Source organism: Triturus cristatus, chromosome 4_1 (genome assembly GCF_964204655.1).
Source record: "Triturus cristatus chromosome 4_1, aTriCri1.1, whole genome shotgun sequence".
NCBI classification, from domain to species: domain Eukaryota; kingdom Metazoa; phylum Chordata; class Amphibia; order Caudata; family Salamandridae; genus Triturus; species Triturus cristatus.
In genome coordinates this window covers 1,149,551,339-1,149,695,517 of record NC_140585.1, presented here as the reverse complement: position 1 = coordinate 1,149,695,517, position 144,179 = coordinate 1,149,551,339, and the positions used below count along the sequence as shown (strand labels likewise).

At 47.7% G+C, this 144,179-nt stretch overlaps 1 protein-coding gene across 1 annotated transcript; it reads right to left on the bottom strand.

Annotated features, from left to right (window-relative positions):
- Positions 1-30,641: 30,641 nt before the first annotated feature.
- Positions 30,642-108,665, bottom strand: LOC146856228 (uncharacterized). Its single transcript, XM_085654290.1, has 6 exons — positions 108,454-108,665; positions 53,771-54,312; positions 49,958-50,060; positions 42,116-42,291; positions 36,609-40,964; positions 30,642-32,583 (listed from the first exon to the last, which is right to left on the bottom strand). The coding sequence occupies exons 2-6, from the start codon at positions 54,237-54,239 to the stop codon at positions 32,165-32,167; spliced, it is 5,523 nt and encodes a 1,840-aa protein (XP_085510416.1). The 5' UTR covers positions 54,240-54,312; positions 108,454-108,665; the 3' UTR covers positions 30,642-32,164.
- Between the last annotated feature and the right edge of the window lie 35,514 nt (positions 108,666-144,179).

Below are 144,179 nucleotides of genomic sequence, written 5' to 3'. Positions count from 1 at the left end.
TTTCCACTTATTTGTGGAAAAGAAGCTTTCTCTGATTATATTCTTTTGGCGCATTTGCTGCCAGAGAAAAGTTTTGTTAAAGCTAGTCCAAGGTTTGTCAGACTTTTATCCAAGATGTATGAATTTAATTTCAATGTTAGGCATATTTCCGATGGGGAAAATTCCAGAGCAGGTTTTTTAATCGAGATCTCCTTTGGCATGCACTACTAGTGATCATGATGAGGAGGATGTGGAATGTGTGGTGGGATTGATTGATGGATTAATGATTTCAGGAAAAGTTGTCACTCTTCAAGATTGGCAGGACTGTTGTAAGAGTGATGACAGTCAAACTTCACTAGGACAGTTTATAGTGAAAGGTTGGCCAAAGAAAACACATTGAATAAGGAAATTGTGCCGTTCTCCAAGGCCAAGGATGAATTGTTTCCGGTCCAGGGAAGGCATGGCTTGGCAGTTCGGGCTGGACTGTTCCCATGAGGCACAGGGTCAGACTGATTTGCATATGGCCATGTCTGAACTGGGGTGGCAGAGTGGGCTAAAGAACGGTGATGGATCAAACCCAGATCTGTTGACTGGCTATGAGTGTTTGATTGGTTCTGATGCTCCGTCCATTACCACCCCCTTTTGTACCGCTTTGTTCGCCATAAGTTGGCAGGGTATGATCAGACGTGAGTCCCTTGCTCACTTTGCCACTGGATTCAAGCAAGCCTGGCTGAAGACGGCTGAAATGCCAGAAACCGGTCCTAGGAAGCTTGTTTCCGGTCCAGGGAAGGCATGGCTTGGCAGTTCGGGCTGGACTGTTCCCATGAGGCACAGGGTCAGACTGATTTGCATATGGCCATGTCTGAACTGGGGTGGCAGAGTGGGCTAAAGAACGGTGATGGATCAAACCCGGATCTGTTGACTGGGTGTGAGTGTTTGATTGGTTCTGATGCTCCGTCCATTACCACCCCCTTTTGTACCACATTGTTCGCCATAAGTTGGCAGAGTATGCTCAGACGTGAGTCCCTTGCTCACTTTGCCACTGGATTCAAGCAAGCCTGGCTGAAGACGGCTGAAATGCCAGAAACCGGTCCTAGAAAGCTTGTTTCCGGTCCAGGGAAGGCATGGCTTGGCAGTTCGGGCTGGACTGTTCCCATGAGGCACAGGGTCAGACTGATTTGCATATGGCCATGTCTGAACTGGGGTGGCAGAGTGGGCTAAAGAACAGTGATGGATCAAACCCAGATCTGTTGACTGGGTGGGAGTGTTTGATTGGTTCTGATGCTCCGTCCATTACCACCCCCTTTTGTACCGCTTTGTTCGCCATAAGTTGGCAGGGTATGCTCAGACGTGAGTCCCTTGCCCACTTTGCTACTGGATTCAAGCAAGCCTGGCTGAAGACGGCTGAAATGCCAGAAACCGGTCCTAGGAAGCTTGTTTCCAGTCCAGGGAAGGCATGGCTTGGCAGTTCGGGCTGGACTGTTCCCATGAGGCACAGGGTCAGACTGATTTGCATATGGCCATGTCTGAACTGGGGTGGCAGAGTGGGCTAAACAACGGTGATGGATCAAACCCAGATCTGTTGACTGGGTGTGAGGGTTTGATTGGTTCTGATGCTCCGTCCATTACCACCCCCTTTTGTACCGCTATGGGCTAAGTAATGTTCATCTATGTCTTTAAATATTAGAATATTTTGAGTACGCGACTTTTGTGTGGCGTTCTAGGCTCGAGGGAGATTCAGTTAGAGCCTAGGACCGCCACTGGGAGACGTTGTGCCTCTTTCTTTTTTGGGATAAATAAGTTCATGCCCTGCTTCCTCGTGCGCCTCCTCCTTCGCCATCACATAAAGCTATTGTAAAATGTGCTGCCCACCAGTTCTTGCAAGTGTCTCGATGGAATGCTGCTGCAAATTCAGCTGCCAAAAAACATACTGATTTGTATCACCTAATTCCAGTGTTACTCTGCATCTATCTATCTATTATTCATCCACTTTACATTATCTTGCTGAATGAGCACAAGAGAGTGAGAAAATGGGTTGTAAAGGGCATATGTGCTTGCTGCATGAGGATACTCTTTGTAGGTCCATGCATGGTAAAATATTGGTCCTCAGAATTTTGTTACCAAATCTTGCTTGTCCATATCATGGGGTTACACGTTAGATGGAATGATACTTACTGGCAACGTTCAATTTTACTATGCCCGCATTTACCTTCTATGGTCCAACAATAGTCATTCTTGTGCTACCATTCATGTAACCAATGTTGGTAAAGCTGTAAAGACTGCCAGAGCAGCTCACTCACCGCACTGGGCCCCCTTCATACATATCCCTGTTGTTCCTATCTGTATGTGTGGGCAGTGGCCTGCATGTTCTGAGGATGTTGAGGAACTGTACCAGGGCCAATGGCATTAAATGCTTCATTTAAGAGCTTACCACTACTTGAGAGCATCAAGAAGCATAAAGCCGGATGCCGCACTCAGCCCGTGGCTGGGCATCCTCACAGTATGGACCATGCTGGCATTTCCTTGGTCACTCCAAGGGGTGCGCCATGATCCGTGTGGTGAGTCAGATGGGAGAAGCAGTGACAGGAGCGCAGAATTCTGTGCTGGGCAAAGGATGTCAAACTTTCTCTTCACCTTTTAGGCTAATGTGATCATATGTAGAAAACTAAAAGTGTGGAAGCCGTATGAACTGCCTTTTCCAAGATGGTGTTCAGATAGCCCCTTTCGCATTCTGGTTAATTGGTTAAAAGACCATTCAGGCTGCCTACAGGGTATGATGGGCTCGCAGGGGACAAAGGTGGTGGCATTGTTATTCTGCTCTCAGGGACACAGACTTGCAGGATCGTACCCTGAGTAAAGTGGCATCTCTAACACCCTGTTGTTTGAAGATAGGTGAATTGTCCGCTTCCTAGACCCAGCAGAAAAACATGTGTTGCAAGGGACGCACAAAGGAGTTTTCCTTCTTTGTTTGTCCAGACTGTGGAGAAAAGTGCATTGTTGGATCTTTTAAAACTGAACTCTGCCATATCAGATACTGTTTGGGGAGGTTGTTAAACTGTGTGCGCTATTACCGCTGTTAGCACTGCTCAAGCCTGCTTGTTGGACCTTGGCAGAATGCATGAGAATGGAGGTTGCCCTCTGTTGTTGATTTAAGTAAGAACCAGCAGTTGTGGGTGCTTTATTCCTCTTCCCCACACTTCTCGCATTCCCCATTTTCATCTTCTCCCCTTTTCTATGCTCTCCACTTCATTCTTCATCCACTTCAAATCCTCACTTACGTTCCTGATTTTAGCACAATATATTCTTTGTGCCATAAGCGGCTGATTAATATATGAAAATGTTGTAAGGTGAAAGTGTAGTGTAGGATTGTGTGGGTTTACGCAATCATTAAATTGGGTCTTCTTTGACGTAAACCTCCTGTCTGAGTTGATATGTGGAGACTCAGTATGTCTTTTTTGCCTGATGTACAACTTAAATTAAAATGATTTAAAACTAGACATTTTCCCCTTTTTGTGGCCTTCAAGTCCAGACACACTAGGCCTTCGGGATACGACAAGGCTGGTGGATTAATTGCATTATTTTGAAGGGTAAGGGAGATCCTGCCTCCATGTGCCCATAAACCATGCACAGTATTTTATCTTAACAGGGAGTCCTTAAAATGCTCACTTTTCTTCTTTTCCACGTCATCAGAATTTCAGTGTAATCAGACCCTTTCATTCCTCCATAATCCATACTGTCCAACAGAGGGATGGAGCCACACCTTATATGTGGAGAAAAACTGCAAGGTTCCTTAACATATCAGATAGGTGCAAATGTAACCATTTGCTTGAGAATACCCGCGCTCTATCCACATTGTCTCAGGAGCTTCAAAACAGTAGGCTGCATCACCACATGTTACTGGAAAGCTACTTAGATTAGCTATCACGCAGGAGTAAACGCATCTTGCCCTGAGGGCACTTTCCAAGCATAAAGGGGGTACCCAGGCCTCAGATCTCAAACAATTTGGAAAAAGGGCTGCACTGAGGGACCAGCAAAGAAAGTCTGCACTGACAACTGCACCTGCTGGCTAGCAAAGGCAGGGGCTGTGCCTGCTGTGTCCTGCTCAAGGTGAAACTGTCTCCAGAGCCCAGTCAAGTCAAATGACCTCCAAGGCCAGCTGACTGGTCGTACAACAAGGACACAATGAAGAAGCTTGCTAGGGCAAGTTGGTAGCCCAAAGTCTTTAAGGCGCTACCACTGATGCTGTGCAGCACAGAGGATGGCGAAAACCTGATGCACAGAGTTGCACTCGAGTTTGCTGAGCCTGGGAGTGCTGTCGGAGAGTTGCTGGGGCCCTCAGGAGGTGAATTATCGACCCAGGAAGGATTGGCCTGTGGCAGCGACAATGGCTGACTGGTAGTCCAGTGGTGGCTGGACTTCAGCTAGACTGAAGAGGACTTTGTGGGACATCGACCCTGCCACCCCTCACCATCTTCATGGCCCAAGTAATCCCTACAGGGAGAACCCCGTCGACAGCATTGCATCCACAGCATTTTCATCCCTTCCATCGGCGCCACAGCATAGGAATCCACTGAAACATAGATTAAGAGCCTAGAACAGCTGGAGGAGTGCTTCTTCTGGGAAAATAACTGATCTCAAGGACCTTGCTGGTCCCCCTGACTAGGTCCCTGCCGGAACTGGTCGCCCCAAGTTCTTATGTTAAATTCATTGACTTAGCTAAGGCTTGTTCGCAGTTGACTAAAATTGCTTTGATTTATTATTGCTTCTAAAATATTTATATCCAGAACCCTCGGTGAATCTTTTCGTTCTAGCATCTGAAATCTTATAAAAATAAATGCTGTTTTTATGTATTGGTGTTGGATTTCTTGAGTGCCGTATCAATTTCTTCAATTGTTTAGGTGCTTTTTAAATGCTTTACCTTGTTTCTCTGTGTTAACCTTGTTGCTCAGTGCCACAGCTTCCCAGGGTTGAGCTGAGGGTTTTACAAACCAAACCTATTGGACCTAAAGGGGTTGGTAAGAGTATTACACGGTGAGGTCACACAACCACACCATATTATACACACCACTTCCTTACAATCGTGCAAATCCATTAAAATGACAGCTGGCCTGCCAAGTTTAGGTTAGTTGTCTAGATTTCTCTGGCAGAAGGGAGCCAGGAAATTGCTATTTCCAGGCTTTATTAAATATTTCATTAAAGATAAGCACAATTTGAGTGGCTGGGCCAATTTAAGAGACTCTATGACAAATGTCTTTTAATAGAGCATTTCCAACTTATCACTGATCATATAGTGCGCTTTTGACGAAGAGGCTTAGAAACTGGGGCATGATGACATTGATTTACAACATTATTGCCGTTTCAACCATACAAACATTGAGTGCTAGTACTTTTCTTGTGTTATCGAACTTTATGCTTGTGCATCACGCAGTCTTTGTTGCGCTGATCTTTCGCTGGAAGAATTGGTTCCGTACCCTCACGGGACCTTCATCATGGACTCACCTGCATGTTAACCTGGCCCAGTTTTCTTCCCTTCATTACTGGAGTCTCTTGTGTTTGAGCTTCTCGTAGGCTAAACAGTTTGTGTGTGAAAGGCCTTAAGACAATTTCCCGAACATTCCAATTTCCAAATAATCCTTTCCTTAAATATAAGAAAAATCTTCCAGTTCCATAAAAGTTGTTTTCATAGTAGTAATAAAACATTCAGCTGCCCCGTCAGTTGTCACAATTTTGAAACCACCCTCATTGAGCTGCACAAGACCTTACGGAAAGATAAGGTCATGAGGACTCTTACAGCAGAAAGAAATCAATTACCTGTAAGAATAGGTTTGCAGCTTAGAACTCTTGTAGATGCACATTTTGTTATTTATTCTGCCATCTGGTGTGTGTTTTTAAAAGTCTGTACTCTTAGCATCTCCAGTTGTGCTTGGCCAGTGGCTCCATGTGAGGGCTGCAGTCCAAGCTTGCAGCCGCCTCTACACTGCCCGCGACTGCGTGCAACAGCGGTTGGCTGCCCACAGAGCGTTTGCAGCAGTGTCTGGCTGGAGGTCAGGTCCTCGCCAATGCCTGCTGCGCTAGGCTGAAGAGGTTTGGGTGCAGGTAATCCGGTATATAATATAAGATAAAATAAACTTCAAAGAATCACTAAGGGGGAGATTGTGAGCATTCCATTTGGCATGAATGTTATGGATTGCATGGCTGTTATGTGAGCTATTGCCTGTGTAACTAACAAGATCTTGCAAATTTCAGTCGTTCTTTGGTTTTCATTTGTAACCATAACTGCACTTTAACTGTAGATTTATAGGCGAATTTCAGTTTAAATATGCACTAAAGCTAACCACAACCTCACTTTAACCATGGTGTTTTTACCAGTAAATATATATATATTACACAGTGCTGGTTGCCATAGTGTAGTTAGGATTCAGACGCTGCTTCCATTGAAAAGACTTTTTGATTTGCCCAGAACGTCTGACCTACATGTATAGTTTACAAGAAACTTGGCAATCTACTTCCCCAGTCAGCTAAGTCACAACAAGCAAAGTTTTGCAAAGATCTGTCCAAGTAAACAAAAAGTTAAGAGTGGTGAAAAAACATATTCCAATTTCAGCTCCAACAGAAAAGTCAGATGAAATATATAGAAAAAAGCTTGAACATTTACGGCAAACTGAAGGTAAAACTTTACTCACAAAATATGTTTTTTTGGTTTGGTGTAAATCTGTTCAGTAGTTTGAGATGTTAGCATTTATAAAAGTAGCCAAGCGTGATTTAAAGGGTGAACACTTTTATATATCTTGCTTGTGTTAGTCCATTGAGGTATGAGGACTAAGTCTGCAGATGTTCGCAGACTAAAAATGTAAAATGCTGTCGTCTGCCATGGGACGAGAGCCTTTTCACCTTTCATGCATCCCAGAACCATGCACTAAAAGTCTAGCCTTCAGGTCCGAAAAGATCTGCCCTTTAAGAGGAAAAAGTTCTCGGCTGGCAACCATTTAAGGAGATAGGGTAAAGACCCTTGATTCAAAGTGAAATAAAATGAAAAGGGGGTTAAAAAGTCAACACTTGATAAACCTCTAAAAACAGTAAGGGGTCTTTGCCAGGTTTAAGAAGTCCAGGTCGGTCGGAAGAGCATTTGGGATAGTCACATCACGAATATGGAACACTCTCCCCCCCGAATATTAGACAGATCAAGCTGCTACTTCCATTCAGAAAGAGTCTAAAGACGTGGCTCTTCCAGAGGGATGAGTAATTCTGAGCTTCTGGAAATTGTGTACAGGATATCTGTTTTGCCTAGTGTTATCAGAGCAAGGTGCAGCGCCAGGATACTCGCAGGGCGACAGCCGCGCTATATAAGTACATATACAATACAAATAATAAAAAATTCCATGGGGAACAGCAGTCCATGGTCTCCGAGCGCAGTCCACAGACTACACAACTTTGAAATCGTGATGACAGCAAGCGACCCTAAAACCTAGGCCACAGATGATCACCACCATCTTAGGTGTGTCGGCTAGTCCACAGAGAAAGAATAAAGTTTGTGAACTACCTACACATCAGGAAGCTGTGCAATTTTGTAAAACTGTAAATATATCTGTAATACTCCCTTAAGTTTGTCATTGAATCAATTTAGAAAATCAGAAGCTCCAACCTTGTAAACTGAACTTATTAAAAGTGCACTAAATTCTCAGTCCTCTTACTAGACCGAGGATGTAGCACGCTAGCAACAGAGACTGGATTTTCTCGGATGTTCGCAGAAATCCGCAACCTATTTAAACAATTGACTGGCCAATGAGTTTAACTGGCTGACACACCCCAAAACCAGCCTTTTCCAGGAAACACAGAGAAGATCCCTCATTTCCTTTTCAGCGAAAGGCCAAATAACCTCTTTGGAGACACTTTGAACCTTGTTTGGGGGAAAACTCAAAATGGCAGAACAGCAACAGGTGACAGGCACATCATCTGCAGGAGGAGAGTGAGTAGACAATGAGGAAGATGGAGTAGTATACATTAAATCGAGGGTCTCCTTCATCTGAGAATTATGATCCAGAGGGCAAAAAGAGGCTGAGGGCCTGGATAGTTACGTGCAAGATCTGCGCCAGGGACACAGAGGACTGTACTCTTTTGGCACATCTACCACACATGGACAAATCAAATGTAATCAGGAGGTGTCAGTGGAAGAGAAACCAGGTATAGGTGCAGCAAAGTGACGTTGTACCAAGCTTGCCTCAGGAGTTGGTGAACTGGCAGGAGGAGGAGGAAATGAACTCACACCTGACAGTCTTAGTACTTTATTAAACGACGTGCAAGAGCAGCATAAAAAAAAACATAGGGCTCTCTGATAACCATTTTAGAGACGTGATAGCAACAAGGATGTCTACCTTCCAAGACATGAACCCCTCCACTCGTGCCCTCTGCAGTTCCTAAGTAAGGCTCACGAGTTGAGTACCCTCCATCTGTGATCCTTGTTCTGCAAGGCACTCTTGCACAGGCCACATGTGTAGTCTTGCATGGGGGACAGGACACATGGAGGCTTGCAAGGGGGACTATGGCAATACAGGAGGCCAAGAATGCCCATAACTGTTCTGACTGGTAGGTGGCGTTGAGACTGAAAAAGAGGCTGTAACATTTGGAAAGCTTGGGCCCACGCTTTTCTGGGGTAAGCTTTCCCAGTGACTTGCTTGAGAATTGCTCCCAGGAAGGGCTGGACCTGGAGGAGTTGAAGGTAAGTAAGTGACTATATTGACAGTGAAGCCTGGAATGTGTAGGACGTCTGTGGTGGTTAGAGGCTGGGAGAGACACTGTAGCCCGTTTGTGCTCTTGATACCGCCAGCTGTCCAAATACAGGAATACTTGGACATCTCTCCTTCTGAGATGAGCAGCTACTACTGCAAGGCATTTCGTAAATACCCAGGTGGCCGTAGTGACCTTGAAGGGCAGCACCTTGAACTGATAATACGGTCACTAACCATGAACTGCAGGTAGCGGCAGCGAACAGGGTGGATGGCTATGTGGAAGCATGTGTGCTTCAGATCAAGGGCTTCATGAAGTTGCCTTGTTGCAGCAGTGGGATGACATCTTGTAGAGTGACCACATATAAGTGTCCTGACAGGATGTGCTCATTGAATGGTTTGAGGTCGCATTTAGACATGAGGGTCCCATCTTATTTCGGTATGAGGAAGTGTAGGGAGTACACTCCTGTGCAGCGCTGGTGTAGCAGCACAGGTTCTAATGCTCCTTTGAGAATGAGCAGCTGTACCTCCTCTTGAAGGAGGCATTGATTTTCTGCAGAGAGGGTGCGTCTGTAAGGTGGGATGTTTGTGTGGATGCAGGGAGCTCTAGGCAGTACCCTTTCTGTATCACAGAGGACCCACTGGTCGAATGGTATTCCTTACTCCCTGCTGAAGAAACTTCTGTAATCTTCCCCCAACAGGTGTAGAGTGATCGGAGCAAGTCACTGCTTTGGGGGGCAGCTCCTTTGACTGCACCCCCTTTGCCCTTTCCCTGGTGTTATGACCTCTGTAACCCCACACCCCCAGAGTAATTGTGTTGACTGATGCTACTACCAGTGGTAAGTGGCAAGCACGACAGTGGGAGGTGGTTTTAGACTACCCCTTCCCCAAATATACTGAGGCCTAAAAAAGGAGTCTTGGGGTGAGGGTGTCTGGAGACATGTCTGAGGCCTCGTAGCCTTGGCTGTGTCATTGCCATTGTTAATCTTCTCTAGCGCATGATCCACCTGCGGCCTGAAGAGAGGTTCACCACTGGACAGCAGTTTTAACAGATGCTGTTGAACTTTTGGCTTCAAGCCAGACACACGAAGGCAAGCATGGCACCTAATGAGGACATTAGAATAGATCCCACTAGCCACTGTATCAAGAGTGCAGTAGATGGTAGTGTTTGATATTATTTTGCCCTCCAAGACCAGCTTGTAGGCACATGGTGTTGGTCTGCTTAAAGCTTGCCCTCAATGGAGGTCTCTGCCCTGAATGCCTCGACGTCAAAGAGCGCGTTTAACTTCTCAGAGCGGAGATGGATTTCAGTCCCGGTTGAGGTTTCGAACCCAATTGGTTTTCTGTGCCAGCTTTACGGAGCTGTCATTGTTGAGGATGGCCCAGGTTTGTAGGATGTCTTTGGCACCGGTGGAGGAAGCTGTATCACCTCTGAGGCCTTTCGTTGGTGCCAACCAAAGACCACAGGTAGTGGTGGACTGGGGACCTGTTGCTGGGTTTCTGGGTTCGATGCCTGACACCCAGTGGGCAGTGTCAGCCTGTGCACAGTGAATGTGTGCGACCAGCGGGTGGGAGGTTGTAGTCATGGTCGTTGGATTCAAGACCTGCTGCTCCTCTGGATCCCTTTGCTCCTCTGTGTCCGATTCTGACTAGGAGCTGGCTTTGGGTCTGAACCATAGAGGTTGGGGGCCATGGATGTGCCGGCCTCCAGCTCCTCCTCAACGTCCCATCCCCTGAAGATGTCAGGGGGTGTCATCTTTTTGGCAATGCATTTTTCTGCATGCAAGTCTCTGATCACGCTGATGCCGGAGAGTCTTCTTGGAGCAGGTGAGGGAGGTGGGACAGGCAGCCTTGTCATGGCCGGGTGAGAGACGAAGGTTGCAGACCTGGTAGTTGTCAGTCCAAGGACATTTGAGTGACACTGGGGGGCAGTACTGAACGGGCATCCTTTCCATCACAGTCTGATCATCGTTGATGAGAAGAATCGAAGACGAAGCGCAAAGACTCACAAGGGGCAGGGCGTAGAGGAGAGGTGCTGACAGAAACCCGGTCGTCAAAGCCCAACAGATGCTGAACCAGGAGAGCCCGAAAGTAGAAAGTATTTTCCAAAGACGTCAGATGACAAACACGAGATGTCGACCCAGAGCTTTGATCTGGAACGCATCCAAACCAGAGGGATTGAGAAAAAGATCTAATAATGGAGCTGATGCCCATATGCATTAACAGTCGCTGGAGTCAAGACTCTAAAGACTTCTTCTAAGAAAAACAAGTTGCACACATCTGAACCCCAACACTAGATGGCATGAGTATGCACAGCATGTGCATCTACAATTACACATGCCAACCAACATTTTTTTCAGTGGATATGGGGATGACTAGCATATTGATAGATTGTAAAAGATTAATGGTTGATTGATCAATAGTAGATGATGTGTCAACTTGATTCCTCCGCTGGCACTGGTGAAACATACTTACTCTGACCAGCCAATTTTCCAGATCAGAATACACAACTGTCCTACAATCATAACTGTTTTGCTACCCCTGAAAACACCTCCGTGAAAACCCTTGGAGCAGGCAATGCCAAAAGATATAATATTTGATAATATGATCTCTCCATGACAACCCTGAGAAAGGTTGAATGTGCCAAGTGCATTAAGATGTGAAAGTAGGAATCCTTGAGGTCCATCATTGCCAAGTAATAGTCTACCTCTAGTGGCGTCACCATCTGGAGGGTCGTCTTTTTGAATATTTTTTTAAAAAAAAATTTTAGTTGTCAAATAACACACATAAAGCAGAGCTCTGTGCCCCAGAAACGTCTGCAGTAGAAACATACATCATACTGACTTTGACAATTTTCATGAGCAAACAGGATAAAAATGAAGAGCAATACAAATGAAATAATAACAAGATAACTATAACCCCACTAACCCATCCCCCCAAGCGCACTAACTCCCACTCCAGACCAGCAAAGCAAAAGCATCGTCCATACAAACATTATCTGTCATCACCCAAGAGGCAACGTTCTGCATCAATCAAGTAAAAAGTTAAGCCGGGTCAAGGTGTCTGGCTCTAAAATTTGGAAGCGCTGGGTGGACTATCGTGGCTTAGAGTTAAAATGTTTGTGTGGACACCCCCTGGGCACAAAGATAGGAGTCTCCAAGCCCATACAGAAGTCCAGGCTATCATCCATGCAGATACTGAGGGCGCTATCGATGCTTTCCAAGCCCTGGCAATATCTCCTTTAGCTAGGGTAAATCCCAGTATCATAAGATGGCGTTTATATATATTGCCCCCAATTCCGTCCATAACATGCAGGAGCACCAGTTTAGGCGAGCAGGGAAGGTCCCAGACTAACACTTCAGAGAGGCAGGCCATAACCCCACTCCAGAATCGCGCTAGAGCAGTGCCAAACTGTATGTAACAGAGTACCCTCCTCATGCTCACATCTGAGACACACAGGGGAAGCCACCAGGCCTGCCCTCCACAGCCTAACTCTGGTAAAGTATACCCGATGAAGGTACTTGAACTGGACAAGGCATAGGCTCATGGCAATGGCCGCCCCCCGCGGGGAGACCAGAGCCTCTGTCCAGTACTCCTCCATCAGACCCACATCACCCTCCAAGGCCCCCCTAAGATGCTGCAGTGTGGGGGAGCTATGGATAACTAGGGACTGGTAGATTTTGGAGATCTGGTGATCTTGGAGATCTCCCATGAACACCTTCGCCTCCACCGGGCTGAACTCAGCCAAAGTCTATAAGCCCTCTAAGATAGGGGAAATGGCGTCGGAACTGCAGGTATTTAAAAAAATTGGGTTTTTGGCATATGGAAGTATTTTTTGTAGTTCTTGAAAGGATTTCAGGACAGGCCCCCGCATGACATCACCCAGGGTAGAGATACCGATATTGTCCCAATCACGAAATTCAGGCAGAGCAGCCAGCTGTGGTAGGCGCCCACTGCGCCAAAGAGGGGTCTCCCAGGTCAACCTATTCCACCAACCCATCCTCCGTAGCACCTGCCACCAGACTTGAAAGATAATCCTCGTGGCAGATGGCAGGGTGCTGGGCAACTGTGCAGAATAGAGTATTGTGTGTAAGCTATGGTCCCCCATGCACCTCCGTTCAACAGCATAAGCTGGGTCGGCCCTATCCCCATACCACCATTCGTTGAGGACTAGCAGTGTGAGGCCATGTAGTACGATAGAATATCAGAGGTCGCCAGCCCCCCCAATATGTGGACTGAAAACAGGTCCGTAGTGTCAACCTCGCCACTCCACCATCCCAGAGAAACTGTCCCAGGGCCACATTGACCCGACACAACCATCTAGGAGGGAATCAAATATGGATGATTTTGTAATTGATAAAGCAAACGCGGGAGCGAAACAATCTTAAAGATGGACGACCGGCCATATATAGACAGGGGCATATGGGACCAAGTTTTAATATCCTCCAGCACGCGATCCCATACAGGAGCCAAATTTCTATCCCATGATGTGGTCGGTGAGTCCGATAAGAACACTCCCAAATATTTCATCCCCCCCAAATTCTACCTGAACAGAAGACGCCCAAGAACTGAGGCCCCCCCCCCCCCCCCCACTGCCAAGAACCCAAAGGGTAGACTTTCGAGGGTTCATGTACAGGCCGAAGGTCTCCCCAATAATCTGCATGATGCGAAGCAGCCTCTGTCCCGTCCTAAGTCGGTGAGGAAAAACTGCACATCATCGGCGTATAGAGCAATACGATCCGACAGTCCATGTGCCCATTCGAGACTGGTCACCTGAGCGTCAATCCGCACCCAGGCAGCAAGGGGCTCCATCGCTAAAGCGAACAAGTAGGGAGACAGTGGACAACCCGGTCTGGTGCCTCGTCCTATAGAAAACATGGAGGAGACAGAGCCTGCTATAGAGCCTCTGTATATAGCAAGGTCAGGTAGGACAGGAAGCGAGGCCCAATGTTCAACCTGCGGAGGAGTGCGAATAAGTATACCCAGCTAAGAGAATCAAATGCCCTGTCCATATCTGCCAGCAAAACCGCTGCTCGTACCCCCACCCCTGGACGGTTGCAACGGCAACATGTTCCCGGCAAATATTATGACAGGTCCCCTGTTGGGGCATAAACCCGGCCTGATCGGGATGGACTAAAGAGGTAATATGTGGCCAACGCCTTGGCCAGAATCTTAGCCTCAACGTTCAGGAGAGAGATAGGGCAGTACAATGCGTGTTGATCAGGAGGTCTACCAGGCATGTGGAACACCACCACTTCCGCATGTCTCCAATCTCTAGGCAGACGACCCCGCTCTCTGGCCTCTTCTACCACCCTACGATAGTAGGGTCTTGCTGCAAGAAATATTGTTTAAAGAATTCGCATGGAAAGCCATTCGGTCCCAGGGCCCTTCCGGGGTGCATGTCCCCAAGTGCGGCACCCAATCCGTCCTCTGGGAGTGGGCAATCTAGCTCCACACTCACTTCGTCCGAGAGGGCCTTAGGTGGGAGGTCGTCTAAGAAGTGGTCTATCACATCCGCAGGTATACATTCTTTGGGGCAATAGAGTTCTGCATAATACGCGGCAAAGCTTTCGCCAACAGCAGAGGAGTTGGAAATGGGTGTCCCGTCCAGGTCCACAACACCAGGGAGGTCCTGGGGGTAGAGTGTTCCCTGGCACAGTCTATGCAGCAGCTTGCTAGATTTATCTCCCCACTGGTAAATCCTGCAACGGGTCACCAGCCACGCCTCATTTAACAGGAGATGCAAATAACCCTGTTGTGCCAACAGTAGTTTGCAACAGATCTGCTGTCTTTTTGAATATTTGCGTCTTTATAAATCGGTTAACTAGGTGCCAATTTAGTACAGCCCTCACTGTCAAGTCTTGTTTCTGAATTAGAAAATACACAGACCATAGTACTGCATTTTCCTTCTGATGCAGGACTTTTTATATGCATTTCAGAACGAGTTCCTTTACTTTGTGTAGTAACACTCAAATGTCATCAATTTTGTAGTGCTGACACTTTGGATTTATTGAGGATGAAACTTTCAGAAATTTAATACAATATCCATATGTTTTATATTAAACACCCACCTATGTGTTGTTATGGACAGCCATTTTAGTAGGTGGTTATTAATTGTGCCTCTGACCTGTGTTCTGTGGGTGGAGTACTAAAGAGCTTGATTTTGAGTTTGGCAGGTACAGTTCTCCACCACAGATGCGGTGGAGTACCCGGTCCCCAAACAGATGGTCCACCCACTATATTTTGATTCAGACAGACTGTCATGTTTCCAACAGCAGTGGCCTCATTGACCCTGCCATCTGAAACCATACACCGAACCCCCAACACAGCTGGACATTTGTGTAGGTGCATCAGACATCTACTCAATTTAGAGTGGACATCTCAAGTTCGAGCGAGCCAGGCAAACTCTACCCACCCCAAACTGGAGAAGAAAAAAAAAAAAAAAAAGACCCCCACCCTGCGAGTGTGCTCCTAGGGTGTCAGGGTTATTTATTTTTTGTTTCTCCCATGAAAGCATGTTGGCCACTCACCAATTTTTCTGTAACTTCAGAGGCGCTGCCACGACGGTGGCTCCTCTGAAGACACAAAATCACTGCAGGCCAGCAGCGATCTCTTAATACAGCGGCTGGTATACCAGCCAGGGTTATAGAGGAAAGACCTTTGCCACCCTCACGGAAAGCAGGCCACCCACCAAAGTATAAAGCAAGCAGTCTTCTATTGCTTGGGCTGGAACCTCTTGAGATGTATTATCATTCTGTGCCTCTCCCTCAAATATCATATTTGGAGGACATGTATTGGTCGATGCCCGTTGTGGTTAAAAAGTACCGCTTCTGGTTTGAGCATTGTATGGGTGCAGGTCTTGTTAATGAAAACTCTTCTCCAAAAGCAACCTCTAACTTCCAGTGCTCCCATACCCCTACTATGTCATTTGTGATCTTCATTTGCTCAACGGATTGATCCACTGCTGCACCAAACCATGCTTCCATGTGAAAGGAGTACTTTAATTTTATATCCGGAAATATTAACCCACGTGTGTCTGCGCAGGACAGTCCGTTTTGTTAGCTGTCTGATAGAAATATCTGCACCATCTTGGGCCGATTGGAGGTATGAATTTGCAATGCCTTTCCTTACTCTACTGCAGATTGCCCCATTTTGAAATGAATCTGACCAACGGTTGATCTGATCTTCTAGTCCTTCCTATTGTGGATGGGCATTTTTGTTTAATCAGACATTGTTAGTGGCCATACACCAGTGTTGCCACTGACTGCATCCCCCAATATTTGTACCTATTGCCTCTAGACGCTTACTCCTTTATCTGTGGGTTTGCATAATTAGTGTTTGCGCCTTTGTCCTTGATGTTCTCGTTCTACGGGAGGAGGATTCACATATGCTCTAACACAGTGATACTCAAAGTACGGCCCAGGGGCCACTTGCAGCTGCCCCCTGGTATAAAGCAGCGCTAGGCTGGAGTTTACTTTACTGAGCACTGACATTCAGAATGATGTTAAATAAACTGGCAAGCATTTACTTACGTGTTACCCCAAGTTAAAGAAAGGAGAGTAACTAAGGTGTCTGGAACCGCTCAACTTTAGAAATGCCTTCCTATTTAAAGACATCTTAAAACAAACGTATAAAAATAAGACAATCTCTCTTCAGTATTTAAAAAAAGTGTATTTCAATAACATGTAGAAGCGTTTCACCTTAGTAAATAAGATCAAATTGCTGCACTGAGAGGTGTTTGTTTCTTAATGATACTTTTCAAACATGTATTTAGAAACATTTTTGCTTCCACCTACTCAGACAACAAGCTCAATAGTGAAAATAGAGGCAAGTCGGTTGTCAAAGTGCATCTGGGGTCTATTAAACATGGAGAACATTATAAAGTAACAATTCAAACTCAAGAGCAGGCTTTGTACTGCACATGTCCTGAACTCATGTATTTTGAGGTTCTCTTATATGTGATAATATAGAAAAATGAATCAAAGTGAAAAGGATAATGTTACTTACCTAGTATGCATCTGTTCTTGGCATGTAGATTGGTAGACTCACATGCTTTGCATACTCCTGGCATCTAGTGTTGGGTCCAGATGTTTGGAAAGACTTCTTCGAAGAAAAACAACTCAAAGTCACAAGGTAAGGTGACTCCTCCTTTCAGTGATCGGGCATGTGGGCATCAACTCCATTGTTAGATTGTTTTACCCCAGAGGGTGAGAATAGAGCTAGTAAGTGTAGAATAGAGATGTCCATGCATATGTATGTAAACTGAGAAGTGCAAGAACTACAGGAGACCGGGGAGGCAGGTGGGCGCATGTGAAGCTACAGCTCTACATGACAAGGACAGATGCTTACAGGGTAAGTAACATTATCTGTTTGAGGCATGTGGGCTGTAGATCACATGCTTTGCCTAGACTATAAAGCAGTATGCTGCCAGAGCGGCGGCTAACCTGTAGTTGTGTGCAATAGTGTTTTAAGTACTGCCTGGCCTACATTAGCTTGTTGACTCGCAAAACATCTACACAATAATGTTTGGTGAATGTGTGCGGTGTAGACCATGTTCCTGCCTTACAGATGTCAGCTAGGAGAACATATTCCCCAAGAAGGCCATAGTAGGCCCTATTTTGTGAGTGGAATGCGCTCTGGGGGTATTATCAAAGTTGTTTTTACTTTCACAGAACATGCCTGGACACATTTTAAAATCCATTGTGCAATGCCCGATTTAGATACAGGATTGCCTTTGTGTGGTGGAGGAAAGGCAACAAAGTTGCTTTGTTTTGCAAACTTTTTTGTTCTTTCAACGTAATATAGTAGAGCTCTTCTAACATCAAGGTTGTGTAGAGCTCATTCTGCTACAGAATCAGGTTGAGGAAAGAACACAGGTAATTCAACCAATTGATTGATATGAAAGGCAGAAACTACTTAAGGGAACAATTTAGGATTGGTGCGAAGAACCGCTCTGTCTCTGAAACTGAAAGAAGGGATCTTGTATAGTTAATGCCTGGAGTTCACCAACTCTCCTTAGTTAAGTTATTGCGATGAGGAATGCAACTTTCCATGATCGGAATTGTAATTGGCACCTATGCATTGGTTCAAACGGTGGACCCATTAGCATTGTAAGGACTATGTTTAGGTTCCACACTGGTGCAGGTGGGACTCTTGGTGGCATCACTCTTTTGAATCCTTCCATAAATGCTTTAATCACTGGCACTCTGAATAGAGATGTGTTGTCTGTTTTGTAAGTATACAGCTACTGCTGCCAGATATAAGCAAATGGGTGTAGGCTAGTCCAGATTGCTGTAAATGTAACCGGTGATGTTCTATACAGAAGCATCAAGAGGATTGATATGGTTACAATAGATAACAAATCACTTCCATTTTGCTGCAAAACATGCCCTGCTAGTAGGCGTTGTTGCCTCTCAAGATATTCATACAGTCTGGTGGTAGGTGTAAATAACCAAACTATGGCTTCAGGAGCCTAATTGCCAGGTTGAGTTGTTTGGGATTTAGATGCCTTGATTTCTCCATGGCTCTGAATAGGGAGACTGGAGGCGAGATGCAGCTTATTGTGTGGAACTACTGACAGCTCCAGCAGGGAGGCCCAGGCAAACTCACACCAATTCTCATAGCTCCCACATGGGCCCATCAACCCAGGTGGCAAACCAGGGTTGACGGATCCATGTGGGAGCTATGAGAATTGGTGTGAGGGATGTTTGACTGAGCTTCCGAACTACCAGTGGTATGAGTGGGAGAGGTGGAAAAGCGTAGGCAAATATCGCTGACCAGTTCATCCATAGGGCATTGCCTTTAGAGAGCAGGTGTAGGAACATGGAGGCGAAGCTTGGGCATTTTGCGTTTTCTGCTGTGGCGAACAGGTCTAGCTGAAGAAATCCCCATTCCTGAAATTAGGGAAGGAGAACCGGAGGATGAAGTTCCCACTCATGGATTTGCTGCCTCGGTCTGCTGAGAAGGTCAGCAATCTGATTGTTTACTCCTGGATGGTGTTCTGCCAGGAGAAAAATCTTGTGGTGTATAGCCCATTTCCAAATGGTTTGTGGAGAGAGTAGCCCACCCCCCCCCCTGTTTTTGTATACAATACATGGCTGTCATGATGTCTGTACGGACTAGGACATCTATGCCTACGAGGTGAGTTTGAAAGGCTTTGAGCTCTAGAAACACTGCTAGTAACTTCAGGTGATTTATATGGAGACTTTTGTGCTTTAAACTCCACAAGCCTTGGGTTGTGTGATCCTGTAAGTGAGCACCCCAACCAGTGAGCGATGAGTCTGCTGTTAGCACGGTCTGTCGAACAGGGTCAATGAAGGCCCACTCCTTAGATACATTTTGTGGGTTCCACCACTGCAGAGAGCGATGGGTGCGGCGGTCTACCAACACTAGATCGGTTAATCGACCCTGCAACTGGTTCCACTGACTTGCTAGGCATTCTTGAAGGGGACACATGTGAAGTCTTGCATGAGGTACGATTATGATACAAGACGCCATCATTACCAGAAGTTGCCTGAAGGCTCTGGCTGGTAATACATGGTTGGGCTGAAACGGAGTGAGAAGAGACTGAATACTGTGAATTCTGGCTGCATTGGGAGAGGCTAGAGCTTTTTGAGTGTCAACGATGGCTCCCAGATAAGGCTGTGTGTTTGAAGGCTGCACATGGGACTTCACAGCATTCCCCATAAACCCTAGTTGATGTAGTAGGTGAATTGTGGATTGAGTGTGTCAGAGACACTTGTTGTAAGTGCCGGCTTTGATGAGCCAGTCGTCCAGGTAGGGGAAAACGTGATGGGCTGTCTTCTCAGATGAGCTTGCTACTACTGCGAGGCATTTGGTAAATACTCTGGGAGCAGTGGTGACTCCAAACATCAGTACTTTGAATTGGTAATGTTGACCCGCTATCACAAATCTGAGATATTTTCGATGAGTGGGATGAACTGGAATGTGGAAATATGCATCCTTTAAGTCTAGAGTAGACAAAGCCGCCCTGTTGTAAAAGTGGGAGCACTTGTTGAAGTGTTACCATGTGGAAATGTTCTGACAGTATGTAGTGGTTCAGTTCTCTGAGTTCCAGATTAGGTCTTAATGAGCCATCCTTTTCGGGAATTAGAAGATACAGAGAGTAAACGCATTACCCTTGATATCGTAATGGTACTGGCTCTATGGCTCCTTTTAGCAAGAGTGACTGGGCTTCCCATTTGAGCAGGTGCAAATGTTCTGGTGACAGTTTGTGAGGACAAGGTGGAATGTTTGGAGGATTGGCGGTAAACTCCAGGCAATAAATCCATGTTGGATAATTCCTAGCACCCATTTGTCTGTTATTGATTGCCAAATGGTGAGGAATTGTAGAAGACGTACCCCGACAGGTGTTAAATGATCAGGGGAAAGGTAGGTAAGTCACTGCTTGTTAGGGTAAGGGGAGTTACAGGGCGTGGAACCCTTTCCTCTACCGTTGCCCTGGTTTCCTCTGTATCCTCCTCCAAAGAAGCCTCTTGTGGAGGAAGATTGATTGTTGCCTTTATACGAGGAAACATTGGTGTCTGAGGATGTGGCCTTGGACCCCCCCCCCACCCCACGGTAAAAGGCGGCCCGGTTTGAAGGAGACTGTAGGGCTCCCATGGATTTAGCTACCTCAGTGTCTTTTTTCATTTTTTTCTAATGATTGATCCACTGCAGGCCCTAAGAGATGCTCTTTTTCAAACTAAGTGTTTAAAATGAATTGCTGGACTTCAGGTTGGAAACCGGAAATCCTCAACCAGGCGTGTTAATCTCTTGAGCTGCTGTATCAGCAGCATCTAAAGCACATCTAATAGAGAAATTGGTGATTAGCTTTCCTTCCTGTATTAAATCCGGTGCTTTAGCTTTGTGCTGATCTGGGAGATATTGGAACAATTTCTCCTCTTCATCCCAATGCGCTCTATTATACCTGGCTAAAACGGGCAGAGTGTTAGCAGTGCGCAAATGATTCGCGGCCTGCGCTGCTATTCATATGCTAGAGGCATCTAATAATTTTGACTACTTGTCTGGAGGGGGAGCATCCCCAGAGGTTTCTTAATCAGCTCGTTTACGGGCATTAGAGACAACAAGGGAGTCTAGGGGCAACTGAACTCTAATGAAGACTAGATCAGATGAAGCAGGCTTATACTTTTTATCTATTCTGGGAGTCAGAATACGAGCCTGAACAGGAGCCTTGAAGAGGTCATCGGCATGTCTCATGCCTTTGAGCATAGGGAGAGTCTGACTAGACCCGTGAATACTACTCAAAGTTTCAAACAAGAACTCTTCTAGAGATTCTTTGTGTAGCTGTACACCGTGATGTTGTGCAGCTCTAGCAAGCAGTTCTAAATATCCTATGTTGTCGTCAGGAGGGGAAGGCTTTGCAGGGTAAAGATCTGGGTCATTATCTGTAGGTGGCTCAATGGTGTAGTCTTTCCATGGATCTACAAGTAATTGAATATCATCAGGCTGTGAGGGTGGAGAGTCCTGCGGTGTGATAGGTAATTATTCTAATGTTGGAGAGGGTGGTGGAGGTGTACGGGAACGTGGTGGAAGGAGGAGGGTGAGTACCGACTTTCTTTGTTTTTTTGTTTAAAGGAATCTTGTATTTTATGTCCACTGACTCAGGTTTGCGTTTGTGAGGCAGTTTGGTAAGAAGAGGTCTTGTATCAGGATTAATGTAAAGTAGTTTTTGTTTAGGATCCGGTTTCGGAGTTTGGAAGTCGAAAATTGGATCCTGAGTTTTGGAAGGAACATCTTCGGTTTTGGCACCGGACTACTTCAGTACCGGGATTGCCTTTTGGTGTGGAAGATTTCTGCTCCAAAGGCTTTCAGTTTTGGCGTGGAGGGTTTGGGCTAAGAAGCGGTCTTCGGCTTCACGCTCGAAGGTTTCGGCTCCAACCCGGACTTTGGCCAACTCGATCCCAAGCCGGAGGCCTTGACTATGTGTTTCAGGGCCGAGCTGGGAGGCGGGGCGTCAGAAACATCTCAGCACCGACCTTGGCGCAGAGTTGGATTTCAGGGCCAGGAGTATTCAGTACTCACACGACCTTGACCCTGTGGTATGTCCTCATCAATCTCAGAGTCTGACTCAGGCACGAATAAGGGCTGCTCCTCCTGTTCCTCTTTAACCCCAGTGTCCATTGAATTCTTCTTGCTCTGACCCTTTACCGAAGAGATCTGGCATGTATTCGATGTTGTGGCTTTACATTTCAGGACGTCGAGCCAGACTATTGCAGAGAGTTTTCTTGGATCTAAACGATCTGCACGTGTCGCAGTCTTGTTCATTGTGCTCCGGAGAAAAGCACAAGTTGCACACTTGTGCGAGTCGGTGCACCGATACTTTGCGTGGCACTGAGCACAGAATTTAAATGGAGTACGTTTCATTGACTGTGAGGTGGACCGATACGGTTAGGCCAGACAGCCTTCCACGAGTTTTCTGATCGAAATTGAAATTTTGTTTGATCGACATGATATGCAGAGAAGTGGGATACGAGCATGAAACAATACCGACGTGGGTAGAGTGGACTGCGCACCGAGGGGCACCCAAAGAATGGTTTCGAACCAGAGTGCAGCAATACACATCCGAACCTGATGGCAGAAAAAAAACAATCTAACAATGGAGTTGATGACCATGCGCACTATCACCAAAAGGAGGCGTCACCCTACCTTGTGACTGGAAAGAGAAGAAAAACAACTTGCAAACATCCGGACCCAACACTAGATGGCAGGAGTATGCAAAGCATATGATCTACAGCTCACAGGCCTCGAATATATAATTTCCAAGGATCACACAATTTGGTCAAGTGGGGAAGCTGGGATTGAGCCCATGTTTTCTGTTTTAACATTGTGCAATTCAGACACTAGATGTACAAGCTTAAGTTCCCCTACACGCACCTTACATTCCTCACCCCGACCTACTACACCTTGCTGAAATGTTTGCGAGTACCAATGCTCTAACGTGCTGTGGACCCTGAAGTGACAGTTCATATTTTTTCTCTACTCTGGGTGGGACCACTCTTCAAAAATCTGGTTAAATGGAGGAGGAGCCTAGCGCGCATCCAAGATGGTCGCGTGAGCACAGGGCTCCCCGGACCCTCTCTGCTCCTCGGAATTTATCCTGAGAATATCCTGACGTGGCTTATGGAATCTGGGAGATAAAGACCAGCTGAGCGTATATCTCTTTTCAAAACTCAAATCGGACCTGGGAATCCTGAGTTGTCGTCGTCGGAACTTTTGGGACCTACCCGACGGAGGTGACCGGGGTGAAGGTGACCCGAGGGACCGGGCTGCAATTGAACAACAGCGGCTTCAGCGCGGTGCCAGCTGCCGATCCACCACTTTCGGTTTCGGTTTTGCACTTCAGGAGACCGGCAGGGAGGTGCGCTCGGGGTGGAGAGGTGCTTCCTGGGCCTCTGCATGAGGTTTTCTTTCATCTGCCACTAGAGCGCCTATCGCCTCGGACCCCCTATACCGACATTTTGTGGTCTTCTTGCTGGTGCCTTACACCTCTTGATTGGAGGTCCCCTCGGGTGACCGTGTTCACATGGGGGGCAAAGGGGGTCCCGAGGGCCGCAAGACCAAGGCTTCCCTCCGCGGGGGGGCAGTCCAGAGCAATAACATGGACCGCTACACCCAGGGCAGGGGGCCCTCTGGCGCTGCTGGCCTCCCCTCGGATACTGCGGAAGGAGGCGCGACCGCCACTACGGAACTATCCTTGCAGGACATTATGGGCGCCATTGATGGCATCAGGGAAACCATCGCGACGCAATATGAGGCCCTGGCCCGTAAGATTGACACTGTCGCGATCGATGTCACCCTGATCCGGGCCGACCTCTCCAAAACTAACGAGAAGGTCCAGGCTCTCGACGCACGGACCTCCACCCTCGGTGCGGAGGTGTCGGATCTGCGGGCCGCGCTTGGAGACATCAGGGTGGTTAACGACCATATGGCCCGGCGGCTTGAGGACTTCGAGGGACGGGCCCGACGCAACAACATCCGCGTCATAGGTGTACCGGAGTCCTCTGACGGCCGCCCGGTTGACCTCGTGGTCGAGGAACTTATCCTGAAACAGTTGTCCTCGGCTGGCCTAAGTAAGTTCTTTGCCGTGGAGCGGGCCCATCGAGTTCCGGGCGGTCGGCCACGGCCGGGGGCCCCCCCCGAGGCCTATCGTGGCCAAACTGTTCTACTACAGGGACCGCGACGCTATTCTGCAGGCCTCACGGACCCACGGCCCGGTTCGTCATGAGAACTCGACCATCAATTTTTACCCGGACTTCACGCAACTGGTCCAGAAACAACGGTTGGGATTCCAAGGGGTGAAGCGTCGTCTCCGTGAGCTGGGCCTAAAGTATTCGATGCTCTACCCTGCAAAACTCCGAGTGGAACATGGGGATCGGACAGCCTTTTTTGACTCTCCTGTGGCTGCAAGTGACTGGCTGGACTCTCTGCCGGACGGAGGTGGCCGTCCCGGACCCTCTGCGGGCACCGCAGGTGATGGGTCCCCTTTAGAATGACTTTTGGTCCTTGATTTTGCCTTTTTGCACTGTACAGTCGGGTCTTATTTCATTTGCATATTGTGTTTTACCAGGACCAGTGAGGGGGGCGGGCGGGGACGGGTCCCTTACCTCCTCTGGGTTCTTTTCGTAGAATGGGGTTAGTGGGGCGACAGGCACACTGCAAGTTGGGGGGGGTTTTTTGGCCCGCAGGGGTGCAGGGTGGGGGGAGTTGGTCCTGGGGTGGGGTTGGGGGGGAGGAGGGTTTGTTTTGCTGTGTGTTTTTTGTTTACAGGGCGAGGTACTGATTTTTGTCCACATTTGGGAACTGTGCTGCAGGCTGGGGGACCCTTGATCTATTGGGGGGGATGGGGGGGGGGGGACGGGTTGAGGCTTATGTCATGGAACGTCAATGGGTTGGGGGACCGTATCAAGCGGGGTGTAGTACTGCAATATTTGCGTCGTTTGACTCCTGATGTGGTGTTTCTCCAGGAGACGCATCTGGTTGGCAATGTTTGTCATGCAATGAACAGGGGGGGATACCGCCTCGTGGCCCATTCTGGTTTCACAACTGGTTCCAGGGGGGGGTGGGCATTCTGCTGCGAACCTCACTTCCGGTGGAGATCACTAAGATAGTCTCGGATGACAGAGGGCGCTATGTGTGTTTGATTGGGAGGTGGGAGGGGCAGCCCCTTGCCCTGGTTTCAGTTTACGTCCCCCCGGGCCTCCAGAACTCCACCTTCACTGACTTGGGTCGAATGCTGCTTGACCTTCCGGACAGCCTCCTGCTCATGGGCGGGGACTTTAATTCTGTGGTTTCGGGTGAACTGGATCGTCACCCACCAAGGACCCTCCCCGCTGCCCAGGCATGGCTGGGTGGGATGCTGGAGACCTTCGGCCTGGTGGATAGTTGGAGATTAATGCATCCGACCCAATGTCAATTCACCTTTCACTCGGGGGCGCATGGGAGTCTCTCTAGGTTAGACTACTTCCTTATGCCCGCGGCGCAGACTGGTCGGATTCGAGAGGTCAGGCACCTGGCGCGGGGTATCTCCGACCATTCTCCGCTGTGGCTTGTTTTTGACACCGGGCCGCGGTCTGCGGGGCGGATCGCTCCCATTAACCCATGGTACCTGCGAGACCCTACGACTCGTGACAGCCTGGTTAAGGCTATGGACCAATACTTCCTGGATAACGAGGGGTCGGTGTCTTCTGCAATGTCCCTGTGGGAAGCCTTTAAAACCGTGATCCGCGGACACGCCCTTTCCCAGATAGTGGTGGCTAAGAGGGTCAAGAGTGAGGCAGTGGTGAGGCTGGAGACTGACATCTTGGGGCTGGAGTCGGCCTTGGAGGCGGATGTTACTCCGGACGGGCTCCATGCCCTCAGCCTGAAACAGTTTGAATATAGGTCCCTGGTCACTGACGCGGCCAAAACTATGTATAGGGAGCAGCAGGGTCGACTGTACGATGCCGGGGACAAGGCGGGAAAGTTGATCGCGTGGCTGGACAGGAAGGAGAGAGTGAATCGTGTGGTCCCGGAGTTGCGTGCTGCGGATGGTGTGTGTGTGACGGAGCCTGACGAGATTGTGGAATGTTTTGCCGACCACCTCCGGGCTGTGTACTCCCCAGTGACTGACAGGGATGAGGACGACTCTCGCCTTCTACTGAGGGATATCGCCTTGCCCTGCCTGTCCGTTGAGGACCGTGAGCGGCTGGACGCCCCCTTGTCGGTGGATGAAATAGCGACCGCGATCCGCTCCCTTCGCTCGGGCAAGGCTATGGGTCCCAACGGTCTGCCCATTGAGCTATATAAATTGCGCCCTGACAAGCTTGCGCCCTTCCTCAGTCGCATGTTCCGTGAGTCTCTGGCGGCGGGTTCCCTCCCGGCCGATCAGCGTTTGGCCACGATAGTCGTTATCCCCAAGGAGGACAAGCCGCGAGATCGCTGTACTTCTTACCGGCCTATTTCACTGCTAAATGCGGAGCCTAAGATCCTGGCGAAAGTCCTTGCCAATCGTCTGTTGAGCGTCGTGTGCGATCTGATTCATCCGGACCAATGCGGATTCATCCCGCATCGTAACACCGCTCTTAACTTGCGGCGTCTTCATGGCGCCCTTGCCAGGGCGGAGCTCCTCTCCGAACCGGCCGTGCTGGTTTCTTTGGATGCCACGATGGCTTTTGACACCATCGAGTGGCCATTCCTCTGGGCTGTCTTGGCTAAATTTGGCTTTGGGGAAGGATTTATTGGCTGGGTGAAGCTTCTGTACACGGGACCCATGGCTCAGGTGGTGGTGAACGGGCGGGTCTCTCGGCCCTTTGCCCTCAGCAGGGGCACGAGGCAGGGATGCCCGTTGTCCCCTTTGCTCTTCGCTCTCGCCCTGGAGCCACTCGCGGCTTGGCTCCGCTGGGAGCCCTCGCTTCGAGGGATCCGGTGGGCCCCGGGCTTTGAAGATCGGGTTTCGCTGTATGCGGACGATATTCTCCTATATCTCACCTCACCGCGGCAGTCGCTCAACGTCCTCTTTGACGTTCTGACTTCCTTTGGGAATAATTCGGGTCTCACGATCAATTGGTCTAAATCCTGCGTCTATCCGATCTCCGGTGGTCCTCCACTCCTACCGCCTCGGCTTCCGATCCAGGTATCACTGAGCGGCTTTAAGTACCTGGGGATATACGTTTCGCTGGACCCGGTGGCTCGCTATGAGCTGAATCTCCTGCGTCCGCTTCGGCGATTGCGAGAGGATACGGCCCGGTGGTGCAGGCTGCCCCTGTCCCCGCTGGGTCGGGCCGCGCTGTTCAAAATGATGTCCCTTCCCAGGTTCCTCTATGCACTCCAGAATTCCTTCGACGTCATCCCAGTGGCCTACTTTCGGGAGGTAGAGAGCCTGCAGAGGAGACTGGTGTGGGACGGGCGGGCGCGTATTGCTCTTGCTAAGCTTACTCTCCCCTGGTATGACGGGGGCATCGCGCTTCCCGACATTCGCAGGTATTATTGGGCCGCGCAGCTTTCGGCCATCAACCATGCCACGTATGCGCCTGGCCTGAACCCGGCGTATGAGATGGACAAGTTCCTGCTTCCCGGCGGGGACTATAACAGGGCGCTGTACTCCCGCTCGGCTGGCCGGACCCTTACGGGTCCTACTAAGATTGCTGTGCGGACCTGGAGGGCCGCCACTGCGGCCACGGGCTGGGGCGAGCGACTGACATGTGCTACTCCTTTGTTTGCCTCCGATCACCTGGGGAGCCTCTGGACTACGAAGGGGTTTGACCAGTGGGACACGATTGGTATCAGCAAAGTGGGAGACCTGTGGCATAAGGGCGCGGTTAAGACTTTCGCGGCTCTTCAGGCCGAATATGAGCTTACGGACAGGGAGTTCTTCCGCTATGCCCAGGTTCGACACGCCCTGCTCTCGGTCTTTGGAGAGGGGACCACGATCCCGGTTTCCTCGCCCCTCGAGGACCGCATACTTGACGGACATGTCCCGGACAGCACTATTTCTTTAATTTATAAGAAACTGATTAATCATCGGGCTGACCTCTTGGTGCGCCTTCGGGAGGCTTGGACGGGGGATGGGGTGGAATTGGACGACGAGGACTGGCAGTCTGCACTGTCGTCCCCCAAAGAGGTCGCCATTCCAGCCCGTCTCCGGTTGGTACAGCTTAAGATTCTTCACCGGGTGTATGTGACGGGTCCTCGCTTGGTCTCGATGGGATATTCCGACGATGGGCTCTGTAAGCGGGGTTGTGGGCTCAGTGCCACCTTTCTCCATATCCTGTGGGAGTGCCGCGAGGTGGCGGACTACTGGCGCCGGGTACATACGGTTATGGGACAGGTCACTGGGGTTGTGCTGCTGCCGGAGGTGCGTCGCTGTGTCCTGAATGTGTGGGAGCCCAATGATTATAGCGCGGCTCAGACTCGGTGGGCGGCCCTGGGGAACATGATTGCCAAGAGAGATATAGCGCAGCTTTGGGGTGCCCAGCGGCCGCCCACCGTGTCAGTATGGAAGGAGAATATGGACTGGTGTATGTTCAGGGAGAAGACTGTGTATGTTGCCCGTGGTAAGCCGGGGGCCTGGGGCAGAATCTGGGGGCAATGGAATGCATATCGCGGGGGTATCTGTACGCCCCCCCTGGTGGATACCGATATCGCCATGTCCCCCTGACCCTTGACGGTTCCGGGCACCTTTTGGAATGACTACATATGGACGTTCAGTTCCCTTGGCCCCCCCCCCCCGTCCCCAGCCTCCCGGTACTCCTTCCTTTCGTGTGCTGCTTAATGGTCTGACCTGGAGTTCCCCGGAGGAAGCCTGACCTGCGCCGTTTGTCTTTATGCCTCGCCTTTCGTTTTTCTTTTAGTTTTCTGTGTTTTTTGGATCTAAGTCTCCTGTGCCTCTAGAACTATCCGGACTCACTACGGGGCCGACCCCCGGGAACCGACTGCAGCTTTGATAAATGTATATTTCATTCTGTACTTAGCGGCCGGCCCTGGTGGTTGTAGGCCCGTGATTGTAATCGAATTATTGTTCAATAAAAACTTTTAAAAACAAAAAAAAAAAAAAAAAAAAGACTCCGAAAGGACATTCTGGAAGAAGATCCAGAAGTTTGAGACCACTTGGGGAATTTTTGGTAAAAAGCTCCGTAAGGTGACTGACCCGTCGTCAAGAGCCAAGCCGGAGATGTCAAACCGCGACTCTGCCTGAGATTCAGTTTTGCCCCACTGAAGCTCCGGAGCTTTTCGTGGTTGACGAGACCTCCAAAAGGTCATCGATGCATCACGTTGAAGCAAGTCACCATCGACTCGCAACCTGGCCTGCTGAGGAGCCTCACTTGACGTTAAGAGAAAAAGCTCCAAAAAAGTGACTAAGTCAGAAGGTAAAAACTTGACATGGCCCTACCACTCATTGTATCCACCAGCACTCCATTGCAGTCAGCCTGAAACTTTGATTTTGTCCCGGTCAAGCATGATTAGATGTCCCAAGTTGGCGCTTTTGGCTTTTAGGCACTCGAAAGCATTCATTCTTTAAAAATTCATATCTCCATTTGTCTACATTGAAGTTTTATTGTTTTGGTGTCATTTTAATCATAAAAATATTTCTTATGGTTATGAAAAAAAAAAAAAAAAAAAAAAAATCTGGTTAAATGACTACATCTCTTTTGCTGCAAAAGGGTCAGACTTTTTGTGTTTTTTTTTTTAATCTAGCTATACAGTAATTGCACCCGACAGTGTAGGCCTAGGGTACACTTCAACTTCATCTTCAGATGAATATCTGCGTTTTTCAGTATTTCCTCTTCTCGAAAACTGTCATCTCTTCTTCATCACTCTTGTATGTCATGAAAGTTATCTGGTTTATATTCTCCCTCCTTTCTTACTGCACTTTCGGAGATAGAGGTTTTCTTTCAACTTTTTTGTTACAGTAGTTCTTTTTCATAATGCTTATCCCTCGGGTGATATTTGAAACTAAGGTCTCTTCAAATAATTGTGTATTTTTAGTAAGATCAGCAATCTATACTTTGTTTCGGTTTCCAGACCTCAACAACTTTTAGTGGCTTTTAGGCCTGACTGTCTTCAAAGTATCAGGTCTTTCATTTGAGGTAGACAACCTCTTTCCACTTGCAAACTCCATCTGCAGAGGTTAGGGTGATGCCTTTCTGCTCTCCCCTTCCAGCAGCTTTTGACTTGGACCCAGAAGAATGGGATTCCTCGACCTACTCCTTGGTTGGCATGGTTTTCGCTCATCATTTGATTTTAAAATCTACAATTTCCTTTTTCCCCCTTCAATTACTCGTTAAAAAAAAATCCAACCAAACCCATCAGAAAATAGAAAAAGGAAAAAAAAAAAAAAAAAAAAAAGAAAAAAAAGAAAAAAAAGTCTCTAAAATGGAGGTCACATACTGGAGCAGTGTGGGCTTACGGTCGGCATCATAATGAGTCCTACTTACTCCCTGAGTGGACCCCCAAAAAGCTTTGGAAACCGATCTGCATCTGGACCCAACCAACCGCTGGTAGAATAATGCACAACACGTGAATCTGGAACGATCTGTCATAAGATGGTGCCATATGGATGGATACTGTGAGTTTTTAAGTTGACAACTAAGATGTGGCCTGTTAGACATAGCCCTTATCTAAGATTTAAAAAAATAATCCTGAACCTAGGGTCCAACCAGTAGATGGCAAGATAATGCAAAGCCAGCTGCAAAACCTTTACTATTTAAAAGAAGTCTGTATCCGATGCAGACAGCATAACGAGGATGCCTGTGAACTCATAAACCTTGGTTAACCTGACCAGCATCGAGAGATACACTGGTTGCTGAAATTGCTCATAAAGATTTTCCATTCATTTTTTTGAAAACTCAATTCTTTTTATCCTAATTTGTGGAAGAATTTAAAGAATACATGATGTAATCAAACCCCTTCCCAAACATATTAAAGTCCAAGTCATAGCAGCACCTTTGAAAGCGATCTTTATTAAAAATGCAACTATAATTTAAAATTCATAACAAAACACTCAAGCTTCTAGGTTAGATTTCATAACACAGCTCAGTCAAACAAGGTCCAATCTTCATCCAGTGGCGTCAGCGCAGGAACTTTCCTCCACAGCTCACAAAAGATATTTAGTACAGTGGCTAACTTCCTCCGCTGTCTATTTAATTGGAAAAGTCTATTCTGAACAATCAAAACATCCTTTTAACAGTTCTTGAGGAGTGAGATGGATTTTACAGTACCCCTCTTAGGCACAGCCTTAAATGTTTGAGCCACTGGAGGACTTGTAGAATTGCCGGGCAACCAGGAATGATTTTATTTCCTGCCTTCTTTATACAAAGAGAAGCACAGAAGGAACTGGTCTTTCCACATCCCTTCCCAGCAGTTAAGGCAGTCCAATGCTGTATATGTGGGAGATAAACAAACTCCGCTTCATAGGTCACTGTGGGGAAACCACTGAAGCTTTGTGTAAGGAGGTTAAACTATTCATCCACTTCACCAATTCACAGGCAAACGTCATGGGGTAAAGTGCCTTCAGTAAACTTTATCCTTCCATAGGAAAGGAGCAGGCCACAAATGTGACCCAGTACAAGAAGTAGGGGAGACAGCTTCAGAATTATCAATATAGATATAAAGTTAGGGTTGGTGGAGTCTCATAACTGCTCTTTTGGACTTGAATGAGAATTCTCTGAAAGAGGAAGCCTCAATTCTAAAGGGTTTTTTGCCGTAAAGATATGGGTTACATTAATAGAATATGGCTTTAAACTACCTGCGTTTCTCTCTTCACTCCAACTCCCTGGGAGGTACCATAGATCTTAGAGACTGAGAAAATCTTATCCTTTACTACAACCACTAAAATTAGAACACTTTGTTTTTGGTAGGTCCCACTCTTTTGCAACCAGCTTCCAAACACAGGGTCCTCAGTTATGGGTGTAGTTCATTACAACGTGACACCCAGAAATCTAACCAACTAGACCAGTGGTGTACAGCAGACGGTCCCTACCCTCACACCAAAGGGGTAACCTGGTAGACATTGCTTGGATGCACCTTTGTGCACCCACAATGGGTCCAACAATTCCTCATAATTGACAGGGCCAAGCAGGGCACCATCTGCCACTCCCCCACCACCAAACCACAGAGGGCACCAATTAGAGTTTAAGTAGTCTGGTCTCATTGCGTAACCCATATTGCAAAGTAGAGATCACACAACCATAAGAAATCCAGCTCACCTTTGAGTGACAATTTTTTTTGCTCTAGACAGTTAATGGGATCAACTTCTTTGATGATCAGTACCTTGACAGCCTTATGATTGACAGAGCAGAGCAATCACAGTCCCATCAAGCTACGATCGCATACCATCATGCACAGCTGCCAAGAGGAGGAGGAAAAGGTTGAAATGCAAGAGAAATGCTCAGTAAAGCGAAGTGCAGGATGGGTAAGTGAATGGGGAGAGGAAAAGGGGGGCAGTCTTGGTAAAGGAGGAAGGGTTAATGGAAAGTTTCTACTTCAACCACTGTCCAGTCGCCCTGAGGCGAGGCAATGTCCTCTGGGGAAAAGCTTGTGACAGACGTGATGCTGGCTCGAGACTCGTCCAGTGGTGACAGCAGCTCCGTCCACTTGCCGAGCTCAACTTCGCTCATTACACCCTTACTGGGAATTTCGCCACAACCACCCGCGGTGAAAAGCAGCGTCCGACTGATCAACTGCTGCACAACATTTGCCTGAAGACTTCCAAGGTTCATCTCTGTCAATGTTGAGTCCTCCTGCTTTTGGGCATGAATGATCGGCTCCGCTTGTAGCAACCCCGTCTCAGCAGGCGGATCCACTTCGTAGATTGTAGAAAGGATTTCTGGTGGGCCAAGCCCCTGTGCCCGGATGAAGGGCTCCGGAGGGGTTCTGCCGACACCTGGAACAGGGCACAGCACTATTGGTTGGGACAGCCATCCTCACAAGACAAGGATGAACATGTACACAAGAACAGAGGGGTGAAAGTGGGTGGGTAAAAGGAATGAGGGACTGCAAGCCATCACAAGCACAGACAAGAACAGAAAGACAAGGGGGGTTAGGAGCAAGAAGGGAGTGGGAAGTCAACCCGGGCTGCCAACCGGCCCACGTTGACCCATTCCAGAAGAAGATTATGCCAAGAAATTATGCATTACTCTTCCCATTAAACTGTCACAAACGTTAACGTTTTCCACCCAATAAATGAGTCAACAACAGTTTTTAACTCTAGAGTAAACATAGGCTCAATCAACCCATAAACAAGCTAGAGTTTCACAACCGGAATGGCAACACTGCCTGGTTGGCAACCCCTAGAGTGAGCAGCAGAGGAACCCACCCAATTTACAAAACCCAGCATGAAGGTAGTTCTAAAACCCTAGAGGAGTCCCATGCCGAATCATTAGTTTATAAACGTTTGTTGAAGGGTTGATGGAGGGTCCTACAAATGAAGGATTGAGTCCTGAAGCTGTAAGTATCCTGGCTATTCATCAACTATTTTGCTGTTATGTGAGCCCTAGAGTCAAGTGTTCATATGAGGCTGGTGTCCTTTTAACCTTACTAAGGAAGCCCACACCCCTGCAGCAAGGAAACACTCACCAACCCTGTGTATGTACAGGCAATAACACAGGCCTAGTATTGCGCAAAGGAAAACTAACTATACATTCTGCAACCTAAATGGCCTCCTGGAAGCAAGCTAACTCATTTGGGGTTGGACCCATTCCCAGTTATGCCTACCATAAAACGTAATAGAGCATGTGTTACGACCCATGACAATGGGTTACAGCGACAGGTGGAAAAGGGATCTTGCGGTCTTCCATACTTTTTAGAGGAGAAGTGTCCAACACTGATGGCCAGGTATAAGCCAGCCTTTCCGGATCCACACAGGATCAATTTACCTCCAATGATTCTTATTGGAAGTCCGCTACAGAGTTTGCAGTTACCCTGAAAAATGTGACCACAATCCTGGACTAACTTTGGACATTCCAAAGAGGCAGCTCCCTTTAAAACGTGCATCCATCATCTACTTGCCGTGGTTTTGGAATGAAAACTTTGATAAATGACTGAGGATGTTGGGGGGGGGGGGGATATTATCTATAACAGGATTTATTTCTACTCAGCTTTTCGTAGAAGGGTTATATATCAGAATTTGAATCAAGTGAGTGATTGTTTAATGGGAGAATACATTTAAATTCAGTCTCCACAAGTTGTCTCCTTAATGGGTGCCTGTAGCGCGAGACCAAGAGTGTCATGAAGCACTGGCCAGCCTCCCATGTTGAACAGAACTGGAGACCATGGGGATCTTGAAAGACTGCTCCGCCCAACCCCCCCCCCCCCCCCCCCCCCACCAATATCAAGGCAGAGAATGGAAGCCTCTTCAGGACAATCTTAACCTGCCCAGGGTGCAAAAACTCTGCTTTCGACTCCAAAGATGTATCTTTGATGAAGGTTGCTTTGTAAAGCACCATCAATAGGGCACCATCCTAAAAAGTGGCTCTGCCATGGTCACGAAGCAGACCCCAAACTGGAGGGGGGTGGTGGGGAGAAAAGGTGGCTGCTGAATAAGTGGAGCTGAACTTGCTCTACTAAATCAGGAAGCCTTCCAGCAGACTTGAAACTTTAATGAAGTACAAAAGAGCAGAATTACGACTCTCTACATTTTTTACACAGATTTTTTTTTCCTAGCACTACATGGGAGAAAGTCGTCCCCCCCCCCCCGCCCGAGTCAGATGTATGTATGTAATGAAGCAATACAGGATGGATTTTCTTGAATAATCCAGGTAGACCTCATGTCGGCTTACAAGGCCAAATCTTTGATGCATGTAATAATTCTTTATAAATATTCCTGTAAGAAGGGCCTACTTTTGATAAGCGCTGAGTGGCACTGGCGATTACTTGGTCTCATTTAGTGACATAAATATAGAGTTGTGACACTGGGACAGGTTGTTGTAGAAAGACTGCAATAAAAGACAATTTGTAGTTTTATGAGACTACAGACCTACTAAAATAGAATCAACAGCAGTTTGAATGGATAAAAAAAAAATGTCTGATGCAAAAAAAAAAAAAAAAAAACAAAAACTGTTGTATCTGCTGGGTAAGACGATTTATAGAGCCAATGTTTTATGTCTCCATGCCAAGATCTCTTGAATTTTCATTTCTTGATCAGAGCAAATTTTACACAAACAGAATTTTAAACATTTTTAATAAAATGAGGACCAACGTGTGCCTTTACGTGTGTAGCATAAAAACAAAAATGCGCTGCAGTAATGCGTGATAAAGCTGCTTTGTTACAAGGAAATCATATGGCCATGTTGAAGAATTTTCTCAGGCGAGATAAACCACAACAAGCCAAATCCACGAAGGTTGGTATGCATTATCTACCTGGGCTTGGAGGATAAAAGACAATGGCTACCTCAGGCAGTTGAGCGGGCACTCGAGATAAGAGGACAGTATGGGTAGGCACCATATCTAGTGACTTTCATTAAGACTTGGAGATTGCTTTATTTATTCTCCTCTCGCGATGCAGTCAGCTTTTTTGTGGCCTGGGGCACCATTCGGTTCCAGTAGAAGCAAAAAACTACATTTTCTGAGTGTCAAGTATCTGAGATCAGACCACAGTCCAACTTTTTGTCTTGGAGGGTGTCACAAGCAAACCGGGATTGAACATTTACTGATGGCTCGTTAATGGGGGCGGCTGACTAACTAAAGGCTGAACGTTTGCACTGTTGTAAGGTAGGACATGCAGTTCTATCGAGTGAAAGTATGATGGAATGGGATTCTAAGGTCTAAGGTCATTGGAAAAGAGTGGCAGATGATCGGCAAGGTGGAACACCTTCGACTCATCCTTACGACCATCAGAAGCTGGACAATGTTGGGCAAACAACTTTTAAATATGGGTGGAATTGACAGCGAGATGTTTTGTGAGTGGAAGTCAACTGCTTAGGAAGAAAACTGGGGTAAGATGTGGGCAGAACAACCGGAACCTTTGAAATCCCAGTCTCAACTCTCCATGAAGCTTTCCCTGTAACCATGCCCGGGCATGTATCCCTTTTACAAAAGAATAAAGGTTGAGGGAACAAAACAAGAATAAATAAATAAAAAGGAGGTGGTGGGTGGCTTAGTGCTTTCTCTACCCCAATCCCCAGAACAAAATCCATGTCGGAGGTCAAACAAAAACAAGGATTCATTTTTATTGAAGACTAAAATTTCCCAAAGGACATGGTATAATACAACCAGGTATCTTCTCGCTGGATGTGGTTAGTGTTAATGGGCGGACATGATCAACGATGCAAACTTTAAAAAACAACCCCCTAAAAAACACTTTGCGCTCAAACTAAGGGGCGCTGGCTGGTGTCTGCAGATAGGGAATGGAGAGGGTAAATGTGTGTGGGAGGTTGGGGGTGTTTGGCTCAGAGAATACCACTTCACATACATTCAAAGGCTGCACCACACCTGCGGCTTGAAAGGCCCATCAGAAATGCAGATTCTGCGGGATAGCGCCTGGAATGACTAACGAAGATAGCAATCCACGGGAATCCATGAGCCACTCTTGCTTTAAGGAAACAAAAGCAGCACTGGATGCCCTGAAGGCAGAGAATTTGGGTATGAAGATTACTGGTGGCAACAGCCAGTGCTAGGTTGCCCTCTTCTTATTCCATGGTGTTATGACCCAATATTCCCATAAGATGCCTACCTTTTTGTCTAGTCCATGCTAACTTGGTTAATGTTAAGTCTACTCACTGACAGCACAGCAAGGTGGATCGCTGCATTTCTCCTTCCTAGTGGAAATGCAATACTTAATTTAGAAGACCTTTAAAATGGGTTTCAAAGCCGCGAAGGATGCTGCTTCCCCTGAGCCCCCACGTTAACGTTCTTTCGGATTTGGCACTCACAACCAATCCACAATTTTGTAGGGACACCCCTATACGTTACCTGATGCCATGTTATCTGTCCCTACACCCGTGGTGGCACTGTACGACTGTCCTGCTATGTGCATGTCAGCAGTCGGCATCAACAAGTCACACTCCAGATCCTTTTGTCCATACGTTGCTAGTGGCATGGGTTGTGCCAACCACAGGGGCTCCTCACTGGACTGCCCAGTGTATTCCTGCACGTTTTCCACATGCTCTCCGTGTGATGGAATTTGCTCCAGCTGCTGATCCCAACCAATGGATTCACTCCCCAAGAACTCTTGTTTCCACCCAGCAGGTTCAGGTGGCAAGGCGTGATGGTGAGGAGTATCCTCATCCTCAGATGGAGTCCGATGATATTCTTCCTTAGTAAGGGCGTAGGTGTCTAAGGAAAATCCTATATCTCTCTGAGGCCCAGCTGGGAACTGGTCACGACTTCCATCCAGCACATGCTCCTCACTATCTAGCGAGGAGACACCTGGGCTTTTGCCACAGCTGTCTGTCGAGTGCAGGTGGAAGGCACCGTCGAAAACGTCGTATGAACCTGCAGAATTGGTGGATGCAGGTGTCTCGGTGCCAGCATCACCAGAGCCTAGTTCTTCTGACTCTTCCACAGAATGAAACAGTGAGGGCTTGCAGGGCGGAGAAGCCAAGGAGACAAGAGGTTTGCTCTTCTCCAATTCTACGCTAGGATGGACTAGTTTTTCGAAGGCGGGGCACTTAATGGACCCACTGAGAGAGAGGTCTCCATCAATTTCTGCCTCGGAGTGCTCCTCTGATGAGACTGTGGGTTCAGTACGAGGGTCTCCCAAGACCTCATCTGCTGGCAGGGTTTCTGCTTCATCGTCCCCCTTCTCCATGTGGATTCCCAAGTCTTGGTCTGCAGGTAGATCATCCAGGGGACTGAAAGGCTGTTGTGTCTGGGCAAAGGCTAGGTCACCAGTGCCACCCAGCTTGTCCTCAGATTTGGACTCCACGCCGGAGCTGCTGTCATAGTCCCGAAGTTCTTCGGGGGTGCTCGTTTCGCTGCTGCTTTTTCCTGCCAGTTCTGGCCCACTCAATGTACTAGATTTAGATGGAACCTTTTCTGGCGACTGTTCTGGCAATGCTTCCCGCAATTGTGGTGATGAAGGCGATTGCACATTTCCTTCATATGGGGAGGGTGGGTTCCCATTTGACTCAAAAGAGACCTCTGCAGCCTCGAGAGGAAGATCATGGGGCTTGTGAATCAGGTCCTCACCTTCATGGTTTAGGACTGGAATTGGGCATTCAGGGACATCCTGATTTTGTAAATGACCCTCCTCTATTTCGACATTCTTCGCATGAGGAAGAACAGCATCTGGAGGTATGCTGGACATGGGGAGCTCTTCCATCTTCACCACAACAGCCTCTTCTACAGGGAAAGCAGACTCTGGGGAGCCGATACTGATGTACTCTGCATCCGCGTAAGACTGTGGAACTTCATAATTCGAAGAAACCTCAACAGACAAATCTGGGCAAACAGGACTGAGTAAAGTAGTGTTGTGATCCAAAGAAGAGCTGGTGAATGTTTCTGGGGCCTCAAAATCCACATGCTGTTCTACCGTTCTTTGGCCGAGCAAGTCTGGGTGATGGTATTCAAAAGGCTGGGCTCCAGGAAACCCATCGGAGAGTCCGCCAAAGATGGGAAGAGGTCCTCCCTCTAGTGCTTCCATACTTTTGTTACATTCGTTATCTAAATGTTCCTCATAGCTATCAGACACCAATATATCACAGCTCTCCTGAGTCTGATTTGTAGATCCGAGACGGCAGGCATTTATGGATTCATCCACAAAATCATCATGGGATGGAGCTAGAGAGGTCGTCACGGTTCCCACAAATACAACCTCTGCAGTGTTTTTGTCTAAAGGCTCCATTTCTGGAAAACTACTTTCAGAAAAACCTCTCTCTTCAGAAGAGCTGTGCAAGTAATCTATCTTTTGTGAGCTTTCAGTTTCTCTCCCATCTGAAAACTCTTCTTTGGTTATGGCATCATGAAGGGGCATAGATGTTTCCTCCAAGGAGCAATACTCATCCATTGTTCCCTTTGAAGTCTTTGCTTCCATTTCGTTGACGATCACATGATCATCAAAGTCGGCAAGTACTGTAGAAGACTCTATGGAAGGTTCTTCGTACATAACATCTTGACTAGGGTTTGCCTGGTTTATATGTACTTTGTCTCCGGGAATCAACTCTGGAGCTTGATATGCAACTTGGTGTTCAACTCCGCCATTCTCAGTTATTGTCTCTTCTGAACCATCTGACATCTCATTTAATAGTGGAGACCCTTGAGAATTGTCTAGCCCAGCGAGACAGTCTGGTTCTTCAAAATGCAACTCACACTCTGTTGGTTGTTCAAGACGGACATCTGTTTCATCTACTTCAATCACCTCTGTCTCGGATTGTAGCAAGGGTCCATCTTCCTCTGGAGCAGCCACTAGGGAGATCTTGCCCGGCGAAACTCTGTCCTCGCTCTGCGGGTCTTCTGCTTCAAGAGGTGGAGCTAGTGTGCTTTTGAGGTCATCGCATGGGTCTCTGCAGATAAGGTGTTCATTTGACATGTTTTCAGCCCAATCCAAGGGTAAACCGTGTCCCTCACTGGGTTTCTCCACTTCTTCTAATGTTGGCACCACAGTCGATACACATGATGAAGTGTCCTCTACAGCAACATAATCATCTAAGAAGGAGGCACTCAGGCCAGCCTCTGTACTTTCCCTTAACTGATCATAGATGTCAACTGCAGCCTCTTCTGCTTCTTTTGGCAACACAGGCACAAAACATGGTGGCGCATCCTCAACTTCAACAGAGGGAGATAATGCAGATGAAATCCCTACAGGACTTTCCGCATGGTCAAGGATCAAGTCCTCTTCTGCATTGGCCAACATCGTATCAGCACATGGTGGGCCCTCCCCTACTACAACAGAGGACACAGAGGCTGGTGCGTTAAAGTCTGCCTCTGCAGTCCTCTCTAAAGTTTCCAAAGAGTGACCATGGTCATTGGGAAGGACGTGTTCATGGTAAGGGATCTTCGGTTCAGCGTGTGATGGACTTTCATCTACTGCAGTGGGAGGCAAGGCTGGTGCATTCAGGTCTGACTCTGCAGCGTTTTCAAAGGAATCATACCCAGAAATGTCACATTCTGCTTTTAGTAACTGTGCCGCAACACAGGGGGAAGTCTCCTCTACCTCAACGGAGGATGCGAACGGGGAGGCATTTAGGTCTGCCTCTGTAGTACGTTCAAGGAAGGGAGAATGGCCATCACAAGGAATCTCTTCTGTTTCAGGCAACTTCGCTTCAGCCCCTAGCGCACTCTCATCCATCACAGCAGAGGGCGCAGGGACGGGGTCGGGACTACTTTCAACAGAGTAAGAATTCTCAGCAATAGCAATCTGCATTTCTGGTTCGGGAAGCTTGGATTCATCACATGCAGCAGTTTCATTTGCTTCCAAAGAGAGATCTGGGAGGCGTGATTGAGTTGGTAACATTTGGGGAGGCCGCTCTTCAAGCAGCGAAGGACCCTTCTCTGCTGACAACAGTTCTTGATGATCTTCTGGCAAGCTCTGTTGTGCTTGTGAGTCGATCAGGCGTTGTTCTTCTGCCTCAATAACCAGATCGTTGACATAATTTACTGGTTTTGTGTGCTCAGTCGGGGTAGTTATCTGAGCATGTGTTACTTCCTCTGTTGGGCCATGCACTAAAGTGCTATCCTCCTCTGCGGAATAGGCTGGCGTTTTGTTGGGTGGAGAATGGTTTTCTAACTCAGATGAGAGAGTGGCACCAGACTCTGGGATTTGGCAGGTGTCTGTTTTTGCTTGGGCACCACCAAGTGGCGATGCCTCTACTGATGGAGTAGTTGGGCTCTTCTCCAGTGGGCTCTCTAAACCAGCCGGGCTGGCCACGGACACTTTCTCCACCACTTTGTCCTCTGCCAGCAGCTTGGTCGCATCCTCAGCAGCCGGTGAATCAAGGCTCGGGGCCTTTCTCCTGGGCACTGCAACAGGCTCCAGTGAGTAGACCGGCTCCTTCTTTGGTGTGGCTTTCCCAGGGGTAGGCTTGGTAGACCTCTTGGGCGTGGTGGACGATGCCTTCGGTGTAGCCACCGGCTTGGTGGGGGATGCTGCGCTCCCCGGCTTGGCTGCAGGAGTCTTGGGTGCTGGTGATCCTGTGTTCACAGGCTGCCTTGTCCGATCTGTTGCTTTCGGAGTGGTGCTCTTCACCGGCCCCTTTGTCTTCACATCAGTCTTGGTCTCTGCTGCAGGCTTTGACGCTTTAGTAGGCACAGCCTTTACAGGGGTGGCAGACTTCTTGGCCACTGAGGTAGCGGGGGAGCTCTTGTTGGGTGTGGACACTTTACCAACATCTAAAAGGCAAATGAAACAACAGTTAGGAACATGATCTTTTGCACTGATAAAGAAATACTTACTGCAATAAATAAGTCTCCATTTTTGTTTCTATGAAACATGGACAGCTCTGTATGTGGGGGTAGCATCCACGCTAAATTTGTAAAAACGAAAAAATATAGGTGCATGGGCTGGAAGCTTCTCTTAGACGCCTGCTTCCCAAAGCTGGGGTTATGAACTAGCAAGGCTGCCACCTCCATGGCAATCTCCCACCACTGTAAAGTTCCTGTCTCTTTCGCTCATTTATTTTAGTACTAATGTCCTATTTTCTCTTTCTTCTACTCATTATTCCCTTTTCTGTTTTTTCCTTCTTGCTCTGGGGAGGGGAAGGGGGGTTAAAAATCCGATGATAGGACCATGACAATTTCTAAAATGTTAATGCCGGTGCTGAACACCTGCAACCACTGGTACAAATTAAGCACTTGATACCCACTGTAAGAAGAGAGCACTCAGTATCCAGCCTAACATTCGAGAGAGATTAACTGCTCAAGGTGACCTGCTGAACTATGGGCTTGAGTCTGGGTCCAGTTTATAGTGTGGGGACCCCATTCCCTGTCTCCAAATTGCCCAGATATATTACTCAGTTGCGCCTTCACATACTGAGAAAGTGAAGTTTAACACAAATGCAGAATAATGCATGGCAACTTTTGGAATCTTAAGAATTCACTACCGGGGGCCCACGGGTCGGGTAAATGTCTGGACTGAAAGGTATTCTAATTCTCTTTTGGATAGATCAATAATGCTAGGTAAAGTGGTCACTTCTGTTCCCTCCGGAGCCAGCTGGACGGCTTCGGGAAAAAAAGCAGGCTTGCAAAACAAGCACAAGGAAGCGTAGGGCTAACTGAACGCGGCAAGACTTCCGCCAGCTCTCACGGTTAAGCAGCAATCGCCATTAAGAGCCGTTTTATCTATAATAACACTAGTTGTTCATAAACCTATAAAAACCTGTCCCAGCGGGTAGAAACCATTAGCACAAAAGGTGAAGTATAATTTTACCCAGGGCAGTGGGGTATTTCCCGCCCATATTGCTCCGCTGTCCGTCAACACCACCCCCTTCCCCCCACACACACTCGCCTGTAACCTTTTCCCTCCATACCAATGACCCTCCTACCTTTCTTGGTTGCATCGAGCTTGGGTCTCTCTGGCGTCGCTGCCGTGGTCTGGGCACCAGATGGCGCTGCAGGCTTTGGTTTAGCAGAAGGTGGCCTGTCCTTAACGGGTCCTTTGCCTGCGCTCGGAGGGGTTGCTGTGCGGGTGGAAGCAGCTGCTGCCGTAGACGATGTCGGCCTGGAAGCAAGGGCGAGAGAGACAGATGAAGCAAGCTGTGCGCTTTAGGCCTCGCCAAAGACACCACCACCAACGTACTTTTCTGGAGAATGTGGGGAAGCAGCAAAAATAAGAGACACGGGCAGGTGGGGGCATCACTCAAGGTACAGCCTAGGAAGGATGAAAGCCCGAGTCGGTCCTACCGGATGCCAACTTGTGTCATGCGCAGATATAAGCAGCAAGCGCCAACGCCATGAGTCTTAATGCTAACTACCCCAACGTCACCCTGGGGTGCAGCAGTTGTTTTTATTCCCCTTCCATCGTTACACCCTGAACACAGATCTGGCAGGTGTATTTAGCCGCTGTTAATGGCAAGATTTTACACTTCAAAACTGATTTTGAATATGCTTCTGAGTGAAGGTGGCCGTGCGAGGTACCAGCCGAGTTATGACGTCACTATGCAAAGCGCAAAAACAACAGTTGATGGACAGAATGCATTCACCCCAGTACAGAGATCTGGGCCTAAATCCATCGTTTTTTTGCTCACCATGCCATTCCAGTTTGAACCCAGCCATATGCAAATCAGTCTTGACCCTGTGCCTCATGGGTACAGTCCAGCCCAAACTGCCAAGCCAGGTCCTCCCTGGACTGGAAACAAGCATCCTAGGACCGGTTTCGGGGTTTCACCCCTCTTCAGCCAGGATAGCGCGATTCCAGTGGCATGGAGAGCACGGGACTCACGTCTGAGCATACCCGTCCCACTCGGGGTGACGAATGCAAAAAGAACTGATGGACAGAATGCAGAGCAATGTCATGTATTCACCCCAGTACAGAGATCTGGGCCTAAATCCATCGTTTTTTTTGCTCACCATGCCATTCCAGTTTGAACCCAGCCATATGCAAATCAGTCTTGACCCTGCGCCCAATGGGAACAGTCCAGCCCGAGCTGCCAGGCCAGGTCCTCCCTGGACTGGAAACAAGCATCCTAGGACCGGTTTTGGGGTTTCCCTCAGGGCCAACTGAACAGGGAACAATCTTTTGGTGTGTTCCAGTGCAAAATTAGCACCCCTAGAAGAAACAAATGTATTTTACAGATAAATACCTTGTGTAAAAGTTCCATTTAATTCCTCTCCTCTCTGTGCCCCACAGTAGGTCGAAGCCTAGCTGACAGTGATAGTCTGGTTTGCTAAAAACATCCTGGGGACATTCTGAAAGCTTCCCTGGGAATGCTTTCCACCCACTGCTTGCCATTAGCTTTGTGGTTTGTAATTCACATTTGATTGCTTTCTACTTTATTGCGTAGTTTATTTTATGCTGTCCAGAGAGTGCCTTTCGCAAAGAGCATTCACTATTTTACTGTATCCTTTTGAGTGCTCCCATTCTGTAAGCAGACCTTTAAATCCTGTTCTTATCTTGCCACATTTGCTGAACATTTAAAGACGAAGGTCAAAGGGCACGCTCTGTCTTCCTAGAGACCATAGTGTTTTCTTTTCCTTGTCTGACTTCAAAGTGAGAGGATTTATGTGGCAGTCTTGAAGTGAAAGGCTTTTTTATCTAGCACACAAACTGTGCAGACATTTCAGAATAGATCAGAATTAGGAAAGCACGACTAAAGCAAATGTTTTGTTACTCTGAAGTGTGGTGGAAACAAATATTTTAATACAATCAAAACACTAGATGACCCTTCCACACACTATCGTTTGTGCGCTGTATACTTTTGCAGCAAAACTATGTCTGTGCAAATGGAATGGTAATTTCAATAAAAAATGTCTTGTCTTATGGCAGTGCGTGACCACACCATGCATACTCCACTTTACGCAACTTCACTCTACACCACTCCATGCCACTGGACTCCACATTACTCTGCACCACTCCTCCCAACACCACTTCACTCTACTCTGAATCAATCCACTCTGCGCCAAACCACTGCACTCTACTCAAAACCAATGCACTCAACACTAGTCTACTCTGCACCAATGTACTCTATGACACTATACTTTACTGCACTCTGCAGCACTCCCCTCTATGCCACTTCAATCTACTGTGAAACAATCCACTCTGCTCCACCGCACTCTACGCCAGTGAACTCTACACCACTCTACTCAAAATAATGCACTCAACGCCACTGCACTCTACACCATTGCACTCTACACCACTCTATTCTACTCTGCACCACTGTACTCTATGCCAATATAAACTATGCCACTGCACTCTACTCCACTGTGCTTTATGACACTCTACTCTGCAACACTGTACACCATTGCACTCTACACCACTGCGACACTCCACTCTATGCTACTTCATGCCAGGAACCTTTAGCCAGGGTAAGCACCAGCCACACTGGTGTACATTATGGGCTAAAACACATTGGCAAAGCCAGTAGCTTTTGCATAGGCAAGACCTATGGACTCCCATCAGTCTATGACACATTGTAGTCCTGTGTTTGTGGAACAGCTCGGTTTTTGGTTTTCAAAATCTGGGTCACTAAGAATAGAGCAATGCTGTGACATATTGTATGGACTGGGGAAGCGTTAAATGCAGCTTCAAGAACAGTATCCTTTCCCTCTGCATATAGTGGTTATCCAACCCTATACATGCAGAGCAGAGTATGGCTTAGCCAAGAAGTAGGACTAGAAAACATCCATTACATTGTGCTTGCATGGGTCTAAATTTAGTAAAAGCGCGGTACAGATCTAGGAGCTACGCGAGGGTTGTTGATGTATGCAAGGGCAGTGTGTTTGAGGGATTAGCTGCAAATTGACTAATGCCCCTTCACCCCATTTCGTTGTTTTCCCTTCAACTCTGATCCATATTGGATTTGAAGAGTAAATTCATGTTATATGCCTCCCTTCATATTTACTTTAGTATGAGGTTTAGAGTTTAAAATGTTACTTTGTTATTCAAAATCTTACTAAAAACTATAATAATTAAAAACACCTACCTCTAGACCATCATTGGAAGAGGACAATTATCACGGTTAACCACTTCAGCCGTGGGCAGTAATGCCGCTCTGGAAGGCAGGATGACAATGGTATTGGTGCCCTGCTGGCTCTTACAGGCAGTATGTGAAGAGGGCAGTATACAGAGAGGAGGGGGGGGGGGGGGAGGGCCTAGTATCAAGTAAGTCTTTACAGGTCACTTACACCTATGAATAAACTATCACCCTAACAAAAAACAACGGTTGTGGTTGTTATAAAGACTGGGGACCTTCTAGAGTAATTGGCTACAATAATTCCTCCGGCTCCTTTCCTTTACCTACGCCAGGTGGGTTGAATACAGTGCTCAATTTGTGGCAGTGTATTCCGGTGCGGAGGACCGGCACTTATTTCTTAACACAGCACTTTGATAGTCTACCACATAGTGGTGCTGTCTGATTTACAAATGCACCCTTCAACAGAAGTACAACAAAGACAAGATCTTGCGGCTATTTTTAGAGCTTTGGGTGACCTGGAATAGTCCAATCTATAACATTTGTGTCAGTGTGATGGTTAGTGGGTAGCACTAGTACGGGCAGTGGGTGGTGCAATCAGCAGTGGCTTCAAACAATATAACTAGGGCCCTGGAACAGACTTTTAAAAAAAAAAATTTAACATATTAAGCGCTGGTTGAAAGTTTTAGAGTTTATAAATGTTCCAGCAGTGTGGGCCTTCACCAAGGTCATTCAGTCACAACTGACACAATCCTCCTGGTTTCTGTAAAATAACACATTTTGCTCTTGCACATTTTCGCAAAAACACAGAACCGTAAGCATTGGGTAGTATCGCAGGATAACTAAGGCTACGTCCAGTTACTAAAAAAGTAGAGCTCTCCAGAATGTTATAACACTAATTTAATAGATTTAGCACAGAGATTCTGCTTTATAAATCTTCACTCAAGGCCTCTCTGTAAGGGGCTGGTTGTAGGGCACAGAGAAGCAGCAGGAGTTGCACTGTGTGTGCGCCCGGAGTGAAGAGCATCAGTCCTTGCTCTCACACTTTCTGCTTGGATCTGAAACAAGGGCTGCTCGGAAGGCACTGGTACATTTAAGAAGTCTTCCTCACAAAGCATAAGCTAGAAACGTAACTTATGTGTCAGAACGTATGCCAAAAGAGAGTGACAAGAGCTCTTTTATGCTGTAAGCCACACTTGTAAAAGAACAGAATGTAAACGGGCACCTGCAGAACGCTCATTCACCACAGACTGGAAAACCCTTTCATACAAACCTGATTTTTATTAACAAAGTTTGGCTAAAACAGTAGGTATGATAGTGGAGAAGTGTGGCTCACTGGTTAGAGTAGGCAGACCTGGAAGCAGAGGTCAGCCTGGGACCAGGGTTCAATTCCCGGCTCGGCTGGGTCTTGAGTCCATAAATTGTCCATGGACTCGATAATTCTTGCTCCAGTGCAAACTTGATTCATGGGTTCACACTCTGCGACTCTGGGCAATAGCTTGCTTAATCTCCACAATGGCCCCTCGCGGCGGGATGCCTGGCTTTCACCTTGTGGATGCCCTGCTGGGTTATCTCACAGGGGAATACCAGGACGGGTTCCCTAAGCAAGCGCTTAGAGACCGGTTGGTTATTTGCGCTATATAAATATCTGCACATTTACATTTACATTGGCTGCCAGCCTTTTGGCTTTTTCCAATGCTATTTTTGACATGGTTTTTCTAAAACATTATTCTTGTGGGAGGTGCTGGGCACATATATATCTCACCAAATTTGACAAAGCTAGATCATTACTCCAAAAGGGTCCTTTTCATGATTTAGTATAATTCTCTTCAGTCATTTTAAAGACATTAAGGTTAAATTTTTATAAATATCTGTTGCTGCTGTACTCCCACGAGAAAGAACCAGCAACATTAATTCTGATTGGTCAGGCCTGTAGGAGTTCCGTGGGAACGTCTGATGTGGTTGGCATCCACATCATGCGGCGACTCACTGGAGCAGCACATAGGCACTACAAGAACCATGAGGCCACGGAGTGGCAACGCCCTGGAGGGCGGGGACTGTGATCTATAATTAGATGCCTGAGAAACTGCCGTTCTTTCACGAGCAATCAGCAAGCCTTTGAAACCCATGGGGACGTGCTCTTTAGCACGAAACGCGTCTGGTTTTGGACTTTGATTTTGGTGGGAGGATTCAAATCCTGTAATGTCATCGCAACCTCCATTAAACAAGTGTGGCAATACCTTTTCCTGTGTGGGCCTACACACATACACACATATATACACACACACCTATCGTTTCGATGCACTGACGGTAAGCTCACGATCAGAGGCGGTGCTTGGCTTCAACAAGGTCCACCATCCTCGTTATTGAATTTACAATCCAGTCTGTGAGAGAAGGGCCAACACACTCCCAGATATGAAAACTGCTTTCGATTATCGGGTTCCCAATGCAGCTTTGAAAGCTTTATGCATTTCAGCTGCGCTGTAGACTTGCTCTCAATGTGGGAGTGTGCTGGCCCTTATTCTATGGATTGATTAGGAGGAATGGAGTGTGTGTGTATATAGATCACAAACTTTACTACATATTAGAAATAAGTCTTCCCAGCATGTGAAAGTTAACACATGGATTGCAGTCTCATCTCTACAAACCCTCCACTAATTGCACTCAAGTGTTGACTGTGAAAGCAGCTACATCTGATGACATGCAAACCCAAAGACTATTATAAGACAGACAGTATAAGACACAGAGGGGAGAAGCAGACAAGCTAAGAAAGGGTCAGTAAAACTATATATATAGGCACATTCCACCCATCCATACCCCCTTCAATGTATCCACTAGGGCAATGGCAACATGAAATCAAATTACACCTATGACGACATGCCGCCGGACACCAAAAATCAGGAAATTGCTACTGTGAGTCACTTTATATGAAGTTATGCTCAAATATAGAGACACCCCCCCCCCCCCCCCCCACCCCATCTAAAGGCCACTTGCAACCACAAGCCAGGGTACTAATAGCATTGCAAAGTTTGAGAACAAGCGATGGCAGTTGAAGTGTCGCACACAAGGACTTGTATGACAGCAGGGTTTTTTTTTTATTTTAAACCACAAACTCGCGGGGTCCATGGGAATGAGAGGAAAAAGGAGGCGGTCACTTGATTGTGGCCTCCCAATTTAAACTGTATCAAAACAAAAGCAAAAAAAGTGAGACAAATGAGAGCAAACCTGCCCAAGAGGAGAGCATTTCCCTTTAATATAGGGTCCGCAATACTACGGCTCCAAAAACGTGTATAAACCCAAGGCATCAGACAATTAAAAAAAATTGATAGGTGTGGCCTCACTATCACCCCCCCCCCCCCCCCCCCGGGTGTCATGCTTCATCATAGGCCATACTTTATTCACCAAAGAAGCCTCCAGGGGCTAATGGGCTCATCACGATTAGGTGTACTCGTGAGAAGGTGGTAGACGTGTCCGGCTAGGATCATGGGAACTGAAGTTCCGTCGGCCCTCTCCCATACCGTCCGACTCCCGCAATCCCGGCCCTGCACAAGTGGGTGGAGTTCTGTCCCACGTTGCAGAAGCAATCAGTTTAAGCACAAAACAAACCAGCTTATAGCATGATGGTTCAACATTCAGACGGTATATCACATTTATTTACCTGCAACAGAGGGGAAATACCTTGGACTAAGAAAAACGTTTGGTACCCGCAAGGCGTGAACGCATGTTCTCTGTTGAGGATAGCTTTTTCTTATTAGATGCTTGAACCCGTTGTGAGACTACAAGGATTACCCCCAAGGACTACTCTATGGGGCCCTATTTTAGTAGTTAGGGTAAGGAAATGAATAGCTGTATGGATGCAGACATGCATGGTTTGCACCTTTTACACAGGTTTGCAGTGGATTGCTGTATGCACCAAACAATACGAACATACATTACAAATAGTAGTATGTCACAGACATGGAATAACTTCATGTGGTTTTGGTTTGTGATTGGTCTAGGTCTCCAGTTTGTGGTTTCACTTCGATTTTCTGTCAATTAACCTCTAAATTAGCAGAACCCCCCCCCCCCACCCCAAAATAAGGCAATTCCAACATATGCTGGTTCACAGGACCATACAAATAGGTATTGTGTGCCTAGTGATGTGCGATTGCTAATGCATATTCAGAATCCGGATTTACGAAGATTGGGATCTGGTGTCCTGAAAAAAGCCTGGGTCCCGCTTAAGTGCCGGTCTATAGGTTTGAAACATGTCGGCCCCTACAGACGCAGGTATACCAACTAATCCTGTGCATACCTCTAGTTTTTAATCATCCCTTACATCTACCCATATTAAAGGGCAGTCCTGGGGTGTAGATACAGGGATTTTTATATGTCTACACCCGGTTTCGACTACCACTCACCTTCTCACAAGTACTCATCATCATGAGCAGCCCATTCACCATTGGAGGGTTCTACGGTGAAGGAGGTGTGGCCGATGATGAAGCGTGACACCCAGGGGAGGTGTATGAGGCCACACCTATCAATTTTTCTAATTGTCTGGTACCTTGGGTGTCCCATACATTTTTGGAGATGTCGTTTTTCTGACCATATATTAAAAAGGGACATTCTCACCTGATGGGCAGGTTTGTTCTCATTTGTCACGATTGTGCTTTTGTTTTGTTATGTATTTCTTATTTTAAAGCATGCAAACTCAGGTACTAGATACAAGCAATAGGATCAGAACATGCCTGTATCTTAAAAACCCACACACTTCCATACCTGGTAGCAGGAGTGTTTCTTGTCGGAGCCGGCCTAGCAGTCCCAGGGCGCTCCGGCTTTACTGGAGCAGTTTTCACAGTTGCCGGAGCAGTTGGCTTTGGACCTTGAAACAAAAGAGAATTAAATGTCAATCACTGAACCTTTAGGGAGGGTTGCGAGCATTGTTTATAATCACAAAAGCTATATAGGATAAGGGAGTAGAATTTGTTGGCCTGGAGTAGAAGCATCACTAATGATAGATACTGGAATACACCCAAAATGACAGAGGAATTGCGCAAATCAAGGCTGTTCCAGTACTCCAAGACACTAATAAAAACAAATTAGAATATATAAAACAAATGCAGTGGTAGCCAGCATGGATCGAGGGGAGAGGGATGATGTAAAAAACTAAAAAAACAACAAAAAAAGATAACGTTCCATATCCCTGCATCTCTCCTCCGTGGTAAACTAATCTAGTGCCACACACGCTACATAATCACAGCATCTAGTGATTGGGCTCAGAATCTTATCTCCTTCATCGAATGAATGTAAAATTGTAGGGTGTTGACCACAGATGCGGAGAGTTTGACACCCTTGGCCAGAATCTAAGGGACACGCACACAAAATGCATGAATGGTACGCACCTCGTACCATGGAGAATACCGGATACAGATTAAGCAACTCTGACGTGACACCGTCAACTGCAAGATTTGCTTTCAGGCCGACCCTGGCCATGTGACTTCCCGAATGCTTCCAGTGTTACTGCCTGGGACACCTACCCTGTTCATCATTTGCAATACCTTGTGTTAACTTTCACTTCTTTGAATAGGTCAGACCTGGCTTCTTGTACATCCTACACGGCACCCACTAGACTCCTGGGGAGCGCAACCCTCTGTAGGGACCAAATTTCATTGGGAGGACACTCGCCCATTGAGCCCTGATGTAGTTCTCCTTGTGAGAACGAAACGTGTTCGCGGACTATAAAGCTCCAATTTCGTGAGAATTAACGGATTGAAAATAAAGACTTACTTTGAAAACATAATATTGACCTTCTGGACTTCATTACTTGGCGCACACCCAACCCCTGCTTCGCACAGAATAAGCATGTATATTTGGGAGTTTTATGGGGTGCCGAACAGTGTTCCGATCCACTTTGGGTTTTAAAATTGTTGCAAAATCTAGGCTACAGCAGGAGTCCAGCCAGGAGCGAGGCATAAAATCTATGCTGTATTCCTGATTTGAGTGGCCTAGCATAGTGGAGGCACTAGTAAAACCCCTTCCAAACAGCTCCATGTTTCAGGGGGTCGGTACTGTCCTCAGGTTTGGTTTCAAAGAGTTCCTAAGAGTTAAACCTAAACTCAATCTTTAAGTCAATTCAAAGGCTTTAAGCTGAGATGCAGGGGGAGAACTGCACATATAATGTACTGTCCTTCCTTGAGGGTCATGGCTATGTAATAATGCATAGAACTGCGCAGAACCAGGCTGGTATACCCTTGAGGGGACATGGGTATGCAAGAAAGCCTAGAAGCACTGTGTCCAGGAGGGCCGTTTAAATACTGAGGGACGAACATACGGAATAATGCATAGAGAACAGCAATGAGTAGGTATGTGCTTCCCTTCAGGGACACAGATACAGATTAACCCATAGAAGACCTGTGCATTGTGTGGCTCTTACCCTACAGGGGCACGCATATGGAATAGTCCATGCTTAACTTGAGCCGGTGGTTGCCCATGAGGCCCACATGCACTCTTGTAGGGACCAGGAATACTGATACTCAACGCATCATACCTAAAAACGTCTTGATCGGACAGAATACATTACCAGTTATGTACTTTCATATAATACACAGTATTCCGCAATCGTGATCTAAAAACTGGTCTCTAATTTCTTTATAATAAGTGACTTGTGAGGCACCCAGCGGCACATTACAAAGAAATGAAGTTAGAACTCGACTGTAATAATTTATTACAGTTGCAATCGGACATCACAATGCCTGCTGCCAGAGCCAGCAGCTGAGGGGAAAGGCAGGTCAGGTCATAGAGAATAATGAAAGCAGCTGTTTAAGGAACAAGATGCCGCTTTTCTTTCTTCTGCTCTGTTTTTCTAGCTGTATAGTGCCAAGCAGAAAGAAGATATTTATGGCAGCAGGTTTGTTTTGTTTACACCTTAGTTAATTGTAGAAGAGTCAGAATTTTTCTGCATGTTTCTACATGTTAAGAGCTATTGCAGCTTTTTTTTTTGTAATCAATTCGAATAGCTCTTTTGCACGAATTTCTAACAGTTTTTCTGATGTGTTTAATTTTGCACTTGACTCGAGATTCTGTTTTTTTATCCTTTGTGTTTGCAAACATGCGCTCTCTTTCATATGAAAGCACTAGGCACCACGAATTTAAGTAACCTCTGGGAAAGGTGATGGTGTGACCATGCATTATAAGGTGAATTACGATATCCTTATAACGTTCAGCAGGGGATACTTTATCTCGTATAGTACAGGTTTATTTTTGGTGCAGTTACCATGAAAATATGTTTTTCTTTTTTAATTAAACAATATAGTGCTTATTAAAAACCGAAGTAAATGCTGGGTTGCTCTTTGACTCCAGGTAGTAAAACATTACCTATATAAATATGTCCAGGAGGCGGAGTTTTGGTGATCACATGCTTGCGGTGTTCTACAATGGTCTACAAAAGTTAGGGTGAACAAAAAACGAGAACATTGCTACTGCATTCTGCAAGGTGCAGCTAACAATGAGCCACGATCGCAATAACAAAAGTTCCTCAAGCTTTGGTTCCCTCTCAGGACACAAAGGGCAGGGATGTTTCTCCAATTCAGGAAGGACCTCAAGACCTGGCTCTTAAGGTGACCGCAGCACCCTATGGAGCAGCCACCCCCTCCCCCAGTGCCTTGATACCCTCATGGGTGAGTAGCTGCGCTATACAAGTCCCTGATTGATAGATACTTTGTTTATCTAAATGCAGTGGCAGGTTTAAAGACCAATTGGCTGCTGAGAATGAAATCTAATTGGATGCCATCCATATCTCCGCCATTATCTGAAATCATTTGCATGCCTGTCAATTAAATATTGGTTTTGAAAAACTACTTTTTGTGGATTAATGTAGCCGGTCATATGAAATGCATTGTGCCCTGTGTATTTAAGTTTTAATTGGGATTCCCATACAAGGGGTGGATTATGGTGATGGCAAATCACTTTTCTGCCTCCCAATTCGAGGTTAGGTGTAGGAGTATATTCAGTCTTAAGAAGGGACTAATATAGACCCAGAAGAATAGACAGGACTTCTTGGGCTGTTTGGGGGCAAGATGAGCACCCCAAACACTGGAGGGGGAACAAATTCATTTACTCCAAAGAGGTCAGATTTAAAGACCTGAACACACTTGTAGGATTTCTCAAAATCTATGCAAATTAAAACTTAATTAGGTTTCTTTTTAAAACCAAAAGGTGAAAAAAATACCCATGGAGGTTTGCGAACAGAGGAAACGCACACAAATACAATAAGGACTGCCGGGCAACAAACAGTAGCAGAAGAAGGGGACACTTGGAGACTTAAAGTGGGCAAAACGCGTTTCTAAAGGTCAGACTCTGTTTCTAGATATATCTGGCTGGCTGGGAGGGGGCAAAGCCTTCAGCTTTGCCCATTCCCAACGAGCAGGCGTCAGAGGAAGTTAGCACACGGCAGGGCTGTAATATTGGCAATATTAGCTCCTTATACAACAAGACCAACATTCTTTTCTTTGAAATAAGTCTCATTCAAAGGAAGAAAAGGTTAAACATGCGTCGTACGACAAGGTAGGAGGGAGGAAGATGCCAGAAATGTACCTGTGGGCTGCTTTGTAGTGGTTGTCGTCGGCTTCCCAGTCGACGTCCGAGCTGGTTTAGACTGAGTCTGGTCTCCATTCTTCACGCCCACCGTCTTCTCCGCTTTCTTTCCATTGGCCAAGAGGCCTTCACCATTGGTCTTTGCGACAGGCACCTTTTTCACTGCTGTGCCTGATGGTGCAGGGTTTCCCACCCGAGGCTTGGGCGCTGCATTTGGTAACTTCTTGTCAGGCCCCTCTGCCTTCTTCAGAACTCCATTGCCCAGTGGTTTGGCAGTGGCAGGCCTAGAGTTGGGCAGTGGCTTCTTCTCTGCACCCTTCACCTGGTTCTGCAAGGAGTTCTTGGTGGGCAGCACTTTTGCTGTCGATGCCTTGACTTTGGTGGGTTTTCCCGTTCCGTTCTCTGTGGCAGGGGCTTTGGTTTGACTTTCTCCGTCAGTGGGATGGTGGGAAGGCTCAGCAGTCTCCATATTGTTTCAGTCACTGGCTTCTTGTTGGATTTCAGAGAAAGGCGACCAGTTGCAGACCCGAGTCGGTGGTTATCTGCAGCAGAGAGGAGAAAAAGAACCAAGATTATCAAAAGCTTCTACAGTCCTCAGTGATGAGGTCAAGGCGTGCAAGTGGAGGTAGAGGGACAGATTAGGGGAAATGATGACTTGGCGGGAGGTTAAAATATTCAAGAGGGAAGGGGCAGACAGACTAATGGGGGAAGAACATGAGGGCCAGAAAGGGTTATGCCAACTGGAAGGCTAGGATGAACAGCTGGACCAGAAGGGAAGCAGATGGTCCGGGGAGGTGGCCCAAGGCAGTCTTAAGGACCAGGAAAGGGTGGACAGAAAAGAAACCGGCCCAGTGGGGAAGGAGAGGAATAAGCAGACGTGTGGGGTAGAAGAGGGGTGAGACAAAGGATGGGGTGTGCCATTGGCAAGAGAATGGTGCAATTACAAGAAGGGTGGATTGGAGGAAGAAAAGGGAGTTTCAGGGGTAGAGCGCTGAATACATATGGGGATGGAGGAGAGGTCACCCTTACTCCAAATGAGGAGATTTCAGACGTGGACTAAACTAAGAGGACGCCGGAGCATTCCATACCCCAGCCACCCATGGGGCGATGGCCATACCTTGGAGTGAAAAGGACAGGCAGAAGGGTTTGCGAGGAGAGCATGAATCATACATTATGTTATATTACAGGGGTTTTATATAGCGCATCGTTCACTAATTTCATGGCGTGTACACTGGAGCCTGAGGAATGCAACTGTGGGTGTTTTCAGGGGAAAAGCTCCGCGAAACACTCTACCCAATGCCCCCTGCTGTTAGTGAATGCGTGGGTGAGGCATTTTTCATGATTTGGGTTGTCACCTCGCTGTTGCACCACGTGTGGCGTTGGTCACAGGCCAGAGGAGTAGGGTGCGCGCATACGAGATATATGCCATCAACTGTCTATGTGGGATGGTTATTAGTGGTGGCTCGGGAGGGTTCCACTTCTGCCCCCTCCCCACCCGCCCAGCCTTACACCCCAATCATTTATGCGGTTTTTGATGTAAGTAGTTGAGGGTTTCGAAGTGCTGTGTAGGCAGGGAGAGGCCAAGGCACAAACTGGATATTGGGTCTCAGTTTCAGTTGGGGGGGGAGGGGGGGCAGGCAGTAGGCTTTTTTCCACTGTGCTCTTACTTCTCACACACAGGCGTCCTCATTCACCTTGACTAGGGATGAAGAGGATTACATGTAGTTGTGGGGTTCTAGGCAGGCGTGGGCGAAATTGAAATAGTGCTGGGTGATGTGTAATATCGCATTACACTAGTTATATGAAATTTCCTGAAATTATGCCACTGTGTAATTCCGTGCCCTTCGCAATAAACATTCCCTGTGAACGTGCAGTTGCTGGTGGAAATTTACTGCAAAACACACAGGATGAACATAACACAAGCGGCTGTTATTCGCATGCTTTTGTTTAAAAAGTGTCATTACGCCAAAAGTGACGCAATGGTGCACTTTACACTAAAATGTAGTGCAAAATGCAGTTTGTGTAATTTTGCCATAAATCCACGTTTCACAGTTGTGGGCTCTACGCTTGGCCCCAAGTCACTCACAAAGATTCACACAGGGTCTCGGTTGAGCCACTGTCTCATTGTGTTATCTTGTGCTTGCACACCCGGCTGCTGGAAGCTCCTGCAGTACAACCGTTAAGCACAGCGCGGAGGTATCCATCTTGGCTGGCCCTGCAAGCCCCTGCTGATCTTTCGTTTAGACACTTCAAGGATGTAGGACACAGGACCCAGCCCTGGGCTAGAGGGCCAGGGCCAGCGCCCGAGCTGGGAGGTAACACCATCTAGGAGCATTATGGATCGATTTTAATCAAGAACATGTCAGGCAGCCGCTCGACCCGCCCTGTGTTTTATGTCCACAAGACCCTGAGAGAGGCTGCCTGGACCAATCCCTGGGTCTGTCCAAATGGGCCTGGAGGAGGGGAAGACACTCGCCATAAATCACGGGCCGGCAGATTTTCAGGGATAAAACACTTGCCACTGCAAACGTGTCACCTGTGCTTTTCCAATCCATAAAGGCTGAAGAACACGCGGCCCATCCCATGGCAGAGCCTTGCAAACATTATTTAGTGTAAATAAATTGCTTTATACGGATACCCTTTAAATATTACGCCCGGCTTACAGGTTACATTAACAAACGCTGTACACAATCTATATATCTCAATGATTCATCCTACCCCCGGCTTACCTGGTCCCCTGGGCCAAGGATGCCCCCATCCTACCCCCGGCTTACCTGGTCCCCTGGGCCAAGGAAGCCCCCATCCTACCCCCGGCTTACCTGGTCCCCTGGGCCAAGGATGCCCCCATCCTACCCTCGGCTTTCCTGGTCCCCTGGGCCAAGGATGCCCCCATCCTACCCTCGGCTTTCCTGGTCCCCTGGGCCAAGGAAGCCCCCATCCTACCCCCGGCTTACCTGGTCCCCTGGGCCCAGGATGCCCCCATCCTACCCCCGGCTTACCTGGTCCCCTGGGCCAAGGATGCCCCCATCCTACCCCCGGCTTACCTGGTCCCCTGGGCCAAGGATGCCCCCATCCTACCCCCGGCTTACCTGGTCCCCTGGGCCCAGGATGCCCCCATCCTACCCCCGGCTTACCTGGTCCCCTGGGCCCAGGATGCCCCCATCCTACCCCCGGCTTACCTGGTCCCCTGGGCCAAGGATGCCCCCATCCTACCCCCGGCTTACCTGGTCCCCTGGGCCAAGGATGCCCCCATCCTACCCTCGGCTTTCCTGGTCCCCTGGGCCAAGGAAGCCCCCATCCTACCCCCGGCTTACCTGGTCCCCTGGGCCCAGGATGCCCCCATCCTACCCCGGCTTACCTGGTCCCCTGGGCCCAGGATACCCCCATCCTACCCCCGGCTTACCTGGTCCCCTGGGCCCAGGATGCCCCCATCCTACCCCCGGCTTACCTGGTCCCCTGGGCCCAGGATGCCCCCATCCTACCCCCGGCTTACCTGGTCCCCTGGGCCCAGGATGCCCCCATCCTACCCCCGGCTTACCCGGTCCCCTGGGCCCAGGAAGCCCCCATCCTACCCCCGGCTTACCTGGTCCCCTGGGCCAAGGATGCCCCCATCCTACCCCCGGCTTACCTGGTCCCCTGGGCCAAGGATGCCCCCATCCTACCCCCGGCTTACCTGGTCCCCTGGGCCAAGGATGCCCCCATCCTACCCCCGGCTTACCTGGTCCCAGGAAGCCTCCTATGCTCATTAGGACGGAGGCATCAGTCCCTGGTTAACAAAGAAATGCCTCTTCAGCAAACTCAGATGGATTTTAGATTAGAGATGAGATTTATTTTCTCGCAAGCTTCCCTTTCCTTCTTCCACGAAATGTGCCTATTTTCTGGTTTATTTTCACCCATGCAAAGTTTTTCTAAATTTATCGCGGTAATTTTCCCTCCTAGCGAGCGCAGTCAAGCTGGAAACTGCATGCAGAATTGCTCTGCCAATTTACCTTTCGCTCAACAAGGGAGGAAACACAAGGAGCCTCGTTACAATTGCCTCCCAAAATCCCAGGTGGCCACCTCATGCCTGACAAGTATACCTCTGAGTGGGGGGGGTTTAAAGATTACACATATACGAGAGTTCCAGCGTGGGTCGCGACAACACAATATGCCAGATTTTGTGCATGTTCGGCCTCTTTTTCAGCAGTTTTTTTCTTTCACACTGCGCAAATTGTTTTCCTGGTGCACAGTAAAAGAGATGAATTTATAAAAATGCTGCAATTACTGCAAAAATCTGAATATTTTGGTGAAAGCTGGCAATATTGACGCATGCGTGAGCGAGTACGTACAAACCAGGCCAAATGCAATGAGGCTCTACTTATGGGGGGCCCGTTTTATATCCGAGACCCAAATCCACGCAAGATTTTCTGCATAACACCAACTATGTAAATAGGGTCCATCCAGATTAATAAAGCGCAAATTTATTTTCTGGGGCTATCCCAATAGTCTTGCAAGGATCCGGCCCTCTACGTGGGACATTTCTGCTCTAACTGTATTCTGTGACATATATGTTTTTGAGCACCCATTTGTTAATGTTAAAAAAGGGTATGTTTAACATAATTTGTCTCAAAAGTCATGATTTTCATGAAAACGCATCAAAGCAGAATTATTTGCAAGTTGCAATATTTTCCATAAACCTTCATGAAGGTTGCAGAAGAAAAAAAAAAAAAAAAAATCTTGGCAGCATCAAACGCACCCAATTTAGATGCCCATTTGGCACAGTAAGTCACCTTCTTGGTGCAAACTTGTAGACGGTACAACCCTGCAAGCCCAAAGTGTGAAAGCTCAAAAGATGGCGAGAGACAGTAGGTTTGTTAAACCTACACGAGTCCGTATCTGGTGCCTAGTCCAGTATATAGGTCTCTGTATGCCAGGAACCAGCTGCCTGTATGCAAATACCCTGTATTTCTCCACACGGCTCCCTTTGTGCCAGCACCAGGCCCCTCTATGGCACTACACGCAGTGTACGAACAGCGAGCCCTATATGCCAGAGCCATGCATTCCAACATTAGCCCAGTCACCAGTTTCTCATCATTCCCATACTCCCACCAACCAGGAAAAGGCTGGGTCCTAGAACACAGATCCAATGCCCACTGGGTTCACCAGACGGTAACCAATCACACTGGAGTTACTAGTGTACCATAATAGTTCAGAGCTTTGTTACAAAGCCTCACTAAACTGAATAGTTTAGTTATACCGGCAGTCAGTGTACAGCAACCGTTCTGTGGTTCTGAGCAAAGTGCTACCTTCAAAGATGGCTGCACACCCAAACATGCTGGAACAAGGACTGCCACAGAAGATGACCAATGAGAGGGATGAAAATGCTGTAAACACCCATCACCACATCCCAAAAGGTGCAGTGGCGTGTGGGAATCAGAGGAAACCTACCTCTGACTGAAGAGTCGGGTTATGACGCAATCCAGGGCTCTCTGGACAGGGCGCGCCAGGGCAAAGATTTACATGATTACATGAGGCGGGCACTCCCGCCCTCTGAAGACAAACATCATTTTGGAAGCATTACAGTCGCAGCACACACAGGAAACATTACAAGCCCTAAAACACGTAAGAGGTATTAGTGGTCCTGTACACGGGGACCAGTAGGGAGGTTACAGGCCTCGTACATGTCGAGATGTAATGATCTTACAGTTCATGTGCACAGAGGACGTGAACGAGAGTGTATACAGAGAGCAGTGGGGGCATCACAGGCCCTGCATGTGCTGAGCCACAGAGGGCACCGCAGGGTCTGTACACGGTGAGAGGTAGGGAACATTAAAGGTCATGTGTGCGTAGACCTTTGGGGAGACTACAAGTCTACACACGTAGAATTGTATGAGGGTGACAAGACAACGGCGGTCATGCACACACAGCAATCTGTGACGTAGGTCATGTACACGATGAGGACAGGGCAGGCCTTGACAGCAGAGCAGGAGGGGGCATTGCAGGAGCAGGCCTCATACACGAAGAAGTCATTAGTTAGAGGTTTCGCACATACACAATGTTGCCATGTTTTTTGGTTGCTGCAACGCCTGGTTTCATTTCGCATTCAATAGGTCAATATTTTCTAGTACGGGTGTGCAGAGTTGGACGTTTTTGTGGACACAGTCCAAACCCTTGGTAGAGAAAAGAAATTCTTCCACATCCTGGGTTCCTTAGCCAAGCACCATAGTTGGGCCACCCTTACGTGCCCCATTTCCCTAGTACACGCGTTTGTATACCTGTGACCACAGCCATGCTCTGGGGTACCTCAGATCTTAAGCCCAAGTGTCCCAAGTCATTCCCTTGTGAGTGGCGCAGTCGGAGGCTTTAGACTACCCTTGCTCGGGGGATCTTTCCTCTTCTGGGCCTACTGCGGGTCCTCTGCCGGCTTTACTCCTAGGATGGGGGCGCTCAGACCCATCTAAAGAGCTGCGCCCATCTAAGGGAGAATTATACAGCTACATCCAAAAGTACTAACACTCTTGAGGAGAGGGTTGTCAGTGGGTTAGGGTTACCCAGCTTCCAGAATGAAATTATCCTGCTAGGGCCAAGACACATTCTCTAACCAGTCTTGCGCACGTATCAGTAAAACAAAACCACTTGGGCACTGCAGCACTGGTACAGACAATCTCTGCCACAATCATTGTAACTGGCACCCCTATAAACTCTTAACCTCCAATGGATGCCATTCTACATTGAGCTACCAGGAAGAGTGACGGAACTAGGAAATGTAACCACTTTTCTCCTGGACTAAAGGGTGCAACCACTGAAAAGCCTGGATAATTTATCTTTGAAGCCCAAAAAAAATAATCTGATCCGACGAAGCAACTACATACTAGTTCTCTGGAATGCAAGGTCTACTCTCTCCTGATTGACCAGAGACGTCTGGAGGATTTTCTACAATTTTGTTAAAAACAATATAAAGCGGTCCTGTTTAGATTTTACCTGTTTTAGTTCAAGTCTCCAATCAATGGCTGTCTTGCTGTTAACTTCTTGTGCCTTTCTACACTCTACACTACATGGTCTTTCCATACCTCCTTGCTGGACCACCTGCTTAACCCTTCATTATCTTTGTCCCTACCCCTCCCATTCCTATTTCTGCCTTTTGCTGCAACTCTTTCTTCACCTAGCTATTTGTAAACATTTGTTTGCTTTAGTCCCATTTCAAGCACCTACCATTTTAAGCCCCTAACATGCTCTCTTCCAAATTGCTTCCTATCCTCTTATGTTTGATTACTATTGGCATTGTCATGTTTGAGGGCTTGTGTAAAATTAAAACAAACACAAGGACATGATGGACGGAGCTCTGAAACTTTTCAGACACCCACCCCCAGTCACAGATCTGTGTTGAATCCATCATCGTTATTTACCTCACAGCCACCTCAGTTCAGACCCAGCCATATGCAAATCAGTCTTAGCCCTGTGCCTCATGGGAACAGTCCAACCCGAAGTACCAAGTCAAGTCTACCCTGGACCGGTACAAGCATCCTGGGACCGTTTTCGTGGAATCACTCCTCAACAGCCGGGCTAGCTTGAATCCAGTGGCAAAGTGAGCAAGGGACCCACACCTGAGCATTCCCTGCCAACTTAGGGCAAGCATAAGGAGATGATGGACGGATGAGAGATTAGAAAACTGAAGAAATGGGAAAGAAAAAAAAAAAACGGACAATTACAGTTTGTGGATATGAAAAATAAAAACAAGTGCTTAATTTGAGACCTAGGCTGCTGTTGGGGGGGGGGGTGGGGCAGTACTTATTTTTGGGTACCAGCACTCAATTTTTCTGCATCAGATACAGAGGGCAAGAAGGGAAACACAAATTGGAAAAATGGCGGAAGAGAAATACAGAAAAAACGTCACAAAGGGAGAAAGCAGGAACCTACATAAGTGAGATAAAGGGATTGGGAGTGTCTCGTAGTAAATTAAAGAGGCATGAAGTGGATTCAAGACTACCAGCTTTGGTATTCTGCGCACCAACGTTTAGTTTCTCCGGCTGCAGGCTTGTGTGTAGAACCTCGGGCACTGGCACTCCTTTTTCAAATCAAGCACTGGTGTTTGCTCATATGGCCTTGTTGGATGTGCTCAGACAGATAGGCTTAGGCTCATTCAGTGTTGTCCATTTTCCAGTTTTCCTTGAGCATGAAGGAATGTCTTCAGTGGGCTAGTAAACTACAGTGGGTAGATCCAGCTCAAGGGTAGATCTCCACTTTGCCAGTTCCTGTTTTGGACTGAGAGGAGCAAAGGACAGCGTTACCTGCGTGTGCTGAAGGAGTTTGACTTGTCTTGAAAACCAGCTCTTTCCTATTTATTCACACGATCTCTGGTATCTAGGATCAGCAAATTCCATGCTGAATTAATTTTTGGTGTGGAATGTTTTTGTAAGTTCCTAGGGCCATTCTGAGATTATGGCAACTAAGCACAATCTGCATTGTGGCCCATGTGCTGGCGTAGAGCGGCACATCGACCAGCAAAACATGGAGCACCAGCAAGAGCATGAGAGTTTGTCTGACCATCTTCACACCACACTTTCCTCCTCCAGTTTAAAGAGTCCCAAGCTGAAGGCAATAGCTTTTGTCTTGTTTGAGGTCTCAGTTCAACTTTGTGCTCTGGATTGTTGAAAGGAACTGGAACACATCATGGGCTAGATGGACAAGACAAGAGTTGGAATTAAATGTTATCTGTGAGTAAAGGAGGACTCAGACCAACACTCTAGGAAGGGGGGGGGGGGGGGGGAAGAATCAGGACCCAGAAGACATAAGGGGTTCGAAAAAATGCTTTCCGATTCAATTTCGTGATATACCATTTCACTTTTGTCCCTTGCCTCGGCTAGCGAGCCGGTGATGGTCGTATTCATACTTGTGATCTTGCTTCTTTAATGTGGATGGACTCATTTTACTCCCTACGATTCCTGATCCTGCCACTGATCGTTTGAAGAGGATACCCTTGAATTCCAAACCACATGGTCAGCTACAAATGTACAGCCACACCCTACCTAGACTTTGCAAGATGAAAATGTGGTACCAGGCACGTGCTTCAACAAGCAATCTCCAGAAACTCTTAATCACCACAGCTAGGTAGGTGGGCAGGGGTAGCGGCGCCAACTCAACGCAAGCTCCCCGCTGTGAAGCAATCTGCCCACGCACAAACTACCTGCAACCTCACCGTCTCCGGGAAGCCATGGAAACCAAGGACAGTCGCATCCAAGATCCAAACACGAAGCCGGAACAAGCCAGCCGAACAGACATGCCTGGAGACGTCGTCAAGGGCATACAGTGCTTTCTCTCATACGTACACACTGAACATCCATACCCAGTCTTCCTGTGGCATGCTGCACGCTTTCTCCAGACTCACAACATTTCCTCTTCATCAGCCCTTCTGTTCTACCTCTTTCTCCTTCCACCCCTGGATTTTTCCCCTCCCCCCGGATTTGTTCTACTCCCTGCTGTAGAGACTGTTCCTTCCCACCCTGCTCTCCGCTATCCCATTTGGCTCACCCTATGGGCCACTCTCCCCGGGAACCCACCCGCTCCTACACCTGCCAGCTCATGGGACTCCAGGGAGTGACTGAAAGGGGGTCTGTGGTGATTAGGAAGTGACGCAGCCTTCATTTCAATTCTTCATTAACACGAGAATAGGTCTAACAAAGGGACCTGGCAGCGCCAGAAAATCGCCATGGAGGAATCCGACTGAAACAAAACAGGAAGTGGCAAACCTGGCATGGCCCCTGGGCGCGGGAGGAAAAGGATACAGAGGAACGCAGCGGGACTGTGGGAGGCTTAGAAAAGAGAACAGCTTCAGAAAAACAGAGCTGCAAGGAATTGGAACACAAACAGTTTGAATCAAATATTCCACCAGAATATAACAAAAACAGCTATTCGGTGCTTTAAAAGGGAAAACACAAGTGCTTGCTGGTGCTCATCATCTCCGATTAACTGTGTGTTACGGGGAAGCGATTGTAATTTGCCATTACTGTACAGTCCGGTCTCACCCTTCAAATTAAAGAGGTCCAGGCACTCAATGTCCGACACCTCCAGCCCATACAAAGCAATGCAGCTATCCTTTCTGGTTTGTTAGAACAAAACAAAAAACAAAAAAAAAGTACAGACCACACACACACACACACATATACTCTACTCCCAGAACGTACAAGTGAGGAGGCCAGAGCTGTGACTGTACCCAAGAACCAAGGTCTCGGAGTCGGCCCACAGAAAGGAGGCGCGCATATATGGCCGCTTCTCTACATCTCACAAGGACACTCCGATATGGGACTTGAATAACCAGTCCCTTCCCCGGTGGATCTCTCCACGGTTTCCACTCTCCAGCCGCGCCAGCCCAGGACCAAAACTACAAACAATCAGGTTGGAAGATGAAGAGCAGTAACCAGCCAAAGAGACTATGCTCAAAGTAGTAACAAAGGGCCCTGCAGGGCTGCAGAGATGCCAGCTTACCAAAAACCACAAACTGAGCATCTCTCTCATGCCACCTCACTCTCCACGACGCAAAGAGCTGTATAGCTAAACGGGATAACCACACCTCGGTGGTCATCAGGCATGGTACAGAAACACTTGGATCATGAAACAAACACAATACACTTCCAACCACACACCGTACAGGTCGTAGCTTGCTGCCCAGATGGGAAGCGCTTGAGTGCCCCACACAGATGTAGTAAGCGCTATATAAATGCTGAATACAATACAATGTATAGAAACCTATCTCCCCTCTCGCCCTTAAACGATGTCCTTTAGAGAGAAGCCCTGTGCATGAATACAGGCTGATTTTCCCACCAGCCCTTAATCTACAAGGGTTACGAGAGAAGCAATGTATAGAGAGCCTCTTATATATGGCTTCTCTCCAGACGCCTGTAATTCATGTGCTGGGGGAATGGGAGGGTGGGGAGAGATATCAGCCTCCTAGAAATAGATTCCCTCCAGATGTTTGCAGTTTGAGGGGCCCGCCACCACTGTTAATGCTCAGACCTCTAAACACAGACCACGTGAAAAACTCAACAGCCCACATCTGATGCCTGATGCAAACCTGAAGGGTCCTGGAGCCATACAATACCCTACATAGCCCTCAGCGCAAGAAATGTAGAACCCTAAATGGCTTCCAAGCCACGTGCAGCATGCAAATGGTATTGGTTACTAAAGAAGTCTCAAACTACAGCGGAGTATGAATTTAGGACTGTGGCTGTATGCAAAGAGCCCTGAAGCCATGTGCAACCCTTTAGTGCCCTCAAAATGTGTACAGCCCTGAAAAAGTCCCTAAACGCCCAGGAACAGATCTGGCAGTTCAGAGACTTTACCACAACAGTACACGCTTTAGAGCAGGAGTGAGTCCAAGCAGCCTCAACCAATGAGAGCCATCCTTGACCCACCACCCAGATAAAGTTCCAACCAATGACCACTCTTCCCATGGATCCTACAGAAACGGGTGGACAGTCGTCACAACTAAGTTACAGATTGGCAATAGTGTTTGCCTTTTACCTGCCTGCAGATGTGACAATAAAAGTAATGATGTTTTTTCTCTTTTCCCAGATGTTTTAGATGGTTCTTCAGAGAGGCTTCCATTTTTTTGCCCGTATTCTAGAAACGCGTGGTCTGTCAGCTGCATAAGCTATCTTGATGCAAAGAACTGCTTGGCCCCCATCCAGCAGAGAGTTCGGCCCAGACATGACAGTGAATGCACTCTGTTGTGCAGCAGAGACAATGTACTACAGACATGACTGGAAAACATCTTGCATTTATAGTCATTGGCTTTTCCATAGCCTTCAATAGAGGGGGCCTTTGTATTCTGCTGGACACAGTGATGTCAGTTGTCCATGTTGGCCATCTTCAAGCAGGGATTTGAAAGAGGTCCCAATAACGTCATGGTGGCAGTTCCTGTGCATCAGGACCAGATTAACTTGTGGGGTCCTCCGTGGGCCTCTACTTTCACCCATCATCGAAAGAGTTGAAATGGTGCCCCCGTCTTTACATCTGAAAACTTTCCAAGCCAGCATGCAATCTTATCCAGATAATTCAGTGCTCTGAAAGAGGAATCCCTGTGGTGGGGACGGATATCCCCTCTCCCTTCAAGCAATGCCAGGAAGGCGTCTGGGTTTGAAAGCTGCGCGGCCATGCCCACCTCAAAAGAAGGGACCACTGAAACCATCCCTTTGGACCAGAAGGGGGAGGAAATACCTTGAGTTATCCATTTTACACCTCGGACAGCGGTTGTTTGACGTTTCGGTGCACAATTCATGTTTGATGGCATTGTAGATCACCTACTCAGCCCATAATTTGATCTAAAGCATATAGAACAGGGGTCTCCAAACTTTTCTGTAATAAGATCTACTTTTGTTCAATGAAAAGCATCCCGAGCTACAAACAGTAATGATGTAATGGTGGCCACACCTTCTAAGATTGTCAGCAGTGATATCAGTCCATTATGTAGGGTTGCAATCAGTAAAGTAAAAAAACATTATCAATTTGGAATGCCTCTATTTGGGTAATGCATAAAAACCATAGCTCCAACCCCCGGGCACCAATATAATATGAGTACTAAATCTCTCCAACTCAAATAACCGCTTTAAATACATTTTGAAAATGCAACCATATTTCTACAAACATCAGCTTAAGAATTATGAAAATACACACATTTTCATCTCAAATATGTACTTTTGATATACATAGAATAATTCACCCAAGCAAAGCTTCTAGAACAGGGGTCTCCAACCTTTACTGTAATAAGAGCTCCTTCTGTTAAATAAAAGTCGTCCTGAGCTACTAACAAATAGTTGTTGTTATAATAGTGACCACATCAGACAAGAAAATATTAGTGGACACATTTTGCAAGATTACCAGTAGCAAGGACCGTAGTGCATCAGACGCACTTTAAAAATGCTGTATTATGGGTAACGGCCATAGCTACAATGCCCAAATTATCAACGTAATCGTTTTAGCAATAGGTCTTCCCAATGCAACATAATTTATCATTGAAATATCAACGAGGGATATTTTTAGGAAATTAGAGTATTTTCTACGAATATCAGATTAGGAGTTCTGAAAATGCACACATTCAAATGGTGTATACATATATTAAACCAAGTAACACCTTTTCAATTAATAGGCTGGTATGCACAGCGGGGAGCTACTTACTGGTAGCGGGAGAGCTCACAAACTAGTGGTTGGAGAAGCCTGGCCTAGACTAAAGTAACAAAGTAACGGAGGCATCACAAGGGTAACTTCTCTACTCGTACGCCCTGGCTCATTCCTCTTCCCAGATTGGGTGGATTCTGCAACGGTTCTAGGTATTGCGCCAGAGTCCTGCCTATCAAGGCCCGGGATACTGCAGTGCAAAACATCACAGTGCGTTGCAGCACGGTGCACTGTATTGCAGTATAGTTAGTTTATTGGAGGATAGTCCTGCCTATTGCAGGGCAAAGCAGTACATTGTAGCAAATTACTACTGACTGCAGCACAATATGTTCCAGAGCAGCCTATGCAGTGCTTCTCAATGTAAGCAGAGTAATGCAGCATAATGGAGCACTGTCGTACATACGGCAGCATAGTGCACTATTTTACAATACGGCCTTCTGTATTGTAGAAGTCTCCATTGCACTGCCGCCCGAGTACTCAAACGCAGCGGAACACTGAAGTACAGGTTTGTCGCAGCACAATACGAGATACAGCACATTGTAGTGCAGCAGCGCATTTTAGTCCTGCATATTGCAGAGCCGCATAATGCACTGTATGAAGCACAGTATCAAACAAAAGAGCAGCAGATTCATGTGAAACAGCATGTTATACTGTACTGGAGAGCTGCATGATGTTTTGCAGTAACTGCATCACAGCATATGGATGCCTGCATCTTAGATTAGTGCAGGCATGCATACTGCACAACAGCATAGCATAACGTATTGCATCACAACAAGTGGCAATTAACAATAACATACACATTTCAGCATAGTACTGTTTTGCAATACAGCAGATTGTACCGCAAGACAGTCATGCATTGTAGTGCAGTGTGCAGCAGTACAACCCGGTGTCTCATAGCACAGTGCGGTGTATGGTGTTGCGATTCTGCTTAGTACAGTGCATTAGGTTACGGTGCAGTCTTCCTTGCTGCAGCAGTCTAGCGCATTGAAGCATTGGACCCTACAACAGTTGGTGTATTGCAGACCTCTATGTATAAACACTGTATTGTATTACAACATACTGCATTATAACGCAGCACGTTGTGAAGTATCATGTAAAATTGCGGTACACTTTATTGCAACACGGTGTGATGTACTGTAGCGTAATCCTAGACACCACACAGCACAGCTATTTCTTGTGGAACACAATACAGTACCACAGTCCCGTGTGACAGTGTACCTACCGGTACGGCAGTGAAGCGCACTGTACTGCAGTGCAGTGCGACTTCCGGTCACAGTGCACTGTGCTGTGGCTGCTTTTTCAGTCCTCCATGCCTCGGTGAGGCCGCAGCTCCACAGGAATGTTTTGACTGGGATTTTTTTCTGCAAATACCGTCGGCGTGGGCGACGAGAAGGGTCCAGAGATAGGTTATTATTATTGGGTTATTCTGAGCAAGGAGCGCATTTAGTTCCAGAACACGGGCCGGGATTTTCCTCACGGAGGGGTCTGATGGATGCAAGAGGGCAGGGGTGGTGAATCGCCTACGACATGTTGGGGGAGGGGTATTTCCAGTGCATTTCTTTTAAATCAAACAATAAAACCAGTTTACAGCCCGCAGGGCCCGGTCACCTGTGCCGCGGCTGAGGGTGCCCAAGGAGAAGATGACTGAAAAGGGGATTTCTGAAATCAGTCTTCTTGTGGCGCAGTTAGAAAGACAACACTTCACGCGTAGAACCGGGGAATTGATAGGAGAGGGGTGGACGGGGAATTCCAGGGCGCTTCTCCCTTGCAGCAGTCCCAAAATAAATGCTCCCAAGAACAGAGGCGGAGCATGGCGGACTCTTGTGCATTTCAGCTCAGTCATACCGATATTGTGCAGGGCGGCACTGAATATTATACTCCCACCTCCAGGTCCCCACATACTCAGCCTATACACCATGCACCCTAGTAGCAGGACTGGGAATTGCACCTGCGCTTCTGCACCCCTGGCAAAGTATGGGGGTATAAACCCTACATGGCATGCTCGCTTTACCTATGGTGGGCGCAGCCTCACCAATACCCTGGTACACCCCCCCCCCCCCCCACTCCCCATTAGCGTGGATCAGCTCCTTCTTTAGCATCCTCCACCGAATGGTTTGGCAGGGACCCTGGCCCAATTTTCTGTCGATTTAATTTGTTTCTCACCCCCTCCCCTTCCTTCCTTCAGCTTGGGTTGCTCATACCTCAGAGCTCTGAATTTAGTGCCATCGGTTGCACACATCCTCCCAGTCGGTCTGTTGAGCATTCACCGGGTGCATGCCAGTTCTTTGGTGGTATATTGCGTGCACGAATGCAGCTGCCTCTCCTGGCTCCATTCTCCCCCTTCAAGGTCTCCTCATGAGGTCCGGGTCAGCAACCATATTACAGGTACCAGTGAGTATGACGATTTGGACCCTACCAAACCGTGACTCTCAAGGCCATTTCACCTCTGTTGGAGAACCACGGAATCTGTGCACTGGCAGAGGTCTCGCCTGTCCATCAAAGCCAATGCTGGCTATCAATCAAGCCAAAGTTCCTTAAACAAGCCCATCGCCTTAAAGTCCTTGGCCAACAAACAACAAGCCCATGAAATTTCCATCTGCTCTCAGAGTAACCCTTAAATGTGTTGTTATGATAGGGCCTTCTTTAAAGGGCAAGGCTTTGCCTGCCCACATGACTCAAGCAGTGAAGTATCTTGCGCCCCACAGCATCGAGCAGTACCAGCCGAGAGGTCTCAAGGCGAATCATCAATGCGAGACAGACTACACCTCAGGAGCAAGCTGAACACTTCACTTCCTCACTCCCAAACTATGTTCAAGGAGAATTTATTTATACTTGGGAAATAATCAGTTGTACCACAGCTGTTGGCGTTTGAGAACCTCCACAGCCTCATCACGAGCAGCGAGTGGTCTCATCAGTCATGACTGAGGCGTTTCAACCTGACACTGAAAGCCCCGAACAAAGTCATTGATTTGTTCTTTTTCTTTTATGCCAAAAATCTCTTTATTACACTACCACTCTATAATTGGCATGGTCAAGGCCACACCACTGGGTGCCAGCCAAGTGGTATTGGCCAGGTCCCAAGCTGGTTTCCAATAGGTAAATGTTTTCTTATCAAGGCCTCGGATTGCCTCAAGACTACGACAGACTCCTGTTCCTCAGGTTCACTGACCCAGTACAAAAGAAGGAACTTCTTGTGAATGATGAAGTCCATCGTCAAGGCATCAGCAGGTACGATGTCCCGGTGACTTCCCTCTGCTCCATGATCTTCCCTGGATCCATCTCAGGAGGTTCTTGTCCCGGTGACTTCCCTCTGCTCCATGATCTACCCTGGATCCATCTCCTGAGGTTCTTGTCCCGGTGACTTTCCTCTGCTCCATGATCTTCTCTGGATCCATCTCCTGAGGTTCTTGTCCCGGTGACTTTCCTCTGCTCCATGATCTTCTCTGGATCCATCTCCGAAGGGTTCTTGTTCCGATGACTTCCCTCTGCTCCATGATCTTCCCTGGATCCATCTCAGGAGGTTCTTGTCCCGGTGACTTCCCTCGGCTCCATGATCTTCCCTGGATCCATCTCAGGAGGTTCTTGTTCCGGTGACTTCCCTCGGCTCCATGATCTTCCCTGGATCCATCTCTGGAGGTTCTTGTTCCGGTGACTTCCCTCGGCTCCATGATCTTCCCTGGATCCATCTCTGGAGGTTCTTGTTCCGGTGACTTCCCTCGGCTCCATGATCTTCCCTGGATCCATCTCAGGAGGTTCTTGTTCCGGTGACTTCCCTCGGCTCCATGATCTTCCCTGGATCCATCTCTGGAGGTTCTTGTTCCGGTGACTTCCCTCGGCTCCATGATCTTCCCTGGATCCATCTCTGGAGGTTCTTGTTCCGGTGACTTCCCTCGGCTCCATGATCTTCCCTGGATCCATCTCCGAAGGTTCTTGTTCCGGTGACTTCCCTCGGCTCCATGATCTTCCCTGGATCCATCTCCGAAGGTTCTTGTTCCGGTGACTTCCCTCGGCTCCATGATCTTCCCTGGATCCATCTCTGGAGGTTCTTGTTCCGGTGACTTCCCTCGGCTCCATGATCTTCCCTGGATCCATCTCTGGAGGTTCTTGTTCCGGTGACTTCCCTCGGCTCCATGATCTTCCCTGGATCCATCTCAGGAGGTTCTTGTTCCGGTGACTTCCCTCGGCTCCATGATCTTCCCTGGATCCATCTCCGAAGGTTCTTGTTCCGGTGACCTCCCTCGGCTCCATGATCTTCCCTGGATCCATCTCTGGAGGTTCTTGGTTCCGGTGACTTCCCTCGGCTCCATGATCTTCCCTGGATCCATCTCTGGAGGTTCTTGTTCCGGTGACTTCCCTCGGCTCCATGATCTTCCCTGGATCCATCTCTGGAGGTTCTTGTTCCGGTGACTTCCCTCGGCTCCATGATCTTCCCTGGATCCATCTCTGGAGGTCCTTGTTCCGGTGACTTCCCTCGGCTCCATGATCTTCCCTGGATCCATCTCTGGAGGTTCTTGTTCCGGTGACTTCCCTCTGCTCCATGATCTTCCCTGGATCCATCTCTGGAGGTTCTTGTTCCGGTGACTTCCCTCTGCTCCATGATCTTCCCTGGATCCATCTCTGGAGGTTCTTGTTCCGGTGACTTCCCTTGGCTCCATGATCTTCCCTGGATCCATCTCTGGAGGTTCTTGTTCCGGTGACTTCCCTCGGCTCCATGATCTTCCCTGGATCCATCTCAGGAGGTTCTTGTTCCGATGACTTCCCTCGGCTCCATGATCTTCCATGGCTAGCTTAGGAGGTTACATGCTGCATCCATCAAGCAGGGAGACGGCTTTCCTCCAATATCACTCGAGGACCCAATTCAAACAGATGCCTGGGTCTCTCAGTGGTACTTGCAGCTGGGCTGGCAAGCCTCCCCAGTTGACTAACTACAGTGTACCTCTACCAAAGCGACACCCAAGAACAACTGCAGGAGCTCACAGTATCTTTTTCTAGCAACAGAGCAGGCCACGCCGTTGCAAAGGTGGGACATCACTCGCTTCCTTATAATGGGTAAAGGCAGAGGGCTTTGCCCCGTCCTGGATCTTTATGCTCGCTAGAGGTTTCTCCTGACGCAGAAGCAAGGAGGACTTCGACTAAACGCAAAAAGCAAAGATCCTCTTTCTGCTGTTGCATTCTGCAGCCCACACCAGCCTTTTCTCTTTTTCCACCAAGCAGACGGAGCAGCAGGTGATAACGCTGGCATCAAATAAATGCAAAATAATGCCACAGCCTGGCAACAGATAGACTAAGTATGCAAATACAGAGTCCAGTGTGGATACAGATGGCAGCATGCAAAAACACACCTCAACCCGGAGATTTATGGCATGCGAGCAAAAATACAGCTCAACCCGGAGACCAATAGCACGCAGGTAAAGAGAGAGAACATGGTTACAGGTCAGGGTTCCAAACCTATACCCCAAAGTACAGGCAGATCTCATCTATTTGAAACCAAAGTTCAGTCTAAAGATATAATGCACATGCACAAAAGCGCACAGCAGTTTGAATAGATGTCACATGTATGAAAACAGTTGTGTATTAAAAAATAGTAGTGTATTAACAAATATAATCTATTTGGCGGCAGATCAAGTTTATATTAAAAAAACCAAAAAGACAATTATATAGGAGACTGATGACATCTTTCGAAACAGAATAGTTTGGTGGCAAGATATTCAGGCGAAAACAGTCTTACCAGGAGACAGCTCGCACGCAAGCAAAAACAGAACCCCTACCACGCGATAGATGGCATGTACTGAGACGGTGGCATGTACCGAGACGGTGCATGTTTGCACAAAGATAGTCCGTCCAACCATGAGACAAAGGACTAGTTTGCAAAAAAGCTATCAACCTGGAAACCGATCATACTAATTTGTGTCTGGTGCTGCTACCCGTATCAGTTCAGGTTCTTCACGATCAAGATGCCGGCAGAGCGGACTCCAGAATATGGGCCACTGTGGACAAGCCTGAACACGAGGTATGGTAGGTCAGCACATATGGCTTTGTGCACGGTGACGTTTGTGGGCTATGCACTGGAGACTGTACTTGGCATCTCTTTGTACAGAAGACCTGGAGTGAAATGGGCAGAGATTTGCGCCACGAGAACTCGGTCATATCAAAAGAAGGCCCAAACCTGGTCTAGCACAGCTGTTGGCTTAGACAGCTGCTGACTCACTGGTGTAGTAACAACTGGAGGCTAGAGTCTGGCATAGAGTTCTCGCAGCCTAGGTCCAGTTACCCTACTATTGCAGAGGACCCAAGATCACCTCTTCGCAACCCAATGATGGCCTGTCCATTGAAGCCTTAATCCCTCTCCTCCCACAAGCCCGAACTCTACAGGGAAGAGATCGACTTGCGGTCCCCAGCTTCCACTCCAACTCTCTCTAGACTACTTATCAACAGGAAAGTGGAATGGCTGCCTGGGCCCGTAGGTAAATTTAGTTTACTGGAGGCTCAAGGGAAAGAATCTCAGATCTGCTGCAGGACAAGGAAACAAAGGGTAGAGAGGTGCACTGGTACAGGAAACACAGGGGACAGAGCCTCATCAGTGAGCAACATGGGGTAATCGGACAATAACGGTACAGGCCAAGAGACCGGGACGAAGAACCCCGACTGACAGGGCTCCATTAGAACCTGCACCATGAATAACCCTCGCCAGATGATACACTGCACTGGAAAGACTCAACATGCATCCACACAGGAAGCCGGACCCACAGCCCCCGAATGAGAATCCTGCGTATCTAATCCAGGTTAGGCAGCACCTTAAGACTAGAACCCACTGAGCTACCCAAGCCGAAATAATCCACCACACACAACCACATTGGTCATTTTATTTTGGGGTCTTCTAGAGCGCATGGCTACCCAAACACTGGCTTCCCAGCGCTAACAAGAGACCTGAGGGATAACAAACTAAATCAAGAGAACAGATACGTTTTCAGTTGCTTCTTAAAGCCGAGCAGATTGTTATTAAATCTTAGGCATAGCGGAAGTGAGTTTCAGAGCCCGAGAGCCAGATAGGCAAAGGAACGCCCTTCGCTTCTGGCTTTTTATTCTCGGTATTGCCAGAAGAAAATGGTTGTTTGGTTAGGTTGGAAAGACCCACCAAATCCAACGTAAATGTAGTGCATTTCTATAGCGCTCTGCACACCCCCGAAAGGGTCTCTCAAGCGCTGTCACATACCGCTGTGGAACCCTTCCTGGCCTTTCCCTGTGAAGTGCCCACTCCTGGGCACCCCCAAGGTGAAGCCAGGCATCCTAGCGCTTTTGGGGCCGTTGTGGAGATTAAGCAAGCTATTGCCCAGAGTTGCACCCATGATTACAATAGGCACCGAGGCGAGAATTATCGGTCCGGGGAAATTGAGCCCAAGACCCGCCGAGGCGGGAATTGAACCCTGGTCCGGGCCAGACCTCTGCATCAGGGTTTGCCGCTCTAACCGTTGAGCCACACTTCTCCACAACATAACACGCCTGTGAGAATTATCCACCACCCAATATAACAATGTGGCCTTAGGCAAACCCGTGTCAAAACGGTCAAGAGTTCCTGACATTGGTGAATACTGGATTATACAAATACCTAGTAACATAACATACGTATACAAGAACAAACAATATGGAGCTGTATTTTAGACCCACTTGGAGTGCGCGCATGTATTGAAACCTATACCCCAAAATGTAGGTACAGCACATCCATGCAAAACCTGCCCATCTGTGGCGAGGGCAGGGGATATGAATAAGCCTCCGTGCTTGCTTGTGTCGGAGATTTGCTCTCTGCATGGCTCAGAAATCTTTGCTCGGAGTCTACGCAACTAGGCCTCTTCGGGGCCTCAATCTTGGGCAAGGTGTCAAGTACGCGGTATCAACGTCCACTGAAAATGAATTCTCCTTCTGGCCCTGGTCCAGTCCATTCCCTGGGAAAGGCGCGAGCCTACAACGGAAGATATGCGCTGCTCGAAGGATGCCGGATATTCGACTCAGACTACGCCCTAGACCCGAGCACGCAGTTTCAGACTCCACAGTCAAACATTCTGCAAAAAACACAGCTCGTGCACTGCTAATAACAATGAACTATAAAGAGAAGAAAAAAAAACACATAACGAAGCCATGGAGGGACAAACAAGAGAGACACAGGCAAGCAGACAAAGGTAGACGAACAAACAAAAGCAAAGTCCAATAGGACGCAGAGCGCAGCCGGGCCGGGCAGATGCATTAATTGTGATGTTAAATCCCATGCTTATTGTGAAACCGAAAATGCAAGTCCCAGAGTGCAACGCGCTGTTGATATAAAAGCCTCCGATGGCTTCTGGCGCTACTTGGCAGCAGTTCAGATTTGCACGGCAGGCGACAACGGGGCTGAGCCCTCTATGTTGACACACTCGTGAGGACACACTAAACAACCCTGTGCTCATGAGGCGTGGCGCGGAGCAGCCGGGAGACGCCCTCACAGGGGCGGAGCATTGAATAGAATACAGACAGGTAGCAGGGCCGAGCCACACGATTCAGAGGCAAAACCACGTGGGCGGGCGAAACCTGCAACATACATTTATTTTCCATAGAAAGGAGCAAGACAGTGTACTGAATCCAGACTACCTGTGCGATGGAAATAAGTGAGGGGGTTTCGCATGCCACACATTTGAGCACAAGACATGCACCCCCCCCCCCCCCCCCCCCCGAGGCAAACTACACAATCTGCAAACTAGGAATAGATGGGTCGAGTTAGCTAGGCTTCGGGTGCAGTTCTCTGCCTTCATGGAGGGCACTATACTTCGAGCAGGAAATGTGTGCCGATAGACGCTTCTATGCGCTGGGGTCCAGGCCTGGTTACCCAGACACAAATCTGTACAAGCGGCTTTATACGCTATCAAACATCGTTCAGGATACCAAAAATGGAGACATATTGGAGAAGGTTTCAGCCAAACCATTCTGAAACGCACAATTTTTTAAGTTTATGAACCCTCTTGAAAACCTAACTCCTCCCTTGGGTAGCATTTTTTTTTTTTTTTAAACCTTAACCTTGCAACTTCAGCCCCTAATAAAGTTGACGTTTTCCTTGGATCTATCTCACTCATATCTCCTAATTATTGCTGTTGTAAAAGGAGTTCCCTATCAGTTACTTCAGCCGCGGCACATCGGAATCCTAGAGTAATTCACACAAAAAATGTTAATCAGATCCAATTTATGGCCACCCAAAATGGTGGTTAGTAGATCCCTGAAAAGTCTAGATAACAAAATGAAACCAAATTCTTCAGTACCTGGTGGGAACGCATACACTCCACTGCCTGCGGTTGAAGTCTAGGAGCTCCTTTCATCTCACCCTGCTCCTGGTCTATGACATAAGCAACATGGCGGCCACTAGACCGCTACACGTCTACCAAGGTCCCCGTATCAGCAAAATCTTCATGTAAACTTGCAAACTCACTTCAAGCAATGACAGTCTCGGCGTAGTTCTTGCACCTACAATGCTTTACTAGTCGGTGTCCATGCTTTAACGTTCCGCCTTGCGTCTCACTGCAAGCGGTAACCCCTCCACCAGAAAGGATTAGGGAGGGAGACAGACCAAGTGCAAACACCATCAATGACCAAAATTCCGAATTCCACTCATTTCCTTTAGGCAACATTTCAAATTTTGCTGAACCACTGCAGATTTAATTGGTTTTTTATTGAATCACTGATACAGTTAAGCTGCATCAATGGACAGGAAAGCCACCAGCTATTACCACCAGCATTTTACGTGGTAATTGCGTCCACCAATGACAGCATTTCAGAGGTAAACACAGAGCAGATAGCTCTCCGACTGTATCTCCTTGGTGTAAATGACCACTATAGTGTCGGTCAGTGAGTTGCACAGTGTTGTGTAATCAAGAAAAGCGTGAACAATGCATCCCCAATCTCCCCACACAAAAAAGCTATAATTCCCCCTCAAATACATTGAGGTCACGTCAACAAATTTGGTTACAAAAAGCAGCATACTTGTACAATATTTAAATAATCCATTGTAAAAAGCTACCTCGGAGCTCACTGCAAGTTGGCTCCCATAACTAATTGAAATTCCCCGTTCATCATTGTTCACAATCACAACTGATGCTCGGAATCATGTTGGTGTACGCCCATTGCAACGTTGAGTTACTCTGAAGGTCCTCGAGTTGCAGGTTCTAATTCCACTATGAATCGGAGAGCTTCCCGCTCAACCGTCCCATGGCGAAGGCTCCCAAATAAATCATTTCAGCAAGTCCCTGGTCATGTTGTGCTTTGCAGCGGTAAACGTGTTGTGTAGGAATTATGTTCCCCTTTTCCACATGCAAACGAGGGCGTGGCTCAAGAGTGCAGATGTTCAACACTCTGTTGGAACAGTTATTACATTGTTCACAAGCAACTGGACTAGGACGGCAACTTCTAAAATTCTTGACAGCTTTTTGAAGGAATACAGTGGGGTTGTTACACATCAGGGGTGTCAGGATACACAAACATGAAAACATTTTTTACATGCTCTGGTAATGCGGGGTCACCCCACTCCTTTCAGGCTTGGGTTCAATCACAGAAAAAGTGGGTTCCGGGGATACCATGACTGATAACACTGCAACGAACAACTCCACTGAAAAATCCATGTTATATTCATAAAATTGTGGATCGGTCACTGCGTCTATGAGTAGTCAAGGAGGATATTGCAGAAGAGAGCCCCACTTTAGTAAACACTCCCTCTACAGCAATCGGGGCATTCCACGAGACCCCACATTAAGACTTCAAAGAGACTCGGGGGTTCCTATAAATAGCCAAAAGAGAAACAAACCACGGTTGATGTGCGAGTGTGTTGTAGACTTTCAGTAGGACATCATGGTGGCCACACGTAAAGTCTGCGGCATGTAGATATCCGACCGGCAATTGCTTCTGCAAGGATATAGTTTCCGATGGTCAGTGCCTTAGCGGTCCACACAGGGGGGACAACAAAAAGGTAGAGAGCTCGGCTGCAGATAATATAAAAGGCTGGGTGATCATACTTTAGGAGAGTAAGGAATCTACACTGAGGTCGTAGAAGCAGCGAGGGCTCCAAGAATGTAGGAGACCGAGTGTGCCAAATAAGAGGGAGCGATTAGGAGCGGCTGGAGAGAAAGAGTGAGTCACAGGAGTATTGGGAAACAACAGATGGATGTGGAAAGGCGTGGCGTACAGTAGCCTCAGCCAATGGGGCTCACCGAAGAATAGAGGTGTTCTGATGGAGCTTCAGAAAGGATCAGGGGAACCTTAGCCACTAGTACTAAAGACGACGAGACCGTTGAGAGGTGCTGAACTGAAGGCATCTACTAACCAGGACCAGAAAAGGCAAAGACGGGAGGAGAAAGTGAGATCTTAGCCAAGGGACTTAAGTAGAAAGCAAATGAGAAAGTGCTGTAATCAAGAGGACTAGGGGGAAAGGGGAGAAAGTAGTGCTGCACTGAATCCTCTTCCAATGGGGCTCGAGAAGCATCAAGAGAAGTGCTGTACTGTGGTGTTCCACCCCCGTCCGGGGCGAGGGGAGTGCTGTACGGACACCACAGCTAGTGGGTTATAGGTCATACAATCAACTCCAAAAATACTGTGCTACATAAATAAAGCAAAAATATCAACAACCAAGTATATTTTAAGTATAGATTTACCATTATTCACTCCACATATCAGTCTACTTAAAAGTGTATATTTAAGTAAATAGTCACAGTACATATATGTGGAGTCAAGTAGAGTAAACCTATACTTAACTAGGTGTACACTGACCGTGTCAACATTTTGGGGACAGATATTCTTGAGGCGATACTGGTGCAGCACAATATTTAGCGCTCGATATTCCGGTACCATACATACCGTCAGCGACACAGGAGAAGACGAGGCGAGGTGCAAGAGCTGCACGAAGCAGGTAGAAATGCAGAAAACGAGAAGGAAGCTGGCACTCAGTGCAAAGTCCCTCGGTGTCTCACTTTTATCATTTTAAATAGTGTACTCCTACGCGGGGAATATCTCAGGTAGTTAAGTGGACTTTGGATCGCTAGTAATCGACCTGCCGTGCTCCCCGTGACTTGCATCGGATTCATCCGCCGCAACAGGGAGCAGAACTGAAGTGGGAGCATAGGGGGGAAAAAAACACCCAACAGGGCAGAGAATCAGATACCGCTTATTACACAGCCAGTAAGTACACCAGAATGAGGTAAAGGGATTCCTTGACCTTTCGAAATGGAAGAGGCCAGCACATTCTGTTCTAATCAGCCAATAGTTGAAGGGTTTGAGTCCGTTCTGTAGAAGCTGGCCGTGAAGCAGAATAAGGTGAGGTATGAAACACCACTGATATTAGACGGATGAACACCCGGGCGTTTAATGCTATATGCAAAGATGTCAGAGGCGAGGGTTGAAAACTCTTGGGTTTATAAAATCAGAGAAATACCTGCCCTACAGGTTTTTATTCTCCTTCTGTTTTGCAATTTGGTAAAGGAAGTAGACCAAGTTAGCGGCACCATAAATGCGGAGAGGAAGGCAAGGCTGGAGAGGTTAAACAAAAGATGCTGTGGCGGGTTCAAGAAAACCTTTCTGCGATCAAACAGCCCCAATTCCAGCTTCCCTCGCCTCTAGAAAGAAGGGAATATTGCACTTCGTTTTTAAACCAAGCGGGTGGTTGCAGGTGGGGATCACCCGCAACTCATGTTTGGGGACCTGGACTTATTTCTCATTATCAGACTTCGACCCAGAAAAAGAATGAAGTTAAGTGGAGGACATTTACGGGAAAACCGACAAAGAGAAAGCAGGGATGAAAAAGAACCTACAAGAGTGACATAAAGGGGTAGGGACTGTAGGGTGGTGGTTGAAAGAGGCATGCAGTGGAAGGGTGGACCGCCTTGGTATACGGCAACCACAACATTCCCAAGCACCGGTGGTGGCCTGAGAGCATCTTTGGGCCCCGGGGTGAGTTAAATATGTCCGTCTGCCAGAGTCACAAACCCTGTGCATGCATAGCACATGCAGCAGACCCAGTCTGCATGGTGCTCCTTCATGCAGGACCCAGAGCACCAGGTTAACTCTTGCAGGCGACTAGCCACAAACGGTGCACAAGGTTAACCCTCACAGGCGGCGGGCCACAAACGGTGCACCAGGTTAACCCTGAAAGGTGGCAAGCCACAAACGGTGCACCAGGTCAACCCTCAGAGGCGGCGAGCAACAAACGGTGCGCTAGGTCCACCCTGAAAGGCGGCGTGCCACAAACGTTGCACCAGGTCCACCCTGAAAGGCGGTGAGCCACAAACCGTGCACAAGGTTAACCTTCACAGGCGGCGAGCCACAAACGGTGCACAAGGTTAACCCTCAAAGGCGGCAAGCCACAAACGGTGCACCAGGTTAACCCCGACAGGCGGCAAGCCACAAACGGTGCACCAGATTAACCCCGACAGTCGGCGGACCATAAACGGTGCAGCAGGTTAACCCCGACAGTCGGCGGGCCACAAACGGTGCACCAGGATAACCCCGACAGTCGGCGAGCAACAAACGGTGCACAAGGTTAACCTCGACAGGTGGTGTGCCACAAATATTGCACCATGTTAACCGTCACAGGCGGAGAGCCACACAGTGCACCAAGCAATCTCCTTTATATCCATTTTTAAAATGTAAAACTCTTGCTAAGTCCCACTTGTTCGAAGGAGAGATACAGCAGTTTCCGGCAGCCAGAGTACTGGTACACCACCATTGTGTAATAAACAAACAAGCCATTTCTCAAATGCTTTTCAAGATCTAGACCCCCTGGTGTACAGTTTGGACGAGGAGTGCAACGGGTCATCCCCACGCACACCCAGTCATGACTCCGGGTGTTAGTACATGGTAAACAGTCTCCAAGATCAGCAACAGCCGGATTTCAGGCCATATCGGTGAAGAGCTAGTGGGCGGCCATATCTTGCTGTGCACAGAGATTAGAATTTGCATGTTCAGCCAATATCAACTTCATCAGAACACATGCAAGATAAGAGCCAGGCAATGAAGTGCGCACGTACAGCGGTCTGGAGAACCAGACCACACGTCAGGCCCTCTGGATAGACAAACCCAGGCTGCAGTACATGCCTCAGAGACCAGAGTTGCAAGGGCAGCTTATCGCTTGTGGAGACCAGAGTACCACTGCTCGCGTGGCCACACTCATGGGTAGAGTGTGGAGACCAGAGTACCACTGCTCGCGTGGCCACACTCATGGGTAGAGTGTGGAGACCAGAGTACCACTGCTCGCGTGGCCACACTCATGGGTAGAGTGCAACTCACGCTTCACAGTCTGTGGGGCGCAACAGCTATGCCATGCACACTCTTGGAGACATACGGTCGCATTTGAGCCAGGCTCTTCTATGTACATGTATTTAGAAGCTATAGCTGCAAGTCACGCCATTCACTTGCAGAGACACAGGTAATAAATACCTCATGACTTACAGGGACCTACCTACACTCAAGCCAAGTGCATGCAGCACTGTGCGTGCTTATCTCATCCAGTAAGGGAGGAAAACGCCACACTGCATTCACACAAAACCACAAACCTGCTTTCCCAATGCCCAACAAGGATTTCCACACTTCAAGTGATGACACAAACTACTGAAATGGTTAGCCAATGCTATGTCGACCGGCAGTCTATTAACTTTACGGATCTACTGCCGTATTCATAGCTTCATAATGGATTATGCCTCTCACCACCCTATGAAGTCTCTCTGTTGGTGGTGCATTTCTCCACAGGGTGCCACCGCTTGCACCATCTTGCCTCCTTCTGATGAGCTCCAGGGTGGTGCCCAGGACCAGCTGCACACTCACTTCACCTCAGGGGTTTTGGCTCAGGTCGCCTCGATTTTTTGAAGTCTCCTTGACTCATTCCTACTTTCTCAAGAACATCAACTGGGGGCATCCCTGGCCCCTATTTGAGGGGTGGCATGCCTCGTGTGATCTAGCAATGGCATGCCCGTGCTTGCTGGAGTCAGTGGGCGACCGCATTCCCATCTCGTCCCCTATGCCAGCTTCCTGCACAGTTGGTAACTTGTACATATGTAATCGTCGGGCCCCCTGTCCCAGGAGCAGATGTATGAGCAGAGTGGGTTCCTGTCTCGAGAGCTCAGACGCAAACAACTCTCGCCAGATGTGAAATGTGTACTAAAAGGATAATCCGCAGCCCACGCAGCTCCTTTTATGGAGCTGCAGGTCAGAAAGTGTGCGCGCTCTGCGTCCTCACTTCCCCGAGTTTTTGGCACAGACACAGAGTAAACCCTAGCTGTTCCTCCAGAGCTGCTTTAGTGACCGAATATCTTCAGTGACACAAACAGAACATCTTTTATACATATCAAACGAAGAACCAGTGCGCTGCGCAAGTCTACAGTATATGCTCAAAAAGAAAAACCCAGACATTCTGTATTGATTACAATAATATCTCACGTTTAACACAGACCATAAAAAATAGGGAAAAAAAAAGTTCCCATCTGTGTTGAAAGTCTTAAAAAGACAACATTTGCACAATTAGCAGAACGCGCCAATACTCAAATTCCAGAAAGACTTCGTAAGCAGATGTTCTAACGTACCAATGAGATCATCAGCCCAGTGCCATTTCACTGGCAAATCTGGATTTGTTACACTGGTCTATGACAGACATTTAAAAAACAGGCGCATACATGCCTAAACACATTGAGCCAAAATGTGCGAGGAAGTGAGCTCCCCGACACTCAGACTGGTTAGCTGATGCTGGGGCCAAGTCCCCAAACTCTTATCTTAGATCAAAGTAAAGTTTGCTTCAAATTAGTCAACTCTACTCAACAGCGGGTCCACATTTTCCATTTTGTAGTTCCACGGGCAACAAACTTGCATCGATGGGATTCAGACAAATGTAAGTGGATCACCCTTGATGATATTCAAACGACCTTGATCCTTCTCCTTCTTCTGAAGTTCAACACCAGAGACAAAGCTATACAGCCCAGAAACTGAAAGAATGCTCAGTGGTCCAGGAAACTGGAATGGACTAGATATTCGACCTTCTCATTTGCAGCCCTCAAGTACATAGTGGAACCTTTGCATCACCTATCCATAATAGGTCATCGGAATTCCAAAGGAATGCTGCTCGCCATCTCGCAGTACCCTGTGGTCCAGATGTTAGGGTCCAATCACATGCATTTCAGCAGAGGCTCAGAGAGCATTCAGTATATGATTAAACAGAGGCGGTGCAACCTGAATATAACCAAACGGTACTTGAGAGAGCAGACACCATAACACCGCTCCACAAACACAGACCCATCACCATATCACTTTTATTTTTATTAACCAGTAAGACATTTAAAGTGACCATGTTCTAAGCAAAATTGAAAGCTGCACTTGATGTCAACAAAGTGGTTAAGAGTGTGCAGCGTCAACTGTTCTCATTATGTGGCACCCCCCCACACCTTCCAGCTATTGAAGGGAGTTAAAGGGATCCTACCTTACTCGGACTACTACAATGCTGTCTGCACAAGAAGTTTACCAAGTATACTGAAACGCCAACATCAAAATTTGAGACCATGTAAACCCAGCTCTGAAAGGGTTCCCCTTTTGTTTACAAGCATATAGCGTCTGTTGGCTTGCTGTTAATTTGTTGAAATAAAACAGATTATCTGAACCATTTCCCTCACTCTCCTGTCTATCCTTGAGCTGTTTGAAATTTTTAAGACTACCAGTGGACTCCTTGTTGGACCATACTTGGTATATATGCCTTTTTATTGCACTTGCAAAGTCATCATCATAATGTTTTACTATTGTTTGCCGTGCTGAAGACCCCTATATAAAATCCTAAGTGGTAAGGAGGTCGAAACACCAACTAATTAGATGTTTGGACTGATCATTTCCTTAATCTTAAACTTGGTCTTAAACCAACAGGCTGTTCACATAAAAATGTATATATAGCCACACTAAACTTTTAAACGCATTGATTGTTCATTTGTTTGCCCCATATGTTGAATCTTAATCAATGCACCATCACCTAAAACATTTAGTAACACCCACAATAATTGACTATTCAACATCTCACATCGTTGACAAAATGTTTTAGTTTCCTTGACAAAATCCTTGAAGCTTCTGGCCAAACTCCTGTTCTCGTACTCCTACATTAGTTTATATAGCAAAGACAGATGATTAAATTCTTATGTGCACCTGGGTCAGACATTTTTTGCAGTCCTTTCATTATTCAAATATTGTGTTATGTGAATTCCCTGGAACCATTGTTTCCGATTACATAAAGAAATCTCCACTGGCTCCAAGCAAAGTCTAGGATCAAATGGAAAACACTTTAGGACCATTCACATGGTTAGCGGGGCAACCACTGTAGGCCCCTGTAAATACTGCAACCCCATCATACTCCCAGGAACCAATGCCATGCCATCAGAAACCGGGCCCCAGGAGAATCCTACAAAGAACCGACACATTGGGAGCCGGTCCTGGTGTGACCAGATTTGCCCACACTACCCTATGTACCAATGGTTATTCCAAGGGCACGCGCTTCAGATGCCCGAAGTGGACCTTTTCAGGCTGGTCTGCGACTGAGTCTTGGGACTACAAAGGTAATGAATATCTAAAGAGGAACATTGATCGGAATCACACAAGCGCTGTTTGGGAATGTGGTATATTACAGGCAGCGCTGCACACAAGAGCGCCTGGAAGCGGCAGGGGTTGGTCTGCAAGGAGCCCAATCGTTCGTCGAGAAAGAAGGTGGAGGTAAAAAAAAAAAAAAAAAAAAAAAGGAAGCAAATCGGACAATAGAGCAGCAAGTTTATTCTTTTAGAAGAGAGATGGAACTAGCATAGGATGTAGGGTGAACATGGGTGTGGAGGAGAGAGGGGAGATCAGAGGGCTGAAGAGGAAGAAATGGACCATCTGGGCTCGAGCAATTTCATCGACCCACGTGTAATTCACATGTAATGTTTCGAACTAATTACACAGGGTCAATATACGCCGGTCAATGGACTGACTGCACACATCTATCAACCCGAGCCACTTCCCGCATCCCAAGTCATTTCCGGTCTCCACGCCCCCGAACTAAAACAAACAGTTTTTCAACCGAGGACGTTTGTTTATCTCAGTGCAATGAAGGAGAACAGCTACTCCTTATGGCTGTGGCTTCACACTGGAGCCGTTCTCTGTTTCTAGCACTCCAGCCCCCAGGGGACTTGGCGGGTGGAAATCACCGGATGCGCGAGGGGCGGGGGACGCGCGATAGTTGTTCAGTCCATTAACCCCTGCGCATTAGCTCAATGTGGCCCGAGGCTGGGGCGGTGTGGAATACCCCTCGTGCAGGGAGGGCCCCCCCCCAGCTGCTGCCCACTTGCAGATCCATCTGTGCCTGACTGGTACTAGTGAAGGCAAACGCATGCGCGGATGCCACTGTTCACTGGTGCTAACTCACACAAACGCATACGGCGCGGTAGTGTCAGCTGTTACTACAGGCGCAATGCATGACCACCACTGTTGCTGCAGCAGGCAAACACATGGCTAACCACCATTCATACAAGGAATGGACAGGAACATGCATACTAGGAAACGAAGGCAATGCAGTACCACTGAGTTTACAACAGCAGGCACACGCAAGGCTAACCGCCACTTATACCAGGAATTTCAACAGACAAGTGCATGCTGGGAGCCGAAGGGGCGATGCATAATCTTGAACCCATCTGAGATATCGCAGGAGTGCACCACAATCATGCGTAGTCAGCACTCAAATATATTCTATGTCATTATCGTTACTAAGGAGACTGGCGTAGTGCATATTTAAAGTGTTCATGTACAGAGCATGATTAATAAAGGTCGATGTAACATTTATTTAGTAATGTGACGGGAGACGTTAAAGGTGTCACATTGAGGTTACTAAATTAGAATGTGTACGTGTGAACCAATGTTTAAACCTTTAAACGTGTAACAAGTGTTATTTTCATGCAGGTGCATTTAGAAGGACAGCTTTGTAATTCTTTACAATTTACATATGTATTAAGAAACTGCATTTATTATGTGTGTGCAGAAAACCCTGTGCACTGTTAAAGTTGACTACAGTGGACCATGAGAAACCAGTTACGTTCATGCTTGTGTTTAGAGTCTAACATGGGATTCGTATTTAACCTTAAATGCAGAATGAGTGAGTTTGTTCATTAGCTAGCATGGAAGGGTTTGGTTTTCTTTCGAGATCAAGGTATGTGAAGACGAAGTTGGCAAGGAGAAGCGCGGTATCGAGCAAGGAGGCAAGTGCAAGTATCTAGTTGTGCCGTGAAAATTCGCTGGCAAGATCACGTGGTGTCATCTACTCTGAATGCAATTGATATTTTGTGCTGGACATAGTGAGGGGCGGGAGAGTCATCTTTGGATTTCACAGAGAGCAGATCTGGGATTCTGCGGCATTGTGCTACCCGACCCATTGTTGGGGTGCCTTCTACTGAAGGCTCCGAAGACACCTTTGGGATGTCACCGTTACCAAATGCTTCTTAGTTTAGGGTTGCCATTTTAAGGTAGTTTAGGGAAAGGTAGTTGGCTCGTGCTTACTTCGGAGAATCATCTGATGCAATTTAATACTCTATTCTTTTTCCTCATCATCTGTATCCTCAGAGTTAGTCGTCTGCTTTGTATAGCATAGGACAAGTCTCTTCAGGAGATTTGGACTTATCTTGGTCTTTCTGCATTTCTATAGGATTATGTGGAGGCTGGTCTACATGGATTGGTTTCTAAATTTATAATGAAATGCCACTACTGTAAGCTGAAATTGGCCTATTTCATTTTTGCAGGATCTGGAATAACATCCCGAATCCATGAGGACTGCCCCAACACTGTTCCAATTCAGGAAAGAGTCAAAGACTCCCTTCTTCAAGAAAACACTACATTACATCGCAGTAACAATTCAACAACCAGCTGCCTCTCCCATCTAAGACGGTAGGGCTCGTCTTTTCACCCAGTACAGTGCTTCACTGCCTTTTTGTCGAGGCTTGTGCTACACAAATACCTCCTACACACATACAGACTATTCCAGGTGGCAAGCACATACTTGGCACCACAACTGGCACAAAGCTGCGACCACGATAGATTATATTATAGCATGCAGGAACATCCTGGGGCAGAGGACGCAATGAGCTGTCAGCGCTGTTAGCTGGTATCACAGTGCACAGAGGGCATAATTTAACCGAGTTGAGTGGTATCAACTACACGCTTCAGAGGTTTGTAGCTGGGTTAACTATTAGCAGATATTACAGCAGGCAAGGTCAGACTAGGAGGAAGAAGCAATGAGTTGGCACGCCGAACGGCTAGTATTACAGGAGGCATATGTATGCCGGACAGCGAAAGCAGCCCTGGGTGTCACTGCTCTTAATAATGGAAGGATGAGTGTCATCTAACACTGCCTCATCTCCTCACAGGAAGATGAACAGTTCTCATTAGGAGAGGATAAACTAAGGGCCCAAGGTGCCATTGGGAAATAATAGGAGTGGCCTGCTACAAAGGGCCTAGGAGGCAAGTTACAGCTCCATGGAGACCGCTTGTGATAAGCTCTCAGAAAGAGCTGGGGAGCCCTTGCTGCCAATCTCTTTCTATAGCCTAAGCACCCGTGGCAGTGCCCCACAATATTTCAAACACTTCACAGGATTTTGCAACTCGAATGTGGCGTGCTTTGAAGAGCGTTTTACTACATTATAAATGATAACTTTTAATCGCAATCTCGTTTAACAGTAAAGTGTAACTTAAACTGAAGCACTGCGGGGGTCCCGGGGGTGGCATCCAAAGGATGTCGACCCTTGGGGTTCTTCGGGAAGGTGGTGCCGTCATTGGTTAGTTAGGCTCGGGCAGTATCGGCAGATGGAATCCTTTACCCTTTTGAATACCCCAGTCGGCAGATGTGGTCCTGGAGGTAGGCAGTGTTAGGCTTTCGTCCTCCATTAGGCCATTTCAATATGGCCTGGTACTGCTGAAACCCAGCCTCATACCATAGAATGACCACAAATCTTGTCCCCATTTATCAAGCATTGAGCCTACGAGTGAGATCATGACTGGTCAACCTGTGAGGTCTCCTCTCTAAGGGGGAAGAGGCCCACCCTCCTTGGGGTAATCTTGCGCAGGGTGCTCGTCTACCTGCTGGGTTACCTACCTTGGGCACACCCTACAGCCTCATTATCCCCCTTTCCCCCCCCCCCCACCAAGGGCCTGTGCTGCTAGCTTGGCACCTACGCATCTGTGCGTGGATTGGCTGTAAGGGCCTGTTGACAGAGTGCACTCCCACACCACCAGCGCACTCTAGCCGACTTGTTTGAAGCACCCCCTGGAGGGACAGGTGAGACCGTTGTCCCCACCTGCCCCAAGTAAAAGGGTGCCTCTATGGATCAGAAGTGCTCCACCAATCAGGAACACACCCGTAAACCTAGGACAGAACAATAAATACGACAAAACACTGACACCACTGCAAGAAAAAGAGGTTAATACAAATGGTCATAAATAGCCAATAACATACACTTCAACTTAAATCACGGAGGCTAAAAGAGAAGCTTAAGCAACCCGGAACAGGAGAAAAATTAACACACACGTAACAGCTGTCTAAGGGGACTGTGGGCAGGGCAAAAAGAAATCGATCTGGTATCCTAGACGGGGGGGGGGTGGGGGGTGCAGCATCATCTTGTCATTGCATGGATGGCTCAGATGCTACAGGATTGGAAGATTTTAGTCTATTCTGGGAGGGTCAGTGGTTTGCTGAAAAGTGGCCCCCTGAAATGGAAAGAGGGGGAGTAGTAGCATTTCATTGGAGTTCTTTCCTTTGCTGGAGGCACTTTTGGTATGGGGACAGAAGTGGGCAAATAAGATGGTGACTTTTCATATGGACAACAGGACAGTGGAAGACTTGCTGAATGGCCAAAGGGGGGGCTTGGGGAGAGGGGCAAAAGGCTGTTGAAATTACTGCAGAGAGTCGGGTTAGGCTGCTTGCTGTAGAACACTGTATTTAGAGCCAAACATGTGCCGGGTGTGGACAATAACATCACGGATGTTTAGTCTCATTCACAGTGGCAGAGATCCTATAGTATGGCGTCCGGAGCGGATATGAAGAAAACCCAGGTACCACAGGGGGTTTGGGAGCTGGCAGGCTGAGGATTATGGAATTGATGGAAAAATCCATTGCAGTGAGCACAGGAGCTTCTTACAGACGTGTGTGGGAAGAATTCTTGTGAAGTGTTGCAAAGCACAGGGAACAGAATGCAGAGGGGATAGTTGCAAGGCAGGAGGATGTGATGAGATTCATTGTGTACAACATTGATAGAAGAGTGTCAGCCACCACCATACCAGGAAAACTAGAAAGAATACGCTTCTATGGAAAATTCTTGTGGGGGTATGAACCTGCAGCAGGAGAGATGGGTAAGAGGCTTTTAGCAGGATGGTCAAAAAAATGTAAGAGGCCAGTTTAGGGAAAAAACAGTATCAATGGAAAAGCTGGCATTGTTGATCAAATGATTGGCAATTTGTTATTCAACCTTTGAAGGCATATTGTTTAAGGTATGCATGTCTTTATTCTTTTTTGGGGCACTCAGACCTACTGGGTTGAAACAAAGATGGCGGTATGAGAGTTAAGCATATTGTAGCGTCTGAACAGTTGGTAAGAATTTTCTTGGCAACTTCAGACCAGATTGGGAAAGGAGCAAAGATATTGTTCCACGGGATTGGGGTACGAGTGTTCCCAGTGAAAGCTTGCCATGAATTTACAGCAGTTGGGGGTGGGGGGCAAGAGATGACCTAGTCTTTATGTAGGAGGATGGGTCCAGGCTAGCAGCAGCGCAGTTCTGGTGGTGATGAGGAAGATACTAGGCAGATTGGGGGAGAATCCATCCAATTTGGCACACTCAAGATCCGTGCGGCATCAGAAGCCACCAGGTTGGGGTTTGCATTGCAGGAAGTGAGGAAATTGGGCAGCAGGTCATCTGATTACCGTTTACGTTTGTCAGACTTGGCATCTTTTGGCGTGACCCCCCCCCCCCCCCCCCCGAGTTTTTGCTTTTCTGCTCTCCCAGTTTTGACTCTGTTTTTGCTGGTATAAAGTTTCTGCGCGTTTTTCGCACTGCTGATCAGTGGTAAAGCGCTGGTGCTCCTGTGGTAAATTGTGTTCTGATTGGATGTGTGTCTTACTGGTCAGTCCCCGGTAAAGGGCACTGCAGGTGCAGGGGGTGGTGAGTCAACCGCTACTTGTGGGCCTGCAGCACGGATTGTGCCACCCACATACGTAGCCTGAAAAAGGTATAAGTGAATGAAGTTTGGTATGCCTGAACTCAGTGTCTAATGACGCAGCCTTTAGCGAGGGTGCCCTTTTTAGTCTGAGTTCATAGAGGTCACTTTTAGAAAGTGGGTATTATTTTGCTCGGTCATCCCATATGCCTCTGTTGGAATGTGGGTGCCTGGCTGGGTTTTGGAGGACAGAAGGCTGGGGGGCCCGGAGGGGCTCCAGATGGTCTGGATAGGTCAGGAAAGGGGTGATTAGACCAGGGCTGCGATGGGGAGGGGGGGGGGGGGGGAAATTAGCTTGCACCTCAAAGGGCCTGGTCTGCCTCTGACAAAGCAGTCTCCACCTCCTGCCCGGAATTCACATCAAAGAACGCCCAACTGGTTCTGGCCGGACACCAACACCCTCTGCCCAGCAGATCAAAGGATTTTTGTGTACAAATTCTGCCATCAGATTGGTGAGACTCTCCAAGGGCTTGAGATAGAGCTTGCCCCCTGTTCACGAAGTCTCAGGAACAGCAAAGACTTCAGGTTCTTCGACCCGCAGCACTGGGGACTGTGCGTTTTGTGCTGCAGCCTGAAGAACGCCACTCGACTATTTCTACGATGACCCTGCCGAACCCGTGCCCTGAAGGCACTGCAGAGGGCACTGGTCTCACTGAGGACGCCTGCTGACGCCATCACCGAGCCGCTGCTCGCACCGCGACCTGTGGGCCCGCACTCTGCACAGCCTCGCTACACGACGACACCGTGGCCTTCCTGATGTCGCCACCTCCTGCCAAAATAGACGCCGCTGCTTGCACCGTGGTTCGGGGGCACCACTCGTAAGTTACACGACCCACCGCCCTCATTCCACACCGCAGCCTTGACCCACCAACGCCGTGTCATAGGCTCCAGTTCGTCAGCCGACGACAGCGCTCCAGCAACGACAACGCCGCTGCTTGCACCGTGACCTGCTAGCACTGTGACGAGCACAGCCTCCACCTCGCACCGCGACCCTGGTCTCACCGACGACACCATCTGATGCCACCACAGAGCCACTGCTCGCACCGCGACCTGGGGCACTGCACGCTGCACCGCTGCACTTCACACCGCAGCACCAGACGCCTGTTGGCGCCAGCGCTCCTGATCCCCCCAGAGAGGATCTCGACCTGCAACGCGAGTGACTTCAAGGGCCCCATCGCCCTGCATCTCTAAAAGCTACTGTTTGCGGGTCTTCCCGACACTGTAGTTGACCGCGACCCCGCGGTCAGCCAGAACTGTTTTCGGATTTGTGTGCTCATGGCGCCGTGGAAACCCAGGCGGATCTATCCACCCAAGGAACTCTTTTTAATCAACGTAGTTTTAGAACTGTGCACTTTTAAGTATAGTATTGTGGAGTATCATTTTTGGTCTTATTTTAATTATATAAAATATTGGAAATTTTTCTAAACTGGTGTGGTGTAGTGCGTACGCTGTATTACTATTGGTTTTGTGAAAATGCTTTACACACTGCCTCTAAGATAAGCCTATCTGCTCGTGAAAAGTTACCAAGGGGGTGAGCAGGGGTTATTTTAGACGTGCAACTCCTTTACCCTGACTAGAGTGGTGGTTTCTGCCTCGCTTTGGTGCAAGTCTCAGTTAGCCAGAAATCCATTTCCGACAACGCTGCAATAGAAATTTGGATGCTTTATGCATTCTGCTCTTTAATTCTAGGTTGCGTGGTGGGACATGTGCTGATAGTATTCTAATTGTGGGTCATTCATTCATAAATTGGGCGACTAAGCAAGCAGAAAAGAGGCCTTGTGAAAGGAACTTGGGATTTTTTTTCGATGAAATACACATTGAATGGTGGGGGAACGGGTGGCATGAAATCGAGTCAATTTCTTCCCTGTCTAAGATTGGATATCGGTAAATCAGTGTCTGGATGTTTTGGTTGTGCATGTAGGAGCAAAGAACTTGGTGCAATCGTTGGGCTTGGGAATACTAAAGGAAATGAAGGATTTGGACTCGACTGGGAGGTCGGGCGCTCATGTTTACTGGACAGCATTAGTACCAAGAAGGGTCTGGCACTGGGTAGTAAAATATTCTGCAAATGAGAAAGCAAGGAGGAAGGTGAATAGAGAGATGCAGTGTTTTTGTAAGGCGAGGGGAGTGGGTTGGATAGAACAAAGATATTAAAAAACAAGGACAAAGACAATTAAAAAGAGGATTTTATGTTCTTTAGGCAGGATGGGATTCACCTCTTTTAATGTGGAATGAACTATACTTATTAGAATTCAGGGAAAGGTTACATGGCATTGGCAAAGAAAAGATGGTGCTGAAAGGCTGTTATGGCGACAGCTAAATTTCTGCTGTGTTGGTTCGCAACATTGAAGATTGGAAGCTGTTGTGGCAAGAGCCATAATGATTGCTCATAACAGATATCACTGAAAGACAAAATGCAGGGGGTGACTCCTTGGCAGTTTTTTCCCCCTGGTAGCAGAAATGGAGGTGCTTACGACAGGCAGGAAGGGTTGGGGGTCTTGTAGGGTAGTCATAGCAGAGGGAATACAGGGGAGTGATGGTTGGGTTGAGTGTTTAGAACAGTGAATGGAAGGGAAGGTGAAAAATGAAAGTTTGGATGATTGTTTGGGGACTGTTTATTGTGGTGGGGGGGGAGGTTTTTGGGTGGAGAGGGTCAGGGAAAAGATTGTATCAGTGAGCCGGGGTTTGATAAAATATTTGTAATGTTACAAGTTCAGTCAGCGTGCCCGTCCTAATAAAGCAGCCTTTTGCTCTCACTGTGGTCTGGTTATTCTGCGCCTTCTCGCCCGAAGCATGCTTTGCCTTTTCTGAATTATTTAACTCGCCGTCGATACAGGTATGAATGAGCAAACCACTTCCTGAGGACGGTTACCCGCTGTCATTTTAAAACTGCGCGCGTCAACCCTTTTCCATCGTCATGCACCGGAAACAACGGATAACGGGTTTCAAAGCTCATTAACTCGTGTCTGTGGCTTATCTTGAAAACTGCTTGTGGGCATATTACCAGCCACTTGTTGCATCCAGCGAATAAGCCCTAATCTCCCCCTGCAGAGCTCTGGGGCAAGTGACTCACCCACTAATGTTTAGGGTCATATATTTAGGGAACAGCTCTGAAGAGGCACCAGTGTAATCTCTCAGTACTTCAGGGTCATTGTAACCAGGTGCGATATTTCGCTGCAACAGCAAATTATGTATGAACCCCGAAGAACAAGCTGTAACTGCTCTTCTGTTTGCGCCTGGTGGCATGTCAGCCCATCATTGGCCTCGGTTTGCCAATCACGATCTGACCTCACTCCCTCCTGGGTGAGCCATTCAAAGCGCTAGTATTACTCACATGGTGGGGCATACAGTATGAGGCAGCAGCCCGACAGTGCTTTGGAATCAGGGGAAGACACGTGTGCCCAGCAACCTGCCACAGTGACGTCATGTACCATACGTCACTCATTTCACATCAGGGCCGAACAGAGATGGAATTCCACCTCGGGGGACAAACCACTGAAAGGGAGGGGGGATTCTTCACCACAGGCCTGTGCACGGTTCCAACCCAGAACAAAGAACGCGTTGTGAAACTGGGAGTAGTGGGAGCCCCCCCTCCCCCCCCCAGGATCGGTGGCCTCAAGCACAGAGGGCTCTGGAGTGCAGGATGGGCACCCTAATGAAGATTCACTTCGGCCGCGGCCTGGTCCTCAGGGGCGCTGCCCTATCAGCTGTATCGTAGTTTGACAACCTGGCACAGCTGGTCCAAAGTAGATAATCTACTTACAAAGCATCGCGAGCGGACGAGCAGCTGCTGAGGGGGTGCTGCGTCAACTACATCTGGATGCAACCCTGGAGCAAAATATTCCCTTCAGCCAAGGAAAAAGCGGAAAAAAAACTATTGGAGCACAGGTTTCCACTTGCCAGATGACGGAAGACGAAGCCTTGAACACGGCAGGCAACTGAGGTGAGAAGCCTCCGCCGCGCGCCCGCAACCATCTCACTACGTGGCATCTCGAGGCCTCCCTCGTGCTGGGTGCTCGGAGCAAAGCCACGCGCCCAGCCCAATACCGGGGCTGGGCTATGATCGCAGCGGTCATCCCACACACATATTGGGCCTGGAAAAGGGGGGGGGGGGGGGGGGGGGTTGTTACCCGTGTATAGCCGGAGTGCAATTCTCTTCACACCAGCCTTGAGAAACAGTCACTCATTACTGTGGTACCCATCAGGAGCTACAGGCCTCCCGGAGACGGCTCTAAACATGGTGGGCGACTGAGAAAGCCCGGCCCCTCCCCTGTCATTTCACTGCTTACACTGAATTCGCAGGCATCACCTTTAATAGATTCGACACTACAAGAAACCGTTATGGGATCGCACCAAACAACTCCTAGTTTATTAGTGCCCCAAGTTGTGTTCAGGCCCTCTGCCGAGTCGAGGCACAGAACCTATTTGCTATTCTGCGGATCAGCCGAGCCAGTGCAAGGGGTGGTATGAGATGCATGTCCAGGCAGTGTTTAAATAGGTTTTTATGTAATTGGTCATTGTATTGCACTGAACTCCAGACAGCAATGGAGGTAATAAACTAGAATGGATGGTGAACGCCGGCACTCCCATGAGCGAGTACACAGGCTTCACTGTTGGGACTGGGTGTGAAACAACTTAACCAAACCTAAACTGGGCATAGGGCCAGAAAGAAGCAGAGAAAATCATCACACATTGGGTCACTGATGACGCTCGACTTAAATAGAGAAAAGTGGGCTGGGCCCTGTTAGGTTTCAAAAGCAGACAGTGACCTACATTCACGTCATTAACTTTACAGACAATAACACTGATAGATTTGCCAATAATGACTGTGAACAACCCTAATATAATCCATGTCACTTAGGCCGACCCACTTTACAATTAATAACTTAAATCATCTCACATTCTCAGACTATTTTTTCCAGATGTGGCGTTTTTTGTAGTTTTTTTACAAGCATCTCATGACTCTTGCATACTGCATATGGAGACATCTCCCAGTGTCAGGGTGGGTTTGGGTTATGGGTAGGTGTTTATGATTGGATACGATTGAGAGCTCAGAAGTCGATGCTGAAGGCAGTGCAAATTTCTGACAGTGGATCATAACTGGCCATACTACACTTTCACCCAGTCCTCGGCCTATGCAGAGTGCACAGAGCGATGGTCACATAACAGCCAAATATAACTGTGGGGAAGTCTACTTGAAGGAGGTCCCCAGCATTTGAAACATGGACAGCACCAAAAGAAATGAAAATGTAGTGCTTACAAATGGGTGGGCGAGTTGTGCGTGGAAAGGAGAGTGAAATGGAGGAATAGAAACATGTGTATAAGGAGAGCAAACAGATGTATTGAAGAACGAGCTGAGGTGCGAGACATGCAGATGGAGGATTGCAGAAACACGGGGGAGAAAAGGGTACAAGTGTCTCATAAAAAGTGAGATTGAAAACTAAAATGGTGTGAAGAGGTGAACAGGAGTGATTGTAACACTCCGAAGAGCCGCCCCCTTGCACAGTCCTAGTAATGTTTAATGTACAGACTCATTTTCAGAATTGAAACATTTTCAAGTCTAATCATGCAGTTCAAAAATGATTACTCATGTATTTGATGTTGTTACCACGCATTAGCAAAGCCAATAGGTCACATTTGTTTCAGGAGCTAGTTCCATGGTGTGTTATGTATGTCTTGATGACATAACAAAAAAATTGAGGCAACAAAATAGGCATGCCGTATTAAGGACAGGATTTTAGTTTACATATTTCAAGCCATGCCGTCAATCATGTTGGCTGTGCCCCTAGCAAAGTGTTCTAGTTCTGCTTCTTTGAGCACACCCCTTTGAGACCTACCACCTTTTTCATCCCACTTAACCCCTTCCATGCGGGGCGGATTCCCCCGCTGTGCTGACCGTTACCTGCGCGGGCGTGGTCATGACGGAACGGTTCCGTCATGAGCACAGCTCAACCGACGCTCATGACGGAACCGTTCCGTCATGAGCGTCGAAGGGGTTAAAATCACTAAGTACATACACTTAGGGGTGTGCACTTCAACACAAGCTACCCTGAGCCAGCTGTCTGAGAACCACAGAAGGCGATTTCCTGAGCTGGTTTGAGAGCTAGAAGATGGCTCCTTCCACGAATAAGCTGAACACTGTTCAAGCATCAGGAGACTTATTCTGAGAAGCCGTGCACTCAGAAGAACTAATGCATCTGAATAGGACATTGCAGGAGTCAACTGGGGGAATATGGCAATGAATACTACCAAGGCGAAGGTGCATGTCACAAACCAGGACTAGGGTGATGCAAATCATTATTTACCAAATTTTGAACATTGGATGATAGATCTTGAGCAATGCTTTAAGTTGGTTGAAAAAAGGTGGGGAGTCACTACATGGGGTGGGGCCAAAAAGTGCAACTAATGATCTTTTCTAAGAGACGCCGCCTACTTGAACTAAACTCCGGTGCTTCATAGTGTGCCACCTGACCAAAATTAGGGCGGCTCCCAGTGACCTTTGTGACTGCATCCAGAATGCATCACACAACAACCAACATGTACCTAAAACCATCCAGTCCTATTGGCTTTGCCAATGTATGAGATTAATGATTAACAATAAGGATTTTGTTGGGAATATTTAGAATTGAAAATGTTTCAATGCTGAAAATGTGAGACTATGATTAAGCATTAGTAGGGTCTGTGGGAGGGGTAGTGGTCACTGGAGGATCTCAGACACCCCTTTTCTCCCCTTCACATGAGTTGCCTCTGCAGTTTCTCACGGTGTTAAACATGTTTGCCCTTTTCCTCCTCACATCTTTCTGAAACCTTCCATGTGCACACCTCACTTCCTCACATTTACAATTGTCATTTCTGCACAGGCCAGGAACTGGATGAGCATGTACTCTGCACACTTAAGACTCGCTGGCAGGCACTGTGAGAAATGTACAGTTTTCAGCTTCAACTTTGGAGCTGTCAGGCATGTGCCATCAACAACACCCACCCACAGTCTAAACTCAGCCAGACACCTGGAAGTGATTTAGTTCAAAGTATGCACTATACCAAGTTGCATTAAAACCTAGAGAAACATCTTGGAAAAAAATAGTCTTTTGGAATACAAGCTGAAGTAAAACATGCGAAATATATACCAGGACTGCATCGCTGACATGGACTGCCTCGAGGGTTTTTACAATCATTGTTGGAAATCGATTCGTGTTCTGCCAGTAATGTTAAGGTCTTGAATACAGAGACCAGTTTCAACGTTTCTTTTTATGGACCCGCCCCACTAAAAGCCCTAGTCACAAGCTCGTGTTTTATGCCGACTCCTGGAATTGTGTGCCATGTACAAGTGCGTGCAATTGTTTGTGCTATTCAAATGTCTCGCGTGCCACAGTGACGTAAAATTCCAAGGTTTGACGTGAGCACGGGCATCCCATCGAGCGTGGTGATGTCAGCACGCCGAAGGCGTGACTACAGTGTTTCTTCGATCAGGCCCTCAGGCAGACAAGGACCTTTAGGGCCTCTCCCCCTTAGGGCTTCGGGGTTCAAATTCTCAAATCATGTGTATAGAAAGTGGGCCAGAATAAAGAAGTGTCAGACGGGGCGATTGGAGACCCACTTCTGGAATATAACCTTTCCATACGAGAACTGCGTGGGTACAAACTACACTTGCAAAACTTCCGATCATCGCTCCATTCTTCAAATGCTTTCCCTACTTTTAACTGCAGCCCCCAAACGCCACATTAACGGACTGGTTTCGTTAATGCATTATTCATTCATTTGTCGTGCTACACTGGGCCCTAAAGAGAAGGGTTTGGTCCTCTGGCGGAAGGAAATTGTATTTTAACCGGGTAGAGATTTGGTTACCAGCACGAGGCATTCAGGACTGTTCTCCGATTTTTTGATTTTTTCAAAAAGCGTCTGGGTTTTTGCCATTCGCACTAGTGACCAGTCACGATGCCGACACTGTGCTGTAAATATACAATGACCTCATTTACAATGGTATTTTTGTTTAACACGCTGTGCTCATTCTGACATAATTAACCTCTTCCGGAGCAGCGCAGACACAATGACTACTGAAAGACTCCAAGTTGAGCAATGCAGATAGTGAGAGCAAAGATTCTTTCGATTTTGGCCTCGCCCCCATATCCTGCCCTTGGCTCACATAACCACTCTGTTGGCAGGAGGGCCGCACCCTCTGCCCATGAAACAAAATACTCTCCAAGTACCAATGCACTTCCTTCACATCACCAACTTTCTGAACCCGTATGTATGGTGTGTGGACTGGAAACAGAATACAATTGTAACCTGGCCTCCTCTAAAGTAGCCTCTTTGCTGCCTCTGAGCATCTACCCCAGGCTTGGCATTCTTACATGCTGAATAGAACAGTAACAAACTATAATATAGACGGCATTTTCAGTTCTGCTCTATATGTATGTTAAAGGATTAGTAATCGTGTCTGCGAGAACTGTTACTAATTCTTTCACAAGCACTTAGCGTGAACTTTGACTCCAAGACCTCTCTCGCACATGCTATCGACTCTCTGGTGTATCATATAGAATTCTTGCATTGCATCATGCACTATGTCACACCTCAAAAGTGCATAAAATCATCACACATTAAATCTTCACTTCATAGATGCATTTTATGTAGAAACCAATCATTTATGGTTTCTTTACCACAGTAGGGTTTTTAATGTTTTATTCAGGACTTAAAAAGCAAGCTAGGCCTACTGTCTTTGCCAATACTTGTTTTTCTGTTTCACCGTTTCAGGGCATGGTCTCAAAATGAGTTCTCCATCACACAAAGGTTTGTTATCTGTGATGACTTTGTTAACTAGTTATTTCCCGTTGTCAAACTCAATGTGTGCCAGTCCTACAGAAGAACCCCAGTTTATTTCCTTGACGTGCAAGACTAGTAGTCTGTTAGCGGCCATTGCTTCAAACACATTTTTGGGCAAATGCGGTCGACATCAGAGCCGAAGGCTTTTCCTCCACAGAGGAGAGTCACTGTGCAGAGTGATCCAGCCTTTATTCAACGTGTGATTTCCAAAGGAAGCAATAGATCTTGCTTCTTGTGTTTTCTCCTTGGATGCAATCAGACCTGTGCCTCAAAAATGTTCACATTGCGTGCATGATGCCAGCTCCTAGTCTTCGCACTCATTACACTACTAGGGCGTTGAGTAGGTATTGCTGGTTTGTGACCTTTTAGTGAGATACCCCAGGGCAAGAAGGCTTCCATAACTTCCACTGCTTGCTAAACTGATTTATGTCACTCACTTCTACACCATCCAAGAGGAGTCTGTGCTCATTCCACCAGATTGGAGGCAGCGTCTGTAGCCCCAGAAGGCCCTAAAAAAAATTGCACGTCAGCAAAGAGGGCTAGCCCCCCCCTCACTCCCTTCGCATTATTTAACTCCGATAGTTTCAGAAGATACCCAGTCTGGTCACCTGGTTCTGCACAACCGGGTTTGCCTATAGCCTGACAGGTGCCTTTGCTGCACTGTCTTATACACCTCTCATGCTTACAAACCGAGCTCAACAGAAGGGGAGGATGTGTGTGTCCTGTTGAGGGTTCAACACTGAAACAAAGGCACACTCTGTGGGCAGGCCAACCAGAGGCTGAAGATTGTGTGCATTGCAAGCTGGTCACGCTCGTTCCTCGTGCATAGGACGGGTACAGTTGGGAGCCAGATTACAGAACTGGAGTTCTGCAGCATTTATTTATTCTCATTTAACGAGTTTTGTATAGCGCAAACTTGACCCAAAGGTATCAGAGAGCTTTACAGAGTTGGCACAACAGCAATAACACAAGTTACATAAGGAGTAAATAAAAATACACAATAGTGGTAACAAAGAAAACAATGAGATGTTAATGAAATAGCAGCAGTTACCACAGTTACATAAAGCATAACTAAAAATACATAGTAACAATATATAAAAGAAGTATACAATAGACAGTGGGATGTGTGAACGCTATAATTCTGTGGTAGTAGTAGGGGGGGTGGGGGGAAGAGTAGAGGCACAGCCCCCGATGCAGAGCGCTTTGCAGAGGTAGCACAACAAAAACACAAGTTGCATAAAGAGTAAAAAAAAAAAAAAAGTAATACATAGTAATGGTATAAAAGAGTCAATGTTATACAGTGGGATATGTAAACGAAATAGCAGAAATAACCTGAGTTACATAAAGTGTAAATAAAACGGTAACAATATATAAAAGAAGTATACGATAGACAGTAGGATATGTGAACGCTATAGTAGTGGTAGGGAGTTACAAGAGTGGGGGGTAGAGGTACAGCCCCCCACCCCTCCCCGAGGTAATGATGCTCAAGTTTACGTGGGGGTTGTGGGGAAGGAACAGCAGGCCAAATAGGTTTAGTGTGAGTTCAGGTATTGACTGCGGAGCAGAAGTTCAAGTTTCTTCCTGGAATGAGTGATTATTTAGATTTTGATATAACGAGTGCTTTATAGATACCGTATAAAGAGACAAGTAAGAGAAAGAGGACACAAAGGAATAAGATGAAAGTAGATAAGAGTACAACATATAGTACGTGTTCTAAATATTAGCTGAGAGATAAGAGTACAAAACATTCAAACAAAATACTTGTGACAGTAGGCAGGGAGATCGAAGCAGATAGAGTAGCCTAGATCCATGGCTAAAACATGTTTCGGTGTGACAAGAGGAAGCGGACAAATGGTAGGCGGGGTCTAACTAGAGGAACGGGATAGGACATGTTTTACTTCTTTCCTGAAGAAGGCTGTGGATGTGTTGCATCTGATCACAGTAGGGAGAGAGTTCCACATTTTTGGGGCCAATCGAGGTAAGGATCGGTTGTAGCTTTTCTTTCTTACATTTTGTGGCATGAGAAGTAAGGAGCTCGTGCTTCCAGAGGATCTGTTTCCACCAGAGAGGATCAGTTTCTGGGACAGGTAGGAGGGGGTGTTGTGGTGCAGTGCTCTGTAGGTCATGCGGGCCATTTTGAAATGCAATCTGATCTCGAAGGGTAGCCATTTCAGTGCTCGAAGGTTGGGTGATATGATCAGTTTCTTTTAAGCCCGTTTTGAGCCTAGTCATGTGCTCTCAAGAAAAAATGTTACATGCATTTATTCTAGTTACTTTGTGATAGATTAGATTAACACCAGCTAGGTGTGATTATCAATGGGGGCTATGTGGTTTCAGGTGAATGGTTGGTGAGATAGGCTTGGGGAGAGAAGGAAATGTTAGGCTGTAGTGACAGGGCTTTAAAGCAGGGGAGGTTGTGATCTATGAAGTAGAGGGGGCGGGGTCAGGCTTTTGCGGAAATACAAGAAATAATAAGGCAGACCGGCATGAGACTGAGAGGAGGCTATACTCATTTATGTGTCTCTTGCTTTCCTGCCCTATGTGCGCCGGGTATGCCCAGACGTGGGTCCCGGGCTCACTTTGCCACTGGATTCAAGCTAGCCTGGCTAGTGAAGGGTGAAAGCCCAAAACCGGTCCAAAGATGCTTGTTTCTGGTCCAGGCAGGACTTGGCAGTTCGGGCTGGACTGGTCCCATTGGGCACAGGGTCAAGACTGATTTTCATATGGCTGGTTCTAAACTGGGGTGTCATGGTGAGCAAACCAACAATGGATTTAACCCAGATTTCTTGACTGGCGGTGAATGCTTTGAATTGTTCTGCATTCCGTCCATCATTTGTGTGTCTTATACTCAAATAGAAAGCATGCACAGAATGTAGGGTAAGAAGTGGGTCACTGAAGAAAGAAGAATAAAACCTCAAGGAATCAAGTGGAAATAAGCCAAGATCAGTTTTTTCATGCAGGGTTTTAGAAGTATAGTGGAAGGTGGCTTTTGGAGATAGCAGGCAATTTAAGGATTTAAGCTGCAGAAAGCAATCTGAGGATTTAAGCTATAAAAAGAAGCCATTACACAGTGCTCCATATCTGGGGCATACAGCTTAAAATATGCAAGTTTGAGTGTACACATCACAAACATTAAGAGTCTAGCCTGCTGAGTGCCACCCTAGGACTGCCCTTTTTAAACATGGTCTGGAGTGTGCCAACCTTGGTACAGAAAGGGTCGGTTCAGTGCACGATAGCAAATTATAGTTTATAATCCTTTCATGTAATGGGGCCATAGCTTCACAATTATTACTTCCTGGATAGAAGGCCCTACTTCAGATACTGAACAATCAAAGGCCCTCCTAGTCTCACACCTGAGCAGCAGCTTCCCTTTTCTAATCTTCTTTCTTGCGGTTATCAATTTACCATCCAAATATTCATCTTGAAAGGCCCTGGTGCCTCGAGGCACTTCAGCATTTTCAAGCGCTCCAATTTTAGATCTTTTGAGGGACCACATGTAGCCATCGAAAAAAAGAGTTCTCTCAGCAAAGTAGGAGAAGAAATACACATTTTCTATTCGAGACTATTTTACTAGCAGCCCAATTGTGGGCTCAGGCCAGTCTGCAGGACACTGGGCCAGCTGGGAAAGAACTCGTTTTCCACAGGCCCTGGAAGGCAGAGCTCTGCATGCTCAGCTGTCATCCACCACAGGCATGAGAGGAATCTGGGACAATAGGGGAATTCTGCCAGGACACACACTCTGGAGATAAAAGCAATGAAAATAGACTCTCCTAGAAGAGGGGGCTGGCATCAAAGCCCAAGACTCTTTAGCTTAAGGTGGCAGCAGGTAAATCACTATGGGGCCACACCACATTCAGCCTAAAGTATCGGACACCGGTTCTTTTGTCCAGGTAAAAATTAAGTATCCAACTGTAGTTTCCAGTCAAACCCTGAGGAAGAATTGTAGCTGGGAAACACTTAACAAATAGAGAACGTATGATTTGTCAGAGTGGCATGCAGAATTTAGCTTCGGTCAGCACGAAATGTCAAATGTGCTCAGCAGAAGCAGAATAGGGGGGCATAGATTCAGGTGACGTGTTTGGCACAGAAGCCATAAAGTTCCAAATCTAAGATGTTGGTGGTTTAAATCGCCTCCTTGACAAATAACTTGAAGTCAGTTGGAGGATGCCTATGGGGAAATCTTCGCAAATTACATTATTTAAGCAATTTGAAAGGTGACGCTGCCAATCTTTTTTTGGGTGGCACATCCTGTTCCCAGAGAGTGGTGGGGCCCAAAAAAATGATTAGGGGACTGCCATATTAAGAATATTTCAAATGCTCCAAATGTTTTTTTTTTTTTTTTTAAACAAGTGTTAACTTTTTGGTTCATGCTTTTGGAGGGTTTTAGAGACTTACTCAAGTAGGTCACAAGTTCCATTCATTAGGATATCGATGCGGGTGACCTTCATGAGCTCTTGAAGAAAGACACCCATCCTTTAAAGCGTCTGGTACTTAGGGCTGATGAACCTGTTACAACGATCATTGGGTGGTGCTACTTAGATGAAAGGACAATATCTATGGAAAGCCAAGCCCTTCGGGTGGGATCCAGCCCTCTTCTCAGCTCCATCTGCACATGGCCAGATCAGGAATGGCTTCTTACCTCCACAGCAAGCTTAGATGCACATGAAGGGAGCAGGTGTAGCATCAAAACGGATTCCACACTTTGCAGGCCTCCGAGTCAGAAGAGACATGCCCTCTCTAGCTATGCTCGGTCTCCTTTAGCAAATTACTGTCACTATTGCCCTCTCCGGGTGGTCGGACCTGCCTGGGTAGTCTGTGGCCTTCCAGGAGCAGCAACCTGATGGGAACGGTGGCCGCTTGGCTGATGGAGGCCTTTCCTGACACGTCCGCAATCACAGGTTAAACTCTTTAGAAGAAAATGTAACATAAGTGATAATAAAGGTCAGGACGCCCTTCTTGACTATTAACTCCACAATGTAGTACGATCCCCCCCCCCCGCCAATCAGCATCCAGACTACAAGCAGACAGCGGTAAAGTTGTCCTGGCAACCCGATATTCATGTATAATACACAGAATATGAAGGGACTTCGATTCCTAGCTTCTGTGTTGGAAGGCAATGGCCACTTTTGTACTTTATTTGTCCACAAACACAAATAGGCGTATGCCATCTACAACACATCTACATTTTTTTGCATAAGCCTTCTGGTGTGACGAGATATCACAAATGAGAGGTCAACCAAGATCATATTCACCAACATGTTGTCATGTGGAATTTCTCACAGCTAGACCGGTGTGTCTACAAAAACACAGCCCATGGTATCATGAAAGCCTGCCATAGACTGATGTCAATCCATCACTGCACAAAAGTAATTTCTCTGTGTTCCCTCCACGTCTTTCCATTGGCATTATCGTCCAGAAATGGCTCAGAGCTACGAGGACCCTCTACACCATTCTGGGGGTCGCAAGGTGAGGCTCCGAGACCATAAGCCGTACAGGCAATACTGCTAGTAGCAACGGGAACAGAAAATTCTACAACTGAACTAGTGTTTTGGCTCCTGGGGTCCACCGTACGAGTCTACTAGGTGGCCACCGAAGGACATGGGATGGCCTTTCACAACAAAACGCCTGGCCTCCTAGTGAGGCACCTCCTGTTTGCCTTCACTCTCACAAATATGCAATACCATTTCTACATGGGGGCAGGGTTTTTTATTCTTCAAAATCTAAAAAGGTGCGTTGGGCAGGATAGAAATGACCAGTCTAATGCACACACACACACACACACACACACACACACACACACACACACACACACACACACACACACACACACACACACACACACCCAGGGCCCTCATTTTTAAAAGCCATTGATGAAGAGGTTTCACCAAAACGTTTTTTGTTAATTTCTTGGAATCGCAGAATGTGGTTTCTCAATATGGACTTTAAATATCAACCTGCAACAAAATCGCATGCAAGATATTGACTCACACAATACTGCCAAGGCAAGTAGGTGCTAAATTAGAGCAACATACCTACTCTCCAACATGTACGCTTACCTTGACAGTATTGTGCAAGTCGATATGCTGCTGTATATATTGTACTAGGCGGATATTTTTGGATTAAATAATTTGACAACCACATGAAAACATGAGAATTATTATGCATGGCCTGGTTTCCAGACTTTCTTTGGAATATGAAGCATTATTCATGGCAGCAGTATTGGCCTTTGACATTCCTACATTGCTTTGCCATTTAACGTTTTATGTTTTCCACTTGGTCTCATTTGTAACTGTTGCCTTTGTTTTCCTCCCAATCGCTGTGGGACTGTGCTGTGCCATGACATCACCCAAGCATGTCATCCCACTGGCTGATAACCAGCGCTCTGCAGGACTAACAAATTCATGAGCAAGGACCTCGCCTTAGAACCTAACCCGGACCCAAGTTGCCTCATGAGAGCCAGATATTAGATTTCGCACCATGACAAGTAGCTTTTGTGTTGGCATTAATACTGGAAGACCTTGCTAAACTTAATCTCTGCCCACACAGGCTTGTCTTTTACTCGCTTTCAAATAAAAAAAAAAATAGTTTAGAGTGCTTCCGGCCTCTGTGCTGAAAGTAGTGCCTAATGTTCACATTATTAAAGCATTTTCCTTGCCTGTTTTCTCCCTCGTGGCTGCTGCCCCACTCTTAGCAGAGCTTTTAAGCTCATGCTAACAGGGTCCTTGGGTGCTTGTAGATGTGTCTGAGCGAGTGCTAAAAGATCACTTGTGTGCTGGAATCAATTCCAATGTATTTCGTGGTGCTTCGTGACAAGGAAGGACATTTATAGCCAACACGTGTTTCGCCCCCTCACAATGGCCATCAGGCCTGGGGCTTCCTCAGGGCGTGGAATATCGATTGCTGGGTAAGGTCCTTTTCCAGTGGGCCGTAATGCAGCAATACTAGAATGTTATCGTGTGGCGTGTATGAACTGAGGTAATCTGTTGTGGTCCGTCGGCAAAGGCTTGGGTGCTTCCTGGAGCGGACCAAGAACTTCAGGAAAAACCAAGCCATCTAGTGTTAGTTGCAGGATGGGCGACATAAAGCAAGGAATATTCGAAGAATGAACTGAGGAATAAGAGCATTACTGGTTTCACGGCCTCGCTCTCCCAGCTGGTATTGGTGCCGTTGCCCATAAATCTAGGTAGGTGTAACACTGGCAATTCCAAAGACAGCATCTCATGGCCAATTCACCAGTTACTCACGTCCCCTTCTTCTCCATGCTCTAACATTATGTAAAACGCTTATGTGGAAATCTGGCCATGCGCTACCTCTTTGATGTTGTAATTAATGTGTACTCAGGTTACACCCAAAATCCAACCCAATCTGGGAAGTTACACAGTGATAGCGCATTTCACCAGAATGTAACAATCCTATGCTAGAGAGAGGCAAGTTACTTACCTGTAGAAATTACTCTGGCAAAGCACCTGTAATAGAGTGACAGCCAACATCTTGGTTACAGCACCTGCTCCTTCCAAATTGGAGAAGGAACATGGCCGCACTGGGCTGCAGCTTTTCACAGACCCAGTGGTCCAGGTACACTGAGAACGGTTTGAGGTGGAACAGAAATTCGCCATTTTTTTTCTAGATCATAACGACCCTCAGCTTGACAAGGACGGTAATAATCCACCAGACAGCCAGGCCTCATTTTCAGAGTGGACAAAACATTCTACGGGAGCCTAGAAAATTTACAGCCACTATGTCATTTCTTGCCACCCAGCTTCAGCCACAGTTCCTGTAGGGCAGCTGGAGAGCACCCCACCCCACTGCACACTCCCCAATGAAGAACAATCCAACCCACTCCCAGCAATAGAGAAATTTGGCCAAAGTTATCAAACCTCTTGCCACACAACACAGTCCAAAGAGCAAACCAACAACATAAAAGGTGTCTCAGTCCATGCTGAACCATAAAAATCACACCACTATCCAGGCCAGGCCTGTCAGCAGTGTCCAAGCAACCTTCGCAGCTTCAAGAGAAAAACACTGGCCAGGGCTGGAGGGCGCCGGCGAAGGATATAAAGTTATCCGGCTACTACAATGTGGTTCCAGAGGGTTCAATGTCCTGCCCCAGTCTGGAGTAAGGAAGGACCACCTCATCCAAGCCGGATCCCTCGGCCAAGAGACGGGGCCTCGAGCTGCTACATCCCCACAGCCAGTCTCGGCAACACCCAGAGCAGCGCGTGCCAAGGGTGTCTGCCCGGTGGGGTACCGAGGCGCAAGGCACAGCTTTCCTCCTATTAGAGCCCCTCGGCTAAGAACCATCCTTGCTGCTGAACCCCCTCCCATTGATGGGTTCAGTGGAGTAGTGTGGAAAAAGAGACCCCTGGGGTACTGAACAAGCATCCCTCTTGCAGGACCTCTGGTGGCCGTGTGGTGCCCCACCACCCTCCCTCCCACGGGCACGGCTTTCTATAGAGGGCCCCAAGGACTCCCACTGTAATACCCAGGGCAGCGTTGCGCGCGCATCGAGTCGGTACAGTCCCCCTCAGGGACCCACCCGTGCCAACCAACACTCAGAGCAGCAAGCGCCATGGATACCCCGAGTGGGTACTGCGGTGGTAGGGATCCCGTGGGTACCAACAACGGAGAAACCAAGGAAACTGCGGTCTGGACCACGAGGTCCCAAGTGTTCATCCTCCGGCGCATCACGACAGACAATAACTCAAGACCCACACAGGAGGAGGGAGGCGCGGGCCGGCCACACCCTGGGGCAGGATGGCGGACCGAAAGCACTCCGAGGAGTCTTTCCGCGCGGGACTAGGGAGCAGAGGAACGAGGTCATACTGCAATATGTATTTCTTTCTCTAAAGAGACCTTCTAAAAATCTCATGGCCGACAGACAATGCAGGCTTCCTTTCGAGACGCAGGACAGCAGCAGTAGCGCACACACGGCGTTGGTTTCACTCGTGTACCGTGGTGCAAGCTTCCTTCGCAAGCAGATCAAGTCCAGTTTAGGTTGCAGCACCGCGAACCCCCAACACACTGAATATATGTGCAGCGCAAGCGGCAGCAGTGCAACATTCCCTTTAGACGGAGAAATGGCACCGCTCAGTGAGAAGCAGCGCAAGCTTCCCCCACACGCAGCAGTTGTGGGCGCTAAACAGCGTTATAACCCGCAGGGAACAGAAGCACCAGCAGTGCAAATAAACTCCTCGGTCACAGCATAGGAAGCAGAATATGTAAACTACACGAAGCAGCCATGTAAACGTGTGCAGAAAAAATGTACATAGCGGCAAAATGTGCAAGCTTCCCTTACACTGGGGGCAGTGGGTGTGTAACATTCCCCACACAGCACCAGTAAAGAAAGCTTCACTCATACACTCCCCAAGAGCAGCGCATGTTTCCCTGGAGTACGTGCAGTTTTCCCCTCACGCGCCGCACAGCACTGTAGTGACTGCACATGCCGGGCTCGGTGCATGCCGCTGTCTTACCTCCCGCTGACACACAGTATTGGTTGGTGCCGGCACTGCTCTGGGAGGGGGTTTGCGCCGGCTTGTGGGTGAGGAGCTGCCGACTCTGGGTGGCTGCGCCCCCAGGCTCTCGGGTGACCTGCAGGCCGGCAATGGGACACCCGGGTGGGGTCTGGGATCCGCGGCCTCCTTTGTCCGCTGCTCGCCGCTCCCTTCCTGCTCGCACTGGGTGTGTGATCCTCAGACACCGAGACAGAAAAGGGGGCGGTGGCTGGGCCGGCAGCATCAATTCCCGCGGCAGCCAATGGGCGTGCGCCGCTTCGGGAAGCATGATGTCACCCTGTCCCGGGGTGGGCGAGGGGAGGAGTATTGTTTCTGGTCCCCACCTCCCCTTCCAGGGAAGCAGCTGGTGGGTCGCTGCAACGCCGGGTCTCTAGGGCTCCTGGGGTGCTCGCAGTTAACCATTCACTGCTTTCTGCATGCCCTCTTTCACGGACCCTCACCCCTCCTCCCCGTCCCATCTGTGCTCCCCTGTGTGGGCACTCTTGCCGACTCCAACAAACTTATCTTTGCAGCATGCCACCTCCTGTCAGAACCAACTATCAACCCAAAACGCCACTGGAACACCCGCCCAACAATTAATCTATGTTGTCAGTTTCTCCTCCTGCAGGGGCACCTTTCCCACGTCTATAAATTCACGGAGCCCCCTCCCCGCCCATGAAGAAGCATCACTCTGCCCCCCCCCCCCCAATAAATCTATGACGCAGTCATTCCCGCACAGTATGTTCCCTCCTTCAATAACACATTTTTTTTGCGGTTTAATATAGCACGAATTCGACCCAAAGGTATTGGGGCGCTTTACACGAGCACCAGTTACACTACACAAGAACACATTCATTTTGGTAGGCACGGGGAGATTAGGTGATTGGCCCAGAATCACAGGATGTTAAGCCCACGTGGAGCCCTGAACCTGGTTCCAACTCCAAAGTCAGCAGCTCTGGCCGTTAGGCCACATTCTCTCTTACTCAATGGTGCACCCCCCCTCCTTCTGTAGCTGAAGCCCCCACTTTAAAATGCTATAGTCATGTGTGGTTCATGATTTCAACCTATTATAGAAGTCCCTACCCTGCCATACCCCCATTAACCCATGCTTCATGCCCCTCGTGCTGTAGAAACCCCACCCTCAAATGTCGTCATTAATCTATGCTGCATGCCCTCTGCAGACCCACACTCAAATATCCCCCATGAATCTATGCTGCTTGTCCCCGCCTATTTACTGTAGAAGTCCCCCCCCCCACCCCTCCCCATTTTCCCCCACATAAAGGGTAAAGTAGTTCTTTTCTGTTTGTCACGCTTGTCTTGAAGCACCCCTGCCGCCTAGTGAAAGACCCCTTTCATGGTTTCTTTTCACTGGGCCAGCTCATTCCCCCCACCCCCGCCTGGTCGCCGCCTAGCCCCCACCCCGCGCCATCTCCTATTCTTCATGGAGGTGCTGAAAGCAGGCAGCGAGCCGGCACCAATTTACTGCTTTCTCTTCCCCGCTGCCTCATACTAACAAGCCCCTTAAGAGGGAGAAGCGCGTCTGTGATTGTTGGCCGCCTTTGAAAGATGTTCGTCCTTGCCTGGGAGACCTGTATCTCGTTTTATTGATTTATTTCCATTTTTTCTATGCGGTACAGATATTACCTAAGCCAGTGGTTCCCAAACTTTTGACTCCTGAGGACCCCACTGAGTCACCACTGGAACTCGGGGACCCCCAAGCAATTTGTATGATTTAAATTTGAAACGTTAAAACAGTAATTCGAATAAAATAAACACGTGTGCACACAGAACAAGTACTCGAAATACTAAGGATTTTAGGCGCATATATACAAACCCCTACCACCATCACTTTTTGTAACGTTCGCGTGTCGATAGGGGCTTCGCCTTATTTACAAGGCAGCGGTAAGCCACTTAATATGGCTTAACGCTGCCTTGTAAATAAGGCCCCCTTTCGCGCAATGCTTAGCGTGAAAGGGGTGGGTAGTGGGTTTTGCAGTGGGTGTTCCACCGCAAAAGCCATTGATTTTGATGCTGCCCCCTATTTACAGGGGCAGCGTAAATAGGAGGCAGCGCCAAAATTAACACCAGGGAAAACCAGGTCTTAACTTGGCGAAACGAGGAGGAATGCTTTATTTCTCCTCATTTTTGCTTTTTCCATGTGTGCTGCCTTGTGCAGCACACATGGAAAAAGCAAAACGCCTTGGATTGTTTATGTTCAGGAAGGTCACCCTTCCTGCACATAAATAATCATTAAAAAAATGGCATTTTGTAACTTCCATGTGTGCTGCATTAAGCAGCACACACACAAGTGACAAAACCCCATTTCAAGATTGTTTATGTGCAGGAAGGGGGGACCTTCCTTTACATAAACAATCTTCCCCTGCACACAGGCACCCTTGCACTGTGTTGCAAGGGTGCCTGCGTTGGCGCTACACTGCTAAGTGTAGCACCAGCACAGGGCAAAATGTAGGGCTGCACCATATTCTTGTAAATATGGTGCAGCCCTGCGTTTCTGAAGTGGCGGTGCGTGTCGTTAAGCCACAGAGGCTAACGACACGCTCCACCACCTCTTTTGTAAATATCCCCCTTAGGGCCTCATGTACGTAGCCGAATACCGGTCGGTAACGGCCGATTTTCGGTAATTTTACCGTTACCGACCGGTATTTAGGCTTGTGACATGTAGGGGGCTCATTTCTGTATTCGGTAATTTACCGATTCGGTAAAATTACCGAATCGGTAATTTTACCGATTCGGTAAATTCCGAATACAGAAATGAGATGTAGGGGGAGTGTGTGGGTGTTGTTTGGAGTCGGTATTTACCACCAACTAATAGTTGGTGGTAAATAATGTATGGATGTGGAAATGCATTTCAGAGCGCCTAGACGTGTGCAATGTGGCAGACATACATGCCCTTAGGGCATGTATGTGTGCCACATGTGCACACATGGCCGTTTCAGGGGTGCAACAGGGTGTCAATGTGACACCCTGCCACCCTTGCATGTGTTCCCCCCATTACCGAATCGGTATTTACCGATTCGGTAATGAGGCATACCTTCCCATCAATGGGAAGGTATGCCTCGATTCGGTAATGAGGCATACCTTCCCATCAATGGGAAGGTATGCCTCATTACCGAATCGGTAAATACCGATTCGGTAATTACCGACTCACTCCGATTCGGTAACATTTACCGAATATTTACCTACATACACTTTACCGATTCTAAAATACCGATTCGGTATGATTCGGTATTTTAGAATCGGTAAAGTGTATGCCACCTACATGAGGCCCTTAGTATTTTATATTGAAAGAATTTGCAAACTACAATTTTAATGGGAAGGTTGGTGTTGCATCTCTGTGACTAACTTTTAAATAATTGGTTTTATTTCGCAGTACGAGGCTCCTACTCCTGCCAGGGCCAGACTGGAAACCCAAAGCAGCCCTGGCAAATGTTTTCAGACCAGTCCCCATACAGTGCACACCAAGTGCATTGAGTGAGCCTGACCACTACAAAGGGGGCTTTGGGAGGCTCTCCCCCAAAAAAATGTAGGAAACAATGGTGCATTCTACAACACGTTTATCACTTTATTTCACACACATATAGAGACAATTAATCATAAGTGTAAATCAGTGTAAATCAGTGTATAGAAAATGTTACATAAGGCAAAGGGAACTACAAGGTGTAGGATTCACATGTCATTTATACTGGTAGGCATTTTTAAAGAGTGCTTGGTCTGGAGAAGCACAAAAAACTCGGGATTCAGAATATAAGACAGTGGTTAGCATTGACTTTCACAATAAAAATGTATTTCCACCCCAATAAACCTTTTTAACAGCATCGGGATAATGAAAGACAGGGAAAAAACATAAGTTACTAACTTGTACCATGCAATTTGCAAGCAGCTCTTTGATGACAGTTTATAGGTCACTGTGCTAGATTACGTTGTCACTTATGTACTGCACAGTAACAAAATAATCTTTGTGACAAAAGCAGTAACCCACTCGCCTATGCACATAAAATACTATTATTTAAAATGCACAGTACGCGTTCTTTGCAATAGGCCTATTAACCCTCTGTGCTACATTAGGTAACTCAAAGCTGCCACAGGACAAAACTCTCATCTCTCTCCAGCAGGTACATTAATCACTGGTGTTATCTTGGCACTTTTATTGTTGTTGGAAAACTGCTAATCATACAAGTGCAGTGCTTTTTAAACTGCTGCCTGCAGACCCCTAGGAAAGTGTCAGGGACCCCTGGGGGTCCCCGGACCACAGTTTGGGAAACACTGACCTAAGCGGTTGCAAGGGTACTAACTGTACAGCAGGGGTTGAAGAGGGCAGTCTTAGAAAGACGGGGTTACTCGAGGATAACATTATCTCATAATTTTAAACTTCGCAAAGTACAAAAAGTACAGAGTTATGTTTGTGTGAACATGCTGCCAGATGCAGAGGGATGACTCCAGCTGCCATTCAGCAGAGGACAAGGGAGTGGTGTCTTTGAAAGAAGCTTTGTGTGAGAAGAGCAATAGCAAGCTTCTATTTTCAAAAAACATAATCTAGGTGCACCAACACAGTACCCATAATCAATCGTACCCATAAAAATATGAAGAGCCCGTAATGTTATTAGAAAAATATATTTTTTCAATTTATTTTCTTTCAATTTTATATACTGTTCGATTAGCTCATTCTATTCAATAAAACCTTTTTTCTCTTTCCCATACTTTGATCCAAAAATATTGCTATACATACAAAACCATAGTTATTTACAAAGACAATTTCATCACAAAACTTTCCAATTAACCCCTTGCGTGCGCAGCGAATTTTCATGCTGTGCGGGAGTTTTACTGAGTGGGCGGAGTTCGGACGGCCCCCGGCCGTCGTGCGCATACGCCCACCGTGACGCGTGACGGCCGGGGGCCGTCATGAGCACGCAAGGAGTTAAACCATAGAGTGGTAATAAATGGTGTTCATTCAGGTATGCAGAAGATGATAACTTGATGATGGCAAGCTGCAGAATAGGAACTACGCGTGTTTCGGCACTACTGCCTTCATCAGGAGACCGTCTATTGCAAAAAGGATTGGGTGAATGAAATTTAGTTGAGTTGTCAACAGTTTTATTTGTAGTCAAAATGGAGTGGCAAAAAGATACTTTATGTGGGACAGCGCAAGCCGTCCTATCAGTAATTCTGTCTTCAATGATCGAGACTAAGCCGGGTTTCGCTCTCATACCATGTTTATAAATATTCTCATTTTCAGGTTCTGGTTGCTCTCAATATCCCTTCATCAGTTGGTATTGACAAGAGGAATACAAAAAGATGCGACACGTATGTCTCAACTTTTATTGATGTAGTCTGTGTTTATCCCGCCAAAACTTTATATAGATATATAAAGTGCTAACACGCTGATTTTTTTTTAACATGCACGGCGACGATTTCATTCAGAAGTTAACCTGTGCCGAATATGCAATCAAATAGGTAACTCGTCTGTGTTTATAGGAATAGTGTGTCTCACTTGATATAAATTACTCGAACCATGATTCCGGTTGCTGCGGTGCACTGCTCACATCCAAAACGCCATCTTTGAAAGAAGCACATAGCGCAGAGAATGCAACCTGGAGCCGGCTCCGGGTTGCATTCACTGCAATATTCTACACAGATTAATCCAAACGCTTGTTGGTCTCTGCAACTTTTGAAGACTGAAGGTTTCGTCTTTGCCCCTGACTGATATTTAAAGTGGTCGGTTCCCCATAGAAGTTTACGCCGACTGTGTTTGGGGCTACATACTGTTATCATGATCACAAATGCATCTATGGTGACCTGATATATTTCTTACTCTGGACTCCATCCAGGATTGGAGCTCCCTATTTCTGATTTATCACGACTTGGCAGTCTCAGCGTGGTTAATTTTGTCCTAAAGCAGACCCTATGTGATGCCCGTTCAGTAATACAGGCTCCATGGTTGAAATGTTAACGTATTATCTACTCATGTCCTTAGTCACTGTAACCTTGAATAGTTGATACGCGGGGATACTTTCAAACTTTATAATTGGACAGAGATCCTTCATTGTTTTGTTATTTATGCATTTATGTAATGTTCGTCAGTCTATCATTGTCACATCATATATCACTATATGTCACATCAGTCATCGATAAGCTGTTTGTTTATTCTCGTGTTGTGTATGACAGCCATACTTACTAAATGAAATACATTTATAACTTGAAGTATCACTGTGGTGTGTCCAGCTCCTTATTTAGACTACAAAAAAGAAATGTCTTTTCATTTAATTGTCATGGTATAAAGGGGATTGTTTTTCACCCAACTGAACTTTTTGTAGACTAGATCAACAATACCCAGGTTCTGAAGGACACAGGGTTACCCCTTTGAAGTTCATATTACTTTGTCCACTTTACCACTGCTAACCAATGCTAAAGCTTTTGTGCTCACATCCTAAACATGGTTTGATTGGCCTATACCTAAGTGGCATATTTAATTTACTTGTAATTCCCCAGTAGAGTGGTGTACCATATACCCAGGGCCTGTAAATTTAATGCTACCAGTGGGCCTGCAGCACATATTGTGGCACCCACCTAAGTAGAACTCTAAAACTTGTCCCAGGCTTGCCATTACAGCCTGAATGCAATGCCACACTTCCATGTTGACTTGGCATTTAATCCCCTTTGCCAAACCTTAAACTCCCCTTTTATTTCATATCTTACCCCTAAGGTAGGCCATAGGTAGCCTATAGAGCAGAGTGCTCTGAAATGAAAATATTGGACATGTACTTTTAAGTTTTACATGTCCTGGCAGTGTAAATCTCCCAAATTATATTTTCACTACTTTGAGGCCTACCGCTCCGATGCAATATCATTGGGGATTCCTTATTACAGTTAATAAGCTGCAACTTCTAATTGAGAGGAGATGTTTATGTCATCTTTGGTACCTATGGAATTGTCACAAAACACCCTCTTTAATGGTAGAGTTGGGTTTTCATTGCAATTTTGAAAATACTACTTTTAGAAAGTTGGCAAATTCCTGACAGTAGTCCTTTGTGCCTTCAGCCTGTCTTGGATTAAATGACTTGGAGTAGCTGACAGTTAGACTGTGTAAATTCCTCCCAGATAGTCACACAATAGAGGTATTAGGTGTGCCTCAGTGGTCCATCACTGGCAGGATGGGGGGCGGATATGAGCACAGTCCCACTTACACCTGAACATACTGTGTCCTGTCTCCACTCAGAAAACTTAACAACCCTATATTATTACTGCAGCCTGCTTGGAGCCAGGGCAGGGGAATCAGGAAATTCCACACACTTCAAATAACCTTTCCAGAACCTTCTCCCACCTTCCAGGAGAAGGGCACCAAGGTACACAAATAGGACCTTCAAACCCACTCTTCCATTTACCACTGGACCTGCGAAAGGACTCTCAAAGGACTGCCTGCTGCTGTAACCTGCTGTGCACTCGGCTAGACTGCTGCCATACCCGGAAGGACTGCTTTGCTGCCTGGAGCCTGACTTGAATCCCCAGAGCCTCCCTGCTGTTTAGCCCTGGATCTTCACCTGCACCCAGGAATACAGGAAGTGACTCTAAGGGCTAGTTTGCTGGTCTCCTGTTCAGAGCCACAGGGACATAAAAGGCTCCCTCCATCTTGAACGCACACCGGGACCCAGCCTGAATGAGTCCTTTACCCCCAAGAGGTGTCCCATCAGTTCTGGACCCTCAGTTGTGGTGCTAAAGGTGCCCAAATGGCCAATTTTTAAAACTGAAAACGTAGAAAGATTTTGGTCAAAAGTGCTCTGAGAACCAGGAGAAGACCGGAAACAGCCTGCTCACCCATCTGCCCAAGGTGCATCACCAGTTGAATTGACTTTGTGACTTCTCCTGCTACTTTCTTCACTGCAGCCTATCCATTTCAGCTGTCTTTCGCCAAACGGGTATTTGACCTCGTGAATCTGTCTTGGACTACAGCCCTCTGCCTCGTCCTACCAGAGATTTTTTACTCCTATTTTGGTGACTAAGTCTGAAGATAAACATTTTTACCACAGCTTCGCTCCACGGCCATCTGACGACAACGCTCCCTCCTCGGACACTCCTGCAGCCTTGCCCCGCTGAGCTTCTACCTTCTCAGACATTCTTTTTCAATAATTTTTCCAAGTCTGATGGTAAGCGCTGACCCAGTCCAATCCTCTTCTTGTATCCGAATCATGCTCTATCGCGGTCATCCTTAACTTTTGACTTTGACCCAGTCTAGTGTGACCAGATGTCCACGTTTGGCGCTTTGTTCTTTTTGGTGCAAGAATTCACTAAAAACTTAAAAAATTCATAACTCCAAATCAACTAATTGTATTTTTGTCATTTTAGTGTCAAATGATTAATCAAAACATACTCTATTTTTCTAAATTGGTTTGGGGCTTTTTTCAAGTGTTGTCTTTTTACTTTAATACTGGTTCTGTGCTACATAAATACTTTACACTTTGCTTCTAAGTTAGGCCTGACTGCTCTTTTTGTCCCAAGCTCCCCAGGGTTCAGCAGGTTAATTTAGTGATTTTTGTGGTTCACTCTGCAAGCGCTTGGGACTGTTGCTTGACCTGGGCTCACACCCCAGTCAACCAACAACCCAATTTCTCACAGTGTATTAAGAGGTAAATCATTTGTCATGTGTACCCTGTATGTGGCCAAGATTCTTATAATAGATGAAGCAGCATTATAGGCTATTAAATCAACCACAAGAAAAGTTTTTGTACAGCGCACATTCTGAACCCATATATTTGAAAATGCTCCAATATGTCATACACTAACAAAATGGAGGCTTAGTTATATAAAGTATTTATCTAGGATCACACAAATTGATCAAACAGGGAAGCTGGGATTGATCCCAGATTGTATAGTTTCATATTGTGCAGTTCATGCATTAGATGAGTATCTCTTTCTGACATCAAAGGTTAATGATTTCTCAATACGTTTTTGAAGATGAGATCAGAGCGGGTGACAGGCAGAATCTAGATTTTATTTTGGGCAGTTTTGCATAGCGTGAACCTCGCCCAAGGGCAGGAGAGTGCTTCACCTCAGAAAAAGACTGCGTTACAAGTTTATTATTCAGGAACAGGGAGATCACAAGATCCTTAACCGTGGCCAAGAAACAAACCTGCTTCCCCATACAATATGGTCGGCAGCTGTAGCCAATGGGACACATCCCCTATCGCAAGAGCTTGGGTTGTTTTGAGCTTGAGGTTGCAAGAGGACTTTGAGATGATCCAGAGGCATGCATCTGGCTCGACCTTTCAGTAGCCCGGCCACCTTTACTCTGCACATGGTTTAGGCCTCCTCGCTGTGCCTTCAACTAGATATATGGAAGTTAGAAGGTGGCCACTCATACTCCATGCTGATATTTTGCACACTCGCAGCCTCTGCTTGGACCTTACTGTGGGTGGAAGTTGAAGTAAGTGTGAAGCCAATCAGAGGCTATTTCTTCTGCATGAGCAGGGTGTGACCCATTACCAAGTGTGTTACTGTGTGTCCCAAAGATCACTGTGCAGTGTGGGACTGAGTGCAGTTGCGTTATTGGATCTGTGTGTGTGGGCATGGTTCAGACCTATAAGAACCATATTATGCAGTGTTCATGGCTGTGTAGTGCGCGCCAGTAGAAGGTGTGCCTACAAGAAGGTGTGAGGACTCGCTGATGGACAGTAGAAGTTGCACTCGTTGGTGGGCACGAGTATGGTGCCAGCCAGTGACAGTTCCACAATTGGACATGCCTAAAAGCTTGGCACCTGCCAGTACTGACTGTGCATGTGTTTAGTGTGGACTAGTCACTAGGGTCTTGAACAGCCCTAAGTGTGTAAAATTGCATTTATCGTTCATGAAAAACTAATGGAATACCCTTCCAGGAGCTTGTCTCTGCTCCAAAATAAGTCACAACGCTAAATCACTTGGCTTTGTACCAGTCAGTAAACTCAGTCGACATGCATACACACAAAAGCAGTGGTGAAAGTAGCCCACTATTAATTAAAATATGGACAATCTATCAAAGTGATGTATCTACTGATGATCTAACAAACCTCCCAAGTATTAGCTACTTTTCAAACTGTGCTGCTGACAGCATCCTCAATGCAGTGCAGTGTTGATAACAAATGACAGCTTGATCACGTTGTGTTCTCTGTTTATCAAACTCAAGTTACTCCTTCAAGATTGCTGTATGCTCAGATCCGCTTGCATCACTTGTGAGGCATTCAACCTAAATACTTCCGCTAACAGATAAAGGAATACATCTTATGAAATTGTAGGCATTTTCAAAGCAGCCACTAAACTAGATAGAGAAGCTAAATGCTGCAGGAATACGTTCAAGGAACAGTGCCTCCTCCCCAAAGGGGGAGGAGCGTCGCCCCACTGAGTATGAAAAATAAAACGACAATAAAAGAATGTTATTGTCGTTTTCTTTTTCACTGGCAGCCGATGCTGCAGAGTGTAGGGTGGGACCAGGTAATCCTCTCGCCACTATCGAGAGACTGGGAGGAGGAATGGAGGGGACTTGTAAGTGCGCATGTCTGTTTGGCCGGCCGTCTTAGGCCAGCCAAACTGAAATGCTCACTTAGAATTTCTCCGGCCAGTTGTTTTGTACAGCTGGGTGGAGAAATCGCACAGGCTCCCAGTCCCTTTGTGAGCGCCCAAGCAGGCCGCTCAGACCAATCCAGGCCCTGCTCTCACAGCATGAGAGAAGCCTCTGGATTGGGTGGGGAGTCTGTGCTGGCCCAGAACTTCTGGAAGAGGAGCATTGAGGCATCCAGCAGACAGAGCGGCAACCGGAGAAGTATATAAGTGCGTTTAAAAAAAAAAAATATTTGCCCTCGCGCTGCCCCACCATTTTATTTTGGCAGCAGCCACAGCTGCATTCAAGCTTAATCTCGTGCTTCACTCCCAAGATCTGGAATACTATATCCACTGTGATAAGGCATGACCCATTCTTCACAACTTTTAAATCTGACTAATAATACACCCGCTACTGACCCAACTCTACACACCCAAACTTTTACCTCTCTTTCATGGACACGTGACTACTGGCTCATCCTCCAGTCACTAGAAAATCATACATTAGTAACCAGCCATTCAATGGCAGTGAGCCGGCCCTTCCCACTCCTGGCTCCCATGCCCAGCGCTCCTAGATCCCCATGCCAGTGAAACCTTGTCTTTTCTCCATCCATAACAGATTGTTTTCGAGTCATACGTAACCGTGAGACATCCCAGATTTGAAGAGACTGTCCCAGATTTTCATCATCGCTCCCTGCAGATTTCAGTAATTTAGTCCACGTTCTGGTTTTCAGAGAGGGTCGACTAAAGACGGAGGGAGGGAAGTTTTCATGTGTGTCAGTAAAGGATAAGTTAGCACAGGCCATATCAGAAAGCAATTCAATGAACATAGATGATATCATGTGTAAGAGTTGGATTTTATTACTCTGTGCCTCACTATTTGTGTGTTTCTATGTTGGTGAGCGCATCAATTAAGTCACTATATGCTCCACGGTTGATGCAAAACTGTAGTCCTTCTTTGATGTTTGTGGAATGTCAATAGCTGGTCACCCAACCTATCCACTATGCATGTATACTGATGCAAGAAGCGTAAATCATCAGTCTTTTCCCCTCTCTCTCTCACTGACTATACAAAATATATAATGCACACATTAATGTATGTCCAAATTGTAATACCTGCATGATGTGTTGGCCACGTCCCTGCCTCCTTCGAGGATTGGAACATGTTTAGACTTCTCAAGTAGCCTTTGTAATGTATAAATGTCTCCTATGTAAAAGCGCTAAGGAAATCTCTTGGGATACTAGCAACAAAACACTTACAGAAATACGTAAATAAACACATTCCTTCCGCATTTGTGGATTCATAAATTCTCTCAGCCACAAGCGGTTGTTCTCTTCAGCTTCCCTCTCGCCTGTTGTGTTTTTCACAAACATAGTTCCCATGCCTGCGGAATGCGCTTTGGCGCAGAATGCATTTGTGGCTGGCCTCCCCCGCTTTTTTTGGAAACCTACCGCTGTTTATCCTGTTCTGGGACAGCCTGCTTCTGGCTGGGGCTTTGGGAGGAAGTGGTTCAGTCTCACAGGCCAGGCGGCTACTGGAAACCGCCCTCTCACTCCTGGGCCGGGCATGGAAGGAAGTGGATTACTCTCTGAGCAAAGGCAACCATTCCAGTGGCGGCTCCTCCGCTAAGGCGGAGGAGCGTTGCCCTACTGCTTTTTAGCAGCGAAGTTAAGGAAAAATAAAATTGTAATAACTTGCATTATTATCATTTTATTTTGACCTAATGTCTGGCAGCTTTGCGGGGTGGTGCTGCTTTCACGGCAAGAGCAGGTGGAGTGGTGAGCACACTATAAGTGCACATAAATGTTTGGCCGGGCGTCTAGGGCCGGCCTAACATTCATGTGCACTATGCATGTTCTCCACGCAGGCTACATTACAGGCTGCGTGGAGAAGATGCCCAGTCTCCCAGTCATCATCTGAGCGCCGAATCACGGTGCTCAGACCAATCCACTACGGCGTTGTGATTGGCTGAATGGGAGCATGGGTGTGCTTCCTGTTCTAGCCAGAGCGAGGGACTATGAGGAGAGACGCGGCGAGGAAGCATTGAGAAGGTAAGTTATTTTCTTTTTTTTCTTTTACCCCTGCTTCCCACGCGTCTGACCCCTCCCGCACCTGCCTTCCACCCCCGATCCGTGCCGGCCGTCGCTGCCTAAACCGTTCTCCCATTCCTGGGCCAGGCCAGAGGAGAAGAGGCTCTTTGCCACAGCACAGGGCACAGAACCTGCTTCTCTGCACCATGCGGGGGAGTAAGCTCTCATTCTCACAACACTGGCAGGCAACGTACTCCTCCACAATGGTGTGCGGCCCCTAAATATCGAATCAACAATAATAATGGAACAGAATATCGAGGACATAATATTGAAAATTAAATATCGACAGGTAAATCTTGATGTCCTGTACCTAACTCTACATACATGTACTTGAACTGTACATATATATTCAAGGCACGTACATGTGGCGTTAGGAATAGTAAATCTATACTTCCCGATATGCACTTACATTTCTGTATTTTGTTCTCGATATTAATATGCCATGATACTGTTGGTGTTGATATTCAGTAGTACAATCGTCCATAATGCCTTGGGAGAAAGAGGTCCATTCTCACTGTGCCGGCAGCTAGGCTTCCCCTCAGCAGTACCTAGGAAGCAGGTGGCTCGTTTTCCATGGCATAGACACCCAACCTGCTCCAAGATCATGCCAGGGAAGGAAGTGATCTGTATCACACAGCACAGGCAGCCAATGGTAACTCGGCCTCTCATTCCTGACCAGAAATCAGTCATCTCTGCTGATCACTCCACCACATCAGCTATCTGGGATCGATGATTCTTCTGATTGAAATCCGTTCATTGTCATCTACTGATCCAGTAATTTGACACAGCCACCAAGAGTCTTATTTGTGGCACTTTTTGTCAGTTCTGGGCCCTTATCAGTAGCCCTTTGCCTGCTTGGACTTGTAGATGGATAGGGTCGTCAGGAGGGCCAGGCCCCTTATTATGTAATGGGTGCACAGTCTATGTTTGCACCACAGCACTTTTTTAAGCAGGGACCATTTTACGCATAGTGCCCTGGGGGCGGACTGGGCATGTGCACACAATTTGTGTGGCCCCGGGGTACTATGGTATTACAAAAGGGGCCACAGACGCTTGTGTACCCCTTTCTGAAATACTGATAGTGCTGCTTCGCATGTAGCACAAGCTCTATCTTGAGAGGGCGTTCCCTTATTTATATGGGGGTGGGGCTCCGTGCAAATGAAGAGAACACTTTGACTGTGTCCGTGCCCTATTACGGACACAGTCACAAAGAGGCCCTTAGGAGACGCACTGACAGTGCATCACAAAAGATGGCGCACTGTCCGTGCATCTCCTGAGGACAGTCCGCTGGAGGGGGCAAACTGAGTCCTATGGACCCCCTAGACATCCCTGCACCCTCCTGCCTGGGATCTCTGTCCCCTCTATAAAGTGCAGGTGGTTGCCACTAGCTTTGTGAAACACAGAGCTTCGATGCAAGAGACACATCGGCTCTTCCACAGCGGTCACTGGGACCAAGTTGTGGAACAACCTACCTCTGTCTCTACAGGCTTTCTTTAATTGAGCTCCGTTTTTGAAACTGTTGAAAGTCTGGCTTTTCACCCATGATTTTACTTTTGCTTCCCTTTATTATGATATTTTTGACCTGTTGGAGGGTTGGTGCCTGAAGGTTCGGATTTAATAGTGCCTCGAGACTCTGTTCTGAGTAAGTGCTGCTCTCCACAAAGGCATCTTTTCATTTCATTTCAGTGGCTTGTAAGCAGTTGCTCCGTCTTTCACTGAATGTGCTGCACCCAGGGCAGCCGCCAGTTTGCTGCGGACCTGTGAGCAACACATTCATGATAATAGGGTGCACTGTCCCTGTCTGCGCTAAGCGTACCTTTTGAAGAGTAAGCTGTGGGGAAAACTGGCATAGTACACCCTATGTATAATACGGCCCTGGTGTTCATTTGAAAAGGCAGCAAGAGTAACAAGGGTCCCGTCAGTCACTGGTGTGGAATCCATCACTGAATACGTCAATCAAGGCTGCTTTTTTTGAAACAGAGCTTTATATTGCACAAACTTCACCCGAAGGTATCGGGTATCAGAGCGCTTTACACGAGCACCAGTTGCGTTATACGACGACACATTCATTTTCGTTAGGCACGGGGAGATTAAGTGATTTGCCCAGAATCACAGGATGTTGCTCGTCCTTGCAGAGACTCGAACCCGGTTCCCCAGATTTGAGGTCGACTGCCCTAGCTGTTAGGCTCACCTTCACCATTAGGTTATCTTATGGTCAACACCAAAGACGACTTTGATCTCAGTGGCCTTAATTCAAGTCTTGCAAGTCTTCAGAGTAAAGTAACTCATCCTGACCACTTGACCAGAAGGTATTGGGCGTCACAGGTACCATCAGTGGAATTCAGTCAGCCCTTTGCACAGCTAGGAGAGAAGAAGAGGGGGTGAAGTTGGTTTGTAAGTGTTTCTCCTGAGACTTTGCCAAGGATGCAAAAGTGGGTGATGGGGCGGTGGTACAGGAAGTCCCACCTTCGGAAAACTTGACTTCTCCCTTCCAACATGGCTGCCTTCAAATACGAATGTAGAGCATTTTAAGTCTTTTTTATCCACCGCTTGATAATTATTTTGTATTTCTGATAGTTTGGGATCTGATATATACATTTAAGCCATCTCCAAAGCTCAAGGCCTGCCAACCTTTGACAAGTTATCTGTCCTTCTTGTCCACCCTCACCTCTGCCTCTCTTCTATTCCGATTCTGAATGAGGGCACACATTACCTAATGCCTGGAAGGGCAGAGCCAACCTCCCTGCCAACAAATGGCACAGAAGCAATGACACACCCCAAACAAGGCTTGACACAGAGACGTGTCAACCCCCTGACCTCATGAAAAAACTCTACAGCAATGATCAAGACACTTGGGCCTGTGAGCACAATCTTTCACCAAGCAACCTTCCGATGCAGCGACCTCAGATGGATTATTTCACCGAATCCAATGATCTGCACTCGATTTCTTCACAAGAGGAACCATCTGGAAAAGAGGTGAAGTCATGTTGCAGCTGCTGTCCAAGACTTGCTCAAACAAAGCATGTGGAAACTAATGTATTATTCTAGGGACACAAATCACAGCATGTGTGACAGTATGCACAGGGCGGAGTTGCTTGTCGATTTCTGGCTCACATCAAACCAGTGTGTATTATTTCTACCACATTTCTGAAGACGAGTGGCAGGCCGTGGATAGTGTAAACTTCAACAAGGGTGCCTAGTTGGCTTCAAAAAGTGAGATTTTCTGAAATCTACCAACTCTTTATCATTGCCCAGAGAACTGCAAGGAGTGATCAATACTTTGAAACGAAGCGCATTGGAGAGAGTGGTCGATACATAGGGAGCATAAAAAAATGAGTGATCAGTACGTAGACAAGAAGCCTTGGGGGCAGTAGGTGACTGGACCCGTGACATTGATGGGAGTGGTTGATACACGATTGGTACACATAGAGGGAGAATGGGAGGCAGTGTCTGATATGTAGACAGCGTGCATTGGAAAGTCTGATCGATACATAGAAAACGAGCAGAGATATTGATATGCAGACAAGGAGCATTGGAGGGATTGAACAATATTTGAGGAGGAGCATTGGAAGGAGTGATGAGCTTCACAAGGAGCATTAGAGGAGTGATTATTACGTAAACAAGGACCATTGGGGAATGATTGGTATGTAGAGATGGCTCTTAGGAGGGAGTGATTAGAACTTAAGCAAAGAGCATTGGATGGAGTGGCGTGTTTCTCAAAGGTATTTCTCAAATCTCTAAAGACCCTCTTGAGTCAACTGACATTAAGACTGGATGAAGTCACTCAAATGCCTTACTTCTACGTAAATAATTGCTGAGGGGCAGACCCTTATTTTACCACAGCCTTGCCCTCTTAGGGCTGGCATTATGATTTAATATACCCTTAGAGGCAAATACAATTTTGCCATCCCCTTCCCACGTTCCCATGAAAATGTGTTGATTGTTAGGGCACTTTTTCACTTTCCTACTGGTAGAGCCACCTTACCATTACCTTGAAAAGAACTGGTGCCAGGTGACCATCCATATACTTCCTCTTTGTTTGCCTAAGATTGCATCAAATTTTCATTTGAACCAGGAGATAATTTTGCAGGGCTTCTTTTCCTAGGCTTCAGGAATCCTCTTTGGAAAGGGAACATGATATAATTGATGTCAATAGGCAATGCTGAATTTCTATTTGTCAAAAACGAATACTTCACTAAGGCCGCACTGTTCTCAGTAGTTTTGGTGGGCGAGAGTTTGTTTGTTCACCGATTTATATAGCGCAGCTTTTTACCCGTGAGGGTATTCAGGTGCTGTGCATAGGTACGGGGCACGCATGTCCACTCATGCCCATGAGGCGCTTTGTTTTTTTAGGGATAACTCTCCTAAGGGCAGTGGCTGCTGTTGACACCTCCTTGACACAACTTAAGTGCAATTCAGCAGGTCTGCTCTTTGGTATTCTGTCCACGCCTTATGTAGAACTTCCTGGCACCAACTCCAGAGCTAAGGTGTTGTCTTACCTGACTTGTTTTTTTAGTTCGATATGTGAGGACATCACTGGGGGCCGGTGATCCCAGCTGTCATTTTTCCTTTTTAGAGAAACGTTTAGCATAACATCAGTCAACAAAACAGCTGATTTCTGTGTAAATAACCATGGCCACACATCTTTATGGTCATGGATCAATAACGTTGTCAATCCAGTCCTACCCCTCGCACCTCTAAGCATGAAGCATGGGGTTGCATGCGGCCCACAGACCCGTGAAAGTGGCCCTGTGCCTGCATTTCTCTCCAGTGGACTCACCCTCTTTCCTCAGACAGATGTGCAGCTACAGACCGGTCATCCCGGGAAGGGTGTTGGCATGTGCGGTGCCGCCTACTTGTGTACCATTTTTTGCAAAGTGTTCTGAGGCGTGTACTTATAATGAGGTGAACAAGTGTTATTCAATAAGTATCTTGTTCTTTTGAGTTAATGCATGCCAGGTGGCTGATCGAGTTAAGTATTCGTCCTTAAAAGATCTGTGTCCTGCAGGTCACAAGCTCGGATCCAGTCGGAGCTGACGCAGCCTTTTATCCTTCTTAGGTCAATTTAACGTGTAAGTACTCAATGCTGAAATGCGTATGCCATGCAGCCCACATGTTCGGTTTCTCTCAGAGATGACTCTGCCTTTCATCTTTGGAATGCTGATTTATTGAGCCTAACTATGCAAGGTAATATGAACCTCCCTTATTTACCATGCTTTGAAAGGGCAGCGCTGTGTCAACAAGCCCCGTACAAAAAATATCTCCACTAATATTGTAAAAGCGAACGGCCTAACCCTGGCACTAAGACGCCTAGCAACCCTCACTACGGGTCTTCTTTTTAGGCCAGACAGGTCAAGTACGGGATATTAAAAACAACTATTTTATGCAAGTTTCTCGTTTTTTTTTTCGTTTCCCTGGGAGCCAAGTCCTCTCGGTTGCTTTGGGTGCTGTGTATCTCGTCCTCCTACAAATGCGATGTTGGCGGGACGTTGTCGTGGGCCGAGCAGAGAGGACGAACTCGAGATGAACATAAGGCTCACTCAGGGGAAACTGCCCACGCGCCACGCCAACCAACTGCGAGAAGCGGGTTGCCAGGGAAGGCACAGCAGGCGCATGCTGGGAAGGGACCAGCTCGTCATCTCCATGGGAACAGCGACAAGCGTGCTATTCCCAAAACGAGGCCCGGCGGCACGCAGCCGCAGCTGCGTCTTAGGTTCACGTGCCGCGTGGCTGAGAGAAAAGAAGCGGCCGCCCACCGGTTGAACCAGCTCCAGTTTTAACATGCCTGGTTTGGCTGGAAGCAGAGGAGGGGACGTCGAGGCCAGACTGAGAGAGCCCCCTGCAAAGTAATTAACTAGCCAGTGTGTCTTGTGCCTTGCTGTAAGAAAGTACACAATTTTGATAGTAAAATAACACTTTTTGGGGTGACATCATGGGCCGCATACGCTTCTGGGGCTTGATGTAGGGTGACTGGATTTTGAAAAGCAAAAATAGGACCTTTGTGCCTGTCCTGTCCCGCTTTTTTTTGTGTGTGTGTATGTATCCTTGTAAATTTGTGTGTGTGTATAGTGTATTTCAGGGCTTGAGTCGGGGATACCACGCGGGTGGACGGTGTCCCCCCACTTATTTTACCGGGTGGACGCCGTCCCCCCTGCCCAAAAGATGGAGCCGTACCCGAGTCTGCACCTGCGCGCGAATGATAGTCTTTCAAATGCACCCGAGGCTCAGACTAATCTCCCCTTCCACCTTGTGCCCTCCCCTTGCCAACCTTTCTCAGAGCACAGACGAGGCGCCAAGGCTTCAAGGAGCTGCGCTGTCAACACGCCGAGCATGTCACTTCCAGGGACCTGGACAGATGCCCCTAGTGCCTACGGCCGAGTCTGGAATAACCGTGTAATCCGAGGAATGGGTCCTGTGCATAGTGTGTTCTTGTGTTTTGAGTGACTGCCACTTATTGAAGTATTATCCCTCTACTTGTATCTTGAATGTATTCACCGCATTTCAGACGGAGACCGGCAAATTCCGTGACGTCACTTCCGGTGACACCACTTCTGTTTTTAGGTCTAGCCTGACCCAGCGCATGCGCTGGTCTGGCGAGACTTATTGAGAGGGCTCCAAAAAGTGCTACCAGGCCAGCCTAGAGCTACAGTGCATGTGCGCGGGCGCGCGTGCCGCGCTTTACCGCGATTACTTTCACTTTCGCCGCTTTGATGCGTGATCGCGATCACTTTCACTTTCGTGGCCGCACGGCCGCTTTGCATAGCCAATAGGTCTCGCTTTTGGGACCTTATAAGTATTTAGTTATGCATGCCATCTCGCCGAGCGAGATTCGCGCAGCGATTAAACATATGGTCCGGCGAAAGACCCCGGGGGCCGATGGCTTGCCCGTAGAGTTTTATGCGGCTTACCCGGATTTGCTGGTGCCGCAGTTGCAGGTCCTTTACAGCGAGGCGTGGCGGGTTGGGCGCTTACCTGCCTCTGCTCGGGAGGCAATTGTGGTGCCCCTGTTGAAACCAGGAGGGGAGGCCGGCGTCCGCACGGCGTTCCGTCCGCTCTCCATGCTGACGGTGGATTATAAAATCCTGAGTAAAATATTGGCGTCCTGCCTGTTGACCCACATGCCCGCCCTGGTTCACCCGGATCAGGCGGGCTTTATCCCTCGACGTAACACTGCCACCTCCGTCCGACGTTTGCTGAGGGTGATGGAGATGGACCGGGACACATACCCGGAGGCCTGTGCGCTGTCGGTTGACATAGAAAAGGCCTTTGACAGTGTGGAGTGGCCCTATTTATATCGCGTGTTGCGGGCATTTGGCCTGGGGGATGGCTTTGTGCGCTGGACCGCCTTGCTCTACAACGACGCAACGGCCCGTGTGATGACGGGGGCGACCATATCGGCCCCCTACCACGTGCGGAGAGGGACGAGGCAGGGTTGCTCGCTCTCCCCATTGTTGTTTGCCCTAGCCATAGAACCGTTGGCGGCGCATGCCCGGCTGGGGTGCTCCTATGCAGGAGTGCAGCTGAGGGGGGAAGCCCACTATATATCCCTGTATGCAGATGATCTGCTGATGTTCTTAGCGGAGACGGATGGTGCGCTCCGGGGGGCAGTCGCCTTGTTGGAGGCCTTTGGTCGCCTGTCTGGGCTCAAGGTCAACTGGGGCAAGACATGCTTGTTTCCGCTGTTGCCGGGTAGACAGGTCCCCCAGTCGCTGACAGGGATCAGATGGGAAGGTAGCTGCCTGCGATATTTGGGGGTTAATATTTACCACACCCAGCCTGATTTGCTGGAGGGGAATATTGGCAGAGCCATTCGTGGATTGCGTGGTAGTATGGGTTTCTGGAGCACGCTCCCGCTTTCGTGCGCTGGGAGAGTGGCGCTGTTGAAGATGGTGGCGTTGCCACGCCTCCTCTACTACTTTCGCACCCTGCCCATATGGATACCTGCATCGCTTTTTGCACGGCTTCGAGCACTATCCACGAGCTTCATATGGGGCTCGGGAAGAAGGCGGGTGGTTTGACCACATTGCGGCGGCCGAGGGCGGAGGGGGGCCTGGCAGCCCCGGACTTTGAATGGTACTACCTGGCGGCCCAGCTCCAATGGCTTACGCAGGCGGTGGCCAGGGAGTATAGAGGCCCGGACGGCCCACAGGGTAGGTTAATTCCGCGGCATGTGCTCGCCTTCATAGTCCTTCAACAGTGGCTGGACCTTGCCCAGCTTACTCTGGAGGAACGTACCCTCCGGTTGTGCTGGAACAGGTGCTAGAGACGGACCGCCATAGCTCACCCTTATGCCCCGGAGATCCCTTTGGGAATGTGTACGGCGCTCCCGCATGGGGGCGATTGGTCTGGACTAGCTGTTTGGGAGGAGCTGGGCGTGCAGGTGGTAGGCGATTTATTCAGGGAAGGGGTGCTGTTGCCCTTCCAGGACTTGCAGGACTATTATGGGCTTCCGCGGGGGGACTATTTACTCCATGCGGCCCTTGTTGCGAGCCTCCAGAGACATTGGGCTATGGGACTCTCGGAGCCACCGGTCGCCGCTGGTTGCCAATATGTAGTGATGGCGGCGGGGACGGCCAATGCCATTACTTGCCTCTACCGCAGGCTGTCGACAGAGGGCCTGCAACCCCTAGCCGTGTTAAGGGGTAAGTGGGAAGTGGACCTTGCGAAATTGATCCCCGAGACCACGTGGTCCACGCTGGTGCGGAGGGCCTGAAAGGGAACGCGGAATGCCCGGTTTCAGTTGGTTCAGTTTTTTACGCTGCACAGGGCTTATCTGACACCGGTTAAGATATTGCAATATTTTGGGGGTGCTCACTCTCAGTGCCCGTGGTGTGGGGGAGAGGGGGCCGATTTCCGCCATATGTTTTGGTCCTGCGTGCAGTTGGGTGACTATTGGGCAGATGTAGTGGATTGCCTGAATCAGGTGACAGACTGTTCTATTGCTCCGGAAATGGGGGCTTGCTTGTTGCTTTGGTTTCCCCACACCCGACGGACGAATGTTACCAGTAAGTTCTACGATTTAGGGTTGATCATGGCCAAGAGGGAACTGACCATGCACTGGAAATCCCGGGCGGGGCCAAGTTTCTTGCGGTGGAGGGTGGCGTTTGCGAGATGGGCTGGGACGGAGGGTACGCTCCGGTTGCAATTGGCCCTCCGGAGGGACGACGAGAGAGCTCTGGCGACGGCCCGAGCGTGGGAGGCGCTGGTGGTGGAATTTCAGGGGCTGATGTCTGACACAGGGGAAGCAGGGAGCACGTCTGACAGGCAGGAGGACACGGTGGGGGGGGGAGTAGGGGAGGAATACTGGTGAGCACTGGACGATTTAGAAGTAGCGGGATGTGTGGGAAAGCCTGGGTTTCCTAGGGGCGGTTGAGCACCCGTACATGACTCATAGTCGGGGAAGGGTACGTAAGGAGAGGGGACGGCAGAGGGGGGCACACTGACATGGGGTGGGAGAGGGAGGGCGGGAGGGTCCACATGGGAAGGATGATTAAGCTCCTCGATGTTTGGTAGCAATGATAAATGTACAGTTCTCCTTTCGACGGTGGAGGTAGAGGGGCATGTATTGAGTTGTTGTTTTGAAAACAATAAAAATTGTTTAAAAAAAAAAAAGTATTTAGTTATGCAACTGTTGCATGGCTAAACACATAAGGTCCCAAAGGCGAGACCTATTGCCTATGCCAATGCTTGTTTAGGACTTGTGTCTTGGTGTATTTATATATTTATATGAACAAGGCTGCGTGGTGCAGCCGAAACACGTAGATGCCATCACTTTAAAAACATTCAAATCAAGTGAAAAACCCTGGTTACTGCTGGAAAAAGGAGTCTGTGTTTTGCATTTTATATATATATATATATATTTTTTGGGTTGTTGTAAATTTGTGTGTTTGTATTACCTACTGGCGGTTGCCAGTAGGTAGTTATAGATAGGACCTTGTTTCTATTCAGGGCTCGAGTCGGGGAACAACGCGGGTGGACGGCGTCCCCCAACTTATTTTACCGGGAGCTCGATAACTGGAGCAAATGAAGCCACACATTCACTCTTTGGCCTCTCTGGGGCGAGATCGGAGCACATTCAGACCGCTGCTCACGCGCTGGCTTATCTGATGCAATCGCATCTAAGGAGTGAGCGAGGGGAGGCAATGAGTCTGATGGTGCAAGCCACCTTTCGCGACGTCACTTCCTGTCGTGACGTCAGCGTCCCCCCACATCTTTTTTTAGGACTTGTGCCCTGTTTCTATTCAAAAAGCGTTTTTTCTTTTCCCAATAACTTTGGCGCCAGTTGACGAATCTTTGCAACATTTTCAAAATGTTGGTCCAGCTCCGGTCAGCTCCTATCCTGAAAGTTTCGGGATGATTCGCCAAGTGGAGGCCGAGAAAAAAGGGGGATCCCAAAACGCATTTTCTCCATGTTATTTCCCGTAGGAAACTTTAGACACGACTACAGCCCGAACTGCTGAACGGAATTACACCAAATTTGGCAAAAAGGTAGCCCTTGGTTCAGAAAAAGACCTTTTATTTTTAAAAAATGGTGTGAAACGGTTCAGTAGGTGCTGAGAAATTTAAAAAATAAGAGTAAAACAAGCATTGGCATAGCCAATAGGTCTCGCCTTTGGGACCTTATAAGTGTTTAGCCATGCAACAGTTGCATAACTAAATACTTATAAGGTCCCAAAAGCGAGACCTATTGGCTATGCAAAGCGGCCGTGCGGCCGCGAAAGTGAAAGTGATCTCGATCGCGATCACGATCAAACATTAAAGCGGCCGTGGGGCCACGAAAGTGAAAGTAATCGCGGTAAAGCGCGGCGCGCGCGCCCGCGCACATGCACTGTAGCTCTAGGCTGGCCTGGTAGCACTTTTTGGAGCCCTCTCAATAAGTCTCGCCAGACCAGCGCATGCGCTGGGTCAGGTGAGACCTAAAAATCAATTTCCCATAGGAAACTTCATGCAAGGATACAGCCGAAACTACTGAACGGAATTACCCCAAATTTGGCAAAAAGGTACTGCTTGGCTTAGAAAGCGACCTTTTTAAAAATGGTGTAAATCTGTTCAGTAGTTGCTTAGAAAATCAAAAATAAATGTTTTGATATTTAGAGGCACGGAGGATTCGCGCATCCTCCCGATCACGAGCTGCATTCTAATTGGCTGTCAACACTTCAAACCAGGAAGTGTTGGCAGCCATCTTGTGCCTCGGTAGAACCGAGGCACAAGAAAACAGGGAAAAAAAGCGAAAAACAAGAAAAGGGGGCAGGGTAGAAACACCCTGACCCCCTAGGCCTGCTTAGGGGGTTCCACAAGGACCCCCATGGCAAAAAAAAGCATTACAAAAAACTATAGATGCGCGGGGGTCCGCGGATCCAGCCGCAAAAATTAAAAAAAGAAGCACAGGCTCCTGCGCTTCGTTATTAATTAGCCCCCGGGTGGGCCAAGTCCGGGGGCATTTCTAAAATATATTTGCAGGGGCCCAGGGGGACCCCCACAGCCCCGGGGGCCGCCACCGCCCGGGGCTTTCTATAAGTATTTGCAGGGTGGGGCACACAGCCCCCCCCACAGCCCCGGGGACCGCCACCCCCCGGGGCTTTTACTTTAAATAGGTGGGGGGCCTCCAAGGCCCCCCAAGCCCGAGTACCGCCAACCCCAGGGCTTTCTTTACATATTTGCGGGGGGGCTCATGGTCCCCCCGCAGCCCTGGGGTCCGCTACACCCCGGGGCTTGTTTTAAAAAAAAATAACTACCTGTGTGGAGGGGCTCGAGCACTAAGAATGCAAATTTGCGGACCCCGAGCCCCGGGGCTTTGCTAATGTTGGGAGGGGGCCACGCAGCCCCCCTCCTGGAGCCAGTGATGGCCCTGGGGACCGCCACCCCCAAGGGCCAGCTCCTGCAGGGACACTGCTGTTTGCAATGACAGGGCGGGAGCCTCGCGGCTCCCGCCCTGTCATTGCAAACTCTGGTTTGGGTTTTGAAAGCGAGAGCAGGAAACCTGCTCTCGCTTTCAAAATCCAAACCACATTGCTTTTCCACACGGGGAGCTGCATCTTAGCAGTTTCCCGTGTGGAAAAGCAATGCCGGCTCCCGCAGGAGGCGGGGAGACGGCGGGACCGTGGGGAAATTGGGGACCCCCCCACGGTCCCCAACGAAAGGCCAGGTCCCGGGGATGGGGTCCCCGGGGCCATTAGTGGCCCGGGAGGGGGGCCACGGGGCCCCTCCACCATTATAAAAAAAAAGAATAAATAAAAGAAAACATGGAAAGGCCGGTCCCGGGGGATGGGGTCCCCGAGCCATAAATGGCCTGAGGAGGGGGGCCACGCAGCCCCCCTCTAATAATTTAAATTAAAAAAAACATGGCCATGCCCCGGGGGATGGGGTCCCCGGGGCCGAATATGGCCTCGGGAGGGGGGCCCACAGCCCCCTGCCAACTACAAAAAAAAGAAATAGTGGTAAGGCCCTGGGGGACCCCAGGGCCAATAAAATAGGAAAGGAAGGGCGGCTACACAGCCCCCCTTCTTTAAAAAATAAATTTAAAAAAAGACCGGCATCGTGCGGGAGGCCCGCCCCCTCCCTGCAGCACTCTGCAAACGTTGCAAGATGGGGAACTAATTCCCATTGAATACTGGGGGCCCCTGGGGGCCAACTAGCCCACCAGGAACCTCCAGTATGCGCCAGGGAGCTGCGTTGCAGAGAGGTGTTCAGAGGCCATGCCCCTTTTTACACCTCTCTGCAACGCAGCTCTGTGGCGCTTACTGGAGGTACCTGGTGGGCTACTTGGACCCCAAGAACCCTCAGGATTCAAGGGGACTTAATCCCCCAACTTAAAACGCGCCACGGGGCGCGTTTGCACAGTGGTGAAGGGAGGGGGCGGGGCCTGAGGTGACATGTGTGGCACGTTTTAAGTTGGGGAATTAATTACTCTTCAATCCTGAGGGTCCCTGGGGGCCAACTAGCCCACCAGGTACCTCCAGTAAGCGCCACAGAACTGCGTTACAGAGTGGTGTAAAAAGGGGCGTGGCCTCTGAACACCTCTCTGCAACGCAGCTGCCTGGCGCATACTGGAGGTACCTGGTGGGCCAGTTGGCCCCCAGGGCCCCTCAGGATTTAAGAGGAATTAATTCCCCAACTTAAAACGCGCCACAGGGCGTGTTTGAACACATGTCACCTCAGGCCCCGCCCCCTTCTTTCACCACTGTGCAAACACGCCCCCTGGTGAGTTGTAAGTTGGGGAATTAATTCCCCTTGAAGACTGAGGGTCCCTGGGGGCAACTAGCCCACCAGGTACCTCCAGTATGCACCAGGGAGCTGTGTTGCAGAGAGGTGTTCAGAGGCCACGCCCCTTTTTACACCTTTCTGCAACGCAGCTCTGGGGCGCTTACTGTAGGTACCTCGTGGGATAGTTGGACTCCAGGGACTCTCAGGATTCAAGGGGAAATTATCCCCCAAATCAAAACGCACCACGGGGTGCGTTTGCACATTGGTGAAGGGAGGTGGCGGGCCTGAGGTGACGTGTGCAAACACGCCCTGTGGCGCGTTTTAAGTTGGGGAATTAATTCCCCTTCAATCCTGAGGGCCCCTGGGGGCCAACTAGCCCACCAGTTGCTTCCAGTAAGCGCCACTGCGCTGCGTTGCAGAGAGGTGGTCCAGGCCATGCCCCTTTTTACACCTCTCTGCAACGCAGCTGCCTGGCGCTTACTCGAGGTACCTGGTGGGCTAGGTGGACCCCAGGGACCCTCAGGATTCAAGGGGACTTTATCCCCCAACTTAAAACGGCCACAGGGCGAGTTTGCACATATGTAACCTCAGGCCCCGCCCCCTCCCTTCACCACTGTGCAAACGCACCCCGTGGCGCATTTTGATTTGGGGGATAATGTCCCCTTGAATCCTGAGAGTGTAATGAGTGATGTGATATGTGACGTCATCAGCAGGGCATTGCGGGGTCACGAGTTATAGTTAGCTGAACTAACTATAACGGGGGAATTTCTCTGGTTTTGTACGAGTGAAATGTCCAACTAACTAGAAAGTTCCCTAAAGCCTATGGGGTTTTCAGTGTATATATATATATATATATATATATTATCTACTGGCGGTCGCCAGTAGATAGTTATAGTTAGGATCGTGTTTCCATAGGAAATCTGAAAGTTCTATTTTGAATAACTTTGGCGCTGGTTGACGAATCCTCGAGAAATTTTCAAAACTAATGGGGCGCTCCGCTCAGCTCCTACCCTGAAAGTCTCGGGGTGATTCGTCAAGCGGGGGCCGAGAAAAAAGGGGGGTGCCAAAACGCGTTTTCCCCATGCATTTTCCCATAGGACCTTTAGTCGAAGGTACAGCCCGAACGGCTGAACAGAATTACTTGAAATTTGGCAAAGGGGTAGTCCTCAGGTCAGGGAAGTGCCTTTTTCCATATCTGGAGTCAATCTGTTCAGTATTTCCTGAGAAAATTGCATTTAAAAGCATATAAATATCTATAAGCGCGCACGGTGCGCGCACCCTAACGTGCGCGAGTGTAATTCTGATTGGTTGTTAGATGTCAGTCAACATTCGAATCGGTCGAAATCAGGAAGTGTCGGCCACCATCTTGTCTGTCGCACTGAAAAGGAAATGTGGAAAAAAGGTGGAAAACGTGAAAAGGGGGCAGGGAAGAGAGTTCCTGACCCCCTAGCCTTTGTCAGGGGGTCACAGAAGGACCCCCAAGGGCGCGCACGGTGCGAGAAGCATACCGTGTGCCCAAAGCGCGCGCACGGTGAAAAACCTTAAAAAAAATATGTATATTAATAAATACATAACTTAGCATTTAAAAAACCGTACAAATTCACTTAAAAAACCATAGGTTTCACACACGTTATAGTTAGGAATTAGCATTTAAAAAACCTTGCAAATTCACTTAAAAAACCATAGGTTTCACACAGGTTATAGTTAGGTGGACATTTCACTCGTAAAAAACCAATGAAATTCCCCCGTTATAGTTAGTTCAGATAACTATAACTCGCGCGACCGCCACTCCATCACAAGGATGATATCATCAGTGATGTCATGAGTGATGCCACTGACCATGTCATGAGTGATGTAATATGTGACGTCATGAGCAGTGGATTGCGGGCGCGCGAGTTATAGTTATCTGAACTAACTATAACGGGGGAATTTCATTGGTTTTTTACGAGTGAAATGTCCACCTAACTATAACCTGTGTGAAACCTATGGTTTTTTAAGTGAATATATATATATATATATATATATATATATTCACTGAAAAAACCATAGGTTTCAGACCTGATATAGTTAGGAATTAGCATTTAAAAAACCTTAGAAATTCACTGAAAAAACCATAGGTTTAAGGGGTGTTATAGTTAGCTGGGCATTTCACTCGAACAAAACCATTGAAATTCCTCCGATATAGTTAGTTGTACTAACTACATAGCGCGCACCCGCAATCCACTGCGGATGATGTCACATATTACATCATTCATGACATGGTCAGTGACGTCACTGATGACATCTCAAATGATTTACTAGATTTTTTAAACTATTTATTTTGAGATATTTTCGTTTTTTAATTACATTATAATTACATTATACATTACAATACAAAATATACTTTCTCAGAATGAATTACTTTAGTTTAACTACTTTCCAAATAGGCAATAGACTTTTAAGTACAGTAGTTACAGTTGTTGCAATGGGCAACACAATTTCAAACACAATGCAACTTTGAGCTCAATGTGAATTTCGAGTCAAATGCAATTAGGTACTTTATGGATTACTTTTCTAACCACAGGACTGGATCCTAGATTCAGTCCTTGGACATCTCCTGTAAACAGTTGAGTAAAAGCATTTTGGTTACAGTAGTGATTTTTAAGGAATATTATTGTATTTTAAAAGTTGACAAATTTTTTCACATAGAATCACCGATGTTATCCTATGGCAGAAAATTTGCTTAGCATATAAGTAGTGTTATCGTTACTTTTTCTTACTCAGTGGTGGATCCTGGATCCAGCACTGGTGAATCTCCTGTAAACAGTTGAAAGAATGTGTTTAAGTCATACAGATGATTTTTTAGGAATATTTTTAGTTTGTGAAAATAGAAACTTTTCTGCTGAAAACCACACAATGGATTCCTATGGAAGGAAATACAAGTTACTGGTAAGTACGCTTAGAATTACTTTTCAGGGTCAGTGCTGGGCTAAAAGATGCAGCACTGAGGTCTCTAGTGATAACAGGTGAGTAAATCGGAATTCATAGTTCGGCTGATTTTAGTGGAATATTTGCACAATGGTGAAGGAAGGGGGCGGGGCCTGAGGTGACATGTGTGCAAACACACCCTGGTCCACCAGGTACCGCCAGTATGCGCCAGGGAGCTGCGTTGCAGAGAGGTGTTCAGAGGCCACGCCCCTTATTACAGCACTCTACAGTGCAGCTCCGTGGTGCTTACTGGAGGTACCTGGTGGGCTAGTTGGCCCCCAGGGGACCTCAGGATTGAAGAGGAATTAATTCCCCAACTTAAAACGTGCCACAGGGCGTGTTTGCACACATATCACCTCAGGCCCCGCCCCCTACCTTCACCACTGTGCAAATGCGCCCCGTGGCACATTTTAAGTTGGGGGATTAAGTCCCTTGGAATCCTGAGGGTCCCTCTAGCCCACCAGGTACCTCCAGTAAGTGCCACAAGGCTGCGTTGCAGAGTGTTGTAAAAAGGGGCGTGGCCTCTGAACACCTCTCTGCAAGGCAGATCCCTGGCGTATACTGGAGGTATCTGGTGGACTAGTTGGCCCCCAGGGGACCTCAGGATTGAAGAGGAATTACTTCCCCAACTTAAAACGCTCCACAGGGCATGTTTGCACACATATCACCTCAGGCACCGCCCCCTACCTTCACCACTGTGCAAACACGCCCCGTGGCGCGTTTTACTTAGGGGATTAAGTCCCTTTGAATCCTGAGGGTCCCTGGGGTCCAACTAGCCCACCAGGTACCTCCAGTAAGCGCCACAAGGCTGCGTTGCAGAGAGGTGTAAAAAGGGGCGTGGCCTGGAGCCCCTCTCTGCAACGCAGCCCTGTGGCGCTTACTGGAGGTACTTGGTGGGCTAGTTGGCCCCCAGGGACCCCCAGTATTGAAGGGGAATTAATTCCCCAATTTAAAATGCGCCAGAGGGTGCGTTTGCAGAGTGTGCTTGTGAGGGGGCGGGGCCTAGGGACGATCGCGTCTTTTTTTTTTTAAAGGGGGGCTGTGTGGCCCCCCTTCCTTTTACTTTTTTTGTGGCCCTGGGGACCCCATCCCCCAGGGCCTCACCCCCAAATTCAATTTTTTAAAAATTTTTTACGGGAAGAGGGCTGCGTGGCCCCACTCCCGTGGCCAATTCCGGGCCCCTGGGACCCCATCCCCTGGGGCATGGCCAACTTTAAAAATATTTTTATGGAGGGGGACTGCGTAGCCCTCCTCCTCTGGCCACTTAAGGCCCCGGGGACCCCATCCCCCGGGGCTGGCCATTGATTTATTTTTTTTGTTAATTGGGGAGGGGGTCCACGTGGCCCCCCTTCCCAGGCTACTTATGGCCCCGGGGACCCCATCCGCCGGGGCCTGGCCTCTCGTTGGGGACTGGGGGGTCCCCAATCCCCCCACGGTCCCAGCCGGCTCCCCGCCTCCTGCGGGAGGTGGCATTGCTTTTCCACATGGGGAGCAGCTAACATGCTGCTCCCCATATGGAAAAGCAATCTGCTTTGCTTCACTGAAGCGAGAGCAGGTTTCCCTGCTCTCGCTTCAATGAAGCAAAGCAGTTTGCAATGGCAGGGTTGGAGCCGCGAGGCTCCCGCCCTGCCATTGCAAACAGCAGTGTCCGGGGGTGGGCACCCCGGGACACTGCAGGAACCGGCCCTGGGTGGGTGGCGGTCCCCAGGGCCACAACAAGGCTCCAGGAGGGGGGCCCCCCTCCCACATCTGTTAGCAGCCCTGGGGGTGGCGGTCCCCGTGGCTGGGGGTGCCTCAGAGCCCCCCACACCCAATTTTTTGTAGCCCCGGGGGGTGGCGGTCCCCGGGGCTGGGGGGGCCTGAGAGCCCCCCACCCAATATTAATAAGCCCCGGGGGTGGCGGTGCACGGGGCAGTGTGGGGGGATTGGGACCCCCCACACTATTTTTTTTTAATGCCCCCGGGATTTGGCCCCCCGGGGGCCAATTACCAAAGAAGCGCGGGAGCCCGTGCTTCATTTTTTAAAAGTTTTCGGCCAAAATTCGTGCTGGGTGCGCGAATCTCACCGATTTTTTTATTTAAAAAAATGCTTTTTTTGGCCCTGAGCAGGCCTAGGGGGTCAGGGTGTTTCTACCCTGCCCCCTTTTCGCGTTTTGCACATTTGTTTCTTAGGTTTCTTGTGCCTCGGTTCTACCGAGGCACAAGATGGCTGCCAACACTTCCTGATTTGGAGTGTTGACAGCCAATTAGAATACAGCTTGTGCACGGCAGGGTGCGTGCTGGGTGCGCATAGGGTGCGCGGATCCTCCGAGGCAATAGATATATATGTACTTTTAAATGTCATTTTCTCAGGAACTACTGAACAGATTTACACCATTTAAGCAAAAGGCACGAGTCTGAACTAAGGACTACCTCTTTGCCAAATTTGGTGTAATTCCGTTCAGCAGTTCGGGCTGTAGCTGCGTCTAAAGGTCCTATTGGAAATCGCATGGGGAAAACCTGTTTTGGGACCCCCTTTTTTCTCTGGCCCCGCTTGACGAATCACCGTGAAACTTTCAGGATAGGAGCGGACTGGAGCTGGCCAAAAGTTTTGAAAATTTCGCGAACATTCATCAGTCGGCGCCAAAATTATTCCAACTAGAATGTTGCGGATTTCCTGTGGAATATAGGTCCTAACTATATCTACCTACTGCGCTGCCTGAAAGAAGTAAATACATTATTTTAATTAGATTGGCCTTTAAAGGCGTCCTGTGGAAAGGAAAGCATATCTTTAAATTTCGCTTTCCATGATGACTTGACCTTTGTCCCAAAAACTGGGACATGTAGTTAAACTTTTAAACAGTGTTGAGACGCTGGGACAGTCCTCTGAAAACCAGGACTTTCTGGGGAAACCCATGGCCTCTGGTCACCCTACCGATGGTACTGCATCTGCTGCACTACGAGCTGTGCTCTGCTGCAAAGCTTGGCCCATGCTCCTCATCATACACTAGCAACAGCCAACAAGGACATTGGCGTAAATTCCTGTTGACGAGTTACAGGTGTTTTGTACTAGAATCCATTAGTAAATCATGGGTTTTTGGACGTTTACCAAACTTTTACTCCTGGTAGCAACTGGCTCATAGTGTTTCCGTTTGGTCTCATTCTGGTACAAACCAATAGTTGACAAGTCATGGTGGCAAGTTTTTTTAACCTCCTCCATGGCAAATTTAGAGATGTCCATTGCCCCACAGTCATCATTCCATATTAACAGGAACTGCTGTCAAGAGGGCTCTTGTCAATGTAGAAAAAGCTTCTTGACAGAACGGTCAGGTATGATTACCGGCCAGCAGACGTTTCTAAAGTCTGTTGTTTTTGGAAAAACAAGCAACTAATCACTGCCATATTCTAAGAGTTTTCTCCCAGAGTGTGGGGAATCATTTTGTTTTTTTTCATGACCCTGAACAACAAATTTTTCCTGGCAGTGACAGATGGGCAAACAAGCATTGGCATAGCCAATAGGTCTCGCTTTTGGGACCTTATAAGTATTTAGCTATGCAGCATATTATCTTTGGTGCAACAACATCAACTGTTGCATGGCTAAACACTTATAAGATCCCAAATGCGAGACCTATTGGCTATGCCAATGCTTGTTGATGGGTGAATTTGGACTGATGAAAAGATTGGGGAGTACGTCGATCAATGTATGGGTGATTGGGTAATAGTCGGCCATGGGATTGAATAGCAGTGTTTGAGCCAGTGGGTGTATGAATGAGTGACTGGATGGGGTAGGTCATGGGTGGCCGGATTGGGTGTATGAGTGTATTGGATTTCCTGTGTGTGGATGGGTTGGAGAGAGACTGGATGCACGAGGAACTGAGAGAGAGAACATGACAGGAAGGAAACAGATATAACCCGGAGGCTTGAATAATGATATTTAGACATCAATAGAGGTAACAAGGGAACAATAAACTCTTAAAAGGATTGTGCCTCTGTTACCTCGCTTGATCTTGCTCATACTGCTTCCTTTCCCTTTTAAGCTATATTTTTGGAATTTTTACAACCCAGCATGAAACCGCAACATCAGTAGTGCTGAGCAAACCATTTTTAAATAAATAATTCATTTACAAAGCATGATCTGTTCTGAATATGAAAATAACTTGGTAAATAGTGATTAACATTTTGAAGGCTGCAGAAAGCTCGTCTGGGAGCGGAGACGCAGCCTGTACAGTGATGACCAATAGAAAGACGCCACTATAGCCGTGTATGGGGTGCACCCTGGGTGTTTAGCCCCCTCCTCTCCCATGGGCAGCCAGGATGTCTCACTCACAGCCTTATGCCCCCAGACCAGGCAGGGATATGTTGACCTACATGCAGAGCACCACATCCCTTGCATGACAAAGGACATGACGCTGCACCCAGATGGTCTGAAACCAGTTACCATCCCCTTAGTGGTCGGTATATTGTTTTCGTGAGTTGTAGGAGATTCATCTGTTATCTGGTAAACATCATTCCAAAACTGATCTTGCCTCGGAATCCGGTTTCAGCCCACAGATCTGCATAGTTAACATTTCTGAGCTAAAGGGAGCCCTATGATGGCTTGTAACAAAAAAAGCGTGTGCAGCAATAAGGAAGGTGCTGTGTAATGGCTTGTAACAAAAGCATTGAGTGCAAGAGTAAGGAAGGCCCTGCGATGGCCTGTAACAAAAGCAGTGGAGGGATAAGGAAGGCGCCGTGTGATAGAAGCAGTGTGTACAGGAATAAAGAAGGCACCGTGTGATGGGTTGTAACAAAGCAGTGTGTGGCGGGACAAGGAATACGCTGTGTGATAGAAGCAGAGATTCGGGAACAATTTGGTTCTATAGAGAGTGTTGTTTCAATATTGGGCTAAATGCTGTTTATGATTAACTCGCACTTCCTTAAAATGGTGACATGGGGGGTAATATTTATTTTTTGGAACAGCAGCTGGGGAAGAGTGCTTGGGAATTGGGTTCATGGATGGACAGTCAGCTGACTCTTGGTTTGGTGGGCAAAAAGCACTGTTTTTCGAAGAATTTGCATTTTGACATTAACTGGACCATGCGGAGGAGTGGAATGGGTGTGGGAAGAAGGTCAAGGCACTGCTTGAGGTGAATCTGCAGCCGCGGTTAGGCACTATATACAGGAGTGTTTATATAAAGGGTTTGGTGTGCATTGTATACATTACGAAGATGGGCAGAGACTGACGCTGGCTAACAGAACTGGGGTATTTTCTAGGCTAAGGGAGCACTGTCCACATTTTGGGGTACATTAGTGATTATGGCTAAAAAAAACCCACCACATAATCGCTTTTGTTTACATTGCACATCACATAGGCAGTTTAAAGTAACACCAAACACAGGGCATATTTCGGAGGTGCTTGAGGAAAGAGAGGGGCTCCGAAGTTGCTCAAGAACAGGAGGGGGTCTCAAGAATGGAGGCTATTTAGTCCCGGGGCACGGGAGAGTAGCCCATCCCGTAGTGCTGTGGTGGTCCCCATGGGAGTTGCCGGAGTAGCTCCTGCTGCCCCCAAAGGCGCCGGGTCTGAGCTGGCTGCACCCCAGGCCGGAGGCGGCGGCGCGCCTTTCTCGCCACCCAGCACTAGAAGGAGTACATGCATATCTGGCGCTCAAAGTGGGGGAAGCTGCAGTACCACAATGCAGCGCTGCACAGGCTTGGGGATGTGGCTGAAGAGCTCATCCACACGCTTGAACTCTCAGCTCTCGGCTAAGCTCTCAGCCATGCCCTTGACCACGCAGTCCAGCAGTGACTCAGGCAGCTGCGGGGGCCAGGCGGGCGATGACGAGGAAGAGCTGGCTGGGAGCCCGCGGTGCAGAGTTGGGTATGGCGGGGAACAGAGGTGCTTTACGGGGGCGTGAACGGGAAAGGATGGCCTAAAATACACAATCACGACTCCACGTGGCAGCAGTTGTGCTGATTATAATAAAAATATACTTCTTGGAAAATGCAAGCACGGCGTTCATTAAGCAGGCGCTGTGCTGATACACCCAAAAGAACCAACATTGGCCGTGCGCAAAAGTGAAAGCAGCGCGACGCGGCGGGGGAGGGTAGGGGCAGAGGAGCGTGAAAGCAATCAAGTAAGAGGAAAAACAGATGGCGCCTGATCGGGCGCTGAAAGCTGGCGGTTGCACGTGTGCACGCACGCGTGAACGCAAGCGCTAGGCCAGCCAAAGCAGCTTGTGGTAGCACTTTTTAAAGCCCCTACTAAATGTCTTGCAGAGCAGTGCATGCGCTGGCTCTAGCGAGACCTAAAAAGGAATTACACCCTTAATATGGCAGAGCCAACGGGGGGCCACACAGGACTCTGTCTACAGAATACTTAAAGTCTACCTGTCTCTAAATGAGGTAGGTGGACGGAGGGTTTGGCTGCCAGGTTACCCATCGTTTGCAGTGCAGTACTTTGTCCACCATGTTCCTAATTGGTCCTTTGGAGCTGTATTTTGTCTGTTGAGTTAGTTATATAGAGGTGTCTCATTTTCTGCCGCTCTGCCTTTGGGACTTACAGTTTTACATTTTTCACTTAAAATGCCAAGGATTCAAGCATCACAATGAACAGCAAGGTTACCTCAGTGCTTTAAATGGGCCTTTACTGTCCGGTACTGGGTACCAGCACTTGTTTTTATCTTGAGAGGGAAGAGTACCTGAACTTTTCAAAAGAGACTTAATACTCTTAATTGGAGAGTACCGGCACTTCTCAGAAACAAGTAGGAATTCCGTTTGGTACAGGGTACCTGCACTTCTATTTTTCCATTTCAAGCACTGAGATAACTTTTAAATGCAGGAGTATGAAAGAATCTTACATCTGCCACGGACACACTGAGACTCTGAGGACTGAAAGGCAATGGACCT

What these genes read in the sequence shown, in the direction of transcription:
- LOC146856228 (XM_085654290.1), bottom strand. Translation starts at nt 54,239, where the DNA reads ATGGAGACTGCTGAGCCTTCCCACCATCCCACTGACGGAGAAAGTCAA. An exon ending in CACTACAAAGCAGCCCACAG is followed by an intron (nt 50,061 to 53,770) that starts GTACATTTCTGG and finishes TTTTGTTTCAAG; the next exon opens with GTCCAAAGCCAACTGCTCCG. An exon ending in GACAGATAACATGGCATCAG is followed by an intron (nt 32,584 to 36,608) that starts GTAACGTATAGG and finishes GCCCTGTTCCAG; the next exon opens with GTGTCGGCAGAACCCCTCCG.